The 143,317-nt window shown below is 46.4% G+C and overlaps 3 protein-coding genes across 4 annotated transcripts; all 3 read left to right on the top strand.

Annotated features, from left to right (window-relative positions):
• The first annotated feature begins 10,760 nt into the window (after nucleotides 1-10,760).
• Nucleotides 10,761-22,788, top strand: ANGPTL4 (angiopoietin like 4). Its single transcript, XM_067557093.1, has 7 exons — nucleotides 10,761-11,345; nucleotides 11,803-11,913; nucleotides 12,531-12,663; nucleotides 18,869-18,982; nucleotides 19,079-19,174; nucleotides 19,504-19,779; nucleotides 20,975-22,788. The coding sequence occupies exons 1-7, from the start codon at nucleotides 10,854-10,856 to the stop codon at nucleotides 21,154-21,156; spliced, it is 1,404 nt and encodes a 467-aa protein (XP_067413194.1). The 5' UTR covers nucleotides 10,761-10,853; the 3' UTR covers nucleotides 21,157-22,788.
• An 11,070-nt stretch (nucleotides 22,789-33,858) lies between these two features.
• Nucleotides 33,859-68,877, top strand: RAB11B (RAB11B, member RAS oncogene family). The gene is made up of 5 exons (XM_067557080.1): nucleotides 33,859-33,978; nucleotides 50,510-50,705; nucleotides 53,343-53,536; nucleotides 56,959-57,039; nucleotides 63,562-68,877. Exons 1-5 carry the CDS (start codon nucleotides 33,939-33,941, stop codon nucleotides 63,705-63,707), a joined length of 657 nt encoding a protein of 218 aa, XP_067413181.1. The 5' UTR covers nucleotides 33,859-33,938; the 3' UTR covers nucleotides 63,708-68,877.
• A 9,675-nt stretch (nucleotides 68,878-78,552) lies between these two features.
• MARCHF2 (membrane associated ring-CH-type finger 2) lies at nucleotides 78,553-140,573 on the top strand. Of its 2 annotated transcripts, none has more exons than XM_067557067.1 (5): nucleotides 78,553-78,665; nucleotides 107,420-107,649; nucleotides 122,400-122,595; nucleotides 135,348-135,401; nucleotides 138,056-140,573. In XM_067557067.1, the coding sequence occupies exons 2-5, from the start codon at nucleotides 107,474-107,476 to the stop codon at nucleotides 138,212-138,214; spliced, it is 585 nt and encodes a 194-aa protein (XP_067413168.1). In that variant the 5' UTR covers nucleotides 78,553-78,665; nucleotides 107,420-107,473; the 3' UTR covers nucleotides 138,215-140,573. The 2 variants fall into 2 exon arrangements, with proteins under 2 accessions (XP_067413168.1, XP_067413157.1); XM_067557056.1 differs by having other exon boundaries at nucleotides 135,348-135,557.
• The last annotated feature ends 2,744 nt before the right edge of the window (nucleotides 140,574-143,317 follow it).

The raw sequence follows: 143,317 nt of genomic DNA, 5'->3' as shown, positions 1-143,317 counted from the left end.
CAAAGCCAAAATAGAGCTGACCCCCCTAATAATTAGCAGCTAAATAAGTCCCATGGCCTTCTGATGAAATTCCCTTTCTCTGCTCTAGGTTTATGCATAGTTCACGAAGGAAAATAGCAAAATATCAGCACATATTATCGAAATAACAGTCCAAGTGCTGTGAGAAAACCTTGGAGTTACAGAGCCGGATGCTCGTTTACATGTAGGCCGCTCTGGCTGTGTAAAGAAGTTTGGAAGTGGGAGTATGCTGGAGTGGAAATGAGAATCTGGCCTTTTCCCTTTTGGACAGTCAGAAGGGTGCTCTGGAATCACCGAAGCTGCTTTTTGACCACCCAGTTTGTAAAGTGATGTGCGCATGTTCTGCCCCAGACACACCTGCCCAGGAACAACAACTCAAGAACGTTTGAGCTCTTTCCATATTGCTGTTGCAAGGAACTTGACCCCCAGCCCTGTAGACTGAAAATCTCCAGTTCTTCACAGCAGAGGTACACTTTCTTGTCTATTTCAGACAGCTTCTTAGCCCACACTCAGCACCATAGTAGCTAAGCACTTTCCAGCATGGCATGTGGCAACATCTGTCTCATGTGGTTTCTTCTCTTGACATTGAAACAAAACATTTTCATTGACCTGAATCATTTTGTTTTTTCTGTTTTGGGGGAATTTTTTTGGTTTGCAAAAACTTTTGAGATTTTAATTTTTTTTCTCCCAAACCAGAAAGGGAAAAGTTTTTGAAACCCTGAAAACTTTTGCTGGATGGGAAAACTGTTTCTGCCCGGCTCTAGTGGTGAGGTTTAGGGTGGACCTGGGTTCCTGGGGGACTCTATTCCCCCGTAGGTCCCCACACTGATTGCCGATGTCTTTCATCTTGACCTGGAGGAGACACCCCCGCTAGAGCAAGTGGGGAGACCAGTGTCTAGGTCCGCTGATTCATTTATGGGTCTCTTGGTTGGTTTGCCAAGGGGTATGCTATGGAGACTACCAACTCATTTCATGCAGGAGGCCCTAAAGGGGACCAAATGGCAACAGCTTCCAATCACTGCTAACCTGGGCTGAATTTGAACCACTGCCTGAGAGGTGAAGGACTCAGGGTCTTGTCTACACACAAAAGTTGGATCACTTTAACACCACTGGTCTAATCAAAGCGGTACAACTGCCTAGTGTGGACTCAGTTCTACTGGTATAAAGGTGCTTAGAGTAATATCACTATGCAGGAGAATAAACTACCTCAATATAAGGTACCTTTGCTCCAGTAGAACTGTGTCCACACTAGGGTTTGCACCAGTATTGGTAAAAAAAAATCCCACCCCTTACTGAAATAGCTATACTGGCAGAAACTTGTGGGTAGCGCCAACCTCGCACTCCATCAGCCCCTGCTTTGATCCCTCTTGGGGCTGGCCTTGAAGGGGGTTTGGAACCTGCTTAGGCCTTGTCTACACTGACCTGGCGATTCGGCGGCAGTCGACGGGAGTTACACAAGTCACGCAGGGTAGCTCGCGTAACTCCCATTGACTGCTGTGCTTCCCTTCTGCGCGGTGTCTTCACTGCACTGCGCCAACGGGAACCGCGTTCCCACTGATGCAGCGCTACGCCGTTTGAGGGGTGGATTAACAGTGTCGACTTCTGGATCGACTGAGCGGGTCTTCACTGACTTTGCCGCCATCAGTATAGACATACCCCTAGAAATCCGATTAGGAGCAGTTTTAAGAAATCTGTGCTTGATGCTGAGAGAGCTTCACTACATCAGGAATATTTGTTCTGAGGGAAGAGCTGAATTTTTCTTCCAAACCTAAAATGTCCTAGTCCCCCGTTTATTTTAATCTTCTCTGTTATGTGTGCCTGCTGTTGCTAACAATACAGCAGCACTGTGATTAGCTTTCCTGTAAATCAGCAAGTTTCCCATCTTACTCAGTGACGTGAGCAACCAGTCACCAGGCTCAGCAGCGGCAGGAATTCATTCAAGTTCAGATCGTGCTGAACTTTTTACATAATAGCGGCCAGCGTCAATGTGGGAAGGAATCGCATGGAGAAGAGATGAGAACAAAGAGTAACCACAGACCACTCCTTCTGGCTCTCCCTTGTGCACAGCCGGATCCCAGCTCTTCAGACCTACTGCAAAATAGCCGGGTGCAACAAGAAGGTGCCTACACTGTTTAAAATGGGCTGGCTGTCCCTGGCTGTTACGTCTCTTCTAGCAGCACTCACACAGCGTAGCCTATCAGAGGGGCAGCCCGGCCCTGCAGAACTCATCTGAAAAGATAATGTTGAAAGAAGTAAAATATGAATCTCTGGGCCAGAAAACAAGGGCTCAACTTTGAGAGAGGGAAGAGAAATGTTCCATTCTGGCCAGGTCCTGCGACAGAGATAATACAGACCCTGATGGGCCAACAGGGGAATTTCAGGGAAACTCCGGCAAAGCAATACAGGGCAGAAAAACCAGCCTGCATGGAGACGTTCCAGGGGGTCGTGTCAGCAGGTCCACACACACAGGGCGAAAGGCAGAACTCGGCCCATCCCTGGCCTGCACTACAGCCCTCAGACTGATTTCTCTTGTGACTTTTCGCAGTTTAATAATTATGGGCTGATCGTTCCCTTAGCTCCGCCAGTGGACCAGCCCCTTCATGCTCTGATCTGCCCCCCTCCTCTCACAAGGAGGGGGTGAGCCACCACATGCTGCACAGGGGGCTCGGTGTGGGGTCCTTTGTGCATCCCACCAGCTTTTGGGGCAGGACCAGCCAGCTTCATCCAGAGAGGTGTGCGGGTCTGGGAATGGGGATGTGCCCCTCAGTACTGGAGAGCTCTGGGAGGTGTGGGGCAGCAAGGCTCCACAGTGCCCCCTGGTGCTGGCCCCGGTATGGTGCAGCTCTAAGTGATCCCAGTATAACATAATCAAGTTACTAATACTCTTAGAATATCCTTCATCCTCTGGGTGAGAAGAGACCCACCGGGGAACGATTTACGGATGGCCCCCACCCAGACACATCACTCAGGCACCTTTGCTGCTGGGCTCTCCTGTCCCTGTTTTGAGACTGTCGCTGTCAGGGCTGGGGGTGAGCAATGGGGGCGTTGCTCCGTATAGTGTAACTGCTGCTTACACATTCTGCATGGTGAGTACCGACACATTGACTGTGTGCTTCTGTTGCATCTTCCAGCCAGGGATCTCAGAGCATTCACAGATATCAGCTGCTGAAGCTGCAGAGGAAGTGAAGGCAAATCTACTCATTTCTAACAGCAGAGTGAATTTAGAGGCAGACCACAACTGCCAGTGCTAGAATTTGGCCAGGACTTTGGGGCTAATGCTGAAAAGCACCGGGGGCTCTTTAATGACCTCCAGTGGTCAGGACCTCTGTTTTATAGCCCCTCTGAATGGCAGCACCCCCAGCGGCACACTGGGGGAATTATTCAGGACAGACTTGAAAGAAGACTCCGGGCTACATTCCTTCCAACAGCATCTAAGTGCTTCTTGGGGAGCTCCTTTCCAAGTAGTGAGATCTTGGAGGATCACAGCTCAGGTGGGAGTAAGACAGTTGGAGTCCTGCAAATTCATCTGTGATTGTTTGTTCCTCACCCAAAACTAATCACAGTGACTCTGCTAGTGATGGTGAAAGAATGGATAAGAAACCAACCCTGGACTGGACAGCCAGGTGAAAGCATACAGGAGACAACACTTTGTAAGCAAAGACCCATAGCCAAGCAAAATTATGAGCTATGTTTACCCAAAGATCAGAGTTAGAAATGTCATTGCTACCCAGATCTTGGGCAGAGCCAATATAAGCACAGGTCAGCATCTGGTAGAAGTTTCAAGGGAGCCCAGAGATTTATACACATTTCTCTACAAAAGGGCAGAAGTGGACTCTGAGAAACCTATGATCCTAGAACACACTGAAAAATAGAACAAGTTCTGACAGTCCATTGTAAGTCTTGCTAAATGTATCTGACTTTACAGAGACCAGAGATCCACAAATCTCAGCACTAAGTAACTCAGAGCCTTGGGGGATTTTCCATTTTTGTTTGTTAAATATTAATATTTCTCTTGGCAAATCAGAAATTTTTCAATAGTAAAATACCCAAAAAGTAAAATGAAGAACTTTTGTGTATTCTAAACAGTGTTTTGTATCTTCCATTACATCTCCTTTATTTCAGTTCAAGCACTAAAAATACAGAAAGAAACTGGAGGGGAAAAGTTAGTGAGAATAAATACATGGACCAAATTCATCCATGGGAGAACTCCAGTGAGGTCAGTGGAGTTACACCAAGGATTCATTTGCCTTGAAGTCTTTAACCTACAAATATGATACTTTAAAGAGAGTTTCTGTTTGCCCTAGTGAGTGACCCACAAGTGTCCTGTGATTCCTATTTTAGCAAACTCTTGAGAGGTTGTTGAGACTCTGGCTTAAATGCATTTGAACCTCAACCTCCACTGTTTGATAACACACCTAAAAGGAGCACATTTTTTCATGCCTGGTGCCCTTCCTCAAGAACACTGGAAAACTGGGGAAAGGATAAAAATGAGGAACAAATTTCCACATTTTTTGTGGGGAAAAGAAATTGCAGGGAATTCCTCCAGAGTGTCTTGCTGGTAACTGGGCCTTTTGCATCAGACTCACTGCCCAGCGGAAGAACCAACAGAAATCTTCAGGAGGTGTGACAAGGGGGCTCATTCCTCCCCCTCCCCATCTCAGCCAACTGCCCCTCTCCCCCAGAGGAAAACAGGGCCCATTGCAGTGAAGAGCAGGGGCTGGGATGGGCTTTTACCCCCCTGTGCTCCCCTTCTTATTCCCAGGCCCAGTCTCCCCACTTGATTCCTCTCCACCCCGTTCCCACACACCCGGCTCTGGGGCATTTGTTTCTTGTTCTTTTCCCACCTCCTCCCCTTGACCCCTGCCCACACCGCCTCTCTCCTCCAGCTTTTCCAGGGATCTGGAGAGAAAGGGTTATTCCCCTCCCTCAGCTCCCAGCCGCCCCGGGGCTCTGAGGGCTGGTCTACATTAGAGCCCTTCCCCTGTTCACACACACACACTTGGGTAGGGTGCAGTCCGCCCACACGACCGACCCGACAGCATCGACCGGGGCAAGTCGTGCCCATGAGTGTGTCAGTGACTGTGACTCCCCCAGTCTCCTGGGGCAGGGTGACACCCCGGGATGTAGAACAAGCCCTGTGGGGGACAGGAGGCTCCTGTTCTTCACGGGGAAAGCTGGGGAGGAAAAAGTCTAGTGCAGACAAGACCAGAGCGACTCGAGGTGCCTCTCCCCTCCCCTCACGGCAGAGTGGCCCCCAAGAACTCAACTGAGCCCAGGGGAGCTGAGGATTTCAAGGCAGCCACCCCACAGACAAGACCCAAGTGCCAGGCACTGGAGAGAGAAGGAAGCAGCCACTCTTCGGGGAGACGTCTCCGCCGGGAAATCCAGCAGTCCCAGAGTTTAAACAACATAGTGTATATTTAAAAAAATCTTCACAAATCCCTGTTGATCCCTGGGCTCTGTGCCCAGCACCTGCTCCTCCTCCATGCGGAGAGGGGGCAGGTGCCGGAGCAGGGACCCAGATAGGAACAGGCTCCAGGGCCTGGGGCTGGGACCTGGCCACACCCTGCAGAGGAAAGCAGCCATGGAGGGGGAGGTAGAGAAGGCTGGTGCGGCGGGGGGGTGGGAGGGAAGGTGGAACAGACAGAGCCAGGAGAGAAGGATCAAGGAAGGGCACAGGAGGGGAGAAGGCCTGGGAGATGAGGCTGAACACAGACCAAGGGAGGCCGAGAGCAGCAGCTTCCCGCCTTTTCCAGCCCATGACCCCTTGTTACCACAGAAAACCTGTGGGTTACGCCTCTCCATTTAGCCATGGGGGGTTGTGACCCCCAGGATGGGAGCCCTGAGCTGGAGGACAAGGGAAAGGGCCAGAGAGCTGCAGGAGACTAAAGAAAACGGTGAAGGGCCGGGAGTAGAAATGGGGCTGGCGCCTGGCAGTCTGTCCACTCCCCTCATCAGCTTGGACACTAGAACCATCCTGTGATGCCACTCAGCCTGCGACCTCAGCTACCAGGGATGCTTTTCTCAGCGTTGCCTCAAATCGTTGGCCTGTCACTGGCTGAAGGTTGTGTGAATGGACGGACTTTGGCATTTATTGATCAAGAGCCGGCCAAAGGCATTAACCATCTGATAGAAAATAGGGATTGGGCCAGCACAAGAGATGTGGGAGATTATTGCCAAGCAAAGCATTAGCGATTGTGCAACGTGCAGCCTTTTATAAAACCCAAATAATTGACATCCTGCTCTCATTTATATAACACTAACTGTGTACATCGTGTCCCGGCACCACTTCCCCCATTGCACAATCTGATTTTCACAAACACCCTGTGAGCCCGAGATGGAGGGAAGACAGTGGGGAACTCTTCCCTTTGGGGGTCCCACCTCTGCCCTGATTTCTAATGGCAGAAGATAACCTACAGCAGAAACACTCTGGTCCAGGCCTGCACGTTCATTGGGGGAAAACAATGGCTTTCAGCTAAACTCAGCACCAGCAGCTTCCCCACCAACAGTAATTTCTCATCACCCACAATTTCTGTTCTCACCAAAGATCACCTGCACCTGGATGTGCCAGACTGATACAGAACCTGTGGGAACAATGCAGAACCACCCTAACCCATCAAGAATGGAACAGAACCACCCAACCCCCCACACACACACACACATATACACCCAAAAACAGGACTGCACCACCAAGACCCATAAAGAACGGGACAGAACCATCCAATCACCCCAAGAATGGGACAGAACCACCAAAACCCAGCAAGAATGAGGCAGACCCACCCGAATCCTTAAGAATAGGGAAGAAGTGCTGAATAAATATTGCTGTTGATGTGTTTATATCATGGATGATGAAGTACTTTTTAATCCATTAGTAACTAAAAAAACCAAGAGTTCTGTAGCACTTTAAAGATTAACTAATTTAATTTCAGTAGTAACTAAGTATGTTAAACAACATCTACTTGAGAGAGAAACCTTTTAAAATCAGCAGGCCTGGATAACAATCCTTAAAGAACTGGCTAAGGAGACCTCTGGCCCGCTTGTGTTCATGTTTAATAAACCCGGGAATATCCAGGGAAATTCCAGTAGACTGAAGAGTGCAGATGTTGTGCCAATATTCAGAGAGAGCAAGTGGAATGACCTGGGTAGCTATAAGCTGTTAGCCTGACCTCAATCCCAGGCCAAATAATAGAAAGGCTGATATAGGATTCAACTAATAAAGAATTAGAGGCTAGGAATACAATGCCAGCCACATGGAAAACAGGTTTGGTCAAACAAACCTGATTTCATTATTTGATAAAATTACAAGCATTCGACTAGAAGGTGCTAATGGCTGCCATCAATCACAGGCCTGGTTTAAGCTGATAGTTATGCTAACCACCCTTCCTTCAGGCTAAGTGGAAGGAACAATTAGTCCCCTTTTACGTGGTGATAGTTGACACAATAAAAGCCACTGCCCAAGGCACTGGGCCACATGGCAATGAATGAGCAAGAATTAACCCAGCAAGAATAAGAAGGGTTTCCTGGGGCTGACTGCAAAATGCAGAAATAGGGGAGGTACTGGTTGCAGCTCTGAATCTAAGCAAGAGAAACAGAACATGGGTGTGGCGGCTGGCCCTGGAGGAAGCAGAGAGTGAGAAAGTTTCTTTTGGGCATGGGGAACTCACTGGAGAGGCAGATCCTGACCAAGGAAACTGTTGTTGTTTATTCCTACTGTGTGGACATCCTTTGTAAAGAAACAGGAACTCACCAAAGAAATGCCAGACTCATCAATTTCTCCTCCTAACAGAAATAGCCAAGCAATGCCCTGAATACTGGCTAACTCAGCAGTTTTCAAACTTTGGGCTGAGGCCCCCTTTGAGTTACCATTTTTGGTTGTACTTCCCAACCAGACAAAAATAGACACAATATCTGCTCCACCCCCCTCAAATTTTCAGGGTGGGGGAAGGCACATGTGCTTTTCTCGGGGGGTGGAACCAGCGCTGGGCACAGAGGCTGCCAGGAGCAGAAATCGGTATGGCCACGGTAGATGTTGAGACTGACCCACGGGCTGGATGGCCCGCTGAGGTGAGTCAGGGGATGCAGGTGGTGCTCCCTCCCCGAGCCCCGCTATGAGGGGCTGGTCCAAGCCACCTGGCCTCGTCACCCAAATGTTCCTCCACACCTCCCGCGGGGGACGCGCCCCAGAGTTTGAAAACCAATGAGCTAACTGAACACAAGTTTGATTGATGAAGATAATTGCCTAGATGCAATAGACTTAGGTAAGGCATTTCGTTTAGTACTGCACAGTATTTTAATTAAAAACCTAGCCCTATACAATATCAATAGCACCTACATTAAATGGATTAAGAACTGACAGATCTCAAAAAAGTAGTTGTCACTGGGGAATCATCGAATGGAGGCATTTCTAGTGGGGTTCTGCCAGGATCAGGACTGGACTTGAGGCTATATAAAGTGATCTGGATCACTTGGTAAACTGGGGCTCATTCAGACAAAATGTGTTTTAATACAGCCAAATGCAGAGTTATGCAGTTAGGATCAAGGCATGCCAGCCACACGTACAGAATGGGTTACTGTCTCCAGGAAAGCAGTGACTCTAGGGCTATGTCCACTCTACCCCTTTAGTTGGTATAATGTATGTTGCTCTGGGGTGTGAAAAAACACACCCGAGAGACATAAGTTACACTGACATAGGAGCCAGTGTGGAAGCTCTCCTGCCGACATAGCTACCACCGCTCTTTGGGAGGTGGATTAATTACGTCTATGGGAGAGTTTTCTCCTGCCGGCATAGAGTGGCTGTGCTAGAGATCTGATAGCCACACAGCTGCGTCGGTACAGTGGAGCTGCTGTAAGCTCTCTAGTGTAGACATAGCCTAAAGGATTTAGGGGTTGCAGTAGACAAGCAATTCAATATGAGTTCCAAGTATGAGGTTGTGGCAAAAAGAGATAATGTGATCTTAGATGTATAAATGGGGGAGTAGAGAGTAGGTGCAGGGAGATGATTTTATTTTGTGTACAGCGTTGGTGAGGCAATACTGCAATACTGTATTCAGTTCTGGGGTCCAGGTTTTAAAAAGGATGTTGAAAAGTTGGAGAAGACGCAGAAAGGAGACACAAAAACTATCTGAGGACTGGAGAAAATGCCTGTCAGTGAGAGACTTAAAGAACTCAATCTGTTTAGTTTATGCAAAAGGAGATTGGGAAATGACTTGATTACAGTATATAAGTACCTTCTTTGGCAGAAAACACCAGGTAGTATGGGTTCCTTAATCTAGCAGAGAAAGGCAGAATAAGAAGAAGTGGCTGAAAGCTGAACCCAGACAAATTCACATTAGAAATTAGGCACAAATGTTTAGCAGTGAGGGTGGAACAAACTACCAAGAGAAGGAGTGGATTTGCCATCTCTTGAGGTCTTCAAATGTAGACTGGATGCCTTTCTGGAAGATGTTTTAGCCAAACACAAGTTATCAGGCACCATCCAGGGATAACTGGGTGATGTGAAATGCCCTCTGGTAAACAGGAGGTCAGACTAGATGGTCTCTTCTGGCCTTACATTCTGTCTATGAACCACCCAGACCACCCGGGAGCAGGGAAAACCCACTGGCACCCCCAAGAATGAGACAGAACTACCTACACCCACTGGTACCAAGGCAGAGTGCGGGCACCCAGACTCACTAACACAGACCTGGCCAGGCAGTGCCAGGTGCTGCCCTGACTGCCGGGCAGCATGGTGCCAATCAATGGAGTCACATGCCCCCATCAGCACTGCCCCCCTCAAGCCCACCCCAGCCGGTCCCTGGGCCAAAAGGGGAGAACATTCAGCTGGAATCTAGCAGGGAAAGGAGCCTGAGAAGGGCACAAGCCTAATCCCTGGACAGAGCAGCCTGAGTCCTCAGGAGCCCTGTTCTCTCAGGGTAGATCCACGCCTGTGCAGACGGGGCTTTGCTTCACAGGGGTGGGATGATATTGTCAGTGGCACCCCCGTGTGCTGGCATAGGCTGTTGGAGGAGCCCGGGTTCCTCACCAGACCGCAGGGGCTTGCTGGCGGTTTGCTCGAAAGGGGATGGGACTCAGCCAGGACAGGGGGTGTTTTTATTCCAGTAAATTTAGTGCAGGCAAAGGCCTAGCTCCCTGCGTTGTGTCTGGGCGGGCTGGCTCAGGGCCTGGGGTATTTTCTTCTGGAGAGGAAACCTCTCACACAGCAGCTCCCCTGTGTGAAGCATGGTCCTTATTCACTCAGTAGGCTGTGAACAGAACCGTAAATCCTGTCTATGACGGAAACCACTTCAAGCCGGGGGTGCTACCTCACCCCAACACCAGCATCCCTGTATTCAGGCTTAAGGAGCAGTGCTTGGGCTGGGGGGGGGGCAGGTGCCTGCTGGTTTCAGGTCCCCAGCAGAGAACCTGGTTGTTCCAGGACAGGCCCCTTCGGCCGGCTTTGGAGGGAGCTCTGCCGCCCAGCTCCCAGCCCCGCACCGGGCAGGGGCCGGGCCCTCCCGACCCTTTTCCAGCCGAAGACACAAAGCAGGGCCCAGGCCAACGAGCTGCGCAGCTTCTTCAGCCTGGCGCTCCCCGCCTGGAGCTGGCCCGGGCTCAGAGTCAGCCCCACGCGCTGTGGCTGTGGCTGTGGCTGTGGCTGTGCCGGGCTGGGCTGGGCTGGGCTGGGCAGGGCAGGGAGGGGAAACCCGAGACGCTCCCCCCAGCTCATTATGCAGAGCCGAGCGGCGGCGAGGTGAGCGCGGCGGGGCAGCTATAAAAGGGGCGCGGCCGCCGCTCGCAGCTGCACCCGAGCTGCGCTCTGCGTCTGCACCGGCCCGGCTGCGCTGCGCGCCTTGAGGATGCGGCTAGCGGGGGCAGCGCTGCTGCTGCTCCTGCTCTGGGTGGCGGGGCTGGGCCCCCGGGCCGGCGGCTTCCCGGCCAGCAAGGAGCGGAAGGTGCAGTTCGCCTCCTGGGACGAGGTGAACGTGATCGCCCACGGGCTGCTGCAGCTGGGCCACGGGCTGAAGGAGCACGTGGACAAGACCAAGGGGCAGCTGCGGGAGCTGGGCAGCCGCCTGCGCGCCCACAACGGCTCGGTGGGGCAGCTGCTGCGCCAGGCCCGGGAGGCGCAGGAGGAGGGCGGGCAGCTGCGGGCCGCCGTGCGGGAGCTGCAGGGCCGGGACCGGCAGCTCTTCAACCTCTCCGAGGCGCTGCGGGAGAAGCTGCAGCAGATGGCCGGGGACAAGGCGGAGATCCGGGGCCGGCTGGAGCAGCTGGAGGGCAGGATCCGGCAGGTGCTGCCCGGGCGGCCCTCGGAGAACCAGAGCGGCAGCGAGCTGGGCGCGCTGCAGGTGAGTGGCGCCGGGCCGCCGCGCGCTCCGCTTCCCCCGGGCTCCCCGGGCTCGTGCGTCGGGTCCTGCAAAGCCACCGCCAGCCCCGGGGCGCGGAGCGGGTTCCTGGGGGCTGCAGCGGGCTGGGTTGGTCCCTGCCCCGGCGCGGCTGGCTGGCTGGCTGTCTCCTGCGGGACGGCGGGCCCTTTCTCTGCGGGCTGCCCGCCCCGCCCCGGCTGGGACTGGGAAGACACCCCGGGGCCGGCCGCCCGCCGTGTCAACCGGGGGTTTCCTGCGCTCCGTGCGCCGGACGCGCCGCCAAAGGCAGGGATCCCAGAGGCCGCCAAAACGACGGTGGCCTGGGAAATGCCCAGCCTTGGTCTTTGTCTGGAGCTGGGCAAAGGGGGGGCAGAGCTCAGTTTGTCTGGCCTGGGGCAACAGTGGGTTTGCCGAGCTCATCCTTGTCTTCACTTTTTAGTCCCTAATGGAGGCTCAAAACACCAGGATTGAGGAGCTGTTGCAGAAGATTAAACAGCAGCAGTACAAGCTGGACAAGCAGAATCTGCAGATTAAAAGCCTGCAAAGCAAAGTAAGTTCCTCAAGGGCTTTTCCTTAGCAGTGGAAATCAGCAGGGCACTAGGGAAGGGAGACTGACACCAGTGCATGCTCCCTGCATATGCTGGGAGCTTCTGAGAGCCTAAATCTAATTTAATAATTCGCAACCCAGCCCACTGGCTGTGATGGGAAGGTAGGAAGGACTCAGAGTGCCTCTGTGTCATCTGACTTCAAAGGGCTTTGAAAGTGCCTGCAGTGTTGGCACAAAATATTGTCTGACCCAAAGGGTCAAAGGTCAGAAGTTGGACCCTTTTATCCAATCAATCCCCCTCACGCCTTGAAACTGGGGGTCAGGGGGGTTCAGATAAATGGGACCTAGATCTGAGGTGTTCTGCTCTGCCACCGCTGCCTGCACAATAAACACCTGGCTGACAAGGTTGTACAGAACCAAGCCCACTCCTGGTTCCGACCAGAAGTCTGTTCTATAAGCTGTACGGCTGAGTTTAACTACTGCGAGGGGCTGATCCTGCCGCAGGGAATAGGAGTGTCACCGCTGACCACGCTAGGAGCAGCTGGCAGAGATCTCCCAGTAAAGATCAGCGTTTAAAGGCTGCTAAGTGAGTTGCTAACTCGACCATGTTTTCGGCACAGGTCAATCTGTTGATTCCTCTGCATCTAAAGGACAACAAAACTCAGAGTCTAAAACGGAGGATAAACCTGAAGAAAATCATCAGACACACCAACCAAAGCCAAAATGCCAGTGTGGAACCTGCGCAGCCGCGGAGTGAGTATCTGCAAAGTCTGTCCCAACCCTGTCAGCAGAGTCATCCTGCCAGCAGTTGCAGCTACAGTCCAGAAACAAAAGGTTCAATTGTCCTAATCCAGGATGTGAAATTAGCTTTCCCAGAAGTTGACTGGCACTGGAAGGCTCTGCTGGGTGGGCAGGGTCTGGCCTTCAGGAGCTAGCTTTAGTCTGGCAGGAATGCAAGGGTTTAACGGGGTGTTTCAGCCCAATATGGAGAACACCAGTGGGAGGTAGATGAATTCTGCTTGAAGGTATTTAGCTAAAAGGCGTAAAGTGGATGGCTGATGCTGGCAGGCCTGGGTGTTAGCACTTGGTCATTGTCTTTGTGCAGAGCAGAAGAGTCTTGTTCTTCAACTGCTTTTCAACCCCCCCAGTAAGAGATTCTTCCCATATCATGTATCCCTCGACTATGTGCAAAGGACAGCAAATAGACCCACAGCTTCCCATCTATCTAGGTACATATTAGGCCTGCATTGCCGTGCGCCTGCACACCTCACAATCCAACACCCCATGAACAAGGAAGCACTGTGGCTGTCTCCACTGCACAGAGGTGGAGTGAGGTGCAGGGAGTTGGAGGCTTTCTTAGGAAGTCTGTGGCCAAGCAGGGATTTGAACCCAGGTCTCCAGAGTGCCGGGCTGGTGCCTGTACTGCTGGACAATCCCCCCCCTGTGCAATTTCATTGGGCCTGTGACCTCCGGGCCCCTCAAAGAGCCTGGCCTTGCTCCCACCGAAGAGGATGCACCCATTGAGTTGAGTGGAAGCAGGGCAGGTCCCAAGTGAGCGCCTAGTTGTCCGTGCACTGTTGGCCACTCCCCAGACAGGAGCTCTTGCAGCTGCTGCTGTTTACTTTGCATACGGAGCTGTGGTGACTATGGCAATGACTAGGCTCTGCAGTTGGCTGTGTGTAAAGTGTCTGATTCAAATGGAAACTGTCTAGAAGGCAAGTGGGTTTCCCCTCTGCCACAAGCACCGGATGCTCTCCGTGCGGAAAGGCTACGGAGGGGGGCTGGTTAGCTAGCAGGTGGGAAGACAGAAAACGCTGTTACCTGGCTGTTGCTGCCCCTGCAAGAACAAAACAAAGGGCCGGGGCTGGGCAGAGAACAAAGACCATAAGAGACCAATGCAGATAGGGAGAGACAGAAATACAGCACTCCACACCCGGGGGCTTTCAGCTGAATTGAGTTAGCCATCAGTCACATTGGGCTCTTGGAGCCAGATGTCTCTATACTAGGACAGCGGGGAGCAAACTAGAGAACTGCATTGCTCAAACCTTTCCCGAGTCTCCCTCCTGCCTTACCTTACATGGCTGGCACTAAGCCAGCTTCTCTCCTCACCCAATCTCTATGCTGGGACATGCTGACAGTTACACATGGTGGCAAGGACTGGTCAACAGGGCCAAGCGTGACCAAACCTCGGGTCTCTTGCGCTGGGGAGCAGGCCATGCCTCTTCTGTGGATGGCAGTGGTGGTTCCCCTAGCAGGTCAGGAGAAGGTTCCCCTTTTCCCTCTTCATTTGCATGATCGCTTTTGTTGGAAGCTGCAATTCCGTTTCCTCCCTGCTTAGCAAAGAGAATGAGCCTTCTAGTAGTGCTGACCCACCGAAGGGCTGGCATTCAGTAGCCCCCGTGGCCTCCTTGGGCTGCTTGCTCCCTGCATTCATAGCAGCCAGTCACTCGGAAGGCTCATGCTCAGAGCTGCTCCCTGCCTACCGTGAGCCAGCCCCACCATGCTGCTGCGTTGGGGTCATGTCGGCAGTGAGCCCCGTAAGCCACTTCTTCAGAATGGCCCTTTTATTTACATCCAGCGAACACAAGTTTACAGGCCAAGGGTGGCGCTCGGCCAACTGTGCGAAAGTTGAAGGCTTGAACCAACCTCAAGAGCAGGAGGTTTAATCAGTTGCAGAAGGAAGATCGTGTCTTTCGGCACTGCGCACACACTCTTCCTGGCAGCTCACCAAGTAGGCAAAAGTTAAACCCGAGTCTCCCTCCCGACAGTGCTGGGATTCCAAAATAATTTGGTTGGGGAGGGCAGGGTGGGGAAAGCAAAGCAAACTGCTCCTCGTGGGAGGGAAAGGAGCGCTTGAACGAACTGAGCCTAGAATGCAATCCTGTTTTCAAGGAACAGTATTTACTCTCCGTTTGATAGTGGTGACCTTCGCATCACACTTGAAGATATTGTTCCATAAACACAGGGCAGTCCACGAAGTAATTCTGCTGGGCCTTTTTATTTTAACGTTCCTCTGAGTTTTTTTTTTTTTTTTTTATATAAACTCATCGCTCTTCATTTTTAATAGCCTGTGGCCTCGTGCTCTTCCACTGGTGATTTAAAGCTGCACAACTAACAACATTAAAAAACTCAAGTCAGAACTACCCTTAGTATTTTTTCTAAAGCAAAATGAGCAGAGGTTATGGAGCCAGCTGCACCTCACTTAGTTGGGATGTTGCAGCTACAGTAGGGGAAACAAAGCGGTGGATGAGCAGAGCAGTGTGTCTGGCAAAGCTCAGCGAGAAAGTAATCTTTCAACAGGAGCTGCTCGGAGCTTCTTGGTCCCAGCAAATTGCAGTCTCTTTTTGGGGTAGCGTGGTGTGATCTGCCTGACTGATGGATTGGCAAGAGATCCAGGCATCATCCCTGCAGGTTCTTAGGACAGATTAGAGGAGGAATCAGTGAGTAGTCCTGAGGAAATGCAGCATGCAATCTCTTCCGGCCTCTGGGTCTACATCCCAGACTGGGAGGCAAGCCCAAACTGCTGTAAATTTCTGCTGGCTCACCTGAGTCTGGCCCTGTGTGAGAGACATCCACCACCCGGCTGGTCAGGAGCTTTAGGATGACTGTTGCCATATTATAGAACAACGTGACAGTCAGTCAGTGCCTGCGCGGCCCCATCTGACGTACCAAAGTAATGGAGAACTGTAAGAATCCCAGCCCCTTGTCAATCCTCTCCCCAGACCCTGTTTGGTTGGCCCAGCAGAGTGAGTTGGGGCAAGATTTGGGATGAGGGTAGGTGAGCGAGTTACGGCTGTTTTGTAACCTGGTTATGGTCTTAGGTCTGGAATGACTTGGTGGGATTCGGTCTGGCCCCTAAAGCACCGATGGCATAGCCAAACGGCTGACGCGAGAGGCCAGTGCGTGAATGGAGGCCTGTGTTAACTCCAGGCTCTGTGCAGGCTGGAGTCACTGGAGTGCGGAGAGGTTACCCTGCTGCCTGTGCTGTATCTCCTTGGTGAAGGAGTGGTTTCAGCTGTCAATCCATCGCCTCATCCCTGCTCAGTGCATCTGGTTTCATGGGGCTCTGGGGGAGGGAGGGGGAGAGCCAACTAGGTAAAAGTTCAGACCTTTGCAAGGAAATAGCTATTCTGACAAGTCTGGGTGCAGCCCACGCTGGTTGGGGGAGGGGGGAATGTGGCTGATCAGCAAGGCAGCACAGGGATTGGCTGGAAGGAAATTGGGTGAAAGTTAACAGCCCTTTCTAACCCTCCCTCCCCCTACAGAGTGTTTGCTGCTTTGTCTTGGGAAGAAACCCCTCCCCCAACGAGTTCCCAGGCTGGGCTCACCTTTCCCCTACTTCAGACTCGGCTGCTGAGCTCAGAGCAGGGAGTGCGGGCAATGCCCTGAACTCGGGCGAGGAGGCAGCCAAGAGCCCTTGTCCTGGCACCCAGGGTATTTAAAACCTGCACAGGGGTTTCCATCACTTGCTTTGTATTAAAACAACTCTCAGGTGTGATGCCCCCTCTCCTCCCCCTTGCTGGGGCGCTCAATGGAAATCAGGAAAGGTTCCTTTGTCTGCTGGCCTGGGAGGCCACGGCTGGCACAGTGAGCTGCTCACTGCTCTTCCCATGGGGTCTGCTGCCCAGACACCCAGGTGAGAGGCCTTCGCAATCCCCTGCATAGCGTCCAGCTTGAGTTCTGGGAGCACGAGTCCAGCACGGCTCGGTGACAGCTCTGCGCCGTCAGCCAGCGTGGGCAGTGCTGAGCCAATGGACCCTCTGCGGGGCAGGAGAAATTCCCAGAAACCTTGCTCCTGTGGGGCAGCCAGAGTGGCTATGAACCTTCCCACCAGCACCCTCAAGGGACTGGAATAGAGGGGAGACCCCCACTTCCCTCCCAGCCCCCACCATTGGGGGGAGAGAGAGCACCACTTCCCTCCCAGCAGGGGGAGAGCCCCCTCCTGCTTGCCTCCCTTCCTCAGCAGCTGTGGCTGGGCCTGTACTAAATGGGGGTGTGGGGCTGAAATGAAGATTTGCAGAGAGCACACCCCCTTCCAGCCCCTCCGTTTCCAGAGGTCTCTGCGCCGACCCTGAGAGATCGCTAAAAATTAATGACATTCCAGAGTGGCTGCAGACGAGTGGAGCCAGTTCAGAGCCCAAACCCGCACCACCAACTAGAGCCAACTCGCTGGGCCCTCCGTGTGGGGCTAGCTTCCCGCAGCAACACGATCTCCTGTGTGAGATGCTGCACGTCCCCTGCCAGAGCTCTGGGCTTCGCAGGAGAGGCTGCTCAGCTGCTCTGCATGATGCAAGCCGTACTGTACATTGCTTTACAGTAAAACGCCTCCAGCGCTGGGAACAAGGGACTCCTGGAGGCTGCGTCTTCCTTGCGCTCTCCAGTGGAGGAACAAGGCATAGGAAGTGGGGGAAAGTTCATGTTTACATTCAAGTCCTCTTGAACTCCTGCTGGTGTCAGCTGCACAAGAATCCAAACTTGAGTTAGCCAAACCCGAAGGCGGGGCTGCTTTGATTTACAGACCTATATTTTTTGGCCCTGCTGCTCAAGGGAACAAAGACAATATGTTTCAAAGCTGAATGCAAAGGGCACCGTCCCAGCTTCCCCCCCCCAGCCAGTTACATTAGGAACAGACCTCGCTTTGTCTGGGCAGATGCAGGGAAGGGGGCTCTTGCCACCTGTTCCAGGCAGACAAAGAGCGGTTTGAGTTTGCTGCTGTTCCTCGATGCTCTGCGAAGCCGGGTAAAGTCCCCGTGCATCCTGACACTTTCCTGTCCTTTCAACTCCGGTTTTATAACAGCCGGCTTCTGAGGCCTGCTGATTATTCCCAATGGACTTTTACCAGTTCTGTTGAAATGGTGCTTTGCTGGCAGTTACAGTAAAGCTGAGGCCAAAGTCCTAGCATCTTGGAGAGGAGGAGCAGAACTGATCTTCGCTTTACAATTAACTCCCGCATGAGGCTATGCAGGGAATGGTTAGAGCCTCTGGCCAGCGGTGGTAGGGGCAGCAATGGGTCAGTGACTTCCCACAGGCTGTGGCAGGACAGCCTCTCCCTGTATGAGCTACTCTTGACCTGCAGTTGTGAGTCCCACAGGGTTGTGCCTGGTCCCTCACTTCCCCCCATTCACTGCATATGGCAGCATTGATCTTATGAGGGGTGCTGGGCAAAAGAGTCACCATATGCTGATGGCACTCCGCTCTGCACCTGCTCTAGTGTCGGTCAGCAAGCAGTCCACCGGGCTGCTTGGCAGCACGTCTGTTAGTCAATGCTGGGGACAGCTGGCTCAGACTATGACTGAAGTCCAACTGGAGAGCGAGATGGAACTTGCCAGTGGTTTGTGCATTAGTGGTAGTCAGGGAGACTCAGGACAATATTCTGCAGCTACTGCCCTCTGCAAGGTTGGGGAAGAAAGGGCATTACCCCTTCCTACCAGCATCTGCCTTCATCATGTGCTGACTGAGCTTCCCCTGAAATAGTGTCTGGAAGCCACACAGTGCTGCTGCCTGTTTGCCCCTGGTCTGTGGTAGGAGTCGGTTGAGGCTGCCCAGTTCATCTGACCCTTCTCATCAGTTTCTCCTGGGTTATGCTCTTTGCCCAGTTCTCTGGTTCGATAGTGGCTCTCTATTTTCCTGGGCCCTTTGAATCCAGAATTAACTTCTGTTTCATTTTGTACAGATGCCCAAGGGCCTAATGATAGGTGCCCTGGAAAATTTTAGAGCTTTATTTTTATTTGCTTATATTGCCATAATGCCTAGAAGCCATAGTCACGGACCAGGATCCCATGTGCTAGGTGCTGTACAAACAATGCTGCTAAGCCCTAGCTTGAGCATTAATACTGATGATTAAGCTGGGCGCATTTGTAGAAATGAGTAGCTGCTAGGATTGTGGTGGGAACAAACCTGTTTAGAGAGCAGCAAACTGAGATAGCTTCTTCTAAATTCCCTATATGTTTTTTTGCAGAGCTCCCGTTGGACTGCCAGCAGCTCTTCCTGGCAGGGGAGAGAAGCAGTGGTGTGTTTCAGATCCAGCCCTTGGGATCCCAGCCTTTCAAAGTCTACTGTGACATGACTGCTGGTAAGTGAGGGGCACACCACATGCCATTCTGAGTTTTATAGACTGGTCCTGCAAACAACAGAACTGCAATAAGTGAATAATCTCTTCTACCTGCAGAAGGTGGCTGGACGGTGATCCAGAGGCGTGTGGATGGCTCCGTGGACTTCGACCAGCTTTGGGAAGCCTACAAGGATGGCTTTGGAAACCTTAGTGGTAGGCAGATGATGGAAGGCTTTTATTCTTTTATTCTAACTTGCCCAACTCTGCAAGCAAATTCCTTCCCCACACTGACCCCTTCCCAGAGACTGACCAGAGCTCCCCACCCAGCATAACACATGGCTGGACTGGTGGGAACAGTTGGCCTGAGAAGGGATTGAGGAAGTTCATCAGACAAGGGTGCATGTCCCCTTGGACCTCCCTAGGCACTTTGTGCACACCAGGGAGCACGAGGAGTCCGGAGTGCTCCTGCCTGCTAACATCTCCTTTGATTTGCATAGCACTTGTGTGTGATGCCAACGAATGCAAAATTCCTTGTGTTTCAGGTGACTTCTGGTTGGGTCTGGAGAAAATATACCACATTGTCCAAGAGGAAAGGTACAATCTTTCGATTGAGTTGCAAGACTGGGAAGGAAACTCGCAGCTTATTCAGTTCCTCTTTAGCCTGGGTGGAGAGAACACAGCCTACATGCTCAGTCTCCTAGGACCTGTGTTAGGAGAGCTGGAAAATGCCCTTGGGGACTTCAGACAACTGCCTTTCTCCACTCGAGATCAGGACAATGATCTCAAAGCTGACACTAACTGTGCCAAGCACCTGTCAGGTCAGTACTGGCAAAGGCAAAGTGCTATCTATGTTCCTCACCATGAGTCTGTTTTTTCTCAGCAGTGGGATGTGGGTGGCAGTGGTCTTCCATCTGCCCCAAGCTGCTTGAAAGCCAGCTCTCCTTTCCCACCTTGTCTCTGTGCTGTGCAAACAGAAGGTGGCTTCAGGCAGCTTGGGGCAGATGGCACTAGTGAAAAATGACTATTTGGGTGTTTTGACTCTGATCTTGTCCCCTGCTTCAGCTTCTTCCTTCTCCCTGGGATGGGGCTGTGAGATCCACAGGGGGAACTGGGCAAGAGATTCCAATCAAACCTGAAACTAAGTGGGCGTCTCGTGGTTCCAGGTTCTGTTACAAAGTCATACCTTGGTCCAGTTTTGCCAGCTGGTTCCCCGTGACTCACATTGTCCAAGCAATGTGAGGCCGGTTCATGGCTTCAACGTGGAACCCAGAGGAATTCACCTAAGTCTGAAAGTTTGGCTTGTTTGAACTGTAAATTGAAACAACCCATGTGAACCAAAAAGGTGGCATTTCCCACAATGCTAGCTAGTCTACTCCTTTCTCTTCGGACCACCCGTGGCTCTCTTGCTGCTGCAGCAGTTCAGGTTTTGCACTCCCTGGTGGCCAGAGACTGCTCACAGGGGGTGTTTGCTGTGGTGGGAATGGAATGGTTTTGTGACCAGAGCACTGGACTGGGACATCTAGTGTTAATTCTGAGCCCGCACACGTGCCCCCATCCATCCTGGGTGACACTGAGCAAGTTGATGCAATTCTACCTTTATTCCCTACCTGTGAAATGGGACTAGTAACACGTCACATAGCATAAATGGGTCTGCCCTACCACCTAGAGGGCTCAGTATGACAGTGACGGGGTTATAGAAGTACTTGGATTAACTTGGTCTCTTGGAGGGCCGTGCAGGCCTAACTGCCTGCATGGCTTGACTTCCTTCAGATCTGGAAGCTATGCTGGAGTTCTCTGGAGCACTGGACCCTCTGAAACCCCTGTTACGTACACACTTCAGGTCTTAACTTTCCCAAGTTGTGAGGGTGGTGGTGAGCAGACTGTACTTGGAAGGAGCAAGGGAGGATGCAGCAATAGCTCTGAATCTGGGGTGATTTTCTTATCCCATTACGGCACTTTTTAGTTATGAAAATTCCCATTGGCTGAAATCTGCCTCTGCTTCCTTCCTTCTAGGAGGCTGGTGGTTCAGTACCTGTGGCCATGCCAACCTCAACGGAAAGTACTTCCGTTCCATCCCCCGCCAGAGGCATGAGCGGAAACAGGGCATCTTCTGGAAGACCTGGAAAGGGAGGTACTACCCCCTGAAATCTACCACCCTGAAAATCCGACCCGCAGAACTGGAAGCAGAATCCTAAACTAGCTGCCACTTGAAAGACTTGATGACCTTTGTTCCCTCAGAGAGGAGCACGGATTTGCAGCTCTGTCACTTGGTGTTTACAGAAACCAGAAATGCAACCTCACAGTGAGAGGTCAGAGAGGAACCTTTCCTCACATTAGCAGCTCTTTAGCTGGCGGAGTCTAGCAAGGAGCAATGCAGCAACTGCCTCTTCCTATAGGGATAACCACTTAGTATTCCTGAGCTCCGGTGAGCAGGCGCTCCCAGAACAGGGGAGTAGCCCTGTCCAGGGAGAAGGGTCACTGGAGCATGGCAGTGGAGGGACCAGTCAGACCATCTCTGCTGCCATGAGTCAGTGAATACAAAGCTTTTTTCCTGAGTTGTGGTTAATCAGGTAACTTTGCTGTTAAAGCCAGTGTGTTTTCAAGGGGCTCGCTTGGTCCCAGCACTGAAGCCAGGGGTAGTGAAGCAAGTGAGGATGCTCTTCTATCATGGGTAGAGCAGCTGCAGGCTGGGCCCATGTGCCACCTTATTCCTCTCCTCTCACTGGGATTCCCACCTTGTCAGGCTCTTCTTCTAGGAGAGCTCCCTACTGGGAAGTGCTGCTGCCAAAACCCGGTTCCTTTCCCTCCAGAACAGCTGACTAGAGACTCCTGCCCCACCTCCAGAGGTGGCAAGTCAGTTACACAGCAGCAGTAGAGGAGGCGGGCAGCAAATGTAACAGACGCCTGACTCCTTGATTTTCATGACTCTTGCCCAGCTGTCCCTCTCTCCTCCATTACTTAAACACTGATTTGACTGTTTCCTGCAAGGAGAAGGTTGTGGAGGCCCATCCTGTTTCCATCACCCTCAAAGGTTACATGCAAGTTCTCCTTCCAGGCCTTCCCACGGGGTGGTTTGGGAAGAACAGTTTCCTCCCCTGGAAGAATTACTGGGTGAAATCTATCGCCTGTGTTATGAGGAGGTCAGACTAGATCATAGGGGTTTCATTTTGGCTCTGTGAATCCTGAGCTTCAGAGAGAGCGTACCAAGACTGCTCTGAGTTAGCTAGAACAGTTGTCTCTTGGGTGTGGGACCAACCCTGCCTCTCTGCACTGGATCCCCAGACTGTGCTGTGCTTCTCCTACATCACTTTATCCTGAAGGTTTAGTTTCTCCTTGAAAGACCCCAAAATTCCAGTCTAGAGACGACCCTGTCCTCTGGCTGTGACCTGAAATTAAAACAAGGTGAGGTACAATAGAGTTCCCCCAAGATGGTGGGAGTAGAGCCAATAACACATGGTGTCTGCCCCTAAACACTGCACAGATTATTCTGGTATCTTCGAGATTGAATTTAGATTTCCCAGAGCATCTTAGAAGAGAGGTGCAGGTGTGGAGGAACTTATCTGATCTTTGAGGGAGACCATGGGTAAAGTGGTGATCACTGAAAAGCTGTTACAGGCCAGGTTTCCCTCTTGGATGTTCCCAAGTATCCTGCCCTATTTAAGTCATATTGACTGACTTGCTAGAGCTCTTAGCTGCTGAATACTGTAAATAGTCATTTGTAGAATGCGGGATCTTTTTAATGAATTTACTGTTTAACTTGTTTCTGTATTTAAATGCAATGTTAATAACCCTGTGGTGTAATTTATAAATGTTGGCTTTGAAAAAGATCATTGGTAGTTTGTGTATTTTCAGCTCTAACTTTTTTGTACTAAAATCTGACTTTCTGCAGATGTTGTCTTAATAAAAAAACAAAACAAAACCCAAAACCTATATATTATCTAGTGAATGGTCCAAGTCCTGTCATGTGTCTGCGCTAATGAAGTAGTGTGGAGGGGGGCAGCTGGTGTGCTGCTATGTAAGGGACTGGCCTCTTGGTTCTAACTGATAGTTCTGGCATCCATATGTTAAAAGATGTCAGGCAAAACTGGGGAGGGCTCAGAGAAGAGTTACAAGAATGACCTGAGGTCTGGGAAATTGGCCTTATGATAAAACTAAAGAAGCTCAACCTGTTACCTTATTGGAGAGAACATTAAGTGCCAATTTAATCAGCCGATAAGTACCTATGCAGGGAGGAGATCTCTCCTATAGGAGGGCTGTTTCTTCTAGCAGAGAAAGGAAAAATATCAAAAGGGCAGAATCTAAAGCTAAACAAACTTGAACACAGCTTGCAATGGAACACTTTCCCAAGGGCTGCGTTGGATTCTCTGTCACTTGGTGTCTGAGACATCCAATCTCCATTTAAAAGGATAAACTCCTAAGCTGACATGACTGGACTCTACACAGGAATTGCTGTGTGAAATTCTCTACGTGCCTTAAAGGGCTCATACAAACCATGCAACTTGCACCTCCCCACACACCTTAACTCTGTCCCCTTGTGTTCTGAGATAATATTTTGTTGGCTATATACAGAAAAGATGGTGTTTGTCAGTCAAAACTAGTATAGTCACCAGGTGTGTGAGGAAGTCAGAGCACCACAGGCTTTCTGCTGTGCTGATTGAAGTAAGATGCACTTATAAATAAAGAGCAATGAAGTGGCTGCACCCGTATCTGTTAATTTCTGGATTTTCATTCTTTAGCAGTGAGAATATATTTGCCAGTTTTACTCTCCACTGATATGCTCAGTCTTCATTTCCAGCACTGGTCAGAAATAGTTCCTCTTGTGAGCTACTGCCTGGCCCTGGGCACCTAATGTGCTGAAATTGGCTCTCTGCAAATCCCAGCCAAAAGAGCAAAGCTAGTAGATGCTTCCACCTTCCACAAAAGACTAGCAACGGAAGCCTGTGAGCTATCCAAAGGAGCGGATGCCTGACTAGCTGGAGGACTATCCCTACCCTTCTCCTTTATTTCTTGGTCCTGATCTATCCTGTGGTGCAATTCCCCTTCTGGCTGGAAGGGAGGATGACCCACAGACAGAGACAATTCACAGATTAGAAGTGTTACTGGGCCTTCCCAGGCAGGGGGTGATCTTTCTCAGGGAAAATCAACCATTATGATGTACATTAAAGGGGAGAACTGCAATTCTCTCTGAATCCCCCCTCATTTATTTTCCACTGGATGCTTTTGAATGGGTTTTAGTCTCATCTTCAAGTCCAAATGAAAGATGAGAGCTCCCTCTGGTGAAACAAGAGGCCACATGCAGTTCTACTGAGGAAAGTGCAGTTTCAAATACAGTAGAACCTCAGAGTTACAAACACCAGAGTTACAAACTGATTGGTCAACCACTCAGCTCATGTGGAACCAGAAGTACATAATCAGGCTGCCACAAAGAGAGAGAGCAAGCAAATACAGTACAGTACTGTGTTAAACGTAAACTGCTAAAAAAAAGGAAAAGCAGCATTTTTCTTCTGCATAGTAGTGTTTCAAAGCTGCATTAAGTTAATGTTCAGTTGTAAACTTTTGAAAGAACAACTGTAACATTTTGTTCAGAGTTACGAACATTTCAGAGGTGTGAACAACCTCCATTCTCGCGGTGTTTGTAACTCTAAGCTTCTACTGTATTCCTGTTCAACTGTTGATGTGAAATGCCCCCTTCCCAGAAACAGGCCAGCACCAATTCACTGGGTGTAACATGTGGTATCTGCTGCTCTGTCCTTGTAACAATTAATAATAAAAAACCACTTGTAGCCCAGCTTCCATCCAAGGACTGCCGACAGGTTGTTATTCATGCAGCACGAGTGTCCTGAATTCTAGTGCACATCTCTTGCCAGGACAGCTACCCCGAGGGGCACAAAGCTCCACCACACTGCTGGAAATAAAGTCAGCCTCTTTATCACCCACCCAGGGCGTGAACAGATTGTCATTCCCTCGGAATAGTGTCCCTGCCTTGTATATAGAAGAAGTGCTTAGATAAATGACAGCTAGGCTTAAAAACCCCACAAGGATTCAAAAGGGGTAACAGAATCTAGATACAGCCTTTAAAATGAGTAATAAATGTGTATCTGAAAATACATTCTCCTACACTCACCTGCCACGACCTCAGTTCAGATGCCTGCATTTCCCCTGGCTGCGAAGCAAGGGGTGGGAGGAGCTGGTCCACAATGGAGAGGCAGAGCAGGTGGCAAGGGGAGGTGTGTGTGGGGAGATGACCCCAAAGAGTCCTCAGAGACAAGTGCAGAGTGGCCTCAAAGAATCCTGAGGGGATGTGATCTCCCACAGCGCAGGGGAGATTAAAAGTGCAGTGAGAGATGGGCAGATGAGAGGGATGTGGGGCTGATAACTAATGAGTGTGCAAGTCAAGAACTGTGTGGACCTCAGAGTTAAGGCTGCCTGGAGTCAATAGGATGGCCTGGAGCCAGTAGCCACAGACAGATCAAGGGTGACACAGGGTTGGTGTGTGCCAGACGCAGATGGATCAGCAACGAGATTGGGGTGATAGTCATGAGCTCATTGGACTAGGAGAGGCATGATCCTGATGAGCTCTCCCAGCCTGTTAGTAAATTGGGAGGATCTGACCCAGGCCCGAGACCCTCAGGATAGGAAATGCGGTTTGCTTATACACCACACACTAGCTCCTGACAGTGCAATCCAAATACCCCACAGGGCATGGGGACGCTCTTAGTTTTCACAGCCATAGTAACCTCTTTGGCAGGAGTGGGAGTACCCTGCTATAGCCTAGAGAAATAGCCACAAACAAAACAACTGTTGTACCAGAGAAACAAATGGTGGGGTCTACACACAAAGTTGAACAGCTTTAATTCAAGGTGTGATGTTAAACCAGCTAAACCAGTACCACTTTGGGTGTGGACTCTCTCATCCCGATAGCTGTACCTAAACCAATGTAAGCCAGGTTTAATCCACCATAACAATGTCCACACACAAAGCTGCACCAGTTTAACTAGATCAATTTAACATCGCACTTTTATTAAAACTGGTGCAATGCTGTGTCTGGCTGCACCCAGGCTCTCATGAGAATGCAGGTAAAGCACAGGTGGTTTGTGAAAGTCCAGTTCAGAGGACCATGTGTACGCTGGAGCAGTCATGCCAAGCAGCCATGATGTCTGGGAGCCCAAAGACTTGTTCCTGCCCTCCCCGGGGAAAGGGCCCAGCCCAGACACCAGAGATTGCAGGATACGTGGTCACAGAGAAACTGATATGTTGAATCTGACTCTGGTGCGAATCCCAGAGAAACTGCCCAATTTCATAACAAAACAATTCCACCCCTTCCTACAAGCCCAGAGAGCCCTCCCCAGCCCATTACAGCCCAGGGACCTCCATCCCCCCAGCAAGTCCCCAGAGGCCTATTGCCACTAACCATGAAGATGGACATTTTCAAAAGTTGTGGGTGACTCAGTTTTTTGGGTGCTCAGCCTGAAACACTTGGGGCCTGATTATCAGAGGTGCTGAGTACCTGCAATGCCCATTGGCTTTAGCTGCCATTGTGGTGCTCAGCACCTCTGAATAAAAGGCCTCTGATGTTTCAGGGTGTGCACCCAAAGTCAGGAGCTACTTAGTAAAATTGTGGCCTAAATGTCTTCCAGTGAGAGGATCTGTGGCCTGTAGTGCCCCTCCCCCCAACTCATTTTGGAGGTGTGTGGGGCAGCTTCCCACACTTGCACTCTTTGGAAAGGGTCTGCAAATAGGTCTGCTCCCCACCCCAGCCCTCTTACCTAATCTAGTAAAGTAATTATTACAGTGGCACACAGTGGATCTGCCATCTCATTCTGCATTGGTGGGACAAGAAGTCATCTGTGCCCCACTGCTGCTTCTGCTGCACAGCCAAGGACGAGGCGCAGAGCCTGAGACATTTCAGATCCCCTTGCAGGAAGGGGCAGAGATAGAACCGGTACTGTGAAAGTCAGGATGCTCGGAGCCAATGTGTAACTCTCTAGGTCACTAGATGGTGCTACAAAGTAGTTTTCCCATCAGGATAAGGTCACAGTTTTCACACATGGTAAGTTAAGCACCTAAAACCACTGGATTTCCAGAGATGCTGAGTGTGATGCTATCTATAAGAAAGGTGAGCATTTATGTCACTGTTACCACTGTTACAAAATTCCCATAAATCTGGTACGAAGTATGTCATGTAAGGCATCAAATGGAAAAGTTATGATTTGCTAAGTATGATTATCTTGTTTATACGCACGTGTCCTCTTTGTATCTGAAGTTATAAATATTGGCTATGTGCTTGTATCTTGAACATGTATTGTATTCCTGGGTGACATCCCCCAGATAGATTCATTTTAGGGCTAGACAGCCATGTGTTGATGACCCATTAAGGACACTTCACTCTCACGCGGGGCCATTGAAGAAACATCCTACCCAGTAGATCCTGCAAATGCCCCAGGCAGGGAGGAGCCAATGGCCACCCCTCTGATTCAGCAGAACATGTAATGTGCTCATGTGACCCTGGACTCCGTTTCCAATTCATCTTGGGCTTGTAACTTTCCATGCACAGGGGCTGTGGGCTTTGTTTGGGACGATAAATGTCCATGCACATAGCAGAGGATATAAAAGACACCTGAGACACCTCCATTTTGCCTCTTTCTTGCTCTGGACTGTGGATTTACAACTAAAAGGGAGCATCTTGAACTATGGACTGAGAACCTTCCAATCTTTTGGAAGTTACCAGAGAGATTTTTGCAAGCAGGCAGTCTATTCCATCACTGCTCCAAACCTGATATAAGGACTTTGCAATCACTTGTATGTATAGGCTCTATTAACCATTTATAACTCTCTTCTTTCCTTTTATTAATACATCTTTAGTTAGTTTACTAAGGATTGGCTGACAGTGATATTTGGGTAAGATCTGAAATTCATGCTGACCTGGGGATAAGTGTCTGATCCTTTGGGATTAGTAAGAATGTCACACATGGAGAAATGGGTTTTCAGTAACTTCTCATTATATTAAACTTGGTTGTCCGGATGGGAGCTAAGGGGACTGTGTTTGGCTTCTGGTTAACCAGTGTGGTACGGTACAAGATCTTGTGTTACTGGTTTGGTGAATCTAATTATAGACTAGACCACCAGTTTTGGGGATTGTCTGCACTATTTCCTGCAGTCTGCCCTGACTGTGACATTCTCATTGTGGTTCATCCCAGGCACCCAGTCACACTGAGCACCCACAAAACCCACTGAAGAGATCTGTAAGTGCTCAGCACCAATAAAAAAAATCAGGCCTTTTTAGAGTAAGTTCCTAAATATAGATTTAGGTGCCTAACCTTAGAACACCGCTTTCATAAATGGTGATGGTGGTGACCTCCAATAGCCTCAGTGTCCCTGTCTGTGAAATGGGAATAACTATACTTACCTACCTCCCACTGATGTGGATGAGGCTTGTGATGCACTTTGAACCAGAACAGAACGGAAAGATTTTATGTGCTCATAGTTCAGGTTCCTACATGCATTTTCAAGACAAGAAAAATCCCTACATGCATCACTAAACAAAAACAGACAATTAAAATCCATAGGGATCACAAGCTCTGCCAGCATAAATAATTCTGATACTACCCATTCACACACACAACTATTCTCACCGAGCAGCCCCAAACACTGATGCAAGATCCTCTTGACTGTAGTATCTGAACACCTCCCCCATACTTCCAAAAAACGATTATCACAATTTTACAGATGGGGGGAGGAGGTACTGAGATACCAAGTGACTTGCCAAAGATCAGATAGGAAGCCCATGGCAGAGTAGGGAAACTGAATCCCGATCTCCAACATCCCAGGCTAGCACCCTAACCGCTGGGCCACCCTACCTTTCACAAGTATTCACTAAACCACATCTGATTACATATCTCTTACCCTCCCAAATGCTCAACCTTCAGTCTCATATGTCACAATCCCTCTAAGTCTTCAGCCAACCATATAATACTCCAGCAGAAGCAGAGTAGTCAAGACCTGATGTTTCTAATATATAAAAAAAAAAAAAAAAAAAAGCCAAAAAAGATATTTTAAAAACAGTGAGTCAGATCTTCCTTGTGCATCAGAAAGAGGAGGGAAGGGAGAATAGGAATCTTTGCTGAGAGAGGAGCTTTGTCTGAAGAACACATCGAGCACGGTAAAACAGAGGACTGGAGGCTTGTCTACATGTGAAAATTATACCCTTATAATGTAAGATGTGAATTTAAGCCCGGATAGTTAAACCAGTGCAAAAAAGCAGTGTGGACCTTCTTATTCCAATATAAAAGAGTGGTGTGGTTTGGTTTAGCGTCAGGCCTGGCTACACTAGAGAGTAGTACCAGCATAGTTATGTTGCTTAGGGGTGTGCAAACATCACACCCTGACTGACACAGCCATGCCAGCAAGGGCCCTAGTATAGATGCAGTTAGACTGGCAAAAAAGTCCTTTTGCTGGTATAGCTTGTTTCATTCAGGGGACTAGTTAAGGAGAAGCTTATACGGAACTGATCAAAGAACCACACAGCTGCAGACCCTACATCCCCACAATAAAATCGGGCGTGTGATGCAAATTGTGAGCCATCTGTGAATCCCGAAATCCCTGAGCTGTAGAACAGCCCAGATGCTGGGCTGTGGCTGTTTTACACTAAGCCACAGGTGCAACATGTCCCCAAAGCCAGCACAGCCGGGAAAACCACTCCTAGGTAGCCTTGAGAGTGTGTGTGGCCAGAGCATAGGGGGTGAGGCCTGGAAACCTTTACAATCTGCTGATCCTGCTTGCCATATTGGAGCCATTGGCAGCTGGCACAAATCAAAGTAGCCTTCAGACAGCTCTAAATGACACCAAGGAACCAGCCTCACTCACAGCCACCTTTGTATCCCCCACTCCAGAGTTGCCTTGCCTGCTCCTCAGCTACAGCTGAGTATCCGGTCCATTACCTTCATGCACCATATTGGTGCTAATCAGGTCATGTGCAGAGCTGGACAAAGGGTGCATCACTTATTTGTTTTGCCAAGAGCAGAGTAGTGTCCATCTGGACAGAAAAGCATTCCTTCAAGAAGGAAAAGGAACAATCCCCACCTGTCTCTGAAGCGGGGATGGCTGCTCTTCTTCCTGGCAGACCTGTGAGACTGCTCCTCTGACCACATCTGAGGAGCTCTCTGCAGGAATGCAAAGGGATTCCTGAAGGAAGAACTCGCTGGAAAGGAGATAGCCTTTCTGAGGTGGATGAAGGAGGCAAAAGCCACACGTCCTCCTCCTTCAGCACCACACCTCTTTGTACATCACCCCTCCTTGGTCAGCTGCTGACATGCTGAGTGGCACCAGTGGCAAGCTGTGTTCCATGCTGTCTGCCAACCCCCAAATACTGAGGCTTTTATTCCCATGCTCTCTCCCTAGGGGCCCCCAGCTTATCAATTACTGAAGTCAAAGAGTCATCAGGAAAATATTGTGGAAAAAAGCAGCACGTGTTCTCTGAAAAGAAAACAATCCCTGGAGTCCATCTGTATTGTTAGCGCTGAGTCCCTCCTCCATGTCCTGTTTCCTTCTCTTTCTCCTCCATGTCCTGTTCTTCCCTCCCATAACTGTCATGCCCATCTTTCTGCACAGGGGTGACTGCATCATCTTAACAACAGCATCCCTCCCAGAAAAGAAAAACTCTTTCCCATAAGTCATTCTCAGAAGACTCTTCCTCCACAGTATTCCAACCTCTTGTGCATCATCCTGTACTGGGCAGCAGCCTGAGCCACAGCCTCTCTGCTCATACAGGGCATCAATCCATGACTGCTTAGTTATCCCAGGCAAAGCATGGACACTAGACTGGTGCTACCTGTCTCCGAGTTCACTCACTTCTAGGGCACCTCCTCCTGGCTGCTCTGGGGATTAGCTTCTTCCAGATCCAACACCCCCTTCTGTCACTCCTTCATGTGCCCTGCCACCTCTCTGGCTCTCCGTGTGACTCATCCCTCTGGTCAGGACATTGTGTGCTTTCCCCTTTTGGGGATTATCAAAGTCTCTCCATCCAAAAGGGCAGTCTTCTTCCTCACCACCCAGAGCATGCCACTTCCCCCATGGCTGGGAGGGGAATCTGGGGCTACCCTCTACTCCAGGTTCTAGCTCAGGGACCCTCTAATCAGCAGCCAAAGCCTGCAGTGTCCTACCTTGCTGATATTTCCTTGAACCTTTTCCCACAGCACCTCTCTGACTTTTGCTCCACCACCCTTCTGGATAAACCCTTTCCTCAGGACCTGGATCCCCTTGGGTTTCTACTCTCCCCCTGTATTGGTTTCCTTCCTTCCCTTTTTAACTTACTGGGAAGGGCTGCAGAGTCCCTCACTACAGCCCTTTTCTGCTGCCAACTTCCTGGTTTTACACTGCCATGCCTGTTCCTTCTCAGCTGGGGTTACTTAGGCCACCTAATTCCCCTCACATGTCTAGCCACTTCATTGGCCCCTTCTCAGTCTAATTAACCTTTCCTAGGCTAGTGTGGGGTGAACACCCCATCACACTTCTATGCAGTAGATTGCTGTATGCGGCCACTGACACAGGTGTCAAAGAATTATGGGTTAGCAGAGAGGGGAATATGTGAGGGGTAGGAAACTATAAAAGATAAGAGAAAACATGTTTGGGAACCAAAACTACCTCAGCTTCAGTGAAGCTATCAAAATGAGTCCTGTCTGATTTTGCAGAGCACTCTGGGAAGCAATGGGACCAGTGGGTAAATGTACATTAGACCCCCTGTCTACGAGATTAAGAAGGCATCAGACAGGGCCTGTGGGCTCATGCCTCTCTGGAACAGAAGACCTGGCACTTGTTTTGAGTTGCAAACAGGTCAGCTCAAGGATAACGCCAGTCCAAAAGAATGTTCTGGAGGATGGAGTCTTTGATGTCTCATTTGTGGTTTGAAGAGAAGTATCAAATTGTCTGCTATGCTGTTTTGCAGACTAGGTAAGAGTATCACAGAGAGTGAGATCTGGTGCTTGATGCATCAGATCCACAACCTGACTGCTTCCTGACAGAGAGGAGAGGATCTTGCCCCTCCACTTGTTGATGTAAAACATGGTTGTTGTATTATCTGGACAGACTCTGATGTAGGGCAGGAAGGACTCACAGGCTTTGTGGACTGCTCTGAAGTCTAAAAGTCTGAAGAGCATTTGTGCTTCTCAAGGCATCCACAGGCCCGGCACCTGCAGACCAGGAATGTGTGCTTTCCACCCCAAAAGTGAGGCATCTGACATCATAGTTTTGAATGGGAGCGGTGGGAGGAGGTGTAAAGGGAATTCCTCTGCAGGCATTCGTAGGGTCCTTCCACCATTTCAGGTATGACAGAACTAGTGGAGGCACACAGAGGGTCATATCCAGATGATGTTTGATGGGTGGACACCAATCTCAAACTTTTTGTTCTCCTGAGCCATAAACCTTCTCTGACGTTCTTTTATTGGGCTTAGTCACTGGAGCTGAAAAGGGAGTCCCCTGAGTCAGTGAATCCATGCTCACACTCTGCGGAGCAGGCAACTGATGTTCAGAGGAGTCCTGCGGCTGCAGTCTGATGCTGACCTCATGGATTTATTCATGAGATGAATCAGGAGTCTGGCCTCCTGTCCTTATGGGTTTGGGAGGTAAATGATTTACAAATAGCACATATTCCCTGAATGTGCAGTTCTCCTAAACAGAGGCACTTGAGATGCCAATTGTTCGTCATATAAGCGATGGTACTTAAATCTCAGGAACCAGGAGGAGGACATACTGATCCCAGAAGTCTAATTCTGTAAAACTAACCAGATTAATAAAAAATTGCCAAGGGGCAGCTAACTAACTACTTTAACCATAACGATGCTAAACGATGGCTTTGAAGATGGCTAACCTGCTAGCAAGAACAGACAGCAATTGCTCCGTCTCCGTGTCAGGAGGCAGTGAAAGGCAGTGAATGGCAGTTGGCGTGCTTCATCCTTTTATGCCCTCGATACTGAGTCCCAGGACTCTGAGCGCGGGCACACCAGATGAACACTGCTGGCCAAAAGACTCTGCACTGTAGCACGAAGCCCACGTGCACAGCGTATCTAAAGCAAGATGGTGGCCTGGCTGAAAACGAGCCACGTTATCATCTTGGCCCTTCGTGGGTGGTACTGGGCAGAGCCAGGACTGACCACAGATCCCTTTGGTTACTCTCAGGGCTTTCCAGGGCTGGGGGCTGAGCAGGGTGGATATTGGCTACGTGCCCTGGGCTGATCTTGGGCCTGCCCGGGGTGGGGAGTTGGGGGCCAAGCAGGGCCCGCTCAGGGTGGGGGTTGGGGGCAGAGTGGTATCAATAAGGGCCGTGGATCCTCTCAGGTCTGCCTGGGGCAGTGGTGGGGACTGTGGGGCTGGGCAGCCCTGTTACCAGCGACCTGCCCTCTGGGGCCTCCCTGAGGGGGCCTGGGGTACAGTGTGGCCAAGCCTGGCTGGAGCACAGGTGGGGGGCTCATCACGTGACATCATGCAACTACACATTCATCTTTAATTCCCGGAGCTCCGGGCGCCCAGCGGGGCGGGGGGCCACTGTCCGTGTCCCGGGGGAGGGGAGGGGAGCGCTGCCAGGTGACACTGCCCGCGCGCACTGATGGATCACACCTGCCGGGCGCGCGAGGGGCGGGGGGGGGGGGGGGGGAGTGAAGCTTCTGCACCAAGGCCCGAATTCCCGCCCCCGCCCATTTCACTATTCCTGCCCTAGTCAGACAGGCCCCACCCCTCTCACACTGCCGTAGTCTAATTGGTTCGGCCATCTGTCAGTCAGAATGACTCAGTCTCCCATTGGGTGGTGGCTGCCTAGGCTGCGCTGTGTCCGCCCTCCGTTGGCGCTCACTCAGCCTGCTGATAGGCGGGCGGCGGCAGGAGCGGTTTAGCAACCCTCCCTCCACCCCCCTCTCGCCTCAGCTGCACCGAGCCGAGCCGGTGCCCGCCCGCGCCCGGCAGCAGGAGGATCGGACCCGCCGCCATCGCCATGGGCACCCGGGACGACGAGTACGACTATCTCTTCAAAGGTAGCCGGGGGCGGGGCCGTTGGTGCAGGCCCGCGGCTGGGGCCGGGCTGGGCTGGCGCTGGCTGAGGCCGCGCCTGAGGGATGTTGCCCCGGCCTCCCCCCGCGCTCGCACCATCCGGGTGGCGGGCCTCTGGCGGCGGGAGCGGTCCCTCCTGGGCCGGGCCGGCGAGGAGCCCCGGTTCGGTCGCCGGGCTCGAGGCGCTGCCTTGTCCCGAGGCCTGTCGGCCGCCGTGGCCTGCAGGCCGAGGGCGGAGCGGGTGGGTGCCGCAGGCAGGGCCTGGCGGAGGCTGCTGCGTGGGGCCGCTGGGCATGTCCTGCCGGGGGCGGGCAGCGGACCCTCGCCAGCAGGCGGCTGTGGACCGGCGGTGCCAGGAGCCTGCCGGTGGAGGCCCTGCAGCGCGGCCGGTGCTGCTGCGCTGGGCCGCGGGCGCGGCGCGTGAGGGCGGGGGCTGCGAGTCGGGCCCAGGGAAGGTGCCCATCGGGCTTGGCAGCCTGCCGGGGCGGGGGGTTCGTGTGATCCGGCCGCAGGGGCTGGGAGCACTTGAAACCGTGCAGTGCATTTAGCCTATGTCGAATAAGTCTGTCCAGCCTCCCTGTTCCCTCGGCTGGAGGGGACTGGCTGGGCGGGCCGGCTGGAGCATGTCTTTGCTTTACAAAGGTCTGGGGGCGGTTCTGATTCGATGCGCTTTCATATGCTTTTCAAGCACCTTTGAAGACCTAATATTTTTAATTTAGTGAAGATCGTGTTCCTTGTTGACAGCTTGAAGTAGAGAAGACAGGAGTGCTTGTTGCTTCTAACTTTTCCAAAAAATTGCCTATGGGTTGAGACCAAACACAAGAAATTTCAGCTCAAATGCAGAACTTTCTCAAGTTGCTAAACGAAAATGGGGGTTAGAATAGAAAACCTATCCACCTTAACACTAGAGCAGTGGTTCTCAACCTGTTTACTCTTGTGGCCTGCATATGCAGCTCTCCACGTGTTATGTGGGCTCCATCCACACAATATATATACTACTTGTATGGCCCAGAGAATGTCCCATGGGCCGCAGCTGTGTGCTGGTTGGGCTGCAAGCGGCCCACAGGATGCAGGTTGAGAACCACTGCTCTAGAGACTCTGTAATGAGCAGAAATTATTTTAATGGTATCTCGGTAGTTCTGCAACTTTCTAACTACTGGACATCTTTAAACTAGGATTGCTCAATTTATATTTAATCCCAGCATTAAATTAATACATAACTTAATAAAATTATCTGAAGCCAATTGCTGAACATCTGCTGAAGTTTATAGTGTTTGTGGTTATTGTTTAGAGATCTGACATGACTTTGTGCTCTGACTTAAAAAATATTGGAGGTGGATGCTCTGGGTATGTGTCTGTGCTAACACAAATATCTCTGTGCTGCATCTTCACTGGCAGTGGCAATGATGATTGCACTAGTGAAGACTGACTGCTGACCCCAGCTTTGTGCAGGTCTATAAGACACTGGATAAAATAATAACAGACACAAGTGCCCTGTCAACAATAGCACTCTCACTATTGCTACCACCAGCTGATTTATTCTGGGAAAATAAGTCTGGTGTTGATGACATTTAGGTGTGTATTTGATTTTGGAACTGAAGTAGGATGTGTGTGTTTTCTCTGGTAAAAACTTTCCTGAGGTTTTGACGTTGAGATGTATTGTAGGACAGTTTAAAGTAGCGGTACTCTAAGTGGTACTCTAGGACTAGCACTGTACTGTAGCTGTAGTCTCACAGTGAGTCACTGTGTGCAAACTAGTGTGCCGTAATTACACACCCTGGCTTGCCATGCTGAAATTCACCATATAGACAAGCCCTTGTTCTTTTCATTTGTGTTCATGCATGTATATTTGGCTGTCTAAGGAAATAATAAGTTTTTCCATTAGCGGCAGTTTACTGTTACTTTCATGTCAAGTTAATATGTATTGCACAACGTGGCCCACTCATTTTCAGAGCTGCCAAATAGTTGAAAAACATTTTCTTCTTCCCCCACCTCCTTTAAAGCACGTGGGTTAGCTTTCAAAGTATGCCAAACTGCCAGATCTGGTATTAAATCCCATGTGGGGCAAAACCCTACTATCAGCTTTCCAAATGGCTCAGTATCAGAAGACTTCAGAGCTTGACATCTATCTTGTTCTCTTCCCCCTCAATAATAATTGATTAAATAGATGAAAGTATGCAATCTTACCTGAATCTTTTTTTTTTTTTTTTTTTTTTTTTTTTTGTAATCTACATTGTTTAGAAATATCTGAACTTTAATTAGACTTTAAATTTTCAGGGAGGAACTATGCTTTAGTACTTGTACTGTAAAGTACTTTCTAGCATTGTTTAATGAGGGGGAACCCTGTTCTATGTGGCTGGGAGTCTAAATTCCTTAGTGTGGGGAGCATATTTTCTACATGCCATATGATGCTAGAAGCACACTGATGGTGCTTAAATTAATAATAAAAATAACATCCCCATCTCTCAGCCCAGCAGTAAAAAAAAGCTGTTGAGCTGTTCCCCTTCTAGTTGCTGGATCTTTGAAACGAGACAAGGAATAATATGGTGGCTCATGATTCTGACATGGAAAAAGATGGGGCTGCTGCCCAGGCTGTGCCTCCAAAAATAATAAGACAATAGACCAGACCAACTCCAATCCTCACCTCCACATGGAGCTAAATATCAAGTGTTGTGCAGGCACGGAAGAAATTTTTTTGGTGTCTGAGTGAATCTTTTTGAGTTGTCTTACCTTTTGTTCCAGCAGCCATATGGAGGGTGGTCTGAGCAGAAGATGATTAGGGCAGATAGATCAGATTGCATTTCAGGAAGGATTTTTAAATTTTACTCCATTTGTAAAGGAGACTTAACATGCTAACCATGTTCTCTGAAAGGGATGTGGTGTTTATCTCCTGGTGCATTTTAGGGTGCTATTTAACTCTAATTTTAGTTGTACAAGCACATTTTGCCAAGGAAACTTGTGTACTAATAATCCTTCCAGCTCTCATGTTAGCAGGCCTAATGAGGTCTAAAAACTTCACAGCACACTCTTCAACTGTTAATATAATAACTGTTCTAGAAATTTCTTTATAAAATCTTGAGTTCAGTAACTTTTTTTGCTAGCAAAAATGGTATTCAGCAGCTTTAAGAAAAATCGTTAGAAAGTTGAAGAATTTTAAATTGGCTGATCAACCTAGAGGCTAAGAGAAAAACAGCAATGTTTCATGTGAAATTACTGCATAAATGAACTGTGCAGAATTTGAAAATGGCTGAGAAACTTGAGCATGAACTGTTGCTACAGAGCCAACTCCCTGTTTCGGTGTTCCTTCACACACAAGAATTGGCTACCTTGTGTATTTGGGGAGTGGCTGTAGATCTGGAAAGAGATGTCATATCAAGTCTGTCCTCAGCTAATTTGTTTTTGTGCTTGGAGGGTGAAAGTGTGGTTGTGGTCAGAAAGCTGTTCTGTAGAACTAGGCCCTGTTAGGGTATATCTGTACTATAAACTGGAGTGTTCTGTTTTGCTTCAGTCAGATCTGTTCTTTGTTGATCAAAATGAAACTTTGTCTGTTGTCATGATCCAGCTGTGCAAGAGCAAGCTGGCATCTGCATGTGGCAGAACAGAAGAACAAAAATTGCCAGTGAAGGACTTATTTCAAAGTCCCTTGTTGGTGAATAATGCACAAAGATGAAACAGTTTGTGTTTTTCTGTTAACAAATTAGCTTGCAGTGTGGGCAGTTTAAAAAGCAGAAACCTTTCCATTTGTATTATAAATGGAATATATAACATCTGGTTTCACTGATAGTCTTTTTAGATTCAAATGCATTAATATTTGTCCTTCTTCTGTTTTATAATGGCCCCTAAATGTCTTTGAGGTGATGCACTGTACCTATCAAGCTGCAAACTATTGTTTTCTAACAAGAAAAACAGCTTTGTTTTACTTTTAAATAAAATACTGGAGGCTACAGGAAGGACGAATTGCTGACCTTTGTTAAGAAACTGCATCCAGAACTAGAGAAATATTTGCCTCTAGTTTTTTTGGAATTATGTAGGCCAGAGTAACTGAAGCTTTAATAGTGGGAGCAGTAGTAGTAAAGGTAGGTTTGTTCCATAATAAACCACTTTAAATAAGAATGCCAAATCTTTGTACATTATGTTAAATTTATTTTCAACAAGTCTTCTATGTGCAAGCTCTAGTGGGAAATGTGCTGATATTGTATAGAGTTGTCAAAATACGACAGGCAAAAAGTTGAGATGCTAATGAAATTTATTCATAGATTCTAAAGCCAGAAGAGGCCCCTCTGGTCATCTAGTCTGAACTCCTATATAATATAGACCATAGAACTTCCTCAAAATAATTCTTAGAGCAGTGGTCCCCAAATTGTGCGGTGTGCCTCCCCAGGGGGGCATTGAGGAATGTTTGGGGAGGTCCATGGTGGGGCCTGGGCCAGCCCCCACAGGGGGCACGGAGGGAGGGAGAGAGACACTTCCACTCTGCTCTGTCCCTAGCCACAGCTATGCTCTGCCTCCTACTCCGCTCCAGACCAGATCTGCCATCATATCTGCTCTGCCCCCAGGCTAGCTCCGCCTCTAGCCCCAGCTAATTCTCCTTCCCCTTCCCCAGCTCCACCTTCAGCTCAAGCTCTGCTGCTGAGGAAGCCTTGGCTGTGCAGGAATGGAGGGGAGGGCAGACAGATTCTGTTTCTGGTAAGGTGAGGAGTGACAGGAAAAGTTTGGGCACCACTGTTTTAGAACATATCCTTTAGAAAAAAATCCAGTCTTGATTTTAAACATTGCCAGTAATGGACACTCCACCACAATGCTTGCTAAACAGTTTCAATAGTTAACTACCATCACTGTCAAAAATGTGTCTTGTTTCCAGTCTGAATTTGTCTAGCTTCAACTTTCAGCCATTGGATTGTGTTAGACCTTTCTCTGCTAGCTTGAAAAGCCCATTCTTAAATATTTGTTCTCCATGTAGATACTTAGACTGTAATCAAGTCACCCCTTAACCTTAACCTTTGTTAAGCTAAATAGACTGAGCTTTTTGAGGCTATTATGATAAGGCATGTTTTCAAATGTTTTACTGGTTCTTGTGGCTCTTCTCTGAATCTGCTCCAGTTTATCAACATTCTTGAATTGTGTGCACCAGAAGTGAATGCAGTATTCCAGCAGCAGCTGCTGGATTCCCTTGTTTATGCATCCCAGGATTTCATTAGCTGTTTTGGTCACAGCATCACAGTGAGAGCTCATGTTCAGATGATTATCCATCCCCATCCCAAATCTTTCTCAGAATCACTGTTTTCCAAGATAGTTCCCCATCCTATAAGTATGGTCTACATTGTTTGTTCCTAGATGTATTCAGTTACATTTAACCATGTTAAAATGTACGTTGTTTGCTTGCGCCTAGTTTACCAAGCAGTCCAAGTCACTCTGAATCAGTGACAAGTACTGTTTGTTATGTTCTGCTCCCCCAAGTTTGTCATCTGCAAACTTTTTGCATGGTGACTTTGTTTTCTTTCAGGTCACTACTATAAATGTTAAATAGCACAGGGCCAAGAACTAATCCCTGTGGGTCCCCCCTGGAAACATACCTGTTTGGTGATGATTCCCCATTCTCAGTTACTCTTTGAGATCTATCAGTTAGCCATTTTATAATCCATTTAATGTGTGCCATATGAATTTTATATCATTCTAGTTTTTTATCAAAATGTCTTGTGGTACTAAGTCAAATGCCTGACAGAAGTCTAAGTATATTACATGAACATTATTACTTTTATCAACTGAATTTGTAATCTCATTTAAAAAAAATCAAATTAGGCAGGATTATTTTCCATAAACCCATATTGATTTGCATTAATTACATTACCCTCCTTTAATACTTTATTAATCAAGTTTCCTATCAGCTGCTCCAATATATTGCCCATGATTGGACAGGCTGACAGGCCTATAATTACCCTGGTCACCCCGTTTACCTTTTTAAAAAAATTGACACATTAGCTTTCTTCTATCTTCTGGAACTTCCCCAGTACCCTGAGACTTACTGCAAATCAGCATTAACAGGCCAGTGAGCTCAATTTGTATTCAAGAGTTTTAAAAGCTGACTATATTGACCTGCTTATTGTAAAAAATCTCACTTTAATAGCTGCTGTTTAACACACTCCAGTAGAATGAATGAGTCTATCATCTGTTTTCCCCTAAATACAGAACAAAGCACTTCTGCATTTTCTGATGATTCTATCGTTTCCATCTAGTAATCCACCACTGTGAAAATTCTTTTTGTTCCTAGTATATTTTTAAAAAATCTCCTTATTGTCCTTAACTCTGCTAGCCATAAATTTCTCCTTGTGCTTCCCTTATTAATTTTCTCCCTATTCACTGTCAACCTCCCCTTTCTTTTTTAAATGGCTGCCTTCACTTCCCCTGTAACCAGCAAAGTTGCCTTCCTCAATTATGGCTTTTGGGGCATCTAAAGGTGTTCTTAAATGATTCCTAATTATCGTTCACATTCTTCTGATCAAATCAGGTGGGAAGAAGAATTTAGCTCATAACTGTTTTCAGCTTTGTGAAATTGGCCCTATTAAAGCACTGTGTGTGTGTGTTTTTCTGGTTTGGACTTTATTCTGCTTGCACATTATAAATGTGATCAAGTCATGATCACTTATACCTAAGCTACCATTAATATTTTAGTTCTGTGACCAGTTCCTTTTTGTGTTGGGACAAGGTTTAATAAAGAATTCCTCTGTATTGGCTGTAACACTTCTTGAGTTAGGAGACTGTCATCTATAATGTTTAGAAATTCTAAGGATGTTGTAATACTGGCAGCATGAAATCTCCAGCCTATGTCACTCAAAGTGAAGTCCCCCATGATCACACAGCTTTTTTTCCTAAACACTATAGATAGGTGCATAAGGAGGTAGTGATCCATGTTAGGGATGTAAAAATTTGTTTAATTAAGAATCTGTTTAAACGTTCTTAAAAATAGAACATTTGAACAGTTAAACGTGTGGGTGGGACAGGGGAATTGTGCTGGGCTCAGCACCTCACTGCCAAGTGAGAGCTGCCTAGCTGTGGCTCCCACCCACTGCGTGTGCAGAACCATAGCTGGGCAGCTGTCATTCACAGGGAGCTGAGCCAAGACCAGCTGCAGCTCCCCCTCACTCCAGTTTAAATGGTAATAAGCTGTTTAAACGTTTTAAACGGCTTATCACTGTTTAGGCTTTTACATCCCTAAATCATGTTCCCTAGTTTGATTTGATGGTCTGTAGAGACTAACTAATAAAGCACAAGATGGGATATCTGTTAAGACATTAATCTGTAAGAATGCAAGATCGCTTTCTTCCAAGTTACCCATGACTCTGAAACAGGAAATGCCATTTTTGACTGCCACTCCCTCTCCCCTTTTGCCCACTTGATACTTTCTAACAAATGTTGATTTTAACATTCCAGTTGTGCAAGTCATTCCACCAGGTTTCAGTAATACCAACTAGATTGAATTTATACGCATAAATGAGCAATTCTAATTCTTCTTGTTTGTTACCCAGACACCTAACATTTGTGCATAGGTGGCAATTCAAGGGCAGTGAATATCTCCATGTCCTTCAGTTCCTTGATTAATGTTCTCAACATCTGTTTTGTGCTGAGTGCTCATATTGTCCCTCTTTGTCCTTTTATTAGCTTACCCACCTCCAGACTACTCTAGCCAGCTTGTCCTCCAGGAGATTGGTCCCGCTTCTACTGAGGTGAGGCCATCAAAACTATATAGTCCCCTCTCCCAATAGAAGGTGGACCAGTGTTCCACAAAACCAAAACCTAGCCAGTAGGTCACTTCCAGAATCGCCTACCTTCTCTCCTCATTTGCTCGTGGGACAGGAAGGATCTTGGAGAAGATTGCTTGGACACTTGGTTTTTTTAACATGCTTCCATGTTTCCTGAAGTCATCTACTATCTGTGAGATATCCCATGAAAGTGTCATTAGTGCCAATTTAATGTTAGAGTTCATTTAAGCTGCACAACTGTAAGAGAACCAACTTTCTTTACCTAACCATATATTGCACTAAATTATCATCTGGTCTTCCATCTTTACTATTCTAGCTCTGCTATAAGATGTGTATTTTTAAAGTCAGGATGTCTGTCTATTTTTGATTCTTACTGGCTGAAGTTTGCCATTGGTACTGGAGTTATCTGGAACTGAATATGAGATTTGACTCTTTTTTGTGAATGAGGTAGTGTCAGTAACACTTATTGAACCTCCAGATATGCGGGAGGCTTCACCCTTTTCTCTTGGATGAGGATCTAGCAGCAACAATGCATGAACTCATTACAATACTTCTAGACTAAAGTATTGCATTTCCCTCCACACTGTGCACTTAAAGGCCAATCAGCAGCTCCAGCTTGTCCAGCACAAGCAGTTTGCCTTAAAATCATAGAAGATTAGGGTTGGAAGGGACCTCAGATGGTCATTTATTCTAACCCCCTGCTCAAAGCAGGACCAATCCCAACTAAATCATCCCAGTCAGGGCTTTGTCAAGAGGCACCTATAAATCTCTAAGGATGGAGATTCCATCACCTCCCTAGGTAACTCATTCCAGTACTTCATCCTCCTAATGAATTTTTTTTCCTAATATCCAACCTAGATCACCCCCACTGCAACTTGAGACCATTGCTCCTAGTTCTGTTGTCTACTACCACTGAGAACAGCCTAGCTCCATCCTCCTTGGAACCCCCTTTCAGGTAGTTGAAAGCCATTATCAAATCCCCCCTCACTCTTCTGCAGACTACACAAGCCCATGCATGCTTGAGCAGTATTTTATACTCCCTAGTCATCTGTCCAAGCTTCCACTTCTTGTAAGCTTCCTTTTTGTGTTTAAGCTTACCAAAGACTTCATTAAGCCAAGCTGGTCGCCTGCCATATATGGTGCTATTTCTGTACATTGAGATGGTTTGTTCCTGGGTCCTCAATAAGGTTTCTTTAAAATACAGCCAGGTCTCTTGGACTCCTTTCCCCCTCATATTAGCCTCCCAGGGGATCCTGCCCATTGACTCCCTCAGGGATTCAATCTGCTTTTCTGAAGTCCAGGCTCTGTATCCTGCTGCTCTCCTGTCTTCCTTTTGTCAGGATCCTGAACTTGACCATTTCATGGTCACTGCTGCCCAGGTTACCACCCACTTCTACTTCCCCTACCAGTTCTTCCTGGTTTGTGAGCAGCAGGTCAAGGGGAGCACAGCCCCAGTAGGTTCTTCCAGCACTTGCACCAGGAAGTTGACTGCAACACTCTCCAAAAACTTCCTGGATTGCCTTCTGGGTGGGAAGAGTTGCAGTGAGTATATAACATCACTTCAATACCCTGAACTCTGTCCAATTCAGGGTTCTATTCCCAGACTTTAGAAACACTTAATGGTCTGGAACCAGACTATTTCAGCAACTTATTTACCATTTTGTGCTCCTTTTTCTTCTGCCTACCTACTGTACTGTGTTTGGTACTTGTAGTAATTGGTGCTCTGTAAACATAAAAAGTAAACAGACGTTACTGTGTAGCTAGGGGAGGAAAGGAAGTTCAGGAAAGACTTAAGCAGCAGTGTAGTTGGGGATACAAGTATGGCTTAAACTGGTTTTAAGTGCATTTACAGTAGGGATTTGCACTGGTTTAACTAAATTAAAAAACCTATCCAGATAGATCAGTGCAACTTTTTTAGTACCTTTTAGAGGCCATTAATGCCATTGTGGTTTGGTGTGTTCTAGTATAAGAGCATTTGAAAGTGATGTATAGTTGAATTTTTTTTTATTGCAACACCTAAAAACTAGTCATAGACCAGGTTCCTGTTGTATTAGGCCCTGTAGAAACACACAACAAAGACAGGCCCCACTCCAAAGAGTTTACAATCTGAGTTTTGCCCTACTTGTTTCATGTTCCTTTAAAATAAATAAATAAAAGCTTGACACAAAGTCCAAAACAAGTTTTACCGTTTAACTCCACCAAAAAACTCTGCTGATTAGATGTAGAGGAAACATTGTCTACTGAATTATTCCTGAAACTAAGAACCTCCTGAATTCTAAACTCATGTCTGACTTTGACATGTTATGTGACCTTTGAGTAAGTCACTTTAAATGTAATCTTCCCCTAGCTGTGAAGTGGGGATAATACTTGGTTAACTCACTATGTTATGAGGATTGATGTTTGTAAAGTACTTGGAAATCTTTGGATGGAAAGTAATATAAATATTAACTAGTACTTATCCATATAATTAGATGTAGTGAGTGGAAAAACAAACTTGATATTGCACATAGACCTTTTCTAACCAAAATGTCACTCAAAACATAGAATATTCTGATACAGGTGAAATGCCACATTCCCCCTTAGCAGGATTATGGCAAGACTAGGGAACTATTTTGGATTTTAGGAGGTCCCTGAATTCTCTTGTCACAGGGGAGGGATGAAATGACCCAAAAGGTCTTCCCCAGTGTTTGTCTATGAATCTGATAACTAAAAATGTTGAAACTTTCATGTTTAGATCAGGGTGTTAATCTGCCGGGAAGAGGGCAAATTCCATTTATGGTCTGTGGAAACTGAAGATCGCTTCCACCACAATCCAGTGTATAACTCCTCTTAGAATCAGTGGGGGGTTTGCACAAAGATCATGAGTTGAATTTTAGCTATTGCATCGTAACTAAACTTCATCTTCAAATCTGTGACTGCATGAAGTTGCCTCAGTGTCTGACATATCTGGTTTAGATAAATAAAAATCACAACAAAACATTTTAAAACATTTTGGTAACTTTATCAAACCTTTTCCTCACCTCTTGGTTCTTACTGTGCATCTCAACTATTGGGGATAGTTCATATACACAGTCACTTAAAGTAGCACTGATCAGTTTCAAACAATTTTAAGTTTTTTTTCATCCAACTTTCCAAAAAATAGTCAGTAATCAGTTCAAGTCAACTAACTAAAACTTGAAATTTTTACGCAAAAGCATTTTAAGTAGCATTTTAAAAATGTGTGTGTATAGCCTTACTTCTCTCCTTCCCACTTCAGATTTCCAAAAACATTCTCAGTAGGGAGAGGAGTACTTGAGAAACATCAGGTGGATAGTGCTGAGTTTTGGCAGTGTTTTTTGTGGGATAGGAGCCAGGATGCGGGTAGCTTCAAAATAGGATTTTTCAGCCATTGATGTCTTAAAATTTAAGACTAAGAGATTATTAGATCATTTTGTAATTTGACCTCACACATACCATAGAATTTCACCTAGTTACTCCTGTATTGTCCTTAATAATATTGACGAACTAGTCATAAACGGAATCCTAATTCCATACCTACACTAATAGAACATTAAAGTGTCACAGTTGAGCACTCCTATTAGGACATGCCAAAGTTAAGGTTGTACAGTCTTAATTCTGCCCCTTTGTGCATGTGTAAAGACATCATAATTATATGATCAGATTCTATTTTTCAAATGACTGTTCTATATAGTATTCCAACCTTAAATACACATTTAATCTTGGAATACCTTTACATTTTTGGCTTCTGCTATGCATAGCAGAGTTGTGAACAATATTTGTATGAGATTGTTAGAATCAGTGAACCCTTCTGTCTTCCAGCTTCTCTGCCTGAGTAGTGGTGGGACAGGCCTTCTCTAGAGCATGGAGAGGGCATTTCTTGCTAGCTTGATCTTTTCTTGGTGGAAGAAGCAAAGACCAGTAGCTCTCTGTCCCGGTGACTGGAAAAGCATTCCTCCTTCTGTCCTTCCTCTCTTAGCCTTGTCTACATTAAGCTGTCTGAAGTTAGGTCACTATACAGCCACACTTCATGTCCACACTAGCTCCTTCTGTTGGTGGTGCACATCCTTACCAGGAGCGCTTCCACCAATGTAAATGACAGTTTGGGGCACTGACAGGCTAGAGCTCCACCACCAGGGCTGACAGCCCAGTGAGGGAGGGAAGGGAGGGGGAATCTCAAGACTGGCTGCTTCCCAGTGAGGAGTCGGGGTGGGGGAGAAAGGAGAGCCTGGGGGGGGAGGGCCACATTTGGGATTCCCTCCCCTGCCCCATCCCTCTCTGGGAGGCAGTGGCAGGGCTCTGGGCTGTCAGCCAACAGGCAGTGTAAGTAATGCAATGTCTACACAGATGCTGTTGCCCTAATTACATCAACCTAAGCTACGCCTCTCACAGAGGTGGAGTTGAGGCCTTGTCTACACTACAGAGCGTTGTCGACACAAATTATGCTGTCATACAGCCACCACTGTGATTAAACTGCTGTTGCAGGTCCTCCGTATGCTCGTGTCTGGAGTGCATTCACATTACCAGCTCTTGCATCGACACAGGGAGCACTGCACTGTGGGTAGCTATCCCACTATGCGACTGCACAAGGGTGCTTTGGGAAGGGGTTTGCAATGCCTCATGGGGCAGGCACAGTGTCACATGATGGTTTCTGAATCCCATCATTCCATGGGCATCCTACTTGATTGACAGTTGCTTTTCAATTGCCCTGTCAGCCAAACGGATATTGCTGAGCACAAACACAAGAAGCTGGGGGTTGGGGCAGGGGGACGGTGAGTGTCTGTATGCTGTCTAAGTTCAGACAGCAGCTGGAAACAAGCAATCCTAAGGCAGAAGCTGTTGAACAGCGGGACACCAGCTGTCTGTGCCCCCAGCTCAGTGGAGACCTGTACACTGGTGGGGGGAAAGGGGACACCCTGATATCAACACCCACCTCCCTCCTTGGCTCTGCACAGCACATCAGGAGTCTTTCCCCCGCAGCAGCCTACGCTGCCTGCATGCCTGCCGTGGGGGAGCAGGATTGATTCCCTTGGAGTTCTTCCACAGCTTCATCTCCCCACAGGCCCAGTAGAGTGATCCATTCCATCTCCTGTAGTCCAGGCAGGATTGTGTTTGCTGCTGCATGCTCAGCTGGGTAGTAGCTGTGTGAGCTCCATGCTGCGCAATTTCAAAACTTCCTGGTGCTTTGAAAGAGGAGGAGCACATGCCTGTGTAGCAGGAATGCAGGGCAGTGTGGCAGAGTTCAAAACAGTGAGCAGAGCGGTCAGAATGGGCATTGTGGGGTAGCTCCTGGAGCCCAGCTACGGCAAACAGCGTCTACATTGATGCTTTGTCTCTTAGCCCTGGTCTACACTCACCTGGAGATTTGGCGGCAGTCGACGGGAGTAATGCAAACTACGCTTGCATAACTCACGCCGACTGCTGTGCTTCCCTTCTGCGCGGTGTCTTCATACTGTTCCTGTCAACGCAGTGCTTCCCTACTTGAGGGGGTGGTTTTACTCAGTCGACTTCCTGATCGATTGAGCGGGTCTACACTGCCGCCGTCAGTATAGACATGCCCTTAGTTTTCTGCAAAAAGTTCTCTGCCTCTCGTCGAGGTTGTTTTAGGGCGGTAGTTAGGGCGACACGGTGTCAGTGTAGACGCTGCATTCCTTACGTTGGCTGTTGGCTGCTATTCTTGTCAATTGACAAGAAAGCCGGGTGGTAGAGCCCAGCTGCCCCCTTCCCCACTCCCTTGGAGAGCTGAGCAGCTTGATGGGAGCTGGAGGCGAGAAGCCTGGGCAGCTGGACCTGGTTCCTGTGGGGCAGCCCACCAGGGGCCTGTGGGGCAGGGAGCTACTGGGGAGGCTGGGTTCTCAGCTCCCCCCACTGCCCCTCTTAGGTCGGTGGAAGCGCTCCTGGTGAGGACGCACACCACGGACCCAAGTGTGGACAGCAGCCACCGCAGTAATTAATGCAGTGGCTGTAAGTCAACCCAACATATCATTGTAATGTAGACAAGGCCTCATTTTGTTGCCAAAGCAGTGGAGCATTGTTGAGGGGGGGAGCATTGTAGTGTGTGCACCACCACTGTTTTGTCACCAAAAGCTAATTTTTGTCAACAAAATTCTGGTGTAGACTAGCCCTAAGTTGACTAATGGGCGACTTACATTGGCGGGAGCACCATTCTATTTTGGCAGCTGCCTTACATCGACCTAATTCACTAGCGTAGAGCAGGCCTTAAAAAATATCTGAACCATCACTCCTTAAGGGGGGTGGGGAAGGAAGTCTGTTACCTAAGGTGACTTAAAATTGATGGTTTACATAAAAACTAGACTTGTTTAAATAGGATTTATTTAAATACTTTTTTAAAAAAATCTATTTAAAATTAAATTGGAATGACAATCTATGCTAAGGTTTAAACCTCCTAAAATATATTTAAGTTAAATAAAAATATAATTCAAGCAGTACATGCTTTAAAACCTCAGCAGCAAACAAGTCAAATCACTGAACTGATGGAAGTCAGTTAAGAACCTGGAACCAGAGTTTGAAGTGCTAAACCAGTTTTTCACAGAAGTAGTTTCTTCTGCATGTGCAGATAAACTGAAATAATGAAATATTCTATTCAGCTAGGTCATTCCAAGTTGAAAAAGCAGGAGAGCTTATTTTTCATCTCCAATCTCTTAATTAAAGAGGTATGAGAAGATGAGTGACCAGAAACAATCAGTTCAATTCACTGACTGCAGATACTTCATCCTTTAAGAAATTAGTTTACGTAAAAATGTACTATGTATCCAAAAATATTTACTTAACTAATGAAAAATTTAATATTATGCATTTTTAATTGAAATAAAACTTGTATAGAAATGCAGCTTGACACAAATCATGAGTAGAAAAATTAATCATCTTGTAAATTAAATCCATTTTCTAACATAATACAAAAATGTAAAAAATTAACTCTTAAATGTATGTTAAGCAATGTAATTGCTTAAATGTGTATGGAGATGGTGTATCATCCTAGTTAGCAGCAGACAGAAGTTACCACATTTAGTGAAGAGGAAGTGAGGCAACCAGGACCCACCCACTATAATTCCCCTTTATTACTGCAATAATGGGATGTCCCACATGTAGTCTGTCTGCCTCTTTGAACAGTCTTCAACTTGAGTAACTTGTTTTGGAAAAGGGATGCATGATCGTGTTCTTTGCTGTGATTGGTGAGGGTGGCTTTTGTTGATTTGACCATGAGCTTCCATTTATTGCTTGCTAACTTGTGCACTCCCTAATGAAGGGATTTTAAAAAAGTATGGTAGTCCTTGCACCTATAATTTCCCCTCATGGTCCCACAAGAGCACCAACGCTAGGCTCCCCAGCCATCACCTCTCTTGTACTGAGACCTGCATCTTTTTTCCTCCTGACCAAGGTTTTTCCAGGCTGCATAATTCCTAGGCTGCACAGTCAGTTCCTCCAGCAAGGCAGACTGCCTAAACAGGCCTTTTTCTGCACTTTGCTACCTCCTCATGCTATTAACAGTGTAATTGCCACAGTTATAAGTTACCATACAGCTCTTTCTAAGCAGGTTCATTTATTCTTAAGGTAAAAGCATTAAAACATACATATATGTATATACCAGGCGGGGGCCGGGGGGGACAGACGTCTGATTCTGTCCATTTGCTGAATCAGAACGAAGACTGAGTCAGTTTAAACTCAGGCTCTGTAGTTCTTCCTTTGTCTGTTAGCATCTGGAGAATCCAGTCTGAATTAGAATAGAGGAGCCTCTGCAGGTGGTGGTACCTCTCTGGAGGTATTACATCCTGAAATCATTTGCCTAATTAACCTCTGCTGTTGTGGTTACCCTCCTCCATGGAATTGTGTATAATCCCTGGCCCATAATGATACATACACTTAATACATAAGATTTCACAAAGATTATAAGCAGTTGCCTAAAATAGCTGTTGAAGTCCCTGTAATGTTCTGTTAAAGAAACTTGTGACAAATCTGGCTGAGAAAGTAAGAAGTTGTTGTTTTGGGGGGAGGGGGTTCCACTGGGAGCCCAGCAAATGACCAAAGAATGAAGGAGCAGTCTGTTATCACAATAGAGTTTGAGCACAGGTACAAGCCAGGACAGGATTTATATCCTTAGAACACAGTAATTTTAAGTGTGGCTGGTCCCAGATTTAGAAAATGGCATTGGCATCCATTTAATTTTCATATGCTAACTGCAAGTATTTTAGTACAAATAATAAGGCTGTTTGTGTTAAAGAGCTCTTTAATGCTGTTTGTACCATTTCTCTACAAGGTTTAGTTGGAACCGTAACATGTTTGGGTAGGGACTTTCTCATGGTCACTTACCACCAAAGATATAACCTACCAGAACCTGGCTTTCTGAATGAAGTGAAATTTGCACTTGGGTTTGTTTCAGATCTTGCTCATAGTGGTAAATGGCTATCTACTTTCTGCCTATCTTTATGTGAATTTCTCACTTGTGCCTAAGAATCAGAAACTTACTGGAATGAAACGTGTTCTGAGGGGCCACTAAAGGGATTGCAAATAATTGTTTATTTTAGGGTCTTGTACTCCACATCTGGGCAGGCTCTCTTCAGACAGGCAGTGAGTGGCCTGATAAAATTGTGTTGATTGGAGGCTCTAGGATAGGGAAAAGTAATCTCTGATCATGCTTCACGCACGAGTTCGTTTCCCCATTCATAAAATACTGTCATTAATTCTATCTCTAAATCTCAAAATAAAGGATTAATTTTGAAAATAGTGTTTGATTTTCTTCCAGTTGTGTTGATTGGAGACTCTGGGGTAGGGAAGAGCAATCTTCTATCACGCTTCACGCGCAATGAGTTCAACCTTGAGAGTAAGAGCACCATCGGGGTGGAATTTGCTACAAGGAGCATCCAAGTGGATGGAAAGACAATAAAAGCCCAGATCTGGGACACTGCAGGGCAAGAACGATATCGTGCCATAACCTCAGCGTGAGTATTACGCAGCACCACTCTCTTCTGCTCCACTTCTACTGTTGGTGGAGATGCATGAGAAGGAAAGCAGTTTGACTCTCTCTTCCCAGGGTTATTCTGATCACTTAATCTGGAATCAGTGAAACACAGCAGAGCACCACTGCAATGCTACTTTTACAGTCACTCTTCAGAGTACAAACACGCCTTAAAATATTTTTAGACTTTGGGGTGCGATGGGGAGGAGTCTGGATGAACATGGTGGAAACTGTTACTCAGTTGGAATGGTGTTGTGTTTAACAAACTGTGCCATTAGGTAATCCAGGAAGTTGTGTCTGATTCTCTCGATGCCTAAAATGTACTGTCTTCCTCAGATGTTTGTTACATTAATAGAAGTCTCTAGTCGTAGATCAGTGGTTGCCAACCTGTGGCCCGGGTACCAGAAGTGGCCCACGGGGGGCTTTCAAAGTGGCCTGCTGCTCCCCTCCCACTGGCTGCAGAAGGGAGCTGCAGACTAAGGACCCAGGCGGGGCACGTTGCCATGGGGTTAAAAGACCAGTGCAGGCTCCTTGCTGCAGCCAAGGGGACAGGAGATCAGCCTTGGCTGTAGCACGGCAAAGTGCTCCACCTAGGTTAGAGGTGCTGCTGGGGTCCCTGCTGGAGCCAGAGGGAGGGGAGCACTGATATCCCGTCCCCCTGGCTGCAAAGGGAGCCTCTGCCTAGGACACATGTCCTGTAGCCCTGTGCACTCCACCTATGTGATTTCCCTGCTGCAGCCAGGGGGAATGGGAGATCAATGAGGAAGGAGCCTTCTTGCTGAACTCCTTCCGTCTGGCTGCATTGGGGGGTGGGGTTGAGCGACTGCTGGCAGAGACTGGTGGCCCTTCATGGTTGTAAAAATATCTCTGGCCTTCGAGTCAAAAAGGCTGGGAACCATTGTCATTGATCCTTTATTCCAGGCATGTGGGCCAAAAAAATTTGTGGCCACTGATTTTTGAGTGTCCAATTTGAGACACCTGGGGTTTGGTTTTCATGGATGCCAAGCACCCATCAATTCATTTGAAGTCCGTAGGAGCTGTGGGTGGTCTCCACCTCTGAAAATCAGGCCTTTGTAGTCATTAAGGTAAGCACCCAAAAACTGGAAGCCAGTTTTGAAAATATTGACTTCTGAGCATCGGGCATATATCCCTCTAAATAGGTAGTTTTGAGAGCCTTTCAAATAAGATGTCTTGATATTAATCTGCTGGCATTGCTGAGGGTTGCACACTGCTGAAAAGTTAGTGGTTTATCCATTAATATTAATTTATATATTCGTATTTCAATAGCCCCTGGAGACCCAGGCAGGGATCAGGCCCCATCGTGCTAAGCACCGTGCATGCGCGCACACAAGAAAAAGATGGTTGGTTTCCTCCCCTCCCGCAAAGACCTATCACTTCAGCTCTCTAAGGTTTCAGGGTGTCTTAGTGGTAGTCTGAAATCCCACACGGGCAGGTAGCATTTTTTCTGTTGTATTTTAAAAAGAGGATAAGTAAAAATTGCACAAGTTATGTGGACTTTTTTCCTTACAGTGATGTTTCCTCACTTGCCCCAAACTACTACAACTTGTAGGCCTGTGCCTTGATGGAGTGTAGGCATATATTACTGTCTTTAAATGGAGCGAAGGAGAAACGAGTAAACTCAACCTAAAGCCTTAATCTCAAATCAAACTGTGGAGAAAAAATGTTCTTTTTAAAACATAGACTGTTGAGATCCCGATCTCAATTTGTCTGTTTCATACTGGCAGAATGCTGGCATCCATAAACACAGACACAGGAGTTCCTCTTTTAGAGGAAAACAGTTAAGGTGGCTGGCCGACTGGATATCCAAAGCCGCATTCTGTTTAGCTGGTTGAACCTTTCTGGTGTCATTGACAGACTTTGTCACTGAATTGTGCACAAAAAGAATCCACATGTCCATTATTGGGGAGCGGGGGGTGGTGGTGACGTTGAGTTTCGGGGGACATGGCATTCTTTGTGGTGGGTGTGAAGAGAAAAAGTTGCAGGAGCAAAGAGTGAGTGACTAAAGCGAGTGGCTATTTTAAACTGTCCTTTCCCCTCTAACTGCCAGGTTGGTGGATATTCTTCAGCAGTATTTTGTCTCCCTTTTAGCCACTCAAGTCACTTGCACTGTAAAAATTAAATTGGCTGCAGTGACAAATTTTTTGAAAGGGCAGGTCAGGTTCTGGGTTAATGGGCCATGGGAAAAAGGGTCCAAATACCCCAGGGAATCTCTTAAATTTAAGAAAAGATGGAAGGGGTTAGTAAAATGTTTTTTCTAGTAACTTTTCATAGTGCAAAGATACATTACATAAATGCCACAACTTTTCAACAGAAGTCTCCTGTTCTTATTTGAAATGATGAATAGTTTCCTTTCATGCTGCTAATATGTCCTGCTAAAATAGCCTCTGGATTCTGCAGTATTTTGTCAAATACATTTCAGTTTTCTGAAAATCCCCCTTTATTCTTAAGTTGAAACTTGCTTTTTTTCTTAAAAGAAAACAAAAGTGCTCTTTTTTTTAAAAAAAAGTAAGCATTAGAACAGGGAAACGAATGTAAAATGTTTCTCTGTAGGTCCGTGAGCTGAATTCCTTCTAAAGCAGTGTATTCATTCCGGTTTCAGATATTACCGTGGTGCTGTCGGGGCCCTCCTGGTCTATGACATTGCCAAACATCTGACCTATGAGAATGTCGAACGTTGGTTAAAGGAGCTCCGGGATCATGCAGACAACAACATTGTCATCATGCTGGTGGGAAACAAGAGTGATCTGCGCCACTTGAGAGCTGTGCCCACTGATGAGGCCCGGGCTTTTGCAGGTTTGTGGACTGCATGTTTTATCTGTTAAACTGGTGTGTTTAATTCCAACACGTTGGTCTGTAGCAGACTCAATTACTCCATCTTGGACAAGGGCAACCTTCCATTTGGAAGTTCTGACTTGAGGGGCGATGTACCGTAACAAAGCAACAACCTGTAATGGAAAAAGCGGTGGTGGTGGTCATCCTTTGAGTTTGAAGATGACCATGACATCACTGATTTGGGGTTTGGTTTCTCTGAACACATGATCAAGCTTTGAACTGTCTGTGGACACTGAACAAGGGATGCTGCTATGGGTTATTTAATTAACTTTGGACATGCTGCTGTTATAAGATTTATGTTGCTGGTGCTTTTGCTCTGCCTCAGAAGTTGGCTCATAGACTGTGGATGAGACTTCATCAGGTAGAACAATCCAGAGCGAGGGCTTCCCAAAAATCTGGATCAGTGTTGAAATGCCTCAAGGATAACTTGAAGGAATCTTTGAAATGTTTCTTCTGGCATCCCTGAGAGCACTTTCCCTCCTTTAGCGCACTATGAAAGATCTTCTTTGGCAGTCGCTCATCTGACATTCTGATGACGTGACCTGCCCATCTCATCTGTGTCTTCATCAACAGAGTATGGATGCTTGGAATACCAGCCCATAGGAGACCCTCCGTATCTGGAACCTTGTCTTGCCATCTTATCCTCATCCGTTTCATCAGACAGCCCATTGGAAAATGATTCAGCCTCATAACATGGCATCTCTATGCCATCCAGGTTTCACATGTGTACATCAAAGTTGGCAACATGATGGCTTTTTGTAGACCATCAGTTTTGTTCGTTGACTAATGCCTCTGCAGTCCCAAACATTGGCACGTAGCCTGTCATAGGCCATACTTTCTTTGGCAATTCTGGAGTTGGTTTCGTCATCAATGTGAACTGTATGTGACCATGTACTGCCAAGGTAAATGAACTGGTCTGCTGCCTGGAGGACTTAGCTATTCACTTTGATGATAGGCTCTACATAAGACTTCCCTGGTGCAGGCTGGTACATCACTTCTGTTGCCTTGATGTTGATTGTGAGACCAAAATTGTCACTAGCTGAAGAGAAATAGTTCTTACTGTGCTGCATGTCAGACTCAGATTTGACATTCAGGGAACAGTCATTAGCAAACAGAAGATCATGAACAGTCACTTCCTGAACCTTCATCTTTGCCTGTAGTCTCCTCAGGTTGGAAAGCTTGCCATCAGTCCAGTATCTGATGCCAGTTCCGGTGTCAGTCACGAAAGGTTCTGTAAGCATGGCAGAAAACATCATACTGAAAAGGGTTGGGGCCAACACATAGCCCTGCTTGACTCCATTGGTGACTGGGAACAGTTCAGATGGCATGCTTACTTGCGTTATGGCTGATGGTGAGTCGTCATGGAATTGCTGAACCATTGAGATGAATTTCTCTGGGCAACTGAATTATACCATGATCTTCCAAAGGCCCTCCCGACTGACTGCATCAAATGCTTTTGTCAGGTCAATGAAAGTCACATATAGGTTGGAGCTCTGTTTCGGGCATTGCTCCTGAAGTTGACAAGCTGAAAACACTATGTCTATGATCCCACGACCTTTCTGAAGCCACACTGACTTTCAGGCAAGAGCCCTTGTTCAGTGAGTTGCACAAGGGGATTCACAGAATTCTGGCGAGAATTTTGCCAGCCATTGACAACAAGGAGATGCCCCAATAGTTGTTGCAGTATTGTCTGTTACCTTTCCGCTTGGACAAGTGAATGATGGATGCATCCTTGTACGCATGGGGTATAGTTCCTTTAGTCAACATTGACTAGAAGAATTCAGTCAGTGTCAAAGCCACATGCAAGCCTCCAGACTTATAGACTTCTGCAGGGATAGCATCTGCTGCAGGTGCTTTACTATTTGACAGCTGGTCAATAGCTTTTGCAGTTTTGATCAGCAAGAGATATGTTGATATCTAGCTGGGGCAGTCGATCAGTTGCCTTCTTGTTAATAGGTGATTGTTGATTTGAGGATGTTAGTGTTCTGCCCACATTTGCGGTATCCTTTGTCAGTGAGCAATGTGGTGCCATCTGCACTTGGTATTGGAGATGTTCCTGATGACTGGCCCGTAGATTGTCCTCAGGAATGATATTAAGAACTTCTGTGATGCTGAATCTCCATAGGACTGAATCTCATCTGCCTTGTAGCTCAGCCATGAGTTTTGCATTTCTAAGTCTGTGTTGGCCAGCCCTCTTGATGATGTTGAAGTGCTGTCTTCTAAACAGGTCTTATGGAGCTGATGATGTTTCTTGTTCAGTAGTCTCCCTATATCAGACTTGAGGGGTAGTAACAGTATTTGGTTAAACTCTTTTGAGACCCAAAGCGAGGAAGAAGTGGAGAGCTCTGGGAAACTTGTGATGATCCTGTCCCTTGGTTGCTTGATATCTGGAGCACAGACCCTTCCTACTTCCTTGTCAGGCTGGAAAGAATAACAAAGATCTGGATGAAAAATGTAGCTGATTTAAATCCCAAAGGGTCTTGAGGGATGAATAAAGTAGTACATAAAACAATTAAAAAACTAAAGCATGAAACGTTTGGGTTGAACAGAGCTTAACCTTTTGGCTCTGGAAATGGTTTAAAACCTTCCCTGCCTAGAAGTTGGCTAACACAACCTCACTGAACAAGTCACAGATCTTGAGAGACAAAATGAGTCCTTGTCCTGCATGTGCTACTGAAACCCAGTGCACCATGGAATGAAGCTGCAACTCCTATCTAAGCTGTTCGGTCATATTTAGTGATGGTGCTGGTTCTGCAATGCAAATTCCCAATTTTTGTTCTCACATTTTCGCAGGCAGTACTAAAACCTCCTCTGTACAGCATTTCAACATTGAGGGTGGCAATGATACATGACCTGTGTGGAGGGAAGGAACTCCTATTTTATTGCTTCCTGCCCCTTCCAGTGTGCTGTGTCTCCAGGGAATTACTGTAAATTGAATGTGGGATCACAGGAGTCCTGCTTTTCCCAGTCATGGGGGGTAGGGTGAGTGAATCCTGCAGTTACCCATCTACATGACTGGGCCTGTGCTCTTGCTCAGAGGCACTTCTGTGTTGCTGGAAGCTGCATCACACTCATAGTTTCAAGCTGCTGTTGGCAGCTGTAGAAGAATGATACTGTGCAGGGCAGGGGACTTTGTTGCTTGGCAGAAGAGGAACTGAAAGGAGGGAGATGTGGTCAGGCTCTGGGGATTGTTGCTGCTAATAGGGACTATTAGCTAAATAAAATGGGGTGCCAAACGTATTTGAATGAATAGTGTAGCTTCTCCTGTCATACAGAAAACGAGACGGGGGTCCTGGCAGTTTAAACCAAGAAATCTAAGCTAAGGTCTATAATTCAGAAGTGTTGCTGAAATCTTTAACTGAATGATATGTTCCTTATTACAGAAAAAAATAACTTATCTTTCATTGAAACTTCTGCCCTGGATTCAACCAATGTAGAAGAAGCCTTCAAGAACATCCTCACAGGTATGTCTTCAATTTTTGACTTTCACGTCTGCATTATGACACACTAAAGGGTTTTGTGGGGTCGAGAAAAGCTAATGAGAGCGCCTCAGTAGGAAGGGCACCTACCAGCTGGATACAAGTCTGCAGTCTTATGTGAACACCCTAAGGATGGGTACAGTGGACCCAGAACACGAGGGACAACTGTTCAAATTTTGAAGCCTTTCTGCTGGCTTGTAATGCCAAGAGGACCTGGAAGGGATCTGTATTCATCAGCAGCAATACAAGGGTACAAGTGAACAAAAGGCCCTCATTTTTGTTTGGTGTTTTGTTATTGTTTTAAATCTGGGCTCTAAGGACTGGATTTGAGTTTTGCTTGACTCAGGCATGTGATGTTTTCTTGGCCCTGTAGTGCAGTAGTCCCCAGACTCTTTAAGGGACCCACCAACTGCATTTTCTCTCCTGGAGGCCCACCTTTACATATATACTGTGTGCGCATGTGCCTGCACATACACAACCACTGGTTTTTCATTGTAAAAGATTCATTGAATCTTTTTTTGTGTGGTGTTTTTTTTTTTTTAAGTCAATGAAAATAAAGGAAAACTCTAGTTATGTGCTGTCCACACTGCTAGCACTGTATGTGCTGTCTGTCCTACATGGCTGCGGAGCCCCATTTAAAGTGTGTGGAGGGGCCCTCCAGCATAGCCTTGTCTCCCTGCTCAGCTCCTTCCATCCCTTTTGCTCTTTCAGCTCTGCCCTCCCGTGGGTAGAGAACTCTAAAAGGGCTTATGCCCCCTGTAGTTTAAGGTAGTCTTTTTTTTTTTTTTTTTCTTTACGTGAGAGTGGAAGACAGGCTACATACAACAAAACAAAGGAAAACCCAAAACAGCGCTGCAGGTGGTGGTTGTTATGGGAGAGAATTAGCCTCTCAAAGATCCTTTTATGTCTGTGGAATTTAACTAAAGCAGCTATCAAACACAGATCCCCAGAGCAAGCGGGGGGCCACACCATGCCAGTCTTGCTCTGCATCGGGGTTAGGAGAGTACTCCTGCTCCCAAACCCTCTGCTTGGCTCGTTCTCCCTGTCTTGCCCCATTCTGCAGCTCCAGTCAGCACCTCTGCCCCTGTGGCTGGGCCGTGATTGCTACCAGACTGCTGACTGTCCACCTGCTGGCTCTTGCTGCATCCTCCATGCTGCTACTGTTGCCTGAGTGACTCCCCCCGCTGCCCAGTATGCTGTCTGCTGCCCAAGTGTGGACAGCTGCAGTGCAGATCATGTAGCCAGAGCCATCTAGCAGTCAGTCAGCAGCCTGTTCATGCCCTGGAGGCGCTTCCTCTGCACTGTGCTGCTGTCCTCCAGATCCCAGTCCTGCTGCTGCCTGGGGTAAGTGAGAATGCAGTGGGGAGTGCCTCCGGGCCACATGCAACCCAGCTAGACCCTTCCCGTGACCCACTGGGGAGTTGGGAGACAGTGCACTAGTGAAAGGGTGGGAGTGTTGAATCTTAAACCAGTCTACACTAGAAAAGATTTTCTAAATATAGCTATACCAGCAAACTCCCTCAGGGGGATGCAGCAAAAGGGTGGCATGGGTCACCAAATGAAATAAGTTATACTGGCAAAGCACTTTTATACCAATAGATCCACATCTACTCTAGGGCTTTTGCTGGTATTAAAAAGTCACTAAAATGCCACACCCCTAACCAGTGCTGGTGCACAGGCAAAAGTTTCTAGTGTAGGGCTGGTCCTAAATAGGAGGGGATTAACTCTGTTTAAGATGAGATTTAACAAAAGCACCTTCTTGATCACATTTCACTCCCATTTTGAGATAATCCCCTATCAGTTTTGTAATTCAGACTACTTGACAAGACTTGAATTTTAACAAAATTCTTTAGTTAAAAGCTTTTTGGCCGTTTATCCACCATAAAAAACAAAGGCGGAACAAGCTCAATTCCGTTTCCCTCAGTCACCAGCACAGCTAAGGACCCTCTGCATGCTCTAAAATGTCAGTATTCCTGGCTATTTTATAAAACATTTCATGCCTCTCAAGTGCTCTAGTTCCATACCAAACTGGGGTTCAGGTTTGCTTTTGTAGTGGGGAAGCTGGAAGAACAATGTCTGGGACATGAGACACATGAAAGGAAAGCCAGAAGCAGGATCACTAATAAAATAGCCAGTTGACGCTGTCCTTCCTTTTAATAATAATTAATAATAAAAAAATTACATCTGGTAGCTAGCTACCTACCTACCACTTATTTACCTTGCTGCAGTTGCTCCAAAGCACCAGTTACTCCTGGAGGAATTCTGAGCTACTGGTCAATGCAGAATTAATGTTCTGCACAGAATTTCATTTTTCCTGTAGAATTTGTGCTGCAGAGCTACTAGCCACCACTAGGGGTAGCTGGACCTGGCAGAACCTGGCTCCTGAGCTCGCAAATAGAGGACACTATTGAGGGGAAGGAGGTGCTGGAGGGCTCCCATCAGCTGTGGTTCCCAGCACACCTTGAAGGAAGGAGATTGCATATGGGCCACAGCCCCACAGTGAGCAAGAGTGTCTGGCCCTGTAGCTGGGCTCTGTGGGAGTGGGGATGCAGGTATCTGGTCCTGCAACTGGGCTTGGGTGCAGATGTCTGGGCTGGGGGGTCCCTGTGCAGGCCTCTTCAGAATCTCCCTAAATGCCCTCTCCTGGTGTACACGGATCTCTCCAATACCCCCAACTGTATCTTTCCAACTTTTCCTCCCCCCAGCAGTATTCTATTTGGGAGTCTCTGTATGGTAACCCTATGGGGGCAGGGTGGAAAAAATGTGAATTGACTAAAAGACCAGAGGGGCAGAGTTTTCCCCCAAGATATGCCCAACTGGCTTATGTGACACTCCCAGACTGAGGCACCCAACAAAACCATAACAGAGAAACGGACTGGGTTGTCGTAGGATTTCTTTAACTTTCTGCTCCTAGGGGAATCATGTTGTCACAGACATACTTGCTACCAGCTATTTTGAAATTACCAAAATAATTGAAACTGGTATGATTACACTGTTTTTGCAAATTTTATTTGCAGAATTTTTAACTTTTTGGCACAGAATTCTCCCAGGAGTAACCAGTAAACTCCCATAAGGGAATAAATGTGTGTGCGGCAGAAAGGAAGCAAGACAAAGGGAGTCTTCCACTGGAAGCTGCTCACCAGTGACCAGGCCTTCATGATGCTCCTCTCTGGATCAAGAGGGGAAACATGAGAGAAGGAAATACAATTAAAAAAAAAACAAAAAAAAAATTCAGCAAATTTGCACAAACTTGCATATATTCTGGGCGTGCTATCCTTGTGCCAGGGATGGGTAGTAGATGACCAGAACTAGCTGAAGGCAGTCAGAACAGCCTGAAACAAGTCTCTGCACTGCCACAGAGTGGCGTAAGGATCTGGCGTCGTGGAATATGTATGTGGATCTTCAGCCAGAATAGTTGATAGGGAACAAATTTTGGACTAAACCTTTTGGGCTACGAGCCAAACTGTAGGAAATCAAACATATAAAATATGTATTGTATGGAGGTGAAAGATCATGTACTGGGGATGGAGGATGTCTGACATATGTTAGCATATAGTCCTCAATACTTGAAGGATTCTGAAAAGGACTTAGTTGGCTATTAATGATGACTCCTGAACTCCCTTTTTGCCACAGGGATGTAAAACTTTTGTTAATGAGCAATCCATTTAAACGTTCAAAATATAGAATGTTTAAAAGGTTAATAAAGGCTGTGAGCTCATTCCACTGCGAAGCTGAGTTGGGGAGAAGGGAAGCTGAGCAGAATCATGTGGGTTTGGCTTTTGGAGGGAGACCAAAAGTTGTGCAGGTCAACCTGTTTGCCGATTTACTGCAATGATGTGCTACCTCCGTAAGCTTAAATAACGACACACAGCATTCCAGCTTTATAAATACTTTTTATTGTTTAAAAGTTAAAATGAAATGTTTAAGAATGGGGGAGTTAGAGTTAATGTTGATGACTGGGAATGTCATTGACTGATTTATGTATTAATGACTGAGTTGCTTAGTTAATTACTGAGCCCAGCGGTTCCTCCCCACAGCGCAGGATCTCTGAGCTGCTGCAGCTGGGCTGCTTGTGCTCTCCTGGATGAGCTAGCCCAGTGTCCCCCATCCCTCCGCACATGCCAGCTGAGCAGCCACTGCAGCTGGGCAGCTCACGCTCTCTGGGAAGAATCTTCCCTCCGCCCTCTTGTTTAAACGTTTGATTAATTTGCTAAACGGTGAGACTGCTGCTCACCGTTTACACATGGATCTTGTTACACCCCTAGTGTGTATAAAGAAGGAAATATCAAGCAAGTGTAGTTTCTCCCTGTATTCTGTCTCAACCTCAACCACAGGATTTGAATCTTGTACTGATGATGATCACGGGGAGCCCCCATTCAGGCTACTATCAGACTTTTATCTGTACCATATCTCTAAAGACACTTCTTCCCGTTGTAACATCAGCCTGGAGAGCAAGTTGAGGTCCAAACCCTGATGGATTATCTCCTTGTCTTTCTGCCTCTTCTTCCTGTCCCCAGCCCCGAACATTGCATTCCAGAAAGTTAAAGCGGTTTTGTGTCCTTCCCCCACACTCATCTAAAGTAGCCTTTGATTTCTGTCTGTCTTCCAGCCTCATTCACATCTATTGGTGGTCAGGGTCTGTATTTTAGTTAACAGGGCCCTTAGTATTTATCTAAATAGGACCAAACAGTGTGCAGTCTTGTGTGTGTGGCTTTTTCTCTTGGCATCGGAAGGTAAGACCACTAGTCAGCCCCTCTTTGCACAGTGATATCCTTCATGAGCCTATCATCCAGAAGTGGGGGAGACCTGCACCCGCCAGGCTGTGCAGAAGCAGGCAGTGGTGACATCCCCCACTGTATTTCATGAAAGCATGCTGAGCCAACACCAGCCCCAAAGACAGGATGAAATGTGTGATGCTCTTCTGCTGTTCTACTGTGAGTGCCTAAGTAGCAGCAAGGCCCAAACAGCTCCCTCCTCTAGAAAAGGCAAGACTGATCCCAGGCTGGTTGTCTTATGCTTTTCTTTGCCCAGTTACTGATTCAGATCACTGACTTCTAAGATGAGGTCCTAGACTAGAGCTCAGGCCCGTGGTTATCAGGAAGTATCTGATGCTAATGCTTTTTCTCCTGGTGTCAGATGCCTAGAGGGACTGGATTTGTGGCATCATTCCCTGATATATAGGGTCTTTAAAGTATTGCCAGGGAATGGAGCCTGGGATGTATTCTGGTGGAGTTTTTAAGCCTGAATGTCTGTAGCCTTATTGAATTACACTTAAGAGCCGATGGGCCATTTGCATATGTAAATGACTCCCATTATATCCAACACCGAGATCCTGGTGGGCTGCATGCTCTAGAGCCTTTCAGAAACCCAGCAGATTTTGGTGTTCGATAAAGGAGACTCTGACTTTCTCAGCTCTTGCTACTTGGAGGCTGATGGTTCTCTGAACAGAACCATGGGCAGTGAAGACTGACATTCCTTCTTTGCCTGCCCGCCATGGGAGAGGACTAGCACAAGTGAAAATAAATTGATTTTAAAAGGCCTTTAATTTGAATCATTTGTTACTAATAACACAGGTAAAGAAGCTTATTTCTAAAAAAGCTTTTAACCTGACCGTGTTCCTTCTGAAGTGTTACAAGGCCATTAATCCTCCTGCTTCAAGGCATAATTGATTAGTTTGGGTCTGAAAGAAATTACTTTGCCTTATGATACAATATTCCATTAGGGACTCTTTGTTACTGCTGTACTGCAACAGCCATTGTCTCTCCCATGGCAGGCTAGCACACAGGTCAGGGGAAACCAATGTTCTGATAATCTTGTAATAGTTTACCAAAGTTGAAGTGTGTGGTGACCCTTGGGAAGAGCTGCTGATGCATAAGTGGAAGTTTAACAAACATCCTGTTGAACAACTAAGTTTCTAGATCAGTGGTTCTCAACCTATTTATCATTGTGGGCCACATATGCAGCTCTCTGCACATTATATATGCTACCTGGATGGCCTGGGCTGCAGCTGTGCACTGACTGGACCAGAAATCACTGTTCTAGATGGTGACTCTTTTAATAAAGGACAAGCCTTTAAAAACAGGATCTTTGTTTAATGAGTTTATCTCCTTTTTCTGCTTATATCCCACTAAGACTTGTAGCAGCATCAACCATTTTCCCCGTGCACTCCACCTGATCCATAGATAGTGGCTCCATTCTGCAGCCAGGGGGATAGGAGATCAGTGCTCCCCTCCCTCTGGCTCCAGCAGGGACCCCAGCACCTAGGGCCCCAGGCGCAGTGCTTCGCTGTGCTCCCTGCTACAGCCAGGGGGAGGGGAGCGCTGATCTTCCATTCCCTTGGCTGCAGCAAGGAGCCTGCACTGGTCTTGGAGGTTGGGAAACTGCAGGTTGGGAAACGCTGTTCTACAGTGTCCTTTAGCAGCTTGTTTTGTGGAATGTGCAGATACCTTGTTGGAGGAAATGTGTTTAAGTCTAGGCTCTGGCTAATGAGTCTGTTCTCATTTACAGAAATCTACCGCATTGTTTCACAAAAGCAGATTGCGGATCGATCTGCACACGATGAATCTCCTGGCAACAACGTAGTTGACATCAGCGTCCCGCCAACCACCGATGGACAGAAATCCAACAAACTCCAGTGCTGTCAGAACCTGTGACCTCCTGTAGATGCTGTCTGTGCCCCTCACAACGTCTGTGCTTCAGTTAGAGAAACTTGTGTGGGCTTCTTTCAAATATCTCCTGTGATTCAGTGACTCCCTCTGTTCCTCTTCTCCACACCCCTCCCCATACCTCTTCTTTCATCTTAATGCTTAATCGTAGGGCTAACATCCCTGCCTTTACAATTCCCTTTTGAATGTGATGACTTTCGGGCTTGAAATGTAGGCACTGATCGGATAAACATGTTTATTATGGAACATCTGCTGGATGATATTATCCCATGAAGCACTCTCCTCAAATGTATATTTTTATTTTTGTGTGGGAGAGGAGGCATGGGGACTTGGTTATAACGGATGAAGAAATAACTACATTTAGGCTTTTGTTTTCTCTGTCACTTTTTCACAGCCCCTCATGTTTCTGTAAACCTGGGGGGGGGGGAAATTAAAAGAAAATGTTCTGTTTTCTGTCCAGATGAAGTATCACAGTGATTTAGTGGCTGCATACACAAGTGCTGTTGAAAATAACCTTACTTATTATGTAATTCCCCCAATGCAGAGTTAGTCTGGCTGTGCCATTTACTGTTTCCTGTCTGGAAAATCTTCACTCTGATTTTATTTGGGATCAATGAAGTATGTCTGCATTGCATTATTTGCCACGATGGATGCCTGTGCAGCTGTGTGCAGGCAGTATGAAGTGGCTTAATATTTATTCTTGGCTTTGTTAATTGCTTTAACATTAATGTACAGTAAGTGCCAGCATACTAATTTTAAAGTCTTTTTGCAAGCTGTAGAACTAGGTTTACTTTGTACTGTAGATCAGTGTCTGGAAGAGAGATCCTCTCTAGTCCTAGAATTTTTTTGCATGCTGCTTTCTCCCTAGGTCTATCCCTATATCCATTTGAGTGAGAGTGAAGCAATATTTTCATGTTCTGTACATACCTGCACTTGTAAGGTTTTTTGGTGGTTGTAGAGAAACACAATACTTTATACATTTTGTAAAACATATGCAGAACCATAGCATCTTGGATTTTCTTTCCATTATCTTTCACTATTAACCTTGGGCTAAATTTTTTTTTATTGACTTCTGCTAAACTGTGTAAGATTCCACCTAATATACACAATCCTGCATATATACACTTCACTCTTGGCCTATTTTCTGAATTGCAGGCTGAATCTTTCCAACGATTGTAATTCACATGAGGTGACTGATTATCTGTCATCACTAGGGCTAACAACTGTAAAACTTTCATGTTGAATAGGAGTAAGTTTATCACAAACGTGTCAGTTGCTTGCTAGATTGTGAAAACGGTGGGGGAGAGGGGAGTCTTTTAATCAGTCACTAGCTCTTCTACTTTTGCATCTTCACAGTAAACAGTGCTGAACTGAAAGAGAATACCAGGTGAAATGATCAAAATGAGGAATTGGGAGCACCATGTTCTCTGTAGGCTAGCTAAAGCAACTTGCAGTGGGTTTTTGCTTCCAAATTCTGAATCCATGCCTCACTTGACAAATCTTACCTTGCATGTCAGTGAGTTGATTTTTATGATACAAAATGAATCTGAAACTGTAACTTGTGTTTGGTGGGAGTTGACATTCCAGTCCCAACTGTTTTGTATCTGGTTATATAATAAAATTAAGGGCAGCTAACTTGATGGCTTTTCTTTAAGATGTCCAGCCAAATGCATTGAATATTGTTGTATGCATATAGAAAGACAGAGTTTAAAGCTGAGTGGTCACAGGCTCAGTACTTCAGTTTAACAAATTCTTTAAACATAGCTTGTTTTCTAGTGCATTCACCACAGTCATTGGCCAGGCATTTAAGGCTGCGGGATTCCCATTTCATGGTGAAAGTATTTATTCCTTCTGGGCAATTTTGGGGTGCTGTCCCAGCAAACTCCCAGTGTTGGAAGCACTTTCTGCATTTGACACTAGCACTAACATTCTGAGAACAGTACTCCTAGCAAGCCTGACCTGGAACCTCCTCCGTGCTGGTGTCCAAGCCATTGTGTGACTTGCAGTCAGTATTTGGAGGCTGGCAGGGAAGCACATCATGCATAATATAGTGAAAACATTCTTACAAAGGTTTGTAAAATCTTACTTTCAAGAGCAGGCAGCTACTCTTGGAGCTGGATTCTATGTTTTTTTCTTAAGAGTTCTTTCAACAGAACACTTTGTGTAAAGAAGGGAGGAGCAGTCCCTGAGTCTTTTGATGGCATGAAGAATTGTGCTATTAAAAGAGGCCTTAGTCCAGGGTAACTTACTAAGATGATTACCCTGCAAAGCCTTTGTTTCTGAAAGTGAACTTCGCCTGCCTCTCTCCTTCCTTGTTAGCTGGCAAGGGTTTTTCTGGCTAGTTTGAGTGGAGTTGAGAGAAGCAGTAGGTTTCACAATCAATTAAATTCCTAGGCTCTGGAATAGAAAATATTTTTTACTTTGGGGATTTGAGCGAAGCTCTAGGAGTTGGCTCAAAGACCTAATAAAACCTTGTCCAGGGCTCAAGTACAACTGACCATCTTGCTTACTGAAGAGATCCTGTGCTACATCCACCTGCCCAGTCATGGCATAATCTACTTAGTTGTGGACCCACTGGTCACATCCCCACTGTGAGGGAGAGCTACTCCTGAGAACAGTTCTGTGTTGTGGAGGGGATTGCAGAGTCCCAAGTACACCCTCAATGCCCTACCCCCCTTCTGTACAGAACTCTGGTTTTGTCATATTAGGGATCACGGTGCTCATGGCTGGAGGGAGTATGTATGAAGGACTTGCCTTAGTTTTCTAGCCGCATGCCATCTCTTACTTGACATGAAGTTTTTGTCTGCATTGGTCAGTTGCTTCATTAGATTAGGCCTGGACTGTTTCTCACATGCTCTTTTGCAATTGTTTGCAAAGTCAGCAGAGCACAAAACTCCCCTCCTGTGAAGATGAGATGATTTTGTCTAAGATATACCAAAGGCCGTTAGCACTAGAGAGAGGGCAATTGTAGTCTTATAGCTGTCAAATGTCTTCCCATGTACAAATAGGAATCCTTAATGGGGTTACCTTGTAATCTAAAGTACCTTGATTCTACCCCATGGCAAAAGCATCCAATATGCTTCTAATATGTAGTATGATTAGAAAGCACAGCAGGTGCCTGCTGTTGGAGTCCACGCAAAATGAGAATTAGACATAGGAACCCAAAGGAAACGTTGATTGTTCTAGCTGCTCTAGGCGTGGCTCTCATTCAAATAAGCTGTGCAATAGGGCAGACCATTACTACACTTCCTTGACATGAGAAAATTGAGCTCAGCTTAGTCCCAGCATAACTCCCATAGGAGTCCCTGGTATAACTTTATTAGCTGCATATCCCAAAGTTGTAGGAAAAACAAGGGGTCCACTTCTGCTGTCAGTTACTTACCCAAATCTCTTGTCTTCAGTGGGGGCACTTGCATGTCACTGAAAGCAAAATTTGTCTTGTAAGTTAAAACTCTTTTTTTACAGAAAGCTGCCTGCTCAAGGAAGCAAACAGGTTGTTTTCACAGAGTTGTCTTCACAAAGCTTGTTCCCAAGCCCGTTTCACCCAGACACTGAAAACCATGTTAGTTTTTTCGAAACTTAATTCAAGCTAACTTAAAAAAAAGTCACCCTCTAGAGTGGATGATCTGATTGTTTCAATTGGAGCGCCCTGCTGACTTTAAATTTATTTTTGCCCTGGACAATGACAGGACCATGACAGGAGCATCTTTTACTAACTAAATTACTAGATAATCACTATCTATTGAAAGCTGTTTTGGAGAGGAGGCAGAAGACCAAAATTGAAAAACACTGGGTGTTTGTTACTGAACACATGCACAGGGGAACCTGATTTACTTGGCTTATCCAATTCTAAGTAGGCTTAATTATTAAATCTTACCTTCTTTTCTATCACGGAGAGAATTGTCTCAGTGACTGCCTACATGTCTCTGAGTTCAGTGAAAGGTATGAGATCTCAGCCTGTCTTTATGGTGTTCACCTCTGATGTGCAAAGCAAGACAGTGGGGTCTAGAGGAAAATTTAAATCACTAAAATTGAGTTATTGCAAAACTCCACAAATGACTGTCTGCTGTAACTGCTGAATCCCTTTGTTTAAAAAGACACACGGTTGTGTTTGCTGTAGAAGAGTGTTTGCCAAAACTTGACAGAGGGGAGAGGAATGATTGCCCCTCTTTCTTTCCCCCCACAGCTATATGAAAGGGAGCTGACTATACTTCTACAGAACCCCCAACCTGTGAGGAAAGATCTAGTATATTGGTCCATTTTAAAAAAAAAAAAAAAAAAGATCAAAGTAGGAAATCCATATGAATGGAGAGAGATCTTCACAAGGCAAGACAACTGCTCTTTCAACTGGAATTGTTAGGCTGCTCAATTTTGAGGACTGGTCTGTGCCTTTGCTATTTGAACAGGTCACTCATTGAAAGAAGCCAACTTGCTCTGAAAATCTGCATTCCCCAGTTGGCCAGTAATATTTTTAATTGTGTATCTTCAGAATTTTGATTTGTGTGCTAGCTATGGGGCACAGAATGCTGTCATGGCCTTGATCTGTCAGTGGTGTGATGGTGTTGAGCCCCTCTGTGCTCTGATAGTCTCCATTTTGAGTATAGGGGAGGAACGGGTTCCTTATTCACCTTTTATCTCAGCAGAAACAGGGACATAATGAGGGGTTTCCATGGGCACCTACTTGAGGCCTTTTTTCCTTCCTAACAATAAAAGCTACACTAATGAGGGACCTGCTCTTTAAAAAGGCAAGTCAGGCAATTTGGAGTGAAGGCTGAAATTGTCCTTAGCTGAACAACCGTGCTTTAGGGGTGAGCTTGGACTCGTGGTATCTAGAACAGACCCTTAACAAGGCTGTAATGTAGAATTTTGTAGTTCAGAATGGTGAGCCGTAGGATGTCTCCAGAAAAAGCTTGTAATCTCCAAGACTGCTTCACTGCAGTTATTTACACTATCTTTTTTTTGTATGTGTAGAGTGTAGTCTATCAGGCTTTGTGAGCTATAGCACTGGACCTTTATGCAACTGAGAAGAGGTTCCTTTCACTTTTACTCATGATTCCTGTGTTCAGTTAAGTGCAATTCACTTTGTAAATATAATATGCATCACTTGATTTTGTGCATGATTATTATGTATTGTGGTTATAAAGATTGCCAAACCAAATTGTGTGTGTAAATTATTTTGTTCTAAATGTTCTTAGAATAAGATGGGAATCTGTTACTTTTGGAACTAGCAAGGTAAAACCAAAATTGAGGTAAGCAGATATTACAGACTTTGCCAGTGATGTGAATGGGTTGGGTGGAATCTGAGCAGTATGTGGTGCATAGTCAATGGGAGTTCAAGGCACACAGCTAATAGTGATCCAGGGCACCCCTTGAGAGGCTTTTGGATTGACCCTTCTCCCACTGCTCCAAGGATTCCACCACTCTTCCTATACTGTACACTAGCTGAGCCTTTGAAACTTGGTGGGATCCCTTCTTACTCAACCTGACCAGTGGGGGCTGCTGAACAGAACCAGACCCTCTATCTTAATGAGGAACTAAGCATGCTAAGATCCAGTGGTGAGCTGATGTAGGTAAGAAGGAATCCAGCTGGAGATGTACAGAGCCATTAAGTTACCTTGAAGGTGTTCCCTCTATCCTTTGCACTTGTTTGGATCAAGTAATTCTTAGTTGTGCTGCTGCAAACACCATTTCACATGGGGCCAGTGAGACTCTGCCTTGCTTAGGACGTGCAAGGGATTTTAAAAGTGGGTTTGTGCCCTTTACTTTTCTTTAAAAAAGATGATGGATAAAGAGGGCCTGAAAGCTCATGGATAAAGAGGGCCTGAAAGCTCAAGGATGCAGAAAAAGCGTCCCTGTTAACTCCTTGTCACACGCGTTGATCCTAGCACACTTTGCTTCTCCAAAATCCATCCTTGTCAACATCTTTTGACAAAAACAGAGCTTTAGCTTAAACGAATTTGGGCAGTTCTGTATGATGTGCTGCATGAGGTAGTGGAGGGCTCCCAGTTTATACTCCATGCCAGTTAATTAATTCTCTGCCTCTGCCCTCTATCTACTCATTCCCCAAGTCCCAAATCAATTAGCTGTGTTCCTCCAGTCCTCTCATTCACCACAGACCATCAAGCATTCCTACCTAGTCCCATATCAACTTGGGTGCATGTGCATGGTGGACATGCAGCTGTTTTGTTGCCCTCTAGCACCCCTGTACCCTTCCAGCACCTGTGAAGGTCCTGCACCCACAATGAGGGTGGGAGCAGTTTCAGAGTTTTGTGCACTTCTGCCTGAGGTGAGGTGGTGGCCAGCTCTAGCAGGAGCCTGCTGCTTCAACTTCCCAGGCCTAGTGCCACACAGTGAGGAGAGGGAAGGGAGCTGTCAGATTCTAGCTACTGCTGCTTTCTGAAAATGGTTTTAGTTGTGCTTTATCCCTCTTCTATACAAAATTTCTATGAGCCCTTGAGGGGGAGTACTACTTAGCCTCAGGTAGTAGCTGTCATCCCCTGTTCTTCTGGAAGCAGGGAAAGCAGCTACTTGGGTGGCTCCTGCTTAGCAAGTCTGAAATTTGCATGAAGGGTCAAAAAACAGACTGCAGTAGGGGCCAAAATCAGAGATTCCATATCTTGCTGTAGTGTGAGTGCACAAAGTCCCTTTAACTGCTTTTCTTACTTCATGGTTTTAAGAAAACCAAAGTGATTTGAACTTCCCTGAGCATCTTTCCTTTTCCAATTCCATTGTTACAACAAAACCGGAACCTCAGAAGCTGAATAGTTACCATGTTAATAAGGAGAATACTTCTGTCGTGTTGTAAGCTATCTAATTTCTCAGCAAAACATTGTGGTCATCTTGCTTATGGTTAAGTGAAATCTTACCTAAAGGAATGTGTAATTTAAAAAAAAATCAAGGTCTGGGTCAGAACCGAAGAGAGATTAGCAGTAGCTGTGGTAGGATCTTAGTTGCACGGCTAGCTCATGTAGCGATGGGCAGCCGTAGCATCCAAGCTGCCCTTGACTCTTGTATCTTGTAATGGGTGTAGAGCTAAAGCTATGTTCAGTTCTGATTTGAACAAGGTTCTCCATAAATCTCTGCCTTGCCAGTTGCCCTGTTCTAGAAATGCCCCCTGCTGCATCCATCATGTAGCCTTCATGAGACAGTGGGACCTGTGCAGGTTAAAGTATGTGATCATGTAACTGAAGGATTGTATCATGATGCATACACACAAAAGGGTCAAATGTTCTGCATTCCACCCTCCCCCACCCTCTTTTTTTTTTTTAAAAAAAGGAAAAAGGTAATCCTGCAATTGTGAAAATCCCCTCCAAGTATATGTACCTACAGGTGCTCCCCTATAGGACATGTGCATGCCTGTGTGCTTCAACCAGAGACTGTAAATAGCAGTGTCCATGCCTCTGCAGAGCACCATCTTATGCTCCCATGTGAGCACATAAGAAGCATAGACCCACTGCCATTCTAGTTCCTTCTCAACCAGGTGCAGCTTGAGATGCAAGCAATTGCATTGTCTGCTGCTGTGATCCTAAGAGCTCTCCAATGCCAGATGGCATACTGTTATGATATATACCCAAAAGGTGACGTAATATCACTGGAAAACTAACACTGATGTTCTCAATGTATATATGATAAACTCAAAGGGCTTTATAGTTATGTTGGAACTATTAAATGTATTTGGCAAGCAGTCCCTAGGATTTGCCTCTTCCCGACAAAGTGTATTGAATGTATGTCTGATGTAAATTAAGAAAGGTGTGACTAAAGACAAAGTACATTTACATGCAAGGTAAACAAAGCCATCAGGAGAGCAAGTGAGGAAAGATGATGGCTTAATCTCAATGGGGGATGGAAACTCCATCCCCAGGAAGCCTTCCTGCCTCTTGAAGCAGGGTCAACGACTTTGGAAAGATTCAAGGAAAGAGAGAGAACCATTTTGGCCTCCTTCACCTGAGGAGATAAAGGCACCAAGCACTTGGAGCTCTGTGAAGGGTTGGGGCCAGAGTCCAGTCAGCCAGTCTGGAAAAGAGACTTGGTGAGAAACACATCTTTGAACAAGAGGTTGTAGTTTGTTAAATCAGCTTTGTCCTAGCAGCGTATTTTTACTTTTGTTTGCTTGTCACCCTTTCTATCTTCATTCCTTACACTTGGTATCACTTAAACCTGACTTGTTTAATAAACTTGTTTTACTTTTACTATAAACCAATTCAGTGCTTTGATTAAAATAGTTTATTAACCCACTTAAGGCAATAAGCTGCAGAGAGCTCTCTCTTTAAGGGAGCAACAAACAACTTCTATAAGTGGTCAGCAAGAGAGCTGGTCACTAGTGGGCAGATGCTTTGGGGGAAACTGGGGACTGGGGGTGTTAGGGTTACCCTGCAAGTAGTAACTGGGTGGTGGACACCGGGGTGTGACTTTTATGCTGGCTGTTGGTGTCAGGCTCTGAGCCACACCAGCCTAGAATTTAAGGCACCCAGAGTTGCAGGACAGTCAGTGACATAGCCTCTTACTGGTCTGGATTGAACCCCAAAGTGTTATACGGCTGCTACAGCTTTGATGCTTTTTTTTTTTTTTTTAAAATTCTTTGTATTTACTTATTTCTAGTTCCCCCCCCAGTTTTAAACAAACTGTGCTTGAGTGGTGTCCCGCCTGAGTGCTTTTGGCACTTCCCTGGGTTATGCCTGAAACCACAGGGTTCAAGCCCTGCAACAGGTCTTTTCCTTGTAGCGATGAACACTCATTGTCTCTATTCATTGTCTGAAACATTCAAGTCCCATTGACGTGTAAGGTCTGCATGGGGTTCAAAGGTAGGTCTTTTTTTTTTTTTTAAACAAGCTAGCTTGAAGCTCCTCTTAGTGGAATGCTCCCTAATCCAGTGGGGTCCACTTCCCTGCACCCCCTGCATATTCACCTCAATCTCTCTGACTTCTGGAGCCTCAAAGGTGGTTCCAGAGATGAAGACTTCTAAAAAGAAGAAGCCCATCTCATCTACCAGAGACTCTAGAAAGAGGGATAGGTCACTTCATCAAGCTGACTCTTAATGGGTCCCACTGAGGCTCCAGCTGATACCAGTTCTGAAGCTTTGGTACCACCCAGGAAGTCCTAACCAGAAAAGCCTTCAGCTAAGCAGTATCAAGATGCATCTAAAACTGGAGACCACCCAGATTGGCCTCTGGCTCCCTCTCTGGTACCATCCTCCAAACATCAGTGCTCCAAGCTCAGACAGTCTCGTCAGCATCCCCAGTACCACATGCAGCTCCGCGTTGATCCCCATTCCAGGTCCTGCTACCAACTCAGGCTACAATTGCAAGCTACCATAGTCCTCCAGCACCCTTCAAATTCTTTTCCCCTGAGGATATCCTCATCTTGGAGGAACCAGAGTTCCTTCTCTTATGGAGCACCACGAGGACCACTTTCCCAGTTCCACCTTGATAGCTAACAGAACCCTCCTGCATCAGGTCAGATTCTGATCTACTGCCTCTGATACTGGCACCAGCACCTTCTCCCCTCTCTTCTCAGCAGTCCCCCTCCCGCTTCAGCTTGTTGATGACATATCTTCAGATTTAGAGGTCTCCATACAGGGCTCTGTTTTGGCATCATATCACCATATTCCTCTAGGAACTACATTTCCTAGAGCCCATAAGATGTCCTTGGTCCCCTGTACACTAGTATCCTTGGAGATCTTTCCCCACCCACCTCTTCAGTAGGCTTACTGGAATCCGTAGGCACATTGCAGAGACCAATTTTACAGAGTATCAGCCCAGAAGAAATACCACCATCAGCCAGCACCACAACACTCACAGGCATCACAAGATTGCCTGCAGAACCATGTGTCCCCTTGCTATCCGATGAGACACAAGAGGAGCAGGAGCCACCATAACGAAGGCTTGCTCCCTTTGGCCAAGTCCTCTTCATCCCCAGAAGAGGCAGCAATGCAACCCCGTCCACACACGCTGATGACTTTGGGGCCTTTCAAGACTTAATGGAGCACCTAGTGAAAATCCCTCCAGATTCCTTTAAAGGAGATCTTCCAGGAGCCTCAGCATTCCCTGGTGGACATTTTACACACCACCTCCCAGGGTAAGATCATCCTACCCATTAATGAGACACTTACCACCTGCATGCATTCCATGGTAATCGACTGCCATTATTTTGCCCACTTGCAAGTGGGCAGATTAAAAATGTTACATTCAGGCTACGGGAATGGAGTACTACTTTTCCCATCCCACCCCTCACTCCCTGTTGGTAGACACAGTAAATGAAAGGAATCGTCAAGCATGCTCCAGATTCTCTCCATCCAAAAGGGAGTCCAGTCGCCTACATCTCCTTGGTAGGAAGAGCTATTTGTTGTTGGCTCTTCAATTTTGAGTCGTAAATTACCAGGTCTTGATGGCAAATATGATTAACGGCTATTCATAGTTCATTTATTTTACTGAACATTTGCCACAAGATGAAAAGGAACATTTTCAAACCCTCATTTTGGAGGGTCCCTTAATAGCCAGAACTATCCTGCAGGCCGCTCTTAGTGCCGCTGCCATGGCTTCATGGTCCTTAGCCACCACAGTGCAGAATGTGAGGACCTCCCCTTTGAAGGGCCTAAGTTCTTTCGCAGCAACATGGACTCCTCACCCCACTCCCTTAAAGTTTCAAGGGCAACACTGGTTCCTGGGAATATATGTGCTTGCAACAAAGAGATATTTCAGCAGTTCTCAAACTGCACAGCACTCCTGACCATTACAGTACCAACCACAACAGGCCTATCCCAGATCCTCAGAGTCTCCAAAGAAAAGATTCAGAACCACCATCCTCCACCCAGTTTATACCTCCCTCTAAGAGACCATTTTGACAATCTGGTCAAGGTACTCAAATAACCTCTACTGCCCATTGCCATCTCCCCCGCCCCTTTCTGGAGACTGCCTGTCCCACTTACTACCTACCTGGGAGCACATCACCTCAGACAAGTGGATCCTGGAGGTGGTTGATAGGGGATACTCTGTTAATTTCCATTCTATTCCCCCCTCCCAACCTCTCACTATCCCTCATTAGGGACCTCTCTCACGAGGATCTCCTAAAGCAGGAAATCTAGTCCTTCATGCAATTTGGGGTGATGGAGCTGGTTCCCCCCCAAATTTGTCTAAAGAGGTTTCTATTCCAAATGCTTCCTGGTTTCCAAAAGCAGCAGCATTTGGAGGCTGATTTTAGATCTCAAATTTGAACACCTATGTCCTATTGCTGCACTTCAGGGTGGTAACGCTAGCCATGATGATCATCCTTATATCCAGGGGACTGGTTTGTCTGTGTCGACCACTGGGACATCTCCTTTCATATAGCTATTCTCCTCTCCCACAAGTGCTTTTTATGTTTCATCGGCTCAGAACATTATTAATATCATGCCCTCCTCTTTGGGCTCTTCCTGGCCCTGAGAGTCTTTATGAAGATCCTCTCAGTAGTAGGGGCTCACTTGCATCAGTGGGACACAGCAGTTTTTCCATATCTGGATGACTAGCTCCTCAGGGGCCGCTCCGCTCAAGAGGTTGTCAGCAACCACCAAGGCACTAGCCTTAGTTCAGTCCCATGGCTTTCACATCAATCTAAAGAAGTCTACACTAAACCCAGTCAAGTGGATAGACTTCATCAGAGCCCTGTTAGACTCCCCCACCCATCAGGCTCACCTCTCCAAGGAAAGATTCTCCACTATGACCAGCCTGATCTCTACTCTAAAGCACAGCCCTCAATTGTGAGGGCCAGCCCACAACCCTTGGGACACATGGTGACATCCATATTTGTTACACCACATGTGAGACTGCACCTCTGATGTCTTCAGCCTAGGCTAAGGACTCTGTAGATCCCAAACAGATAGGGTCTTTCCAAACTAATCACAGTGCCTCTGCTGGTACTAGACTCTCTCAGGTGATGGAAAAACCCACTGAAGGTCTGTGTGGGAGCCCCATTCTCATATCCTCCACCTTCAAAAAGCCTCATGACTGATGCCTCTCTCCTGAGTTGGGCACCCATCTACAAAAGGTCACAGCAGAGGGCAAATGGTTCCCACAAGAGATATTGCTCCATAACAGCATACTGAAACTAAGGGTGGTCCACTATGCCTGTCAGCACTTCCTTCATGACAGAGGGCCACTGTCAGGGTAATGCTGGACAACCAGGAAGCTATATACTACATAAATCATCAAAAGGGAGCAAGAATTCTCAGTCCTTATGCAAGAGTCATTAAGACTATGGAACTGGTGCATCTCCTATCACATAGAACTCTGTGACTTATCTTCAGAACACAATTACGGACTCCATGAGCAGGCATTTCCATCAGGACCATGAGTGCGAGCTCAAGGACTTTTTCTTCCAGAGCATCTACGAAAACTGGGGCATTCACAGGCAGACCTCTTTGCAACCTCAACCAATGAGAAATGTCACCCCTTCTGCTTCAACAGAGGATGTGGCCACAATTCCTGGGGAGATGCTCTGCTGTATCCTGCCCTCCGGCACATACCCACCTGTACCTCTAATCTTCAAAACCTTACTCAAACTGAGACAAGGGGCAAGGCCTCATAACACCTTCATGGCTCACAAAGTGTAGTAGTTTGGACCTCCTAAACCTCTATGGGGCAACCCCTCTATCTTCCCCTCAGGGAGAATCTCCTGTCACAGAACTTAGACACCCTGAATCATCCCACCCATTGACTCGGAACCTGTAGGTTTGGCTCCTCAGTGGTTCTTGGACTTAGATTTAACTATTCTGCTAACATTCAGTCAGTTTTCTTATCCAGCAGGAAATTTACTATTGGGGGAAAGTTTTGCAAGAAGTGGAAATGCTTCCACTTCTGATGCTTTCACCACTCTTTGCAAGCCTCAGAAGCTCCTCTCTCAAGGATCTTAGATTAGCTGTTTGATAGACCATGTGTCTAAGTCTATGAGCTCAGTCAGAGTACACCTGGATGCTATCACAGCCTTCCATTCACCTACTGAAGAGGTTTTAGTATTTGTCCACCCACCTACGGCTAGATTTCTTAAGGCTTACAAAACTTGTTTCCTTGTAGCTGGAACCCTGCTTTCCCTTGGGACCTTAATTTGGTTCAGTGCCTTGAGGAACAATCTTTCCGTTCCACCTCTCACTCAAGACTTCATTTCTGATAGCCATCACATTGGCCAGAATAATGGGGGAACTCTGGGCCCTCATAGCAGACTTGCAATACACTACTTTCTACAGTAACAGTCACGTTATGCTCCCGCCTCACTTCCTCCCTAAGGTCTCAGTGCAATTTCATGTAAGTCAGGAGATTTGACATCTGGTATTCTAACCAAAGCCCCATTCCTTGAGGGAGGAAGGTAGTCTCTATACCACAGACATCAGGAGGGCCCTCACCTTCTACCTTGACAGGACTAAACCTTTTAGGGCTTCTCCCAGACTCTTTGGTTTTCCCTTCTTTTGGCAAAGGATACAATTTTGTCAAAACTGTCCAAGTGAGTTTCAGGTTGTGTCTTGACCTGCTATGAAACTACTAGGATATATATGTCCCACTCACAGAGTGACAGCCCCTTCGATAGGGTTGAATCCGTCTCTATAATCCTTCTGAAGAATGTTCCCAGAGCAGAACTCTGTAGCACTGCAGCTTTGTCCTGTTCACGTTAGCCACACAGTATGTCATCTTACCTGCCTCCAGGGCTGACGTTACCTCTGAACCGGCTTGGATTACCTCTGCTGCCCCTACCTCCAGGTTGAGTTGCTGGGTGGAAGTGTCCTATGGTGGAACAACCAGCGCCACATCGTACTCGAAGAGGTGAGGTAACTTGGGTTCGTTGAGATGTTCGGCTGTAGGGGTGCTCCTCCACCGCCCTCCTTTGCCTCTAGTCTGCCCCCCAGTCTTCAGCTGGATGCGGCAGGCCTACCCCTCGTCTACGCCCTTGCGTGGGAGCGCAGGGTGCCGCTCTCCACAGGGGTAGCCCCGCAGGAGCTGCTGCTCGCAGGCTCTGGTCCGGTGCGCACTCAGCTGCACGTGGCCCACCGCCACAACCCAGCTTGCCAAACCTCGGGCCCGCTCAGTGTCGCCTGCTTGTGTCGCAGCCCAGGAGTGACCCTGACACAGCCCCGCAGCTGCCCTGGGCCCAGCTCTGTGCTCGGCCCGCGGCCCAAGGCTGCCCTGTCTGAGGCGAGGCCTGGCGGGGGGCAGACGCGAGTGGCTGTGGGAGCCCGGGGGCGGGGCAGGCCTGGCGCCCCTACCCAGCGGGGCGGAGGGGGAGCTCGGGCCCCATGCGGCGCCCCGGACGGAGCGGAAGTGGGCCGGCGGCTAGGGAGCCCAGCAGCTCCCCGGGGCGGCCGCAAGCCCTCGCCACCGGCAGAGGCCGCGCTGGAGGTGACAGCTCAGCCGCAGCCGGACCGCGTTTCCTGGGGCTCAAGCCGGGCCTGCGGTCCCCCAGGCGCCGTGAGGCTGAGAGAAGGGCCCCGTCCCACCCACCTGCGGGCGGCAGCGGACTGGGGGCGGCCCGGCCCGCACCCGTCCCTCGGGCCAGCAACGGCTCCCTCAGGCAGCCCCGATCTAGGTGGGGGCGGGGCTCCAGGACCCCGCCCCACCAGCCCTGAGCGGGGCCGAGCCTGGTCTGTGCCCGCCCCCCGGCGCATCCTGCGCGCCTACAGCCAGACTACGCTCTCCTCTGGCCGCTAGTGGCTGTGTCCAATAGGGTTGCGCCATGACGTCAAGAGCCGGTTCTGACAGACAATTGGGTGAGATGTGTAGCTCTCTGCGTAGCCCCGTGCTCTGATTGGCTGGGGATGGTGGTGGGCGGGGCTACCTGCGTGCGCAGCGTGCGCCGTGACAGCGGCGGTCAGGGAGGCAGGGGGGAAGGGAGGAGGCAGCAGTAGGCGGCGCCCGGCGGCCGCAGGAGCCGGGGAATGGGGCGGCTCCGGACTGGTTGAGACCCAGCCCGGGGCACCGGGACCGGCAGGTAGTTGCGCACGGCGGGCGTCGTATGGTGGGCGACTGTGATGGAGGGGACTCGGCGGACCCCAGGGGCGGGGAAGTGGTGGTGGTGGTGACGGCTATAATGGGGGGAGGGGGCTGAGGAGACTGGGATCGGGGAGTGGACAAGCTGAGGGGAGCCTGGGGGCCAGGGCAGGGGCGATTGGATCGGGGAAGGGAGCCTGGGGGGCAGGAGTGATTGGACGGCGGGGAGAGGAGGGGTGATTGGACGTGGAGGGAGCGGAGCCTGGGGGGCAGGGCAGGGCAGGGGCGATTGGATCGGGGAAGGGAGCCTGGGGGGCAGGGCAGGGGTGATTGGATGGCGGGGGGGAGCCTGGGGGACAGGGGTGATTGGATGGCGGGGAGAGGAGGGGTGATTGGACATGGGGGGGAGGGGAGCCTGGGGGGCAGGGAGGGCTGATTGGATGGGGGGGGGCAGGGCAGGGGTGATTGGATGGCGGGGCGGGGGGAGCTCCAAACTGGTGCTGCAGAAGCTGCTCCCATTCCCTGCACTGCCTGAGGTGCTGTGCTGGTGGAGGGCAGTGTCAAGTCAGTTCGTGTCCAAGCTAGATACTTCCTGCCCTGAACTCCCCTGGGCTGAGGCAAGTTCTCTGGAGTAAGGGACAGGAGCTGGTTGTGCCAGCATCCTCTGGGGCTGCTAGGCTGTCAGTCTGTCCGCCTGTGAGGATATTGAGAAGTCTCAAAATTCTCCGGTATCCCAGAGTTCTCTCCCTCCCCTTTCAGTCCTTGCCATCATGTAAGTTCAGGTTCTCTGCACACCAGCTCCATGGTGACTCTAGCAGCTGATCCCTCTTCAGTTACTAGTATATATTTGTCCAGAGAAATTTAGGATTCCCATTTGCCTGTTAAGGGGTTTAACATGTTGCCTTCTAGCTTAGTTGTTCCCCCGTCTATTTCAGGTTCTGGTCTTTTGTCTTTAATGCTGGCAGTGAGTAAGGAACTTGATCTGTGTCTTAAGGTGCCTGCCTTTGCCATGCTGGATAAGCTTTCACACCTCTCCTCTTCTAAGCATCTACAAAGTCAATAGTGGGATGTCTTAAGTATATTTAGTACCACGAATAAAATATTTAATATAATAATGCTTAGCTCTTACAAGTCCTTTTTCATTAGATCTCAAAGCACTTGACAGTCTTTAATGTTCTCCTCCCAACTCCCCTGTGAGATAGGGAAGTAAAAGCCATAGGTTTCTCCAAGCTTCACATTTAGATTAGACCTTTTGATTGCTGTCATGTGGTGTTGTATTTTCTCTGTTTCTTTTTTATTGTAAGACACTTGCAGTAGGACTTAGTCTTCTTAGCTCTCTGAGAACTCCAGCATAGACAGAATTCAACTGAGTGCTCTCACAAACTTTTCTGGGATTCTGGCACCTCAAGATGAATCTTACTGTATTTGTTCTCCGCAGTGGACTCTGCTCTTCAGCTCTAGTCTGGGCTCAGCCTTCCTTTATCCACGTGTTGATTTCTCACAGTGGCGTTGAGTCGATCATGTTTGCAAGAGGCAGTGCAAGGCTGTGTGGTGTTGATATGTTGGTGATGGAGCCTATGTCATCTTGTAACATATTTATGAGTTCTCATATATGGAAAACCATGCTCTGAAGTGTCCATAGCCTCTGTTTGCCAGAAGCTGGGAATGGGCAACAGGGGATGGATCACTTGATGATTACCTGTTCTGTTTATTCCTCTGAAGCACCTGGCATTGGCCACTGTCAGAAGGCAGGATACTGGGCTAGATGGACCATTGGTCTGACCCAGTATGCTGTTCTTATATTGAAGGGAAAAGAGGCCAGGGCAGCACTGATTCCTGCAGAACTATGCTTGTGGATCAGGACTAGCTACACTCTGGGGCCAGTGTGAGAGAAAATGATTGCAGCCATGATGATGCTGCACTCTCCACTCAGCATAGATCTTGTAAGAAGGTCACCAACATCTTTTAATTGACTGCCTTGAATGATGCAAAGAGGCTGCGTAGTAGAAGTGCTAAGGTTTGGCTTTTTTAGGAAGTGTGTGTTGATACCAAGTGTTGGCTTATTAAAAAGGAGTGGTGGACTGCTGCATTCTCCATGGGTCTGATAGGTTGCCTCCTCTGAAGGAGTTATCTCCATTTTATGGATCTCTTGTGCTTCACTGGCTTTCCCTACCTAGAAGGGGCAAGGATCTGTTTTAGAAGTAGTGTTCAGATGTGCTTCAGAGTTTCTAAGTCTTATATATGTGTGGTGGAATAATTTAAATCTAGGCGATTTAAATCACCAAGAGAAAATCATTGATTTAAATCAAGTTTTCCATTGATACTACTTCACATATTTCTTAACAATAGTGTAAATCTGATCACTAAAACATGTTAATTTACAACTCAATACAGCATTTTACAACATCTAGGAGGGTATACTTTGTGTAATTTTTTAGATAACTTGATTTTTATTAATGTAGGAAATAGTACATAATACTCATTACCTGTGTCAAGATACATATTCAGCAGCAGTACATTAGGAATGGTAAGAACTAAACCACACACACAAACACAATAGCACTTACATTTTAATAAACTAAAGCTTAAATGTTACATAAATGATTCACATTTGCAATTGCAGCAGTCTCCTGAGTTGCCAGCTGATGGATATCCTTAAACTTTTGTTTTGTTTTTTAATTTTTCAAGTTTTATTAACTCTAACAGACAAGTCATCACAACACTAAACTTACGCTGTCTGTAAATCTTCTACAAATAGCTCTCATCTTCCCCACTGTCATTTTTAGTCATAGACTGACACAGAAATGCAGGTTTTCCTGCTTTTTTTAACTGCCAGTTGTTTTCTTAGCTTTGAGTGAATAATACCAAATGATGAAAATATTCTCTCTGTGCCTGCAGAGGAAGTTATTGCTGTGAAAAGTTGGCTTAGCAACTGAAGGAACTCTGTTTCAAAGTGTCTGGCTAATGATTTCCACAAATTCAGGGAAGTGACTTCGTTCAAAACATCATCAGTAAACATGTACTGTTTAAAAGGTTCTACTCCAGCCCTGAAATATATAATGACTGGCATAACTGAAGAGTCATTTTGAGATGCCTATGCCATGGCTGCATCGTCTTCTTCCGAAGTTAGGCATCTACCTTTATATCTGGGGTCAAGAATGTTCGCAAGAAAATGTGTGGAGTTAGTGCTTTGCTTGATCCATTCACTTCTTTATTGCCTGCAATTTAACTTTCTGGTGAGGTATTTCTTTCTTCAGTGTCTCTTGAAGTGCCTTCCAAATTTCGACAGCATCAGCAATGCAGCAACAATTTCTCTGAAGCTTATATCCATAGCCTTAAACAAACATTAGTATACTGAGCATACATCCTCTACATTCCTCTTTAATCCAATGTTAGATACTTTGGATGAGATACTTGCATCTATTTTATCACGGTTTTCTTCACAAAGTTTTATGAGAATAGGCCAGTTCTTAATAAATTGTTCAAAACAATCAACCACAGAATTCTATCGAACGTCTTGAGGGAGAATTAGTTTGGATCCTCCTGCTCTCTTCAGTGAAGCTGAAGCAAAATGGTTGTTACAGAAGTATTTTGTGACTTCAACAACATTTTCTTTTATTCCTGGAGAAGATGTACTTAAGTCTTTGGCTAAAAGATGCCTTAAATGGGCACTGCAGCCCTGTGTTATTAAGGAGCATCCTTCTGTTTCTTCTTCTAAGTATCTTCTCATCTTTGCCACGTTTGGAGCCTTGTCTGTGACAAAACTGCACACGTGACAGTTGAATTTTTGTTCACAGTTTATTACAGCTTTCACTGCCACTTCTTTTAAATATTCTGTTGTGTGTGCATTTCCCGATGTATCTATTGTTTCTGAAAGATATGCAACCCCATCTTCTGTTGTCACACAGGCACATATTACTGGATCATTGTGTACATTGCTTCACCCATCAAGGCTTAAACTGGCAAATTTCCCCTCTGTATTTCTTGCACACTGTTCAAGTTCCTTCTCATACACTGTATCTAGCAACCTTCCACCTTCCACTCTAGCAGGTGGAGTGTAGCGTGGTCGTAAGGACTCAACCATGTCAATGAAGCGTTTATTGTTAACAATGCGAAAAGGAGAATGTGTGGCATAAAAGAACCGAGCAATCTTTTCATCTCTGGTGTCTTATTGGTATTTGCTGGTCCTTACTACAAACCCATCCATGGTGGTGATTTTCCTGGATGACTGAAATCTTTTGCTTGCTACTGATACGTTGTTGTCTGAAATACATTTAGTTGCATCACTGTTGCTAAAAGTACCAACAGATGACTCTGAAGTTGTTGCAGATAGACAGTCACAGTCAAAGTCTCTTATGCATAAATGGAATCCTGAAACAAAATTCAAAAATGATTTGGAATAGTTGTTCTTCTCACTCTATTATTCAGTTAATCATTTACATATTTTTCAGCATGGATGCAAATCCGATTCTAATTTACCAACGAAACTAAGATTGACTGCACTTAGAGTTCACTTAATTTTGGAGTAAGCCCCGTAGAACTCACTGGCACTTCTGTTTTTTGAGAAAACAAGTACAGGATGGGGTTCCCTTGGGAAAGCTGAATTATGCTGAAATAAAATAGGGAATAGACTTATGGCATCACCATTAGGGTCTGTGGTCATGATGCCCCAAAATAAGGGGTATGTATTATGTAATATAAAATAAGAAAATGACACCCAGTGGCAACTCTAGATTTCTCTTACTGCAGCTTTCTGTACCGTATACTTGGGTGATAGATTCTAAACCTAGTTAACTAATTAAACAAGCCATAAGGATTAGCTAAGATAAACTTTTATTTCTAGCAACGCCCAACATAGCAAACAGCTTGGGAATTTACTTGTTAAATCACACTTGTACTAAAAGGCATAGAGAGAGTCTTGAAGAATGATGCATTGCAGTGATTTATGTTACTAACCAGTTGATCCACATTTTTCTTCAGACATATCCACATCATTTTCTCCCAATAAACAATTTTCATTATAAAGTTTCATTCTTGCAACTAGGTCCTGCCTCTCCTGCTTGCACTTGACATGCTTTCTTTTTTTACCCAGGGAAGGAATTTCTTCAAAATATTCCCAGATGGGGTGTCTCTCACACCCGAAAGCCGTGACAGTTTTTCTGTGGCAAAAGTGTGGGGGAATATAGGAAGCTGTGTGTGTACTGAATAATGTCTTCCCTTTTCTTTCCAGTCCACTCCACTGTTCCTTTCTACTCTGTGCCTCCGTCTTTTGTCTCTCTGTCTTTAAGACAGTGTCTTAAGTAACTCCTCTGCCTTGTTTGGCCCAGCTCCACCACCACATATGCACAAAGAAGCAAGAGCTGGTAGTTAGGCTGGACAGACTAGAGCCATTAATTCATTTTTATGAGACTGTAAGTGTAGGTTTAGCATGTTTGTGATGAGATTTAATTGTAACTTATTTTTTAAACGAGAGAGAAATTTAGTATTTTATTGATTTTTTTTTTTAAATCAATACAATCCAATTTTTTTTATTCAAAAAATCATTGATTTTTATCCCCCTTAGGTGTAACTGTGTTCATTCAGTGGTGTCAGAATGGATCCTGCTCTATTCTGGTTGTACTCTCTTATTTTGTCCTCAATCTCAGGTTGTATTTTTTAAAAGTAAGTGCTGGTCTACACTGAAACATTACAGCAGTTTAGCTACGTCTCTCAGGTGAGTCAAAAATCCACACACCTGAACAATATAGTTAAGTGAACCTAACCACCAGTGTGGACAGCGCTAGGTCAATGAAACAATTCTTCTGGTAACCTAGCCTGCCTCTTGGGGAGGTGGATTTACTACAGCCATGTGAGAACTTCTCTCATCATTGAAAAGTTCCAGAGGGGTCTGTAATAAGTGGCCTACACTTAAAATGCTACAGCGACAGAGCTGCATCACTTCACAGTTTGTAATAGCGGCTGCAAAGATAACCTCAGCAATATGAGCCATGTAGAGAAATCTGCAGAGAGGTTGAAACAGTAGCTCTGTGGGGTGTGAACTGCACCATTAACTCAGTGAAGGGTTAACTCAGATACCCAGGAGTAAGTTAACAGGCTGTTAACCATTTCATCCCTTGTGTGAGAAAAGTGTGTGTGTGTGTCACAGGGTCTACTCAGTTTACTGTGAGTGATGGCATATATTGGGCCAGGTCTACACTGGTGTATTGAAGCTCTGCCAAAGGGGAACTTATCTTAAGGAGTCCAGGGGAGCTCAGAGAGCAGCATACTCATATTTTAGTATTGTCTCATTCTACAGTGGCTTCTCACAGGGGCAGAGCTTGGAAGAGGGCTGCCACAATTTCTTATGTCACTTTAGGGTGTGGAATTTTCACTCCCCTGAGAGACAGCTATGCTGATGTAACTTTTCAGTGTAGACCTCTCCTTATGTTTTTGAAATAAAATCTGAGATTCTGGAGGACAATATAATATTGGGGGGACACAAAAGTTTTCAAATATATAAAAGGTTCTTACAATGAGAAGGGTGAGAAATTGTTTTCCTTCACCTCTGAGGACAGGACAAGAAGCAGTGGTGATAAACTGCAGCAAGGAGGTTTAGGTTGGACATAAGGAAAAACTTTCTGTCAGGGTAGTTAAGCACTGGAACAAATTGCCTAGGGAGGTTTTTAAGAACAGCGTAGACAAACACCTGTCAGAAATGGTCTAGTTATTACTTACTGCTTTGAGTGCAGGGGACTGGACTAGATGACCTATTGAGGTTCCTTCCAGTCCTGCACTGCTATGATTGTTGTAATGATCATTTCACTGAAAACATTGGGACCGCTTGTGTTTATGGGCCATATGGTAGAAGACTTATCTGCTAGAAAAGACAGTTGAGCCTGCAGTGGTATGTAGTCTAGCAATCTGCACAGGGAGTTGGGAATCCGGGGGTTTTGTCACTGACCTAGCCCTCTGTGCCTCATTCATCTCATTAGCAAAAACAAGCCTCTTAGGCTGTTAAGAGACTTAATGTTTGTGGTCTTCTAAAAAGTGATACAAGTGCAAAGTATTGTCACTGGTGATAACCTACTACAATGTATGGCAGTGTATTGAAGACTTTGTGGTCAGGCAACCTCAATATCCCTTCCCTGAGCTTTCACAGTTAGTCGAGTGGACTTTTTTTTCAGATCTTTCATTTGAAGATCCTGCAGAGAGAGGCACTTATTACCTAATGCTGATAGCCTCATGTAGGGAAATGGAGATTACATATTTTTGTTCAAAATGTAGCTTTTCCAGAATTAACATAATTGGAGTAATTCTAAGAATTTCTAGCCCCTTCCTAGGAAGTCTTGTTACACTACTTCAGCAGTGTCTGAAGTCTTAAAATGTGGGCCATCATATACACCATGTTTAATATTGAGTTAATTAGCTCAGTTTTTGAAAACATAAGGATCAGACATTCTGTATCCTATTTTAACCCTATCTAGGATCTAATCCTTGAAGGTGTTGAGAATCTTCAACTCATATTGAAGTCATTGGGAGTGAAGGGTCCTCAGCTCTTTCCAGGAAGTTTTCAGCACCTTACACAAGTGGGCCTTTAATGATTTATTGTTGATACTGCATGTAGCAAAGATTTTGAAAAATAGCATAACATCCTCTTTCTTTCAGTCTGGTGTCACTGCATCATATTCATTTCTTGAACAAAGGAAAGCACTTGGAAACTCATTCTTTAATTTATGCAGACATAAATATTATGTCTGTCTTTGAAAGGATTTTTCTTATAATTGGTTTTATATGCCTGTTGTTGCCTCCTGTCTTTGGACTCATACTGAATCTCATTTGTGAGACTCTATTGCTGTTGACATACTGAGAATTGTCTGGCATAATTGATTAAGCTTATGAAAGTACAGAAACCACACGTGCTTGTTTGTAGAACTACCTGTCATGGCTCAGTTTCGCCTTCCTCGTCAGTGTGGGACACGGGTCACTTGCCGGTTTAGGCTAGTGTAAATAAATGGTAACTTGAAGTCTTTAAATCATGATTTGAAGAATTCAGTAACTCAGCCAGAGGTTGGGGGTGTGTTACAGGAGAACCTGGGTGAGGTTCTATGGCCTGCAATGTGCAGGAGGTCAGACTAGATCAGGGGTAGTCAATAGGTGACCCATGGTCCAAATTCAAACTGCCAAAGGCTTTTCACCAGACCGCAGAGCACCCCGGGGTGCCCCAGCGTGGCTGGCAGAGCTCCATTTAGGGAAGGTGGGGGGGGACCTGTCCACCTGAGTTATGAGTCAGCTCCAGGTGCTTGCCAGGGCTCCCACTGTCAGCCCTGTGGGGGTGGGGCTCTGTTTAGGGAGAGTGGGGACCTGTCAGCCCCGAGCGCCAGCTCCCCCAAGCCCGCCAGCATGCAGCCAGTCACTCCTCTACCCTCGCTAGCCCCCTCCGCAGTGACTGCCCATGCCCTCCCACCAGAGTTTCGTGGTGAGGTCAAAAGCCTTTGGTGGTCTGGATTTGGCCCTTTCTTGGGAATAGACCTGCGTCTCTCTCTGTCTCTGTCTTCTGACTCGGGTGTTTCCAGGATGCCCAGTTTCCTGTCTAGATTGTCATTTCCTCGGCAAGCCAGACTGCCTAAACAGCCCAGCATCTGTGCCTTGCTTTTTGTCTGACAGCTATGAACAGCTGTAGTTGCCAGCATTACAAGTTACTTAGAAAGAGCTGTGTGGTAAACACATTTATTCTTACGGTAAAAGCTTTACAGTGAAAACCAATTAAAAACAATAAAAGAGCCTAGATAGATGTTAATAAGCTTTCCAGAGGTCATCCCCCAACTCCATCAAGGGCTCTGGTAGGAGTCAGTCCTTCATCACAGTGAGGCCTGTGGTGGGATATGCAAATCCCGCACTGGGACGGAAGGGGTTAAAAAGGACAATACCAGGTAGCCCTGCCCTTCCAACCCTGCAGAGCACCCTCCAGCTGCAGACAGGTTTGAAAAGGGAGCAGCAACCCAGCTCCAAAGGCTGGGGAGGAGTATAGCCCCACCCTGAAGGCCCCTGCCAAAAGAGACGCCTCCCTGAAGTACCAAGACACTGTGCTGAACCTGGGAGGGGCTGACGGTTTGGTTTCCTCTTCGTTTTTCTTTTTTCCTTATTTGGGACCAGAAGTGGAAAGAAGCAGTGGTAGGAAGTGTCCCAGGGAGGGTAACTCAAAGGGGTCCCTCACCCTCCCCGCCTCAGAGTTCAAACACTGCGGACCCTCCTAGGGCTCTTGTTTGGAGCCCAGTGAAGTCAGTGGGCCCAGGCTCCCCTACCACTGCCCCACCACTGAGAGGACACTAACCAATAGGCCTCCCAGCCCACCAAGGACCCTATTACAAGGCCCTGCAAAGGCGTTTTTGTGTGGTCACAAGTTCATACCGGTCTTAGCTCAGAACCAGCACAGTCATGAATAGTTCAGTCTTTCCTTTATACAGCTGACTGTTCAAGGCTGACTGTTCATACACGTGGAATCTGTAAATCCCTGTTGTAAGATTAGCAAGTGCCCCATCCCAAGAGAACTTGTTTAGTATTGCTCTCCATCACCACTGTCCTCTGCTCCCTCCCCTCTGCTGTGTCCCTTGCTCCAATGGATCACTTACGCCTGGATGATGGGATTGTGACGTCAGAGGCAGTTCTTTGTCACAGGACAGCTGATGCGTCGTATGAACATGCTGATTATTGGGTTGGGAGGCTGTGACATTAGACGATTACAACCGTTCTTTGAGGCTTGTTAATCTGAACAGCTCTCCAAGTTGTCTGCAATGACTCTTATTATACATTTATGGGTTATGGACTTTCTAATAACTACCAGAGCAGAAGATCACTTCAGCATCATTTTATTAATTCAGACACACGTGACCTGCAGAATCTACGGTATAGATACCATAGCACAGATGTGATGGAATCTGCTCCTGCAGACTCCTCTGATCTTGGGTCCATTGGGCACAGCGGACTGAGCTGGAATAACACAGGAGGGATGGGGTCGTGGATGTTGAAAGGAGCTTCAGCAGGCACAGATGAGGAAAGGAGTCTCTGATTCCTGTAAGTACAGAAGACTGCTAAGCCATCTTTAGGATACACGCCATGTGTGTGTGTCCACACTTCACAGCATGTGTGTACATGGTTGGTAGCTATGGCTGTGTGGCTAAGCTTTCTTTTAAAAAGCAGCATATATGGGGGACTTTCCTTTTTGTAAGGTACCAGTATGCTCCAAGGCGGAACAAGCTCTGCAGATGAGGTTGGCTGTTATCCAGTTCACAGGAGCATCCTCCTACTAATTAAGTGCAAAACAAACCTGTTAATGAACGCTGATGTTGCACAGTTCCAAACTCAAGTCAGCAAGTGCCACTGTTGAGGTTGAACATGGAACTCTCTGTTGTGCGAGTGCATTGTAACAATCTTCAGCTGCTTGATCTCATGTCTGATCTTTATACTGTCATACATGTGTGTCTAAGGTTGTAGAAAACATGCCACAGATGCAGTCGGCTTCCTCTTGCTGGCAGTCCTCCGGGTTGCTGTGAAGGGATCCACCATTGAATACACATGTGTCTTTAGCATCAGGAGTCTAAACAGAGCCCAGGCACTGTCCCGGTTTTGGGTCCCTATGCACATTTTTGAGGTGCAGATCCCCTGTCTAGCCCCACTTCTGAGAGCTTAGACCAAGCAGCTCCTCTGCTCAGTCCCTGGAACCAGTGTTGATGCCTCAGACTTCTCCTGTAGCTTAAACACACCCTGTTCCAGAACAGCACCCAAAGATGTGAGCTTGTGTCTCTCCTTCAGGAGGCCAGGGTGTGGATGTAACACTTAACACACACACACAATTCTGTATAAAGGTGTCTAACACCATTGCTCTTTAATTAACAGACAAAGCATAAGAGAGTACAGATAATTTAGAAAACCTCAAACATCCTAAATGCAGTGCCCCTAGCTAGCTCACCCTTCCCTTGGGAGTCCTTGGAGGCCCTCTGTATTCAGGGATGCAGGCTTGCACCTGGGTCCTACCTGCAGCTCCTTTCAGCTTTAGATGGTGAAAACGGCTGAAGAAAGGGCCAGGAGGTCCTGTCCTTTATAACCTTCCAGCCTCTTTGTCAGATGACCTCATTGCTAGGTGTGGTGGGGGTACAAACCTGCCACTGGGCACCACAAAGTTAAGAAGCTAATGTGGGCTCAGGGTGCCCTGCCCCGCTGCTGCATCTGTGGGAGATGTCAGAATTGGAAGGAAGAGCGTAAAAGTGAGACGCACAACCCAGTCGGTGGCAGGCCTGTGCGGAGAGTGGTCTCCAGTCCTCAGCTCCTGCAGCAAGGGCTGACTAAAGATAACACTTCAGCTGGTCACTGCCTGGTGACCGCTCCCGGGAGGGAGGGACAGGAGGGGCAGAGGAAGGACCTGTTATGGATCCAGTTGTAATGAGACTGTGCCTTTACACTAGCCCAGTGGTTCCCAACCCGTGGCTTGGGTGCCAAAAGTGGCCCACGGGGGCTTTCAAAGTGGCCTTCTGCTCCCCTCCCACTGGCTGCAGTGACTAAGGACCCAAGCAGAGCGTGTTGCCATGGGGTAAAGACCTGTGCAGGCTCCTTGCTGCAGCCAAGGGGATGGGAGATGAGCGCTCTTCCCCCCAGCTCCAGCAGACAGCAAAGCACTCTGCCTGGGTTCCTAGGTGCTGGGGTTCCTAGGCCAGAGGGAGGGGAACACTGATATCCTGTCCCCCTGGCTGCAGAAGGGAGCCACCGCCTAGGACCCAGATGGAGTGCACAGGGCTACAGGACTGTGTGTGGTTTCCCTGCAAGTGCAGCCAGGGAATGGGAGCTCAGTGAGGAGGGAGGCAGCCTCCTTGCTGAGCTCCTTCGGTCTGGCTGCATTGGGGGGTGAGGAGGAGGTGCTGGCATAGACTGGTGGCCCTTCATGGTTATAAAAATGATATCTCTGGCCCTCGAGCCAAAAAGGTTGGGCACCACTGCAATAGCCTATGAGCTTACATGGGCCCACAGTTTTACAGAAGGTCTCTGAGAGGGAAGAGCGTTACCACAGCTGAGGGGTGATTTGTTTGTGTTTTGCTTTTTGACAACCTCTGGAAGGGGTGGACTATCTGGGGCTCAGCCCTCCGCCTGAGTCTCTTAAGACTGGACTTGTGTGCTGGAACAGCCAGACACTCAGAGCAGAGTTCTGGGGCCCCGCCCAGGGGTGACTGGCAAAGAGACGCTGTACTGGAGAATAAGGCCCACTTGCTACTGATTTAAAAGTCATTGGCATATTCTTTAGGGGACAGATTAAGTACATTGAAAACTAAATTCTTTCCATAAAAGTTCTGACATAAAATTGTTTCCCTTTGTTACTATATTAAATAGTAGCTGTGTAAAGACAGGTGTGTTAATGAAACATGGTTGGTACATGGCTTATGGAAAATGTTAATATTGTAATTCAATGGCAATTTCCTGTGTATGCTAACACTTAATACTATTTGCTGCTTCTTTGTTGTACATCAGCTGTAGAATAACTTACATTTTTCGGTGTACTCATCATTTTAAATTACCTTCATTGAATCTGGCACAGATGGATAGTACAAGATGCTCTACAAATGTGTTTTAAAGAAAATGTAGGAAATATTGAATCTGAGAACTAATATGTGATCATGCGTTTTGTATCATATGTGCACAAATAGGAGCAGAGGTAAGGTTAATATTGACTCTTTGAGACATACATTTGTTATGCATTGTTAATGTTGCAGGATTAAAGTGGGTGTGAATGTATAGTTCCATTATAGACATACGGTTGAATTGAGTTTCTTTGCATTTAAATATCAGTGACTCAGCTTCTTTGTTAGATTTGAAAAATATAGTATAACCACCCCAAGCTCGTACCACTTACTCCTGGAGCAGTGAGTGAATTTCCATCCACATGGCTCCTGGCTCCCAAAGCATCTGCCCCAAATTGGCTTCCTGTAATGACCCTGTTCCCAAAATTTCACGCCATGAGTCCTATTCCACCTTTCAGCTTTGAATTCCTGTGGGCTTTCTGAAGATAGACATTAGACATAGACATTAGTGCAGCAGGCACTGTCAAATATGGATATTGTAAGGTCTACAGCAGCTCCTGTGGCCCCTTTAAAAATCTGAAGGGAGGCAAATCTGGTGTGGGAGCTAGGAAGTAGGTGGGTAAATGATCAGGAAAACTTTCTGTGACTCATAGACAAGGGAAGGCAGCAGGGTCTGTGTGGCCCTAGAAAGTCACACAGGAGCTCTGAAAGCACCTTCAGAAGCAGTGGCAGTCAGGCCATTCAATGCACCGTGCAATTGACTATACGCGTATTGGCACATGGTAATGGAGCTCGGAGCTGGGTTCCATGATTCTCCATCACTTACCTCTCCTCCTCTATCCTCACTTGGATCAAAACAGTTCTGTTCTCTTGGGGAAAGATGCCACCATGTTCTTTGTTCTGTGTTTGTACAGTGCTTAGCACTCTGGGCCCTGGTCCATGGCGGTGCTCCTGGTGCTACCGCAACACAAATAATAAATGTGTGCCTCCCATGGGTGTGATAATTATGCCACTTTCCTCTTGGGGTGTGGGGGTGAAAGTTCTGGTGTCTGTCTGCATGGGAAGATCCTGCTGCAACATGGGTGAACCAGGTAGCATGCAGCATTTTATACCACCACTGACAGATTATAAAGTCTTTGGGGCAGGGGCAATCTGTCACGGGACTTTCAGGTGCTACCCTACTACAAATATTAATAAACATAACATCATTTCTTCTGCACATGGGTCTGGGCAAGTTCAGAAACTCATAACTAAATCTAAATGACTGTCACAGCAATGACTTCTCTGGCAAAAACATGGCCTATATTTTCAAAATTGACTAGTGATTTATGGGTGCTTCAGTGTTGGGGTGCCCAACTTGAAACCCTTTAAAGGGACCTCATTTTTGGATGTTAAGCCTCTTTAAGATGTCTCAAGTTGACCACCCAAAAACTGGGCATCCAAAATCACTATTTACTTCTATCAATAATAGACCTCTGACTCTTAGGGTTTTGTTATAAAAAGTGCCAACCCTTGTTAGCACATCCAGCTTATTGCTGGGCAAGATGCCCTCCTTATTCTACAGTTTTCGCCCAGTATCGTTTGTACGGTAGCGTATGGGATTTTTAATGGTTTTAACTCATCAAGATTATGAAAGTGGTTTAAACTACATTGTGTGTAAAATATTATTAATCATGTTTATTACAGTAGTGCCTAATGACCGACCAAAAATGGCCCCCACTGTACTAGGCTCTGTACCAACAGAGCAGTAGATGGTTCCTACCTGGAAGACCTGACAATCTAAATGGACCAGAGAGACACAGGATGGAGGCAGCGGTAGAACAGACCGGCAGAGGGGACAGCATGAGGGCACCAAATGGCATGTTAGTTCCACATTTTAGGGGGATGGATTTAGTTAGGAATGGAGCAGCAAAATGATATTTAAATCATGATTTAAATCACTGAGAAAATCACTGATTTAAATCAAGTTTTCCACTGATACTTCTTCACATATTTCTTAAACAATGGTGCAAATCTGATCACTAAAACATGTTAATTTTCAACTCAATACAGCATTTTACAACATCTAGGAGGGTATACTTTGTGTAATTTTTTAGATAATTTGATTTTTATTAATTTAGGAAATAGTACATAATACTCATTACCTGTGTCAAGCTACAGATGCAGCAGCAGTACCTTAGGAATGGTAAGAACTAAATCACTCAAACACAATAACACTTACATTTTATTAAACTAACGCTTAAATGTTACATAAATGATTCACATTTGCAGTTGCAGCAGTCTCCTGAGTTGCCAGCTGATGGATATCCTTAAACTTTTGTTTTGTTTTTTAATTTTTCAAATTTTATTAACTCTAACAGACAAGTCATCACAACACTAAACTTACGCTGTCCGTAAATCTTCTACAAATAGCTCTCATCTTCCCTACTCCCACTGTCATTTTTAGTCATAGACTGACACAGAAATACGAGTTTTCCTGCTTTTTCCACTCCGAGTTGTTTTCTTAGCTTTGAGTGAATAATACCAAACGATGAAAATATTCTCTCTGTGCCTGCAGAGGAAGCTATTGCTGTGAAAAGTTGGCTTAGCAACTGGAGGAGCTCTGTTTCAAGGTGCCTGACTAATGATTTCCACGAATTCAGGGAAGTGACTTTGTAAAAAACATAATCAGTAAACATGTACCATTTAAATGGTTCCACTCCAGCTCTGAAAAGTATTATGACTGGTATAACTGAGGATTGATTTTCAAATGCCCATGCCATGGCAGCAGCATCTTCTTCCGAAGTTAGGCATCTGCCTTTATATCTGGGGTATAGGATGTTCGCAAGAAAATGAGGTGGAGTTAGTGCTTTGCTTGATCCATTCACTTCTTTATTGCCTGCAACTTAACTTTCTGGTGAGGTATTTCTTTCTTCAGTGTCTCTTGAAGTGCCTTCCAAATTTCGACAGCATCAGCAATGCAGCAACAATTTCTGTGAAGTTTGTTTAAGGCTATGGATATAAGCATCAGTATACTGGGTATACATCCTCTACATTCCTCTTTAATCCAATGTTAGATACTTTGGATGAGATACTTGCATCTATTTTATCACGGTTTTCTTCACAAAGTTTTATGAGAATAGGCCAGTTCTTAATAAATTGTTCAAAACAATCAACCACAGAATTCCATCGAACATCTTGAGGGAGAATTAGTTTGGATCCTCCTGCTCTCTTCAGTGAAGCTGAAGCAAAATGGTTGTTACAGAAGAATTTTGCGACTTCAACAACATTTTCTTTTATTCCTGGAGAAGATGTACTTAAGTCTTTGGCTAAAAGATGCCTTAAATGGGCACTGCAGCCCTATGTTATTAAGGAGCATCCTTCCGTTTCTTCTTCTAAGTATCTTCTCATCTTTGCCACATTTGGAGTCTTGTCTGTGACAAAACTGCACATGTGACAGTTGAATTTTTGTTCACAGTTTATTACAGCTTTCACTGCCACTTCTTTTAAATATTCTGTAGTGTGTGCATTTCCCGATGTATCTATTGTTTCTGAAAGATATGCAACCCCATCTTCTGTTGTCACACAGGCACATATTACTGGATCATTGTGTACATTGCTCCACCCATCAAGGCTTAAACTGGCAAATTTCCCCTCAGTATTTCTTGCACACTGTTCAAGTTCCTTCTCATACACTGTATCTAGCAACCTTCCACCAATGTCTGCTCTAGCAGGTGGAGTGTAGCGTGGTCGTAAGGACTCAACCATGTCAATGAAGCGTTTATTGTTAACAATGCGAAAAGGAGAATGTGTGGCATAAAAGAACCGAGCAATCTTTTCATCTCTGGTGTCTTATTGGTATTTGCTGGTCCTTACTACAAACCCATCCATGGTGGTGATTTTCCTGGATGACTGAAATCTTTTGCTTGCTACTGATACTTTGTTGTCTGAAATACATTTAGTTGCAGCACTGTTGCTAAAAGTACCAACAGATGACTCTGAAGTTGTTGCGGATAGACAGTCACAGTCAAAGTCTCTTATGCATAAATGGAATCCTGAAACAAAATTCAAAAATGATTTGGAATAGTCGTTCTTCTCACTCTATTATTCAGTTAATCATTTACTTTTTTTTCAGCAAGGATGCAGATCCGATTCTAAATTACAAACAAAGCTAAGACTGACTGCACTTAGAGTGCACTTAATTTTGGAGTAAGCCCCGTAGAACTCTCTGGCTCTTCTTTTTTTTGAGAAAACAAGTACAGAATGGGGTTCCCTTGGGAAAATGAGGTATGCCTAAGTAAAATAGGGAATAGATTTATAGCATCACCATTATGGTCTGTGGCCATGATGTTCCAAAATAAATGGTATGTATTCTGTAATATAAAATAAGAAAATGACACCCAGTGGCAACTGGTGCAACTCTAGATTTCTCTTACTGCAGCTCTCTGTACCGTATACTTGGATGATAGATTCTAAACCTAGTTAACTAATTAAACAAGCCATAAGGATTAGCTAAGCTTAACTTTTTTTTTCTAGCAACATCCAACATAGCAACCAGCTTGGGAATTTTTGTTAAATTACACTTATATTAAAAGGCATATCGAAAGTCTTGAGGAATGATGCATTGCAGTGATTTAAGTTACTAACCAGTTGATTCACCTTGTTCTTCAGATGTATCCACATCTTCATCCACATCCTTTTCTCCCTATAAGCAGTTTTCATTATGATGTTTCATTCTCGCAGCTAGGCCCTGCATTTCCTTCTTGCACTGCTTACACTTGATACATTTTCCTTTTTTACACAGGGAAGGGATTTCTTCAAAATATTCCCAGATCGGGTCTCTCTTATGCCCAAAAGCCATGACAGTTTTTCTGTGGCAAAAGTGTGGGGGAATATAGGAAGCTGTGTGTGTATTGAACGCTGTCTTCCCTTTTCTTTCTAGTCCACTCCTCTGTTCCTTTCTAATCTGCCTCCATCCTTTGTTTCTCTGTCTTTAAGACAATGTCCTAAGTAACTCCTCTGCCTTGCTTGGCCCAGGTCCACCACCACGTACGCAGAGAAGAACAATCCTATCCAGCCTGTGTCTTTAGTCTGCTGAGAAACTGAAACAAACGTAAAGCCCAGAACTTACAAGAAGCAAGACCTGATAGTTCGGCTGGACAGACTAGAGCCATTAATTCGTTGTACGTGTAAGGTTTAGCATGTTTGTGATGAGATTTAATTGTAACTATTATTTTTTAAACGAGAGAAATTTAGTATTTTATTGATGATTTAAAAAAAAAAATCCAATTTAAATTAAAAAAAATCATTGATTTTTATCCATCCTGGTCTGTAGGCATTGCCTTTGGAGCCTGCAAAGTGTGCTGGCACAGCCAATTCCTTAGCTAAGGCTTGATGCAAAGCATATTGAATCAGTAGGAGACTTATTCTGTTGGCTTCAGTGAACTTTGGATCAGGTCTATCGTTCTGTGACTGACTGCTATGAAGCTAACAGACTCCATAGAGGCAGTGCCTAAAGAGGTGAGTTAACGATAGGAATCTTAACGCTGTGAAGGTTCTGACTCTTGTGCGTTTTGATTCTTAACCTTAATGTTACATTAAATAAACACTAGCCAGAAAATCCAGAAGTGACATGGAGAGTGATTTCTCCATGGATGTGCTGTACGGAACTTGTCAAATGCTTTGAGATCCTTCCGGTTGAGAGCTGCTGTACAAATGTAAGTTATTATCCTGAGCTAGATTGTCTGTGTTGATGTCATAAAGTACTATAGAAACTATTATCTTCATACTGAAAGGATTTTCTTCAGTTGCATGTTCATTCCTGGGTCCATACAATTCTCATGACTTACAAATTGGAGTAAGCCAGTATCTGGAGACCTGAAAATCCCAGGTATATTTTCGTGCAACTTCCATTTTTGTTTCACTGTAGTAATCTCCTGGTGGGGATCCCTCCTTTGTGTGTGTTACCGAGTATATGTTTGTAACTAAGTTTAAAAGATGTAGTAAAATCATTTATATATAAATGTGTGTGTGGCCCTTCCCTTCAAATGCTGTCAGAGCATGACGTGGGGGGTTAAGCCAGATGAGTCATGTTGCTGATGCTCAAGAACAGCTTTTTGAAACTATGCCCTTGCAACATTAATCACAGCCCATAAAACTGCAGCAGTTTGGGACCAGAGTTCGTAGTTGGCTTAAAACAGTTCTGCAGCTTTGTGACCGTAGATAGAGCCCTGCAGATCCTGCGGATATCTGCAGACTATGTTTGCGGATCGTGGATGAATGCAGACCCAAATTTTGTATCTGCGGAGGGCTCTAACCATAGGACTGTCTGGAAACTCCCCACCTAGAAATGCACACACGCTGGAATACGTGTGTGCGCAGAGGGGGGAGTGAACCATCTGTAATCCCACTGCTCCCTTAAATATACATGGTGGATGCCCTTATCTGGAACTTCCTCCGCCCAGAATTCATGTGGCCACAGGGCACCATTGGAATCTGCAGGAACATGGTGGTTTTGTGGGAATCTGTCAGGAATTTAGACGAGCTCCATCAGTTGCACAGTGTGGGAGGTGGTGGTGACCATTTCAAAACAGCTTTTCCCTCTCCAGAAACACCAAGGCACAGGGATCTGTGGAAAACTCTCCAAAATTTGACTCTAGCTATGGGTTGATTTTATCTGCTGTAACCTGTGTGTGTATATGTATCAGTATTTTAGGGTAAAATACATCCCAGGTTGATTGTAATTATTCCAAAAACAAGCATCAGGAAATCCAGTTATGGTTACACTTAAAAGCAATCCAAGCACTTTGAGATATGGAAGAGCACAATTAAGGTACCTGACTCTGCTCTATAGTGACACCCTGCAATAACCGTAGGATTACGATTAGGGCAATTAGTTTCTGCAGTCTCAGGTTAGATTCAAGTGATTTTTTGAAAGACATTTGACACCAGCCCACTGCACTGATGGCATCAATTGTAATTTAGATAAAAAGTCGCATTTCAAGTGAAGGTTCCAGTAGCAATGGTAATTTGCCATGCTGCACACAGTGTATTACATTGCACACAGAAACACTGTACCGCCCATATGCAAAATGGGTGAGTTAAAGTTATGGGAATTTTAACATTTCCTGACTTTATTGTATTCAGGTGTCAAATCTTTCTCACTTTATTCACACAAATGGGCGTGCTCAAGTGAGTAAGAGAAGCAGGATTTGGTCCCTGATCAACACTGTAACATTGCCTGAAGGCAGAGTTGGTTTCTGATATCGATGCACCAAGGTAGCATTCCGTGCAACTCCCTTCTACAGATGAACTGCACGCAGGTAAAATGGGTTGGAACCAATGCAGTTTATCCTGGTTTGGAACTGGGGTAAACTACACCAGTGTAAGTCTTATACTGTGTCAGTGCAGTGCATCTGCAGTGGTGTAGCTGTGCCAGATATCCCTGGTATGGGCAGGCTGGGCCGTGTACAGATGATCTTTCTTCTCAGTCACCTAACGGATTCCTCGTTACTGGAAAATACTTCCAGCCTTAGCACTTCATTTCCTGACTCTTCTAATCCTGTTTCCGGCTTTTCTTTCTGTGACTTTGAGCAGGTCATTTATTCTCTGTGCTGCAATTTCCCAATTTGGGTGTAATAACTGCCTACTTCATTGGGCTCTTGTAAAGCCTAAAAGTTCCCATGCAAAATAGTAAGGGTAGTCAGTGATGGAAATAGAACTTAGGCCACCTTGACTCTTTGCTCTCTGCTCCCTCTTGTGTAGGTCCTGGAGCCTTCTGGTGGGGGAGTAGTAGTCTTTGAAAAATTTGTCTGACTTGTCCAAATATTGGACATTCAGTCACAGTGCTTGGCTGTTTTTAACCACTCCTCCCCCTGCAACAGGCCAGTCACAAAGTGTGAACCATGCCCATTGTTCTGACTCCAGCAACTAAAGATTTGTATTGGGGTGGCGATAAGAGGAGAAGTATTATTTGTGGTTTGTTTCCAGTGCCATGGCCTCTACAATGTGCTGGGTGCTGTTCCAAGGGAAGCACAGTCCGTGCCCCAAACAGCTTTACAATAAAATTAATAATGAAAAGTGCTTATTGGGGAACCACCTAATCTTGCTGTACGTGTATGAGAACTCTGAAATCCTAGGGCATAACTCGGACATCTGAGCTGAATTTCTAACGTGTGGCTGATTCCTTTTACAATCTGATAGAGCTCTACAGACCAAGCAGTTTTTGCCGCAGATCTGTTCAGGTGCTGAGCATGCAAAACTCCCATCTGTAACATTGTGGAGACCTTTATTCACCTTAACAGGACACAAACAGCTGAGGAGATCTTTTTTTTTTTTTTTAAACTTACATTTCTGGGCAGACATTGAGCATGGAAAATGTCAGCTGCAAAGAGGTGTTAGAGAAAGCTATTGGTGACTGAAATGAAGGTGTGTTTCTCAAAACAGCACTTGTCACTGATTCCTGGCTCTTACTCCTTGGTGTTCCCATGATAGGGTTGGGTTTGGGTTCAATGAGCTGTGGAAATTCTTGAGAAGAGTGAAGCTATGTACACACTGATGGCAGCAAATTCGCTGCCGTCCGATCAGTTTTTCCAATTTGGTTGAGTGGCAATGAAGACACACGCAATCGATCCGAAAGTCGATCTAATAAAATCACCTCCCCAAAAAGCGTAGCACTGCATCGATGGGAACGCATTTATATTGGCGCAGCGCAGTGGAGGTGGCGTGCTAAAGGGAAGTTATGAAGTCGACAGGAGTTACACAAGCTAATCAGAGCAGCTTGCATAACTCCCGTCGACTGCCGCCAATTTTTGCCGGCAGTGTAGACCTGCCCTGAGTGTGTCAAGGAGGTTGTGGTCTTAGGATGTCAAGAAAGAGATAGACTTGTTCTTGTATGTAATGTGTTCAGCTGGATATGGAATTGGAATTGGAGTGCACTGGAGATGTTATCTTTGGACTTCAGTTATTTTCCCACTAACTATAACTGTGAAATACTAACTGCTTTTCCTTTGCATTTACTGAATGGCATTAGTCAGATAATATTAAAGCAGTGACTTCAGACTACTACACCCTGTGGTGGATCGTGCCGAGAAAATCACAAATAATTTGTAACAAACAACCCATTTCCTGACAGACTGTAGTGTGTTGATTCCCCTGCAGCACTGAATGGAGGGAGGTGGGGAGATTCTGCGCTGCATGTATTTCTGCAAGATGCATAACATGAAGAAATACAGTGTTAAATATCCTCCCGTGTGAGGAGGAAGTACAGAGCCTTGTAAAAATGCACAAAGGGGCCTTTTTATCCTGATTTAAAACAAGCAAACAAATGTTTTGGCTGAGCAGCTGTAGCTGACCTTTCCAGGAAGAGCATATATGTTTTTAACACCCATTTAGGTAAAGTAGATTTTAAAAACTCAAAGAATTCAGTTTTATTTGAAAAATAGCTAGTTTGATATCATGCAAATGATATCTATGATGGGATTTACTTTTTGCTTCTTTAGACTCAGGGAGATTATATGTCTCTTTTAAAATCAAGAAGAGAGAGAGAGAGAAAATTACAAAAATGTATTTCTATCCCAGGTGCGGTCTGCCAAGAGGTAGAGGTGAGTTGAGTGGAAGCCAAATAGGAGTCAATCCGAGTCACATTACAGTCAATGAAAAGGCTCCTGTTGAATTCAGTGGGAACTGGTTTTGGTAATGGGGCAGGAAGATTCCTGGGAGGATGTGAAGGAAAGGTCTCTAGATAGCTGTCCAAAAATAGTTTTGCTAAACAATTCAAATCAGAAACATTAGAAAAGGGTTTATGGGTTCCTGTTGAGGGCCTTTGGTGTCAACATTTTACAACAGCTGCTCAAATGAAGTTCTTGTTCAGTGGTGCTCAGCAAACCAGCTGGGTATGTGTTTATGGTGTTAGGGAGTACAGCAAGTAAATGAACTATCACATGCTGAGGAATTCATAAATTAGCACAATATTTTCTATGAATTGAGGGAGCCCTTTGCTAGAGATTGTTGCCTACCAACAGGAAAACAGGTAAAGTTGTGGATTCATTCCTGGATCTGTTCAAAGCTAACACAGCCATTCTGAAAGTTTTCCACTGTGCAGGACTCACTTGTTGTTGCTGTAAATTCCTGAAAAGGAAAGTTCATCCAAACAAGTTCTTCCATTTTTAATTTTCTGAATAAGTCCTCTTGGAATTGCCTTGACACTTGTGCTCTCATGTTTTCTCTGCATGTCTGGCCAAGTCTGTAAGCAGGGAACAGCCTCTCGATTATTTTCTGTGTCTGGTTTAGTCTGATTTAAGCCTGGCTGTGACTGGTAAACTATGCCGGTCTATGGTCATGGCTGATTTCCATAATGCAGAGATTTTAAAACAAAACAATTTCATTTCAGAATAATCGGTTATTGCAGGATCTCCCATAGATCCAGAGTCTTTCTGGATATGCCAGTCAACTCCCAAACACTGATTCATTCCAGCAACCCTCCATCCAATTTCCCTCTTCAAGCAGCCATTCATCTACACGCTAGCCATGCCTGACACATTTCGTGCTGCTCCATGTCCTACCCTGCCAGTGCTTGAGGCAGGGTGCATTGACCGAAAGCTTATGACTATAAGCAATTTATTTGCAAATATGCAAATTAGTTTATTAATCTGCATGCAATGACACAGTGGAGCAGAACAAAACTTGACAGCTATGGAGGAAACTGATGGAGTGTGTGTGTTTGTGGGGTGGAGGGGGTTGAAGTGGAGATCCAGGGTGTGTGGAAGGCAGACTGAAAAGAGCAGAAGATGATTTAGGGGGTGCTGGGGAGTAGGGGTGACACCCAGGAAAATGTGAGGGGTGCAGTATTGTAAAGGGAAAGGGAGTGAAAATTTGGGGGCACGTAAAAACAGATCGGAGACAGGAAACTTGGAGTCTGGAAGGAGATGTGAGTGAAGGAGGAGACTCAGTGGACTGGAGACGAGACAGGAAGGGGATAGAGCAGTGATAAGGGAGAGTGATGGACTGGCAGGCCCTGCTTTGCAGGGATTAGCCAAGGCAAAGGAGTGCCCTCCAAGAAGCCAGAGGGGAAACATTTTTTGCATGTGTATCTCACCTTGAATTTTGACCCTGAAATGCTCTCTCACGTGTGGGGGGAGGGAGAGCTGCAGCACAGGTGGTTCTTCCGCACCCCAGTCAAACCAGAAGGGCAAAATGGAGGGAGGGGGAAGGTGAGTGGGTGGCTGAGAGTCATTAATTTTGGTGCCTGTATCCTTGACTGAATGCTTGGGCTGGCAGTACTTTCAGAGAGTCTCTTCTCAGGCTCTCAGTAAAGGGGTTAATGTAATTCTACAAGCATTTGTTTCTTCTAAACAGCCATCCCAGAGCAGCTTGTTTCAGAATTGTTGCTCATTTTGGTCTGTCAGCCCTGGAGGAGCTGCTGTTTCTTCTCCAGACAGGAGAAATCCCCCTGGGTCTGTGAGGATGATATTTAGTTAATATAATACTAGTTTAAGTCACTCATGTTCTTCTGCACAACTCCCCGTGTTGTAATTATGGCTGTTTCTAAAAGCATTGTCTCTCTTTTTATTTCCACTTTTCATTTCTCATGCTCTCTGTGCTGGAAGGCTGAGTACCACAGAGTTGACAAGGAGCACATAAACACAGGCTACAGTTGGGCATACAGTTCAGTGGTGATTTTGGTCAAGTGTTAACTGTTAAAACACCAAAAATCTGGAAGGCTGCCTCAGATTGAATGAGGGGACACACCCAATACTGCACCATTTGTTGAAGACCAGTTGACTGTGATCACATCAGATCTCCCAAGATAAAAAGTGTCAGGTCAAGCTGGGCCACCTCCAAAGAAGCACGTAGGTGCTGCAGGAAGTGATGCTTGGTGATTCAGTAGGGGATCCTGTTCCCTCTACATTTCCCTCCAGTCAGTGCCCAAGTGGAACGCTTGGCAGAGTGGCTGAAGGTGCTGAGTCAGACCATAAAGCAGCGGCAGAGTGAACGATTTGGTTCAGTTATTTGTCTGTGGCACTACATGAGAGAGAGTGGGAGGACTATATCTGGCTTAGTTTTTAAGCAGCAAAGCAGGTATAGTGAGAGCAGGAGAAGAATTTGGGGAAACAGTGAACAAAATCTCATAAAAATTCAGGGGTCTAATGCTGGGTGGTTATTAAAGAGAGTGCCAATGATTGCATTGTATTTTACCTGGCCTAGCTTTTCAAAAAAAGCTCTGCAAGCTAGATGCAGTCTTACTCTGGGATGAAGCACTAGGTATAGCACCGTTTGAGTCATTAATAATGACATGTACTGTTGAGACAGGTCACTGGGACAATGAAGTTATGTGTACAGACACACAGAAATGGAAACAGAAATTAGGCCTTGTCTCAACTACAAGGTGAAGGTGATTCAAGTTATGTCGACCTACAGCTGCCGTTGTAATTAAACCGCTGTTGCATGTCCACACTATGCTCCTTGTGTTGGCAGAGCCAGTCCTCAATAGGAGCTCTTGCGTCGACGCAGAGAGCAGTGCACCATGGGCAGCTATCCCACTGTGCAACCAGCCACAGGGTGTTTTGGGAATGGTTTGCAGTGCCTCATAGGGGCAGGTTCAGCATCACATGGTGCAGGTTTCTCAATCCCATCATTCCTTTGGCATCCTACTAGGTTTCCCGCAGCTTTTTGACTGCCCTGGTAACCTGCTCTCCAGCCATCTCTGTCAGAAAGCCTGACTCTCGCACTGCTCTTCAGTATTGTGCAGTGTGTTATGAACACAAGGCTATAGGAGGAGCTCAGCAGGGGCTATTGGCTGAGGGAGGCCTTGAAGGAGCATTTTTACACTGAACCACAGTGGTGTGTGTTGCTGTAGTGTGCTGAGCCTGGCATTGTCTGTTTGCACCGTGCTATGAGGCTTGTAATGATTTCTGTGTGCGCCTGACTGCAACAATGCACATGCACTTACTGCTATTGTCTGTGAATGTTAGCAACAGCTACCATGTCATGGAGAATAACAAAGATAAATTCAGTTTCCATAAGTAGATTTTTATTCCACACCCATGCAAACATGCCTATGTAAGGCTGAGGCAAACTTCATACATGCAGGGGAAAGTATCTTTAAAGGGGAGGGAACAGGGGATTCACAAGCATGTACACCAACGACGCTCTCACACTGGGTGTATGTGCGGATGTCCTGTTTATTCTCCAACAGGGTGTAATCGCTGCTGCAGCCTGGGAAGATACATGAAATGTGGGGAGAGGGGGGAGGGCGGGGAGGTCCTGGAATGCTGTTTCTTTTCTAATTAAGCTTTGTATGATTGGAGAAGGGTTCAGCCAGAATTCAAACAAACCTCAAACATATGAATTTCTTTCAGAGAGGGATTATTTACATGCTTATCTAACGCTTTGTTGCAGAATGTTGTAACTCGCATGCAGCACACTGCAGTCTGAGGTGTACAAAGAACTGCCTTTGATTCTCTCCCCCTGCCTCCCCACAGGGATTTCTTTTTATATCAGGACTTGTGCACCTATTCAGAGGAAAGAATTTGATCCCCTTTGCTTATGATTTCTCTGCAGCTATTAGCTCTTATGAATTCTGTTGTAAATACACTTCAGTAGTTCTACTCCAATACAGAATTGAGGCAATAGATTCAAAAGAGCATATCAGAACAAAAATAACTACAGATGCAGTAGAAAGACAGAGATTCATGAAGTTGGAGGCACTGGTCCAATTTTTCTTTTTTCTGAATCCTGATTTGCTTTTGAGATATCTCCCTTCTTCCTTTGACAGAGGTGAGAGTCCAAAGGGTACCACTGTGCATCTGTGATTGCTGTGGAGGTAAACACCCAAGTCATATTGTCCACATAATAAAAGCTCATTCCAGTTCTGAATATGTGTAATGTAATGGATATACAGTATCTGTCCAGTGATACTGACTTACTTTTAATAACCCCGTACAAACCATGGAATGCTACAATTTATGTTAACGTAACATGTTGACTAAAGTAAAGATGTCTTGAAAACTGGCTTTTGTTTTAACACAAAAACCTTGCTCAGGAGAAGTAAATCTCTTTTCTTTAAAAATAATCTACAGTAGACATACAAAGAGTGTACCAATTTCCCACCCTCCAGCAGTAGTTTAACCCTGCATAGTTTATATCTATATGAAAAAGTGAATGCCAATGGTATCCGTTTTTACTTGTCCAGGGAAAATTTTCATTCTGTTTCTTTTCATTCTTCCTTAAAACCATGTCCTCTTTTCCTACAACCTGAGGCTAAACACCCTGACTGCAACCCTGACTACTCCCCCTCAGCCCCCCCATCCATATACCACCTCCGTGACCCCAGACCCTTCTTTGTAGAAGGGGCATGTCTGTGGCTCCACACCAGAGCGACCGTTTGCCTCCCTTGCTTCTGGTATTCCTGCCGCAGCTTTTTGATTTTTACAAGCCCTCAGTGATCTGGCCGTAGACGTCAGAGTTTCTGTGACTGGAGCAGAGCAATGGCCCACAGATCCTGGAGATCCAGCACCTCCCATGTACTCCAGGCAGGAGCGCCTTTGCTGCCTGGAGTCAGCATGGTCAACTGGACAGTAGCTATGTGAGTTCTCCATGCTGAGCAAATAGGAAGAGCAAGTTCAAAACTTCCTGGGGCTTTAAAAGGGGAGGAGCGTTCACTTGTGTACCTGGCTACAGGGCAGCGGAGTTCAAAACAGTAACCAGGGACGTCATGGTGGGCATTGTGGACACCTCTCGGAGGCCTCTTAGGTCATCGTAAGCAATGCAATGTCTACACTGACACTGCATCACTCTAACTACGTCACCGTAAGCCTCTGATTGAGGTGGTTTTATAAGGTGGGTATAGCAGGCGAGTTAAAGCGGTGGGAGAAGCATTGTAATGTGTACACCTCCATAATTAGGTCAACATAAGCTGCCTTACGTCAACTTAACTTTGTAGTGTACACAAGCCCTTAGAAAGGGAAAGGACTTGTTGAGTCACTGTATTCATCCAGGACCTGTTCAGAAGGTTGAAAGAAGAATCTCCTAGGATTGAGGACAAAAAATATAGCTAAAAGTCACAAAGCTCTGTGTATGCACAGAGTCTGGAAAAGCTGGCACAGGTTCAGTAAAAGCCTGCTTAAAAAGGGTTAGGAGAGAAAATCTTAGAACACTTTATGGGATGGTGGGAGAAGGGCAGTGATTTGGAAGCTCTTTGCACTTTAGAACTGGAACTAAACGGGGAGAATGTAAGTGGAACTTTCACTTGCAGAAGTTGTGGGATTCTCCTCCAAGGTCACTGAGAGAAAATTGGAAGAGTGAAACATGAGGCGTGGTTTCATTCTGAAAAGTGATGCTCTAAAGGTTTGTCTAGATTGGAATGTAAAGGCATGGTATTAGCTAACATGATTCAAAAGGCAAGCGTAGACCAGGCATGCTGCCTTTAAATTCGCTGACCTAGTCCTCTTAAAGCCTGGGGTTGGAATGGTGGGGCTTTAACTAGACAATAGTGTATGTCAGTGTGCCTTGTTTACATTAAACTTTTCAAACGTGAGCTAACACATGCTAACATCACACCTTTAAATTCTAGTCTAGACCAGGCCAGAATGGCCCCACGGTCTCCCTGGTTAATGTCCCATCATTTCCACATCCAGTGTGCTCAGCTTGACAAGATAGGATGGCTTTTCTTATTGCAGGTGCTGTGAACTCTTCCTGGGGGAGCAAAATACATAATTTCCTCCCCAAAAATGGCTGCGAAGGATGCTTCATTTGCAGCCTCAAATGTTTGTTAAGGCAGCCTCATGAAATTCTACTTCTACATCTCCAGGCCATGTGCAGGCTAGTAAAATATCACTAATGGCTTTTCTTTATCATAAGGGTGGGCAAGTCCGTGTTGTGCCTGGGCCGACAAGGACACGTGAACAAGGCTTTATTTAGGGTTCCAATTCCCATGGATGTAAGAGGACGAAGTAATGCTAGTGTTAGTGATGCTGGGGCTGGAGCAGGATCGTGAATGACTTGGAGGCAGGCTCCCCGCCCCTGTTGCCCACTGACTGCAGGTAACTAATTCTGTGTGACAGACTTGTAGAGCAGTGTAAAAACCAGCTCAGTGGGGGAAGGAGAGTGTGATGGCCTGGGTGCTGTATGCCTCACGAGAAGGGGGAGAGGCTGGCTGTGAGAGCTGGCTGGAGCTTGAACGAGGACTGAAATGGCTTAGAAACCTCTTCATCAGCTTTGTCTTGTTTTGTTCCAGGCCTGTCATGACTGTGAGATTCAGTCTCTGAAGGAGTAGGTGCTCTTTGTTGCCATGACGACAGGCGACTGCTGCCATCTACCTGGCTCATTGTGTGACTGTCCGGGAAGTGCTGCTTTGTCTAAGTCAGTGGAGGACTCCGACATTGGGCGACCGCAGTATGTCACCCAAGTGACTGCAAAAGATGGCCAGCTGCTCTCGACAGTGATCAAAGCACTGGGAGCACAAAGGTAAAGGCAATGCTGCTCACTGCTTGTGCTGGGCTGCATCCGCCTTTTGCTCTTCTCTATTACTGTATCCCAGCCTGTTGCCCAGGAGCTTCATGGGAAGCTAACCCTGGGGATGATATCTGTTTAGCCAGACACGTCCAGGGAAATGCACCTTAAAATGGAACCCAATACTAATCAAATACATACAATTAATCAGGCTCTCACATGTCCATTGCAACTTAACCAGGCTACCTACCACTGAGCCAGCCTGGCCCTGTGTGCTACAATTGGCATCAGATGCCTCCTGCTAAATCAGCTGGGGCTGCAGCGAAGGTGGGACATCCACCACCAAGAACACCAGGGGCCATGCTTACTGTCATGATTATTTAAGCACCAGAGACATAAACCAAAATGCAGTCCCTGCTCCAAAACGTTTGTGGTGTAAAAGGTGCACATGGAGACTGTTCAGTGCCCCTTCTCCCCAGCATACTGGAATAGCAGGGCACTTACATTTGAAGAAATCATGGTGTCCAAGTACAACTAGTGTAGGATTCTTGTATATTTGAATACCCCAGCTACTCACAAAAATGGGCCGGCAGAACAGAGGGGGTCAGCATGATGTGCCTGGGAGTCATAGTGGGTGATGGATGTCAGTTGAGTCCCTGCATGTGTCTGGATATAGCCTAGCAAGCTTGTAAAATTTAAAGCTGTATCTTAGAGCATTTGCCAGAAATTTTTTCACATCTGACTTCCAATTTTGTCCTCTGAAGACTAGATTGTTTGTGTCTTCGTAGAGTGGCTTACAAACCACCGGTTGTTAATTCAACAAGCAAATGGCAGCAAAATGCACTGAAACTTTTTTTGGTATGTCTTCTGAAAACTCTGATATGCTGGGCCATCTCCCTCTCCAGAGGACACGGACATTCAGCTCAGCTTGTGAGTTGGTCAGAGATCTCAGTTTCAAATCCTACCTGAGAGTGTCAGTTATTCTATTCCATTTCAAATCTAGACACAAACTGCAAATAAGGAACTGGTGAAATGTGAAAAATGGTGACTCTAGGAATGTGTGGAAGGAAGAGCTAGACACAGACGTTGATCAAGGCAAAATTGAATACTTTGTCTAACAAACCTGGAGCAGGACGGTGGAAGTGAGACTTGAATTTCTGGGGGACTGCAATGGATGTTCACCTTCCTCTCTGCAAACAGACCCATCTGGGTTTTATGGGCCAGGATGTGGGCAGTCTGGTCTAGTAGTCATAGAAAGAGTCGGGTCTAGTGGGCAGAGCAGGCATCCAGGGTGGGGAAGGAAGCCAAGGGTCAGCACCAGAGTCAACTGTCAGTTATCAGAGCCAGGGGTCAAGCCAGAGTCAGAATCAGGAATTGAGGCTGAGGGTCAGAGCCGAGGTCAGATGTTAGAGTCAAGGGTCAGAAGTCAGGAGCTAGAGCCAAGCCTGGTCAGTGGGGATTGGAGGTGAGGTGTAAGAGCAGGAGGAGAGGCGAGGATCAAGCACAGAGCAGGAGCATGGTGGGAACAGGAGTGAAGATGGGGGTAAGGCAGGAGCAGAGCAGGAACAGGATTGGGTGCAGGAAGTAGGCATAAGCAGGGTCCAGTGGAGCCGCAACAGGGAATCCCCTTGTTGCTTGGACGAACTCCAGTTCCTCCTCCTGTTTTAAAGAGTATTGTTGGACTAATTGGTGGAGCTGGGCGATCCTCCAGTCAGAGCTCCCGTGGGTGGTGCGTTGGCCGGGGCTATAACCCTAGTGTCTTCCCAGCCCACCTGGTTTCAGTAGCCATTGGAGGGAGGCCAGGATGTGGCAGTTGTCTGGAGACTCCCAGGCCTGGGTTCAAGATCTGGGACATCACATCACTCCCCTCCCTAGAGCAGCAATGGGCTAGATTTCTCAGGATGGTTCTTGTGGAAGGGTTTACAAGTTCCAGGGCATGGACATTTTTGATAGGTTCCCAGGAATGCCTCTCAAACCTGTAACCCTCCAATCAATCAAATACCATAGGTTACCCCACCTAGTTTTATAATTGAGGATTTTGTGGATAGTCTGCACTTCATGGTCCTGCACACACACCAGAGCGGTGGGGTGGCCGGTCCGGTGGAGAAAAGGGTTAGCCACACATGGCCTCAATAAGGATGAATGAAATGCTGGGTAGATATTTGAAAGAACAAGGCAGGTGGAGTTCGAAGGCAATGGGGTTGATCAGTTGGTGGATTCAATACGGGCCAAAGAATTGGTGATCGAGTTCATGGGATGGTCTGTTGGTACCAAGGTGCTCTGCTGAGAGCCATGATTTCTGACTTATAGTGAAATCAGGGGCTTTTTGGTCTCTAGTGGTCCTTATGCTGCTTGTAGGCCTCTATGGCTTTCTACAGGCAGGTCTTTAGCTGTCACTAGGTATAATGGATCAGTTGTACCCAATCTGAAGTGACTGGATTAGGGGAGGTTGTGGTAGTTCAGGATGGAGCCTGTAGTTTGCAATAAAAGGGCTTTGTCTGTGGAGGCATGTTTAGCATTATTATATGCGAACTCTGCATAGGATAGTAGTGAGGGCCAATCACTGTGATGGTGGTTGCTGTAGCACTTGAGATGCTGCTCCAGGATTTGGTTCACTCTTTCTGTTTGGCCATTTGTTTGGGAGTGATAAACTAAAGAAAGGCAGGAGCGTACTCCCTGCAACTAGGGGGCCTCCTGCCAGAAGCAAAAGATTAACTGAGCACCGCGATTGGAAATAATGCGCTCAGGGAGTCTGTGGAGGCAAACAACCTGGTTTCGCCATAGCTGGGTGATCTCTTTGGAGGAAGGTAACTGGCTGCGGGGCACAAAGTAGGCCATCTTCATGAGGTGATCAACGACTATATACACATTGGACTCAGGTAGCTCCATGATGAAGTCTAGTGAGATGGTCACCCAGGGTCGGGGTGGGGTTTGCAGAGGTTGGAGGAGCCCACAGGGTTTGTTGCATGGAATCTTAGTGCAGGCACATAAGTCACAGGAGGCTACATATTCCTGCATTGTGGCATGCATGCGAGGCCACCAAAAGAAACAGGAGGCGAGGTGCTGGGTTTTGGAACAGCCAAAATGTCCCACCAGGGGGAATCATGGCACATCCACAGGGCTACCACATGAGGGCTGCCAGGGAGAACATTTACACGACCCTTCACAAAGGTTAGACCGTCGTGGATCTCATTCGCTTCCTGGTTGATGGCTTCCTGATTGTCAGGGGAAGTCCCATTGGCAGAGGCTGAGCAGATTAGGACAAACAGGTCCATGTGCATTGCTACACCGAGGAAGTTATGGGACTTTACAGTGTAGGAGGTCTCTTGGTTGAGTTTGTTCTGGTCAGCATAGTACTCCGCTTTTCGGGACAGGGCATCTGCTTTGCCATTCCGAGCACCCGGATGTTAGGAGATTGTAAAATTAAAACAGAAGGACAGGGTGCAGTGGAGCTGTCTCTGATTAAAGGCTTTGTCTTTAAATATTCCAAGTTCTTACGGTTCATGTATAGTTGGACTCAGTGTCGGGCCCCTTCGAGGTAGTGTCACCACACCTCGAAGGCTTTCTTGATAGTCAGGTGTTCCTTGTCTAGGATTCCATAATTTTGCTTGTTGCTAGTGAGATTTCTAGAATAAAAGGCACACTGATGCATCACTTGCTGGGGCCCATCTCTCTGGGAGAGCACTATTCCAATTGCTACCTAGGAGGCATCTGCTCCCACAGTGAAGGCTCATGTGGTATCAGGGTGTGCTAATATGGGGGCAATGGTAAATGGAAGTTTTAGGTGCTTGAAGGCACATTGGGCCTCCAGATCCAACTGAACTGGGTGTTCTTACGGAGCAATGAGGTCAAAGGGGCAATCTGTGAATTGCTACTGCCAGTTCATCTCTAAATTCTCAGAGCAAAGTCCAGGAAACGCTGAACTTCACCTATGTTCCAAGGTACTGCCCAGACACAGACCGCCTTTACCTCATCTGGATCCATTTTAATTCCTTTCAGGGACAGGATAAATCCCAGGAATTCTGTGGAAACATAGTCGAAGGCATGTTTTTCCAGTTTGGCATACAACCCACGTTGGCCAACCTTCTCCAAGACAGTTTGAACATAAGTTGTGTGCTCTTGGAACTGTCTGAAAAAATAAGTTTCTCATCAAGTTTCTACTACATCTTGATCTAGGTCGTGCCCTGGAATACACCATTAATGAAGTGCTGGAATGTAGCAGGGGCATTTTTCAGGCAAATGGCATCACCAAATATTCAAAATGGCCATAGCAGATCTGAAAGGTTGTTTTCTACTCATCTCTGGTCCTAATGCGCACAAAGTATGCATCTGGAAGGTCTAATTTTGTGAATATTTGAGCAGGCCCTGTTCGGTTCAAGAGCTCTGGGATTAGGGGCAGCAGGTACCAATTTCTCACTGTTATCTTGTTCAAGGTCGTCTACACAGAGACAGAGGCTTGTCATCTTTCTTCTTCACGAAGAGAATAGCTCCCCAGCAGGTGACGTGGATTTATAGATGAAACCCCTGGCCAATTACTCCTGGCGGCATGCACATAAAATAGCTAGCTCAGGTTCAGGCCTGGCATAATGCTGGCCGAAAGGAACTCTTGCCCCAGGCTGTAAGTCGATAGGACAATCATATCCCAATGTGGAGGTAGGGAGTCAGTCCGCATTTTTCTTTTCAAATATATCAGCATAATCACTGTATTTGGTGGGGAGTTAGGAGTGGGATCCTCGACTATCCCCGACAGGCCACTCTCTCCCTCCCGTGGGGCTTAGGTATCTTCGGGGTGTTTCCAGTCCATCAGATCCCAGCAGTGCTGCTGAGAGAATTTTGAGGGAAAACAGACTCATGACTCCTGCCAGTGCATGAGGGGGTTGTGATGGGTGAGACAGGAGATACACAGAATCAGAGGAAAATGTGGGGAGCATATCACACTAAATTGCAGCATCTCAGGGAACGGTTTCAGTGACTACAGGTCCTGAGGATAATAGAAACCATTGATGGGTCTCCCCTAAGTCCCAGACAGCCTTGGACTGTATGGGGACCCACAGGGTCCGGGCTGTTGTCTCATCCGTAAAGTTGTCTACAGTGCCTGAATTGATGAGGGCCTACAACACAGGGAGTTCCCGAGGCTGGCCTGGGATCCTTAGCCTAGTGGGCACTTGGAGTTGTGGCCCCCAGACGGGATCCGGTCTACATCCCTGTCAGGACTCAACCTTGGGATTTGGTGTTATACCTGGCCTTTGTGCCCAGCTCTGGATCTGGACCAGGTTGGTTTGTTCTCCAGAGCCTTTTGAGTCAGCCTTCGGGCCAGGCAGGTGGAGATAAAGTGGCCTAACTGGCTACAATAGAGGTGTTCTCATCAGTCTTTTTCATCAGGGTTATGTTGCTGGCGCGCAGAGACAATCTACATCTGCTTGGCATGCTGAACAAAGCTTGCTGGTTGTGGTAGGCACGCGCTAGGGAAGTGGAACCCCTCAGTTCTCTCGTCACACCATTCTCACAACCAGTTGTCACGTTGTCTAGTCAGCTCTGTAAAGGCATCCAAGCCTGCTGGGGTTCCACTGGGGCCAGAGTGTCCTTGAGCTCCTCACTCAGACAGCTTTGGAAGTGGAACAGCTGGGTTGCCTCATTCCACTCTGTGTCTGATGCCAGTCGACGAAAGTGGGCTGCATAGGCGGCAGCAGTACCCTGTCCCTGCTGGAGCTTCCTGAGGGCAGCCTCAGCCGTTCAAGTGGGGGTGGGGGTCATTGACAGTTGACATCACCTGTAGGAAGGTTCCCAACTGGTTAGCACTGGACTAATGCCCTTTAGTAGAGTGGAGGTCCAGTCCAGTGCCTCACCCATTAGCAAGCTGACTACCGGGTCTACCTTGGCTTGGTCGGAAGAGTACATTTGTGGTTGTAGTAAGAATATCAGGCGACGGTGATTTATAAAGCCTCAGAACTTCCTGCAGTGCCCATTGAAACGTTCTGGCAATGTTGTCACAGGCCCTTGCATGAGGGGTCCAGAGGTCAGTGTTCTCTGCAAGGAGTCAAAGAGCTTGTCGGTGTAGTGCCTGGTTCTCCTCCGTCAACTGGGTAAGACAGGCCTGTGTTGCCTGGTGGTCTGCCTGGAGGTAGGCAGCCCACTCAGGGATGTAGGCAGTCTGACCTAGTAGAGCAGGAATCAGGTCTAGTGGAGCAGGCATCCAAGGTGGGGAAGGAAGCCAAGGGTCAGCACCAGAGTCAACTGCCAATTACCAGAGCCAGGGGTCAAGCCAGAGTCAGAACCAGGAATCAAAGCTAATGGTCAGAGCTGAGGTCAGATGCCAGAGCCAAGGATCAGAAGTCAGGGGCTGGAGCCAGGCCTGATCATTGGGAAGGTGAGGCATAAGGGCAGGAGGAAAGGCAAGGATCAAGCATGGAGCAGGAGCACAGTGGGAACTGGAGCCTAGGTGGAGGCAAGGTAGGAGCTTGGAGCCGGGCAGGAACAGGGTTGGATGCAGGACGCAGGCACAAGCAGGATCCAATGCAGCCGCAACATGAAACCACCTTGTTACATGGACAAACTTCCTGTTCCTCCTCCTGGTTTAAATAGTGTAATTGGACGAGTTGGTGGAGCCAGTCAATCCTCCAGTCAGAGCTCCTGTTGGTGGTGTCTTGGCTGGGTCTATAGTCCTAGTAGCTTCTCAGCCCACCCGTTTTCAGTAACTGTTGGGTGGAGGCCAGGATGTGGCAGTTGTCTGGGGACTCCCAGACCTGGATTCAAGACCTGGGCCATCACACTGGGTGGGAAACAGCTCATGCCTTTAAATCAGGTCGGGGAACAAGGATCAGTTAAGCAAACTCGGTCTGGAATTCCAGAGCATAAAAATGCAATCCTCTCTGTAAGTTATGCTTCTTTTAGGGCTCTTGGTGCAAGGTTGTCTATATGGCTGTAATAAAACCCTGCTCAGCCAGCGCTATTTCACATATCTGCAGTCTCACACCTATTTACGGTGTTGGTGAAGCCAAGCAGAGCCACGTGGCTGAAGCTGATGGTGAGCATGGCCAAAGTGAGAGCAAATTAAACTGCAGAACCCGGTGAAATACTTAGTGCTGCTGCTGCATGTATTGGGCTCCGATAATTACTGAACGAATATGAAATGGGAAAGTTGTTGAAAGCAAAATAGGAAGAGACGGCAGGAACTAAATACTGATGGTCTGTGTCCTGCCACAATAACTGACCTCAAGATCTCATGAAACCAAACAATGCCAGGAACAGCATGACTGATCTTAAAACCAAGAGAGAGTGGGTGAGGCAGGGGCTGGGTCAGAGTTAGTCTCTCCACAAAATGGAGTCACAGCTGGAATATTTCCTTTGTAGTTCTAGCAAAATTTTGCTTTTTTATTCTGAAAGCTTTTCAGATGTTATCCACTGGATTGTTTACTGGTAGCCAAGGTTATATTGGGATACTGGAAACCTGAGACTTCTCAAACAGGAAGAGAGTAGATAAATATCACACAGATGCAGTTTTTAGCAAATAACAGAGAAGCCTGAAAGAATTTGAGATTTGTTTTTTGTTTGTTTGTTTGTTTGTTTGTTTGTTTTTTGACAGCCTCAGTCGTTAATGCTTGTTATCACAGAATCATAGAAGATTTGAATTGGAAGGGACCTCAGGTGGTCATCTAGTCCAACCTCTGCTCATGGATTATGGATTATCTGAGCCATATTTATACAGCACCATAACTGGACTTGGTACTTGCCTGAAATAAGATACTGCCCAGACCCTGAAGAATTGCATTCTAGAGCAAAGGAAAGGGACAGAAGTAGGGCGAGCCAAGATACTGGTATATTGTGCATGAGGCGTCTAAGCTATGGTGGTTTTTTTCACCTAAGGCCTGGCTAGGGCCAGCAAAGAGGAGTAAATTGGCCAGGAACAGAGTCAAGCAGCATCAAGTGGGATTTGAAGGAGAGCAAGGGTTTGTGGCACGCTGGCAGAGGGTTCCAGGAGCAGGAGACAGAAGGAGGTGAGAGTGTAGGGAGTAGATGAGCAAGGAGGTGAGAGCGGGCAGAGCACAACGGGGGATGCGTATACCATGGAATGTTCAGTGTCCCAGGCGCTCTGGACGTGATGTGGAAGGTGACGGAGTTGGCGAAGTGATGCTAGGGTGGGGCAACATGGTAAGCACTTTCCTGCTACTTTGACCACATTGCCTCACCCTGGCATCACTTCAGCTCCCTGTCACCTTCCACGTCATGTCCAGAGCTCCCTGGGGCACTGCACATGAACACTGCATGGCATGAAGACTGGATAGTCATGAAGGCCAGAGAGGAGCAGCTGATGGGAGTCTTAGTGAGCAAACTGTGGCATATGCCAGGGCTTAGCAGTAGGGAGAGGGAGACTTCCTTCAGTGCCAGCACAGACTGGGACAGGGCTGCACCTCCCTCGTTCTACCCATCATCAGCAGTGGGAGAGTGATGCTGTCCCTCTCCGGTCCCTGCTAGTGTCTGCCAAAGGCCCTGACCCACCCTCTCTCTCTAGCAGAGAAGCTGGGTACAGGGTGGCACCTGCTGCCTCCTGCTCTCACCACCCCCTGGCTCAGCTCCTGTCTATCTTGGGTATTTTAGGGTACCCAGCATCTAGGTCTCTCTGGCATGTGTGTGCTCTTCCCTGCTCTTCTGGGGCATAGGATTTCTTGTGTCTGTGGCAGGCTCCCATCTCTGCAACAGGGACCCTCCTGCCAGCTGCTCTGTCCTGTCCTCACACACCTCCCAAATGCTGACTCCAACAAGTGGTGAGGGACGGTCATAAAACCCAAGCTCAGTCTTGGAGCAAACAGACGAAGAAAGTTATTGCCCAGGCACAAGGCCTTCTCTTGACAGACTCTGCGTTGGAGCAGTACCAATAAATCAAACAGCAGCGATGCCGAAAAGCCTTCACAGCAGGCTAGCACCTGGTTCTTCGAATGATTGCTCAGGTCCATTCCATGCTAGGCGTGTGCATGCCGCGGGCACAGTTGTCTGAGATTTTTTTTCCCTCAGTGCTATCCATTGGGCCAGCTCTAGTGCCCCCTGAAGTTGCGCGCATATGCGCCAGTATAAGGGGTGCTGCCAGCCCCATGTCCTTTCAGTTCCCTCTTATGGCCTGTGACGGCTTCTTTCCCAGTGGTTTGGACTCTTCTCTAGTCATATTTGTGTGGTTTTTGTAGTTAGTGTAGATAGCAGTATGAATAATTGTCCTTGCCACTGAGGGACTGTTCACCCCAGGGCTGGGCATGCCCCGTCTCTGGGTGTCAAACTGTGTGCATCTTGCAGCAAACCAGTGCCATTGAGCGACCCACATTCTGTCTGTTTAAAGTGTTTGGGTGAAACTCAATTAATGCCAGATCTGCAGGGACTTTAGCTCTCGCACTAAGGAAAGGGACATTCGGCTGACAGCCATTCTCATGAAGGCGGCCCTCAGACCAGTCTTGGAGTTGAGCTGCTCCGAATTGGCACCAAGCACCTCAGCATCCATGCAGAGCGCTCTTCCCAGCCCTGCTCACCATCTCCGCTGCTGAGGAAGAAGCACAAAAAACAGTGCACCGAGAGAGGCGCTCGCTGGTGCAGGAGAGAGACAAGTGGGGAGAGGCCAGTACAGTGGAGACCCATGTCGAGCCACTCTTCCTCCCCAAGCCAGTGATGGCACCATCAACTCTGCCTAGGGCATTGAGTCTGTTGTGGGACCCTCCAGTTCCCAGAAGTGGCTGCAGTACCAGTGATCTGATATCCCCTCAATCCCGGAAGCCTTCCAAGCGGCAAGGGAAGTATTATCCCTTCCAGTCCTACTGACGCTGAGAGGGAAGCCAGCCCAGACAATGGGAGCCAGAAGGAGACAGGGAGCGTCGGGCCCCTTCCCAGCAATGGCATCCACGGCTCTCTCTAGGGATAAACTGGCCATGGTTCCAGCGCACAGCCATCACCACCTCAATACCGTCCCCCAGAACTCCAGTACTGCATGGAGGCAGAAGTTGGGACAGCTCCACCGTGGTCTCTGAGGGATGATTCTTCCTCTGAATCTGAGGGAGAAGTTGTTGCTCTGCCCAGAGCACATCCCCGCTACCCAGCCTATGCACCTCCAGACTTCGGTACCAGGGCCCTGGATAGCCACTGGCTGTTGCAGTGGCCATACTGGAACCACTGGGGGATTCCTTTGGTACTGGGCCCCTCCTCCTACCGCTTCTTCTTAGTGCCTTCAGGAAGGCGGACTACCACCCCGTCCGACTCAGCACTGGATCCCGACACCCAGGAGATGGCCTCAGTAGAAGTGACGGAAGAGGAAGGAGCCCCTCCTCCGGCACAAGCTTTCTCCTCATCATCCCCAGATGAGGCCATTGTGGGACTCAGTAGCCTGCTTCTGCAGGATGACTTCAGGGCCCACCAGGACCTTCTGAAGTGTGTTGTGGCAAACCTGGGTCTGGAAATTGAGGAGCTCAAGGAGTCAGCAAACAGCCTGATTGACATCCTGGCTGCAGCAGCTCTCTCCAAGATGATCTTGCCCATCAGTGAGGTGGTGATGGGACCAGGCAAGGTTCTTCTCTGGCCCCCACCTCAAAGAACAGAGGAAAAAGTACTATGTACCGGCGAGCAGGTTTAAATACCTGTACTTACGCGCATTTCCCCTTCCCCCCAGGTTCCTGGTGGTCGCTGCAGAGAATGAGCGAGATAGACAGGGCCAGTTGAGGCTACCCCAAAGAATAAGGACGCAAAGAGACTAGATCTTTTTCGGGAGGAAAGTTTATTCAATGGGTAGCCTTCAGCTACATATCTCCAACCAGCAAGCATTGCTCAGGAGATACAATTTTACTCTTTGGGACTCTTTGTCTACATTTAAAGACTCTCTGCCCTAAGAGGCAAGACAGGAGTTTGTGGTCCTTCTAGATGAGGGTAAGAATGTGGCCAGGACCTCTCTCCAGATCTCAGGCAAAGTAGTGCAGGTCCTGACAGACAGCACTGCATCCATGTTTTACATCAACAAGCAGGGAGGGGCTTGGTCTTCGGCCTTGTGCCAGGAGGCCCTCCAGTTGTGGGATTTCTGTGTGAAACATGCCATTCACCTCAAGGCATCACACCTCCCAGGAAATGTACTGGCAAATCACCTCAGCAGAGCCTTTTCTTCTCACCACAAATGGTCTCTTTACCCAGAAGCTGTCAGTGTCATCTTCTGGAGGCGGGGGCCTTCCCAGGTGGACCTGTTCGCTGCCAGGCAGAACAGGAAATGCCATCAGTTCTGTTCACTGCCCAGGCACAGTGAGGGCTCCCTCTCTGATGCCTTCCTGCTCTTGTACACCTTTCCTCTGATCCCCTTGATTCACACGGTTCTCCTAAAAATCAAGCAGGACAAGGCAAAGGTCATCCTGACATCTCTGGCATGGCCAGGCCAGCAGTGGTTCGGCACGTTTCTGGATCGCTCAATGGTAGCAACACTCACACCGCCATTCCACCCAGAACTGATCTCACAAAATCCCAGCAGGCTACTTCACCCGAATTGCACTGCCCTGCACCTGACTGCTTGGTTGCTGCATGGCTGAACCCTGAAGAGCAAGCGTGCTTGGATCAAGTTCGGCAGGCCTTGCCAAGTAGTAGAAAGCCTTCCACCAGGGCACCCACACGGCCAAGTGGAAATGCTTCATTTGTTGGGCCTCCAAAGGGAATCTCTCTCCATTCCCATCTTCTCTGCAGTCCACCTTGGACTATCAGCTCCACCTGAAACATTAAGGTCTGACTCTCTCATCTGTTAAGGTTCACTTGGCAGCCGACTCAGCCTTGCACCCTCCAGTGAAGGGCAGATCAGTGTTCACCCATGAGATGACGGTCAGGTTTCTCAAGGGGCTGGTAAGGCTCTACCCTCAGGTTTGCGAGCCTATCCCCCCATGGAACTTGAACCTGGTCCTAGTACAGCTCACAGGGGCCCCCCTTCGAGCCATTAGCATCAGGCTCCCTGCTGATTCTCTATTGGAAGGTCACCTTCCTGGTGGCTATCACCTTGGCCAGAAGGGTCTTTGAGATCAAAGCCCTTATGTTGGAATCCCCTTATACAGTGTTCTTCAAGGACAAGGTCCAGGTGCGCCCCCATCTGGCCTTCCTACCAAAGGTGGTATCGCAATTCCACAACAACCAGGACATCTTTCTACCAGTCTTCTTCACAAAATCTCACAAAACCACTAAGAAACATTGGCTTCATATATTGGATATTAGGTGGGCTTTCGCCTTTTATATCAAAATAACTAAGCCCTTCCGTAAGTCCACACAGTGATTTGCAGCAGTAGCCGAAAGGATGAGACGGCTACCTGTGTCACCCCAAAGAATCTCGTCCTGGATAACTGCCTGTATGTGAGCTTGCCACGAGCCGATGAAGATTCTGCCTCCGGCCATCATCACCGCTCGTTCCACAAGAGCCTAGGCTTCGTCAGCAGCATTCCTCGCGCAGGTACCAATCCAGGACATCTGCAGAGCCATGACACAGTTGTTGGTTCATACCTTTGTGTCCCACTATGCCATCACCCAGCAGGCCCGTGGTGATGTCAGTTTTGGGAGAGCAGTGTTGCAGTCAGCACCTCCATGAACTCCGAGCCCACCTCCCAGGGTACTGCTTGTGAGTTACCTAGCATGGGATGGACATGAGCAAGCGCTCAAAGAAAAAACAGTTACTAACCTTCCTTAACGGTTGTTCTTCGAGAGGTGTTGCTCATGTCCATTCCGTGACCTGCCCTCCTACCTTGCTGTCAGAGTTACCGGCAAGAAGGAACTGAGAGGGCCCAAGACCGACAGGGCCCTTTATACGGACACATAGGTGCACAACTCCAGAGGGCATTAGAGACGGCCCAATGGATACCACTGAGGGAAAAATCTCCAGCAACTGTGCACGTGGCGTGGAATGGAATGGACCTGAGTAACATATCTCAAAGAACAACAGTTACGGAAGGTTTGTAACCATTTTTTTCCTGCCCTCCCACCCCTCGCCATAATTCACCATAATGTGTTATTAATTTGGGCCATTTAAATGAAACTTACTTAGCACCTAGCTGGAATTGGGAGCAGTGTTGTGGGATATTGTCTGATCCTCCTCCCTTCTTTCCAAGAAGAGCACTTTCCTGAGCGGGACTTTCCTGCCATGCTGCCCCACCCTCTGCTCCTTGGCACTTCACCCAAGCTGACCTTTCTGTTGCTGTTTCCACTGCTGTGTTTTCCCAATGCTGTAGAGAGGCGCTTGGGATTCCAAGATCACTTTTTCTGTGTCTGGCATGCTGTGAGCCCTAAAGCACTTCATATTTGTATTGAATTTAAACCCTCGGCAATATAACAATTAACACTTAAATGTAAGACCAGATCCACGAGTGGGAGAAAGGGCAATGTGACTGGGCCAGACTCCTTGAAGACAGATAATTTGGATTCTGGAATAGTCATTTCACTTCTGTGCAGTTTAACTTCATACATTGCATGGACTCATCACTGCAAATGAAAATTCCAGCTAAACCGATATGAATCTTTGAGGCAGAAATTCTATCTCAGTTTCAGTGTTCCCTGTAGATTTTGTTGTCGCTGCCCATACCTTTGTGCTTCTCTCTCCATCTGTAACTGAACCTTACGGTGAGCAACCTTGGACTGTGCTAACAGTGTGCAGTAATGTAATTCCAGAAGGACCCAGAGAAAGGTGCCCTCAGGAATATATGAACAGGCTGAACTATTTTTATTCTGATCAATAGCCCAGGACCATTGCTTGGAAAACTTAAAAGGCCCTGAAAGTATTTATACGAGTCTTCCAAAGCATTTCTAGTCCTGGCAGGTCGAAAGATACTAGATCTTTAAAATTAAATCTCTCTGATTACAATGTTGCCTTCCTCCGCATTTGATTCCAATATGTCTTGCACAGGTGAGATTTCAAACCACCAGAGAAATGATTAATGCTTTGTATTATTACTAAAGTGCAATCTGTGTGCTAGGCCCGGCTTCTGCGGACACATAGGAAAAATACCCCCCTAGCTCTGCAGAGCTGATACTACAAATGGAGAGTGGAGTGGGTTGCAGTGTGGTGGAATAGAAGCTTAGTATGCCACTAATTTTTTTTGGGTGGTGTTTTATTTATTAGCATGAGGTATGCCTTTTGGGATCATGGCATCTGATCTGCTTTTATTTCAAATGCAGCCTTGATCTTTAGTTCTCACTGGTCTTGAGACAGCAGCTGCCAAAATCCCATCCGAATTGGAATGGGTGGGAGGGGAAAAATAAGTGATAGTCTCAGTTATGTGATTTTAACCTTGTAATTTCATGACCTTGTTATGTACGATTGCTGTGTACGCTACAGAGCTGAGACCCTCATCTCTTTAGTGAGATATTTCTGTCCAGTACAGCATACACTTTAAAATGAAGATTCTGAATCTGTCCCTAGCATCTTAATCCAGTGCTTTTTAGAAGTCTGCCCAATACTACATGTAGCCATTCTGAACTCTGGTCCAATGTAATTTTTGCTCCCTCATTAAGTACTAATGTAGACTAAGATGTAACACTTTGTAATACTCTTGCAGTTACTCACACATTGGAATGTCCATACTGTGTGTCTTTTTTTAAGCTGTTTCTGTTGCTGCCACAGTAGTTTGCTTTGAAGATTCCTCAAATCTCCAGTGCAATGCAGCATCTTGTCTCGCAATAGTGCGCCTTGCAGGGCATGGTGGGATGTGTCTCAATGTTCTTTGGACATGGCTGTGCCATTCTGCCCAGTCTGACAGCAATTTTATCCCATTATTTACCTCTTTCTTTAGTGATGGTCCCATCTGTCGAATCTGCCATGAAGGTGGAAATGGGGAGGGGCTGCTTTCTCCATGCGACTGCACAGGAACACTGGGGACCGTGCACAAGAGCTGCCTGGAAAAATGGCTTTCCTCCTCCAACACTAGTTACTGTGAGCTCTGCCACACTGAGTTTGTCGTAGAGAGAAGACCAAGGCCCCTAACAGAGGTACCACTTTCCTCCTGCTTGGCTTTTCATATGTTGTTTTCTTTACTCTTTGAAGGAAAAGGACTGATATAACAGTATTTAATTCAGTACATTGGGGCACCATCAAGTCTCTTGGGCCCTGCATTCAGCCTGTCTGTAAAGCTTTGTGTTTAGTAAAACATGGATCATCTCCTACTTCAGAGTTTTTTAAAAATTAACCATGAACCTGTGTAGTTTATTTTTAAAAGTTGCATGACTTAGTGTAGGTCCTACACATAGATGAAACTGTCTCCCAGAATCACATGGTGGATCGTTCTCAGCTTTGTTTTGGACACGGACAATTTGATCATGTCCTTTTAATGCACTATAACCAGAACTGGTAAAAGAAATTACTTGGAAATAGTCATTTTTCCTCATTTTTATTTAAACTTAATATAATGTGAGGGTGTAGATGACACACGTTATAAAAATGCCCTGACATACTAACTTGAGTTGTAAATAAAATCTGTGGAAGAGCAGAGTTCATGCCTTTGGTCTGACTGAGAGTTGGCTGAGGAGAGTCAGGTGTCACCCCTAAAGCAGGGTTGAAGAATGGTGGTGAGTGTCTAATAAGAAAACTTCCTGCTTTTTAATGTATTTAGGATATTTGTTGTTAGCCTCCTTAGAGGCAGACACAACTGGGTGAATGAGGAGGCCAGAGAACTATAATGATTTAGAAGAACTATTACAAAAATGTACCTTTATGATTGAGACTGCAAACAAAAATATGATGGAAATGCAGAATTGTTGTTTCCATTTGCCCTGTTGTCCATACATAGGTAGAATTCTGTCTTGTTGTATGTGGTGTCCACTTCAGTATCTTAATATTCATGTGCAGTGTGGCTTTGAGAAGTGTAATTTTTCCTTCCCCTTCTCCCCCCCAAATATTTTGGCATCTAATATCTCAGTGTTTCATTAACATAGTTCTCTTGCTTGGTGTAATTTGTCCAAAAATATGAGGCATAGTGTACTTTTGATGCTGCGTGTCATGGACCAGTCCTTGATGAATGACCCTGACACATTTGAAAGCATTTGATTTGTAGATCAGAAAGTTCAGTTCCTTCCCTTCTTTAGATAGGTCTGCTCTGGCTGTTTGTAGAGTCAGGTCTCCTGATATTCATCAGGAATCCCTTTGGCTCTGCGTTCTTAGCTGCTGCTCGTTGAAGAGGTCTTTCCGTGCAGGAGAGAGAGATGTCTTAGACCAACTGATCTTTCAGACTTATCAAATTACTATGCAGCTATTATACTATACCTACTGAAGAGCTTTGCTTTCCTGCTTAGGGTGAGCATTGCTCAGTGATATTTTCGATTGCAGATGTGTGTTTCCTGGGATTAATACATAATTGTGAGTTACAGTGCAAGGGGGCAGCAGCTGAGTTCGTCAGAAAACATGATTTTACTAAGTAGGCTTGATGCGATTTCAAAGCTAAATAGATTTGAAACTTGTTAGAATCAGTTAGAAGGGACCACAACGGTCATCTAGTCTAACCCCCTGCCAAGATGCAGGATTGTGTGTAAACCATCCAAAACAGATGGCTATCCAGTCTCCTTTTGAAAACCTCGAGCGAAGGAGCTTCCACAACCTCCCTAGACAGTCTGTTCCATTGTCCTACTGTTCTTAAAGATTGGAAGTTTTTCCTGAGATTTCATCTAAATCTGCTGTGCTGTAGTTTGAACCCATTGCCTCTTGTCTTGACTTCTGTGGAAAGAGAGAACAACTTTTCTCCATCTTCTTTTATGGCAGCCTTTCAAGTATTTAAAGACCACTATATCATGTCCCCCCTCAGTCTCCGCTTTTTCAAACTAAAACATACCCATTTCCTTCAGCCTCTGCTCATATGGCTTGCATTCCATATCCCTTTGATCATCCTTGTCGCTCGCCTCTGGATCCTTTCCAGTTTCTCTACTTCCTTTCTATACATTGGTGCTCAAAACTGGACACATTACTCCAGCTGAGGCCTAACCAGCACCAAGTATCATGTCCTGTGACTTGCATGTTATGCCTCTGTTAATGCAACCTAAAATTAATTTTGCTTTTTTTGCAACAGCATCGCTGACTCATATTGAGGTTGTGATCCACCACAACTCCCAGAACCTTCTCAGCAGTGCTGCTCCAAGCCAGTTATCCCCCATTCTGTATTTGTGGTGTTTCTTCCCTTATATTTGTCTCTGTTGAATTTTGTTTTGTTGTCTATAGCCCAGTTCTGCAAATTTGATCAGTACGGTCTCTATTCCTACATCCATATCATTAATAATAATTTATACAATATGGGACCCAGAACAGAGCCCTGTGGAATCCACTAAGACCTCCCTCCAATCTGACATTCCATTAATACTTACTCTTTTTATTTGCAGTTGTTTATCCAATTATATATCCACCTAATGGTAGTTCTGCCAAGTCTGCATATTTCCAGCTTACTTATCAGACTGTCAAGTGGGACTGTTTCCAAAGCCTTGCTGAAGTCCAGGTATATTATATCCACCACATTCCCCCTATCAGTTACCCTGTCAAAGAAGGATATCAGGAAGATTTGGCATGATTTGTTCTTGGTAAATCCACACTGGCTGCTACTAATCACCCCTTCATCCTCCAGGTATTCGCAAATTGAATATTTTATACATTGCTCTAGTAGCGTCCCAGGTATTGAAGTCAGGCTGACTGGTCAATAGTTCCCCAGCTCCTCCTCTTTTCCCCTTTTTAAAGATGGGCATGACATTAGCCCTTCTACAGTCTTCCAGGACCTCTCCTGTCAACCATGAATTTGCAAATATTATTGTTAGTGGCTCTGAGATTTCTTCAGCTAATTCCTTCAGTCCCCTTGGGTGAATAGAATTCAGCTCCACTGATTTGAATCAGTGATTTGAATCCACTGATTTGAATCTGACATGTTCTTTACTTATCCCTTCCTCTTTGTCTATGGTAACTTCGCTACTTGTCCAGTCACATGTTATTTTTTGTGAGAAGACTGAAGCATAGTAGGCATTGAGCATCTCTGCCTTCCTGTCATCTTCTGTTACCAGCTCCCATCTCCATTGAGCAGTGGACCCAGACCGTCCTTGAGCTTTCTTTTTTGTCTGGCATATTTGAAGAACCCCTTCTTGTCTCTAACATTTCTTACCAGCTGTAACTCATTCCTTGCCTTGGCTTTTCTGTTTTTGCCGCTAACATTCATGCTATTCCCATGTGTATTTTCTTGGTGACATGCCCCTCCTACCATTCCCTGTGTGTATATCTTTTGGGTTTTAGAGAGTTGAAAAGTTCCGTGTGCAGCCATTTAGGCCTCCTGTGGCTCTTACCTTTCCTCTGCATCAGAAGAGATTGATTTTGAGCCTCTAGTATTACATCTTTTAGGAACTGCCAGCCCCCTCAACTCCTTATCTTCCTAATTGGTCTTTCCATGGGACTATTTCTCTGAATTCGTTGAAATCCGCCTTTCTGAAGTCCAGTGTCCTTGTTTTGCTGTTCTCATGTCCTCCTTTTCATAGGCTGTAGAATTCTATCCTATCTCGGATCATGATCACTTCCTCCCAAGTTCCCAACCACCTTCACGTTTGCAACTAATTCATCCCTATTGGTCAAAACCAGATCCAAAATGGATGGCCCCCTGAATCAGAAAGTTGTCCCCTACACGTTAAGAATTTGCAGGACATATGAAGTTTTGCTATAATAGTTTCCCAACGATGTCAGGGAAGCTAAAATCCCCCATTAAAGCTCATGTGTGTTAGCTAATCTTATTACTTGCTTTTAGAATGACTCATCCACTTCCTCTTCCTGATTTGGTGGACTTGTCAAACACTGGTGAAACAAATGGTCACAGCAGACATTCACCTCACCAGCTCACAATGCAGCATCTTCCTCAAGAGTACTCACTGTAGCTCCTCTTGGATGATTCCCAAGCAAACTCTCTGTTTGCTTCTCCTCTGTTCACCGCTCACTAAAATTGCAACTGGCTGCCTTTTTATAAGGCTGCTGTCTCAAAGCAGTTGTCCTAGTTCAAAGCTTCACCTGGTTCACACTTCAATCAACCACTCAAGGCCCACCTGGAACAAAGCGTTCTCAATTCACACTTTTCATACAAACACAGTCAGATCAGGACGTGAATAGGTGATAGTCTGATCATGCCTGGTGTTACTGGTTATGATGGCAATAGCAAAACACGGTCATATTGCCCGATCACCAGACAAGACATTGCTTAGCTTGGTGAGCCATTGGCTGAGAGTCCTTCAAGGAAAGAGTCTGTGGAACCATCACCTTTAGTGGATCCCACTGATCCAGCTACAGTTCTGTATCCCATCCCCGAAGGAAATTTCTTGCAAACCTCTCTGCCCATTCACCTCTTCACATCATATTTGGTTTGGCAGCTGGGAGAAAGATTGGACGGGGCCTTTATCAGGACTATTTACGCAGCTGCAGAGGAGGGCTGGCATGGAGGTTTACTTTCTTATCCTCTTCTGTTTTTATAAACTGAAGAAAATTTCCCTTTGGGGGTTTTCCCCAGACCTCTTGGTGACTGCTCCATTGGAATGAAGACTCCACAATAGAAGAATCAGGAAATTTTGTTCAGGTGTACACAGTTCCCAGAATCATCCTTCCCCTTGTGCGTGCTCCCATTCCCACCCAGGGGATTTTATTGTGATCTTGCTCCATCCTGGCAGGGCTATGGAATGGGATACCTTACACAAGGCCTAATTTTCCATACTGGGTATCTAAATAGGACATCTAAATCCTGCACGTAAGTGCTAGTAAAAGCATCCAGGTGCATAAAACAGAAATACGTGTGCTGATGTAAGCTAAGAGAAGCATTTGGGCATCCTGTTTAGTCTGAGGGTCGTCTATTTTTAGTGACACTTTCAGATTTGTGATTGGTACAGGCTTTGGGGAGACACAAAATATCTTTGCAAAAGCCAGTGGTCAGGAGACTCATTACCAGTTTTGCTATTTATTCAAATCAACGTTGGAAGAGGCCTGCACTTGAGTGTGGCTCTCAACAGAGCCATTGCTTGTGACCATGTCGGCACCTCTAAATGTCATTGAGAAGAGGCCAAAAAGCATGTGAAAGGAAAAGTGGTTTAAATTCCAAGATGGATGAATTAACAGCCAAAGATGATAAACTTTAAACTCCTATTGATGGCTTCAAGGAACACTGCCCAAATGGATTCTGCACACATCATGACATTGTTTTTAAAATGGATCCAGACTGAGAGGCAGTGCTGTGAAAGAAAACGTAGCAGTAGTAGGTTGTCATCCTCTAACAAGTACTTTGTGAGCTCACTTGGCAGAGACCTGTGCCGTGGATCTGAAGGTTCCAACTCTACTGATGACCTCCATGGGTGTTAATATGATGCCACATGATGGAATTTCTTGGTTTTTTCGGTTTTGCTATTTAAAAACCTAGGAAATTACATACAAATTATGTTAAAGGAACATTATTAAGGTTGCAAAGTCAAGCGCTCAAAAGTTAGGAAATACCAGAATTAACGTTTGTGTATAAGTTGTGATTCAGTCTTTAATTACATGATCACACACTGTTTTTTCCAACTCACTGAGTGCACAGGAAGGACCTGCTCTGGGGAATGAATCAAGGCAGGGTGGTGAAGGAGCCTGTTGTCTGTGTGTAGGGCCTTTACATTTATTTGTTGCAGAAGTTGGAAGGTGTTATCTGCAGAACTGGGACAGGAAGGTCTAGGCCTGCCCAAAACTAAAGGCCCACCTCTCATGAGGAGAAGGAACCACTAAGCCCAAGCCACTGTTGAGTATTGGAAGGTGTGTAGTGAATGAGGCAGAGGATTGCAGGAAGAAAAGGGATGGTCTCATAGTTGAGGCAGTTGAACGCTGCCCTGGAGAACTGTTTTCTATCCTTGCCTGTGTTACAGATGTCCTGTGTGATGCTGAGCAAGTCACTTCAACCAGCCTTTTCACAGGTGGATCACCAGTTGTGTGGTCCTCATTTTCTGGGTGCTTGATTTGGAGCCCTGGGGTCTGATTTGCTGAAGTACTGAGCATTCACAGCTGCAGCTGAAATCAACGGGAGCGTGGCTTTGAATATATACAGTGCTGAACGATGGTTAGAACTGTGAAAAATCGGGTTCTAAGCATCTCAAATTGGATACCAAAATTAGTGGAAATTTTTCATCTTAATCTTTCTATGCCTCAGTTCATCTGTAAAATGGGGATAATCTCCAGTGATCTCCCTGGAGTGTTGGGAAGGTAAATACATTAACATTGTGAATCAGTCAGATACTGTAGTGATGCGCACAATGGAAAAGCCCTTGAGGAAATTAATAATTCTCTGTTCAGAGCAGGATTTGAATAGTGTACAGTAAATAAGCCTTGAGGTCATACACTGAACATGATGATATAACAGAATTTTGAATAGCTTCTCATTAAGTGAACACCAGCTGGCCTGTGCCCTGAATGAGGCAGGGGTCCTGTGGAAGATAGATATCAATTACATAATCACATAATGTATCTTAATGCACTATATCTAAATGCAATACACACAAAGGAGGCTGAATTAAGTTATAAGGGCAATCTTAATTCTGGCATTTCCTAATGTTTGCTTGCCATTGCATCTTGAGTGATCTTTAAACATACTTTTTTGTGTGATTATTTATAGTTGTGATCTGAGCATACTGGTTTCCAGCCAGTGATGTTCAAACTCTTTCAGTCTTTAAAGCCTTCAACAATAGACCTCTGAAAAGGATCCTTTAAACTATAAGAAGTTAAAGTGCATAGAATTACTTTGAACCAGATGTTTCTACTTTAGTAAAACCATGTCAAATGCAAACAAAAGGCACATTTACACTGTAGGATTCATCTTAGAAAACACTATGCAGTATTTCAGGTGTTCAGAAAGGTTTCGCAGTAACAAGCCTTTGCGGTTTTGCATTCTGTCTTCATGCCATAACATCCATTTTTAATTAAATGCACTCTGATTTTTTCCACTGCATGCAAACGTTTAGGAAGCAATAGTTTTCACACACCCTGCAATTATCTGCTGTACTTTTCAAAGTTGAGTCAGTTTCTTGCAATAACCTTGCTTTGACCTGGTTATCAGTTATACTACGAATAGCTCAGTCTCTAATTAGTCCTGTTAACTGATCAGATTCACCTAATTTAGTTATTTTATGAAGGTCATTGGTTTTTGTCGTGAATGGCTCTCAGTATTTTTGATGTTTTTAAATGAGTTTGCCTCACGGTTTCATTCCCCTTCCTGCTCCAGTTGCAGTGTGTAGCAGAGGCCTGCCAATGGTGGTGATTTGGGGAATCTCTTTCCAGCCAACGAATTCTGTTCAGTATTGTGAAGTTGTTAGGAAATTGCTGTATCATGGAGTGCCTCTGTCTGTGTATCCTGCACTACTGAAGAGGCTTTAAGCACGCCCCACCCTTAGAAACTAGCAGCAGCCTATTCTGGGAGCAGCCACTTCTTCCTGCTTGTCTTCTGGGGACTGGCATCAGTGGACAGCTCCCAAACCAGGCAGACAAAGGAGACACAGCAGGGGTTTATAAAGGAGTCACAGAGGGAAGACAGAGCCACGCTCGGAGTGTTGGGCAGGAGAGAGGAAGGGGACGGATCAGCCAAGGGCAGAGAAGGCAGGATGCTACGTGTTTGAAAACACATGGCATGCACTGCAGCAGAAGGATCCTGGATGCCCCAGATGACTCTGACCCCAGCCCAACGAATGTTCTGGAATGGTGAGGAAGAGAAATGCGTGCACTTCGTTTTTGTACAGATCTGTGCATTTCTGCTGTGATTAAAGGACAGTATTAGAATCCTGTGCCGAGTGGCTGTGCATTTGATGCATTGCACCTACCAGGTGCCCCTTAAAGAGAGGAACTGTAGGCCCAGAATCCCCACATGGCTGGAGTTCTGGAAGAGAGGGTGTGTACAGGGAGAAGGGTGAGCCTCAGGGCTCAGCACTGGCCCAGGGGCTGGGAAATGGGCCACTTGGGCACAGTTCTCAGGAGGAGATGCTAGAGCGAGAGGGCCTGCACCCCACATGTGCATAGGGACCCCAAGAAGGGGGCAGTGCCTGGACTCTGCTTAGACTTGGAAAGCTTAAAACACCCAGGATCCAGCAGCTGAATCCCCACAGCAGTCTGGGGAGTAGCCAAGTGGGGTGCTGTACTGGAACTGTGATAACATGTGGAGGATTTTACATTCTCTTATTTTCTCTTTAATGCCAGGAGCTTCCAGTCAGGTTTGGAAACACTTCTGCCCCCTCCTTTGGTTCTCTGCCATGTTCCTTTCCAGGTATTGCCAGAGAAAATTAACAAAATACAACATGACCTTCACCACCCTACAACTCTGTCCTCCTCCAGAGATGCAGAAGTTTGTCTGCTGTCTTCCTCTAGCCCCTCCACTTGCCCCAGTGCCCCTTCCCATCCCATCTCCTGATCATCCTCACTCCCATTCTCATCTGCTCTTTGGCCTCTCACTCGCCTCTGCCTCTTTCCCCTCACAGTACACAGTTTTTCCCCTAAAAACAAAACAAAAATCTCTCCCTTGAGCCTACCTGCTTATCCAGCTATTACTCCATCTTCCTTCTCCCTTTCATCTCTAAGCCCATTGAACACACTTGACATTTGTTGTCTGGAGTTCTTCTCTTCCTATTCCTCTCCAATTTACTGCACTGAAACAGCTCTTACTAAAATCTCTAATCACTTCCAAGCGAAAGTTAAGAACCAGTACTTTATCCTCATCCTCCTTGACCTGTCAGCTGACTGATACCATCAACCATGTGTCTCGTCTTGAAATCTTGTTCTCACACAGGTTCTGTGACTCTATCTTCTCCTGCTTCTTCTTCTACCTCTCACTGCTCCTTCAGGGTGTCCTTCAAAGGATCCTTTTAAGGACTTTTAACAGTGAGAGTAATTAACCATTGGAACAACTCACCAAAGATCGTGTTGAATCCTTCGTTACTGCCAATTTTTAAATCAAGACCAGATGTTTTTTTAAAAGATCTGCTCTAGGAATTTATTTTGGGGGAGTTCTCTGGCCTGTGTTATACAGAAGGTCAAACCAGATGATCATAATGGTCCTTTCTGGGCTTGCACATCGCCTCATCTCCCTCCGCCCTTCCCTCCACCAACTTTCTATGGTGTTTCCACAGGGCTCTGTCCTTGGCCCCTTTCTCTTCTCCCTTTACACCTTTACTCTAGATAATCTCATCCACCAACACAAATTCAGCGACCATCTCTATGCTGATGACACGCAAATCTGTCTCTCTACTTGAGACCTGTCCTCTTATGTCCAAACTCAAATCTCAGCCTGTCTCACCGACATCTCCTGGATATTTGACCGTCATTCAAGCTCAACATGGCTAAAACAGAGCTTCTAATCTCAGCCCCACTCCCCGCTATCTCCTTTCTCGATCACTGTTGACAAAACCACCATTCTGCCTGTCACTCAGACCTCTAACCTGGGTGTCATCTTTGACTCAGACCTCTCTAGAACCTCACATCCAGGCTATGTGTACACCTTATTGATTCTTTCTTCATAACAGTGCTAAGATACAGCTTTCCCTTCCATCCACAAAGTTAAAACTCTCATCCAAACTTCCATCATCCTGAGGTATGTCTACACAGCAACTAGACACCCATGGCTGGCTTGTGCCGGCCAACTTGGGCTCATAGGGCTGTTTCATTGCTGTGTAGACTTCTGGGTTTGGGCTGGAGCCCAGGTTCTAGGATCCTGCATGGTGGAAGGGTCTCAGAGCCAAGGCTGCAGCCTGAGCCCTTCCAGGAGAGGTCCTGGAAGCCAGGAGAAGGGCTAATGTGTAGTGCCTATCCTTAAAAAGGTGAAAAAGGAGGAGCTGGGGAACTGTAGACCAGTCAGCCTGACTGCAACACCTGGGAAGCTACTAGGGTACTGTATAAACTATTCCATTTGTGAATATCTAGGGGGGTGATCACTAGCAACCAGCATGGATTTACCAAGAATAAATCATGCCAAACCAGTTTGATTTCCTTCTTTGACAGGGTAACTGATTTGGTGGATAGGAAGAATGTGGTAGACATAATATAGCTGGACTTCAGCCAGGCTTTTGACACAGTCCCACATGACATTCTGATAAGTAAGCTGGAGAAATGTGGGCTTGGCGGAACTACCATTAGCTGGGTACGTAGTTGGTTAAACAACTGCAAACAAAGCGTCACTATTACTAGAATGATGTTGGATTGGAGGGAGGTCTCAAGTGGGGTTCCACAGGGATCTGTTCTGGGTCTCATGGTATTTAACATCTTCATTAGTGACCTGGATGTAGGAGTAGAAAGCATACTGATCAAGTTTGCAGATGAGACAAATCTAGGGGGGTGGTGGTGGTGTGGGGGGGGGTTGCCAACACTTTGGAGGATAGAGCTAACATTCAGAGGGATCTTGATAAATTGGAGAACTAGGCTATAGACAACAAAATGAAATTCAGCAAAGACAAATATGAGGTGCTACATTTAGGGAAGAAAAACCAAATGCACAAATACAGAATGCGGGATAAACTGGCTTGGCAGCAGCACCACTGGGAAGGATCTGGGAGTTGTGATCACAATCTCGACATGAATCAGCAATGCGATGCTGTTGCAATAAAAAAGCAAATGCAATTTAAGGTTGCATTAACAGAGGCATAACATGCAAGTCACAGGAGTTCCGCTGGTTAGGCCTCAGCTGGAGTACTGTGTCCAATTTTGGTCACCGATATATAGACAGGATGTAGAGAAACTGGAAAGGATCCAGAGGCGAGCAACAAAGATGATCAAAGGGATGGAATGCAAGCCGTATGAGCGAAGGCTGAAGGAACTGGGTATGTTTAGTTTGGAAAAGAGGAGATTGAGGGGGACGTGATAGCGATCATCAAATACTTGAAAGGCTGCCATGAAAGTTGTGTTCTCTTGCCACAGAGGGCAGGACAAGAGGCAGTGTGTTAAAACTACAGCATAGCAGATGAAATCTCAGGAAAAACTGTAAGAACAGTAGGACAGTGCAGGGCAGGGCTCGACAAACCCTGGGCACCAGGTCACCATGGCGCCTAGAAATTTAATTCTGGCACCTAGTATTTCTCTAGGGGGAGCAACCACTGCACTCCAGCCAGGGCGCCACTGCGTCCACATGGCCGGGCCGGGCGGGGGGAGCGCTGCGGTTGCCACGCTCCAGCCTGGGTACCCTACCGCTGGGCCCACGTTGTGGGAGAGGGGCGGAGGGAAGGGGTGGGGCCTGGAGGGGACAGCGGCTGCCGCATTCCGGCCAGGGCGCCCTGCCGCTGGGCCCACGCTGTCTGGCTCCTTAATTTTTGGGCTGGCTCCTAACTCCAAAGCAAATTTATCGAGTCCTGGTCTAGGGAGGTTGTGGAAGCTCCTTTGCTGGAGGTTTTCAGAACGAGGCTAGATAGCCATGTGTCTTGGGTGGATTAGACACAACAAACGCTGCATCTTGGCAGGGGTTAGACTAGACACCCCTTGTGGTCTCTTCTAACCCTGTGATTTTAAGTTTACACAGCAATGAGACAGCCCCATGAGCCTGAGTCAGCTGGCTCTTTCTCGTCGGCCCAGAGCAGCTATACGAGCCATCTTACAGCGGTGCAGCCGCATCAGTACAGCTGTGCTGCTGTAAACTCCCTAGCGTAGACACGGCCTTAGACTGTTGCTTTGATCATGTCTCTCCTTTTGCATCCATTGACTTCCCCTTCTGTATCAGGTCAGACATAAGCTGCCTGTCTTCACATTCAGGGCCCTTTGTGGCCTATCCCCACCCTATCTACCCTCTCTAGCATAACCTCTGTTTCCCATGGGAGCTCCTTTTGCAGTGGATTCCCTGGGTATCCACTGCTGCAGAAGCAGACGGCGCCAACAGGACAGTGTTTAGGCACCCCACGCACACAGGTTGAGAACATTGCCAGCAGGGCTGGGGATTTGCTAAGAGAAGAGGAAATGAGAGTGGAATAACTAGCACTGAACCACTTAAACTGATAGCTGCTTAGAGAAGTGGTTTGCACTAATCCATCTGTGTCTCCCTGTTCTTCAGAAGTGGTTTATGAGGATTATGGTTTGATAGCCCACTTCTCGCAATGGATCCCCAGTCCGTCACCACCATGCTTGAGGCCATCGGATATCCATGTGCTGTTGGAGGGGCCCTGGCACACCTCTTGGGCGCTGGCATTGGTCAGAACATGGAGCCCCAGAAGCAGGCCTTCCTGACCCTGCCTTCCTGCAGCAGGAACTCCTCCTTCCTCTCTGCCCAGGTCCCAGACCCTGCTATATTAGATTGCAGGCCTAAAACAAAACCTCTTAATACAAGAGACAAATCCTCCCTGCCAGAACAATGAATCCTGGATGAACTGTTGGGCAAAAAGATTCTGGCCCACTCCCATTGTAAGAGTACAGTGAGCACCACTTAGAAAAGATCTGCACTCAGTGCCTACGGTGCCTTGTCTGCCAGCAGCAGCCTGACCTTTTCTACTCTGTCTGGACAGCAGCGCTCTTAGTCATGTGTTCCCCGCTACACACGTATATGTTAGCACCTCCCGTATGCGTGGTTAGTGTTTAAAACGTTCCGTATTTTAACCTGGTTTTATGAGGCCGTGTGCGTTGTTATTGTTATAAAGCACCAGGTGCATTTACAGGATGCAAATAATGAGAAGCAAACACTATAGAATAGCAGCTCCCATTTCTCTCCCACACATACGTATGTATTAGCTCTGGTGTGCGCCACTGACTAATCACTTCTTTCCTCTGCTTCCTGTAGTGGCTGAAGGATCCTGGCCCTCGTAATGAAAAGAGGACCCTCTTCTGTGACATGGTGTGTTTTCTGTTCATTACTCCCCTGGCCGCAATCTCAGGCTGGCTGTGTCTTCGTGGTGCCCAGGATCACTTACAGTTCAACAGCCGGCTGGAAGCTATCGGACTCATAGCACTTACTATTGCACTTTTTACTATCTATGTCCTTTGGACACTGGTGAGTGAACAGCGAAGTGCAATAGATGCCATCCAGTGCCTGAGCCCAGTGCCCTGTTTCGTTTAAAGGGCTTTCTGAGTTACGGGAATTCAAAGCAGAGCATTCCAAGAGGACTGTTTGTGTTCCCAGAGCTCAGTCATGGCTGTGGTTGCAGTGCTGTAGCTAGAGGCAAGCCTCTGGCTGTTCCCGCTACAAACAAAGACATTCAATTTTAAAATATAAATTGTTGAGGTGAAAATGAGGTGCTGCCTGGGGGTGCTAACTCACTGCACGTCATCCAGACCGTCCACGAGTGGACAGCGGCAACGTGCCCTTTTGGTGTAGCTTGTGCAGTGTGGGCTGTAGAAGTGGACAGACCATGGGGACCGGGGTGGTCAGTGAGCATGGGGAGAGGAGTAAGGAGCCCAGCTGTTCTGTGTCTTCCTGCTCTGAAAAGAAAAATTCCAGGATCTTGGCACGCTGGTAAAAAATATATATATATATATTGTGGCTAAAATAACTGTCAGAGACACCCTAAGAGCATGGGAATCTGCACTTCTTTTGGCCAGGTCGCATGCTCTATTAAATATATCCGCAAGGTATAGTCAGGCTATGCCATGGCAAAGAGGGAAAAGGAGCGTCAGCCCCCAGTCTGTGGGACTCTCCTGTTCAAGATCCGTTGGGGTCACTGAAATTCCAGTAGGAAGCTACCAAAAGGGTTTCTTAAAAGCCCTGAGAAAATGGCCAGGGGCCACAAAAGGGTCTGTTTAAAAGTAAGATCCAGCCACGCTGGAGGAAACCTGCCCTCTTCTCACTTGAGCACTTGTAACTTTGTCTCTTGTAGCAGAGCACCCCTTCCTTACTAGTCAGTGCGCGGAGTTCTCTGCTGTAGCAGAGCAGCCCCGCAATACTGCCTTAAAAGTGGCTATCCCTGCCTTGGATGTAGACCGTTGGCAATCTGTAACTGGCATTGTTTCTGGGCACGCTCACCAGAGCGTGGGACGCTCAGGGCATTGTTCCTGGGAACAGGTTCTTCCCACACACTCCCCACTTGCCACTCTTCTGGGCAGGTTGAGTCAGTCAGTCAGGAGCAGTTGGCTTTGGGGCGGGTCTGAGGGGGGAATCAGTCTAAATTTGACATCAACAGGCAGTTTCGTGTCATGTCATGTCTTAACTGTGTGCCCATCCTCCACCCATCGGCTGAAAGCACAAAAAAACAACCAAAATCTGGGGAATAGTGCCCAGTCTTCTTTGGTTGGAGCCTTCCCCTCCCCACAGAGATTGCTGCCCCCTTACTTCAGCATTGGATCCCTCACTGTGTTGAGGGTCCTCAGTTTTCTCTCAGGTTTTTCTGCTTTTCTGTGTGTTTGTAGCTGTGGCTGTTTAGTTTGTTTTTAGTCTGTCTCTCCATCCCTTTTCCGCCCCCAAAACACACACACTCTCTCTGCTTTATGGCCAGCAAAGGAGAACATTGGAGGTGAGGAGCAAATGGGCATTTCATGGGTCACAAGTCTGTGGGCAAGGCCAGGGCAAGTGTGTTCCTCTCCCCTTCAACTTTGGGAACTCCCGGTCTGGTGTGAAAACTTAGCCCCAAACTCCCAGCACTGGCCTGATTTGAAACGGTTTGTGGAATCCCATGTCTGTGGTCCCAACCTGCTTCAGGGGTCCCTGTTCCATCTAGCCGTATGGCCTGGCAAACTTCAGTTGCCTCACTTCTGGGTTCAGGCTGAGTCAGAGGCTCAGCTGTGGGAGGAAATGCAGGTCCCTCTGGGAGCAGGAATGTTTTCAGAGGGAAATGAGGAAAGGCTGAAAGCAGTCACTGTAGACAGGGAAACAAGTTACTGCAAGAGCTTCAAAAAACAGAATAGGGCCAAGCTCCACTGCTGCCTGCGAATTGCAGGGATTGGACCGTATGAGAGTCACCCGATCCTACTATAGACCTGCCTTGCTGAATGTTCCCTGTCAGAACGCCCTATGGGATGTTCATTCACACCCAGATGTGGCGCTCTGGTTAACCCATGCACAGGAGTAAGATTCCTGTAGCAATCCCTCACAGTGACATCCTGTAACGTCTCCATGAACCCTATCCACGGGGCACTGGGACGTACTGGTGCAAACCACATCAAGCAAACTCTGGCCCAGGAATGTGTGCTTCCAGCAAATCCAGCTGGCCTGTGTTACTGGTTAGAGACAATTTCTTAAAATAAAAAACCACAACAGAAAACAAGGTCTTGAGTTTGCAAACAGTGCAATTCCTCAGCAAAGGCCTGAAGCTCAAGGTCTGAAGAGATGTATCCGAGCCACGTCAGGCACAGCTTTGTCTCCCTTGGCTTCAGTGCATTATGGAAAGAGTGCAGGAGTAAATATTGCAGGGCTGGGTAAGGCAGCTAGTGCTGCCATTGTATCTCATCAGCTGTTCCCAGTCTTGTACTCTCTGGAGCACAGAGAGGCGCCTCCCATCTGCTCTGGGGCGAGCCCAGGCAGTTCAGTAACCAGACTGATACTTTCTTGTCCATCAGGTTTCATTCCGTTACCATTGCCAACTGTATTCGGAGTGGAGAAGGACCAATCAGAAAGTCCGCTTAATGATTCCCGACTCCAAGAGCCCTCATCCTGTTCAGCATTCCCTGCTCTCCACCAAGCTCATGAAGAAGAATGCAGATGAAACAACTGTGTGAGTTATCCCATGCCAGGCATCCTCCGAACGGGGCAGCTGTGAGCAAGGCAACGGCAAGAGCAGCTTTGCAGGAATGTTGGCAGAGAAGCGGATTGAATCTTTTTCTGTGGAAAAGGCATGTTGCGGCTGCAGCAACCTGGCTAAACAGTCATCCCAACCACAGGGACTTTGCACTCAGCATGTACTTTAGTTTGAGGCACACAAACAGATGATAAACATCTGGCTGTGTGAGATGGCCCCAATGGGCTCTGAGTTCACAGAGACAGAAAGCCAGATGTGTTTGTCTGCCAGGACTCTTTCTTAAAACGAAATACATTACATGAGAAAAATCTCTCTATATATCTATATATAAATATTATTTTTAATGGCCACGTATATTGTGTTTCTGTCCTTTTACGTTGATATAGACATTGTTCTAAGCTTCAGTATAGAAGCTGGCAGCCTGATCTCATTCAGAGGTTGAATCTTTGCCGTTTCTCAAAATGAGCATATAAAGAACATGTCTCATTGGACACTGCTAAAAGTTCCCGTCTCCTTTGCACTAAATGGATTGTGAGATCATTGCAACAGGCTTTCTCCTTTGTTTTCTGTAGCGGTGGTATTGTCCTATTGAGAAAGTTGTGTGTGTTTTTAATAATTGTTATAATCCCAGAAGGAGTAAAATGACATAATACTGAATGGAGACATTTTGTATTGTAAAATATTGTAATCTTGAGAATTTCACAATGTTTCAGAATTCAAAAACTCTCACTTGAAGCTGTGAGCTCATAAAATATGAAATTATCACTTTATCCCTAGGATTCTGCTGTGTTCAGCTGTTGGTATGATATTTCTCCTGATAAATCGTAACAGTGATTGACTCTCAAAGTGCTAAGAGGATATGATCCTAAAAATCACTGCATGGCCCAGAGACCACCCATTCAGGAGACCCTGATTTGCTTCAAACTACCTAAGGGCTAGGAGAGGAGCTGTCGCCACCCTCAGAAGGGCAAAGTTGGGTTCTCAGTGACTATCGTATCTCTTTCATGTTCTCTAAGATCAACTGGCACTGCTAGACGTCTGAGATGCACGACCATTAACTCCAGCAAGGCTCTTGGTCATATACCTACTGGACACGTTCATGTCCGCATCCCAAGCAGCAGGAAGGGGAAAGCCGCAGGACTGCCTGCAACGTGCACTTCTGTGCACACAGCCACTGGTGCTGCAGTTTGGAGAGTTGCTGAAATCGCTGCCTGCCATGGCAAGTGCTCGAATTATAGAGTGCAATATTCTGAGATCCAAATACTGCAGCTATAAAGGGAAATAGCAAAGCGTAAGCAGTCTTGAACCATGGCCCTGTACTTGCATCCAGAGGAGCATCCATGCACCATGATTCTCAGACTCTAGTTTCTGACCCCAGAGATAAAATTTAGCGTGGCTAGCCCAATACTGGGCCGTAGCCCTGTAGTTCCCACCCTGCTCTCTTCAATTCTCTCTCCTGCCTGGCTAAGCTGGATCCTTTCCCCATAGCAGCCCCTCTCCTTGATAAGCAGTGCTTGCCTAAGTGGCCATGCCAGATTTGTGTGAAATCGCAAGGAGCCCATTGAGACTTATAGCAGCTCCTGAGTCCAGCTTCAGGCTGCTCCAAAGGTTTGGCCTGGTGTCTAGTGCTTTCCAAGAGCCACCTTAACTCACCAATGCTGACTGGGTTATTGGAAATGCACAGCTGTGCTTCCAGGCTCAACTGCTCTGAAGTGGCAGCTGCCTCCCAGTCCTTGCTGCTTTCTGAATTAGCATGTTGCACAGGCTGCTCCATTCCCCACACTGGCTGTGAGATCTGGTTACAACCATTCACTGTGCAGACACTGGTCTTGGGTGCATATTTCTCCATTGTAAATCAGAAAATGGGTTCCCTTTTATTTGACCGCCCCAGATCCAACTAGCTGCCGGGAGGTGGTTCCTTTGACACATCTAACACAGACATAAGTTTCAAAATTCTGCCTATAGTCATACGTGTGTTCATGATAACAGTGATGACACTAATGTAAGTGGTGTTTCAAATAGAAACCAGCATCAATACAACTCTGCAACTGTGAAACCTGTTCGTCCCTCTCGGGTGGCGAGGGTGGCTGCTTCTCTCCCATGGAGCTTAATTTTCTCTCTGTATTCTGGTATTTATAGTACTCACCAAGTAATCTGAGTTGTTGCATGTGCCCCTGTAAAACAGTGATACCAACTTTTGAATCCTCTAGGGCCTCCTCCTTTCCAGCGGAGATGTTTAGCTCTTGTGGAGTCTGGAAAATCAGTGTCTCTGCTCTCGCACGTTCTAGTGTCCCGGGGGAAATACACCACGTGATTATGTAAATAAAAGTGAAACAATTGTTGTGATTCTTGTGGTTATTAGAAGAGGCAGGATGTGCTCGATGACAAATGCTTTCTGGAAAGAAACAGCTCTCCGATCTCACTTAGCCAGCCCATGATCGTAGAGTGCTGTGAAAATTGTCACAGCCCTGCTTCTGTAGAGCCCCAACAGTTCCACATCTACACCTGCTAGGCTACAGCTGAGATCTGCCTTCTGGCTAAAAGCATGCAAATACAAGCATCTTCCTCTGCTTCAGTGTCCAAAACGCCCACAAAATACCAATCCCACAATTGAGGAAGAAGGCTGTACTGGTTAAAAAACTGACCCGGTTTAAAAAGGAAGTGATGACTGTCATCCAGGGTTCCTTGACCCAATAGCTTTTAGTCTCTGCAAATCAGTATCAGAAAATAAACCAAAGGAAACGCAGTACCTTTGCCTGCTGTGTGGCTGGCACAGGCAGGTCAAAACCAAGTGCTCTTAACTTAAAGCTTTACGTTATTGGTCTCCAGCAATTCCCATTGGAATGCTTTTACCAGAGGTCTCCACTTACTAGTCTTAAGCACATACAAATACAAACCCAGCAGTGACACTTACCCCACAAGTCTGAGACAGTCTTCGGGTGATTCAGTCACAGATTTCCAGATGGCCAGTCCTTCCATATGTGCCTAGAGATCTTTCAGTGTGTCCACAAAGTGATCCACCCGACTCAAACTTGCTACCTCCCTCTTATACCCCAAAAGTTACAGTTACAGATTTGCCTTAGCTGAACGAGGTCACACAAAAGAAAATCTTCTAAATGACTATTCCTAGAAATAAGCAAAATAATTGATAATTCATCTCAATAGTTGGCAGTAGCTTAGGCACCTGGTAATTTGATATAATGCCCCCCTTCAATGGCAGCTATAAAAAAAATGATACAGCAAATGGAAGTAGATAGTAATTAATCGAATCAGAAGTTAGGAACTGTAGAACACTGAAAAGGGACATAAAGAGAAATCTGTGACCAGCAGAATTAAGGACAATAAGGAGGTTTTAAGATATATTAGGAACAAAAAGAACCCTGACAAGGGCATTGGTCCATTACGAGATGGAAATGGTAGAATTATCAATAATAAGGCAGAAGTTTTCAATAAATATTTTTGTTCTGTATCTGGGGGAAAAACACAATATAGTCTCATCATATGGTGGTAATATTCTTTTCCTTGCACTAGTATCTGTGGAGGATGTTAAACAGCACTTACTAATGGAAGACATTTTTTAATCAACAGGTCTAGGCAACTTGCATCCAGCAGTTTTTAAAGAGCTCGGTGAGGAGCTGGCTGGACCATTAATGTTGATTTTCAGTAAGTCTTAGAGCACTGGAGAAGTTCCAGCAGACTGGAAGAAAGCAAATGTTGTGCCAGTTTTAAAAAAAGGTAAAGAGGATAACCTGGATGAGGATAACCTGGATAAGCATAGACCTGTCTGCCTGACATTACTCCCAAGCAAGATAATGGAGCAGCTGATACAGGATTCAATTAATAAAGAATTCAAGCAAGGTAATTAATGCAAATCAACATGGGTTTATAGTAAATAAATCCTGTTTTACTAACTTGATACTTTTTTTATGAGATTACAAGTTTGGTCGATAAAGGTAATCGTGTTGATGTGATATACTTAGACTCCTGCAAGGCACTTGACTTGGGGATGCTCAATATTTTGGTTAAAAAACTAGAACGATAAGAAATTAACATGGCACATATTAAATAAATTAAAAACTGGCAAACTGACAGGTGTTAAAATGTATTTGTAAATGAGGAATCATCAGCAAGTGGGTATTTCTCTAGTGGAGGCTTGCAGTAATCGGTTCTTGCCCCTATGCTATTTAACATTTTGAGCAATGACCTGGAAGAAAATAAAATCATTACTAATGAAATTTGCAGATAACACAAAAATTGGGGGAGTAGTAAACAATGGAGGCCAAGTCACTGATTTAGAGTGAGCTGGATCGCTTGGAAAGTGGGTGCAAGCAAACTATGTGTTTTAATATGGCTAAATGTAAATGTACACACCAGGAACAAAGAACGTAGGCTGTATTTACAGGATGGGGGACTATCTCCTGGGAAGCAGTGAGTTTGAAAAAGATTTGGGGGTCATGGTGGATAATCAGCTGAATATGAGCTCCCAGTACAGTGCTGTGGCCAAAGGAGCTAATATGATCCTGGGAAGCATAAATGGGAATCTCGAGTCTGAGCAGAGAAGCTATTTTACATCTATATTTGATACTGGTGCAACTGCTTATGGAATCCTGTGTCCAGTTCTGGTGTCCACAATTCAAGAAGGATGTTGATAAATTGGGGGAGGGTTCAGAGAAGAGCCACGGGAATGATTAAAGGGTTAGAAAACTGCGGTACAGCGATAGACTCAAAGAGCTCGATCTATGTAGGTTGGCCAAGAAAAGATTTGGGGTAATTTGATTACATCTACATGGGGAACAAATATTTAATAATGGGCTCTGCGATCTAGCAGGGAAAAGTCTAACATGATCCAATGGCTGGAAGTTGAAGCTAGACAAATTCAGACTGGAAACGGGGTACATTTTTAACAGTCAGGGTAACTAACCACCGGAACAATTTACCAAGTGGAGGCTCCATCACCGGCAATTTTAAAATCAAGACTGGACCTTGTTCTAAAAACCCTGCTCTAGGAGCTGTTTGGGGCAGTTCTCTGGCCTGTGCTATCCAGGAGGCCAGGATAGATGATCACAATGATCCCTTCTGGCCT

This window comes from Emydura macquarii, unplaced genomic scaffold (assembly GCF_026122565.2).
Source record: "Emydura macquarii macquarii isolate MOO-44397 ecotype Brisbane River unplaced genomic scaffold, CSIRO-AGI_Emac_v2 contig_306, whole genome shotgun sequence".
Taxonomy (NCBI): domain Eukaryota; kingdom Metazoa; phylum Chordata; order Testudines; family Chelidae; genus Emydura; species Emydura macquarii.
Note: the sequence above shows the minus strand (reverse complement) of the source record. Positions and strands in the feature narration are given on the sequence as shown.

Coding starts and splice junctions, on each gene's coding strand:
- ANGPTL4 (XM_067557093.1), top strand. CDS start 10,854: ATGCGGCTAGCGGGGGCAGCGCTGCTGCTGCTCCTGCTCTGGGTGGCG. Junction 11,914..12,530: donor TTAAAAGCCTGCAAAGCAAA/GTAAGTTCCTCA, acceptor TTTTCGGCACAG/GTCAATCTGTTGATTCCTCT. Junction 18,983..19,078: donor CTACTGTGACATGACTGCTG/GTAAGTGAGGGG, acceptor TTCTACCTGCAG/AAGGTGGCTGGACGGTGATC.
- RAB11B (XM_067557080.1), top strand. CDS start 33,939: ATGGGCACCCGGGACGACGAGTACGACTATCTCTTCAAAG. Junction 33,979..50,509: donor GTACGACTATCTCTTCAAAG/GTAGCCGGGGGC, acceptor ATTTTCTTCCAG/TTGTGTTGATTGGAGACTCT. Junction 50,706..53,342: donor TATCGTGCCATAACCTCAGC/GTGAGTATTACG, acceptor TTCCGGTTTCAG/ATATTACCGTGGTGCTGTCG.
- MARCHF2 (XM_067557056.1), top strand. CDS start 107,474: ATGACGACAGGCGACTGCTGCCATCTACCTGGCTCATTGTGTGACTGT. Junction 122,596..135,347: donor GACCAAGGCCCCTAACAGAG/GTACCACTTTCC, acceptor TGCTTCCTGTAG/TGGCTGAAGGATCCTGGCCC. Junction 135,558..138,055: donor TCTATGTCCTTTGGACACTG/GTGAGTGAACAG, acceptor CTTGTCCATCAG/GTTTCATTCCGTTACCATTG.